Source organism: Lissotriton vulgaris, chromosome 7, assembly GCF_964263255.1.
Source record: "Lissotriton vulgaris chromosome 7, aLisVul1.2, whole genome shotgun sequence".
In the NCBI taxonomy this organism is placed as follows: domain Eukaryota; kingdom Metazoa; phylum Chordata; class Amphibia; order Caudata; family Salamandridae; genus Lissotriton; species Lissotriton vulgaris.
The window spans coordinates 1,292,424,778-1,292,568,956 of record NC_141695.1 but is presented as its reverse complement, the minus strand read 5'-3'; the positions used below and the strand labels follow the sequence as shown (position 1 = coordinate 1,292,568,956).

Sequence of the window (144,179 nt, the reverse complement as noted above, 5' to 3'; positions counted from 1 at the left end):
CAAGGGCTAGGGCAGCATTTCAACCCATTATTTTTGGCCTACTGTGCCACTCTAGACAGAGGCCGCCTGATGCAAATTCATATTGACCCTCTTCCTCATGGAAACAGTCCTTCCCAAAACTTGGGGCCAGATGTAGGTAATTCCGATTTACCGACTCTTAAATACCGACTCATACCGAATCGGTATTTAAGAGTCGGTAAATTGGAAGGAGGCAGATGTAGGTAAAAAATTACCGATTCTGTAAGAGTCGGTATTTACCGATTCTGTAAATACCGAATCTGTATTTCCCATTGATTCCTATGGGCCTTGAAGCCCATAGGAATCAATGTGAAATACAGATTCGGTATTTACAGAATCGGTAAATACCGAATCCTGGCAGGGGGAACAGGGTGTCACTTTGACACCCTGTAGCACCCCAAATGCAGGCTTGTGTGCCATGTGGCACACATACATGCCCTATGGGCATGTCTGTGTGTCACATGGCATAGGTGTACATGCACAGAAGTGCATGTACACTGGAATTCGGTATTTTACCACCCAATAGGATTGGGTGGTAAAATAACAAATCCTAAGGGCCTGTGGCACTGCAAACTGTGCCACCTACATATGGATTTACAGAATCGGTATATTTACCGATTCGGTAAAATACCGAAGTGATAAATTTACCGAATCGGTAAATATACCGATTCTGTAAATTCTGACCCACCTACATCTCAAAAGCCAAATACCGGTCGGTAACGGCCGAAATCGACCGTTACCGACCGGTGTTTGGCTACCTACATCTGGCCCTTGGTCTTTTCGCCTCTCCACCCTGTGTCCCACTACTTTTCGGTTGAGAAATGTGATATTCACATTCCTGAATCTTACTGCCTAAGCTGCGCCTCTGTGCACCAAAGGTAACTTTTTGATGCGATGCCACTTTTCACAGTGCTAAACATACAATTGTTCGACTCACTGGGTGAAGACAGTGGGCCCAGGATGTTTGAAGCTAGCGCAGGTTCTACCACATCTACTTCTTTTACCGCATTGCAACCTTCAGCAATGCTGCAGGCCACACATTTCCTTTTGCATGAAGAGACATTGATCCATATGCAAGGCCAATTCAACCTTTTTTAAATTTGGAAATGGTCTAACTTTAGCCGTGTTAGTTTTCCATCACTCCGAAAGCACATAATAAAAAACATGTTACCTGTGACCCAACCTAATGCCATAAAAATCATTTAAAATGTACCAGATATGCAGCTATATTCTTTGTCATTTTGATGCCAACTCTGACCCAATCAATTTGGGGGTCCACCTTTGGACCACTGCCCCATGCCAACATCATATATCTTCTGCCTACCCATTGCCCTGGTGGAAACTTAGAATATTTAATTTTTACCAGTCCAAGGGATCTGTGCGTGACTGGGCAAGGAATATAATTGAGTTTCCCCTTTTAAACAGTTCCATGGCTAATGTAAATATAAACATGGTAAAACAAACAGCAATGTATTTCATACCGGACCACTTGGTCAGCCCAATATGTATTGTGAATGCAGCCCTACAAACAGGATATGTGTTTGCGGCTGATCACAGTAAACACCAGCATATTTTAAGAACTCCACCACTATTTTCCTTGCATACATAAAACCTAGTATATGCACAGTGCCTGACACTTATATTGCCAACATAATCGGTTTAGATCCTTATACGACCAGAAGAGAGTTGGACCATGGAATACTTTGAGAATTGAAATAAACTGCCCACAACATGCTTCCAATCTAAATCTATCGTGTTTATTTGTACTAAGTCAAATTACATGAAGCAAATCTTTTCAATGCATTGTTAACACAGCACACTATTATGGTGCTGCGCAATTGAAAGAGTATATTCAACTTGAGAACTATCACATCATAAAATTAAATAGTACAATTGTGGGAGAGAAAAAGCCCAACCTTTGTGATTGCTGGCAGAAGTGAAAGTAGTCAAGAAGAAAACTAAAAGGTCAATTAAAACCTTGACTTTTCATTTCTATACACAGTGTATTGTTACTTAGGAGGTTGTATTTTAGTATTGCAGCACAGTGCACAAGCCTCCTGCAAAGATCTCCTGTCTGGTCTCTGTATACTAATGAAGTGTCATTCCCTTCTGCTTGTTTTTTGTTGACATGTTTTGACCCTCATATGACTCTGGGATCTCCTTAGGACTAGGACATGATGGTATCTGTGTGTGAAACATATATTAGCCGTTGGTGAAAAACAAGATATGGTTAGCTGCAGAGTAACCATAAGCAGCCCATGGTGTTTGTTGTATTGTGGAGCCCTGGAGAAGGTTCTCCAGGGCTCCAGTACCCCAAGAAGCTCCCTATGTTTCTGTCTAGGTCAAAGGAACAGTATATGTATGAACCATCCGAATTATGTTCGGTGGCACAGTATGTGAAATAAAAAAAAATCCTTCTGACCTGATTGCAAGTGGGTTGAATAAGTCACATCAGATACCAAGGCTGGTGATGCTATGCCTCGGTGAATGAATCCGAGCAAGGCTTTGTTGATTAAGCTGTCTGTAGGATGCCCTTGAAAGAGTTCATATAGGATTGAAAGGGAGTGTGGCTCACCCTGAATGGCATTTAGGGGCTGATTATGATGTTGATCGTAATGATAGAGCGCGCAGTCCACCCGGGCCACCAAGGTTACCAATTTCACTACACGCACTGGGCCCTGGCGTGCAAAATTTTTAATACCCCACTAACAATTCGGGTGAACCGGGTGATGATTACTTTGTTTCACCTTCTGCACGCTGCTATGAGCAATTAAGGTTTGGTTTCACCTCTGCTTACCATGTACCTGACTTACCACAGGCACAATTCCTACGACAGATCTGGAGCTTAGCAGGGAAAAGAGCAGACAGGTCTAGATCAAATACTCTTTATAATCAGTACAATACTTATCCACAATTTCTGTAAAATGACCACAGACACCTGAGGGTAGTTCAAAACTTTATATAAAGTTTAAAAGGGCAATGACAAGGCAATAAGTGATAAGCAGAATAAAACGTCAACTAATAATATCATAACAATAACGTAACTATAGATAAATGCTAAAACCATTTGAGTACATGGGATGACTAAGGTGGGAATTATCAGAATAGAATTAGTCACTGCAACTATATACTAGAGACCTAGGACGAGGATGGGACCTAGAACATGTACTTAACCTAAATGTACTAAGCTATTCTAACTAAAAACACTGCAACCAGCTAAAGGAAAGGGAAAAATTGGAACATACTAATAAAGCATAACAGTTTGGCAATTCTCTAAAGGTAGGGAGAGAAGTGGAACAATTCTAATAGAACAATTGGATATAACTTGCTTTCACGGTGAAAAGGCAATATCACAGGCAAGAGTGCTTTATTAAGGAAGATGGAGAGAGAGAGAGAGAGAGAGAGAGAGAGACAGGGAGAGACAGGGACGCAAACCCACGGATTAATAATTACCTAGTTCAGACTGAAGACTAACCCTGGCCACGGGTCAGTTGGAAGGACGGGGACAAGGACCCTCAGGAAGGAATACCAGAATGCGAGCAGGTACAGCTCACGGACAGTAAGGACAGGATACCCCTCAGGATTTGGGATCAGGACTGGGCTCACCAAGGTACGACCAACACCCACAGCTTCAGAAGCAACGCCAGCGTCACCCCTTTCTGCAAGTAATCCGCCAGTAACCCCGATTGGGTTTTCGAATTCCCCAGCAAAGTGCTTCGCCAGCACTTAGGATTATTTCCACCCCTTAGGAGTTTGTGGAAAGTATGGACAGAGTGCTCCGCAGCACTTCAGATTGAGCACCTATAGAGTTCGTAGGGTCAGTGACAGGTCTGCTACTCGGACAAGTCGGACAATTTTCCTAAGCTAAACTAGGGCAATTATACTGTTTTGGGGACCCTCAGACCACCCACTAATGTTGCAAGTGACAGTTTCCCATATTATGATTGGTCAGGAGAGGTGGTGCGGTCATTACCACCTCCTAGAATTTTGCTTTCTCATACTTAATATGCAATTTTGCACACCCGCCCCCCGGGTTCACGTTCCCATGCATGGAATACAGCAGTGTAAGACAGTTCACAATAGGTACCAACAGTATTGCTTTTTCCAAGGTAAGACTCCGTATTCCCAGCGATGTTCCCAGGCGCATTGTGCTTCAGGAGCCAGCTGGCTAGATTTAGCTTCTGGCAGTTAGGACTTTCCCTGGTCAGCTGACAGGGTTCAGAGGAGCCTCAGCATGGCGTCGCTCATGTATGCCCCAGCCCACAAAGACGCGGTACATGAAAAGTAAGCGAGAACAAATTAAAATCATATATAAAAGGATCACACTATATACCATGATAAAATTCTAACCAACCCTTATTTTATAATGACTATAGCATTAATGTTTTAGTGCGAACAGACAGATAGGCTACAGCAGCAATAGCAAGCGGAGAGCGTGGTGAGAGACAAGCGGCCATTTTTGCAACAGTGCGCATGAGCACAGAATCCCTCCAGAATGCGAGTGCGTCACATCACATGGGTATGACCGACGCATGCGCAGACTGAATTTCAGCGAAGCAGCCGATTTTAGTGCAAGCTTCGTTAGTACGAGAAAAGACAAACAAGCAAGCATCCTGGGGACACCCGCGTGTTGGGAAAACACTTTATAAATGACGAATAATGGTGTTAATATGATTATACAATTTAAGCAAGGGTTTTGTGTGAGAGCAAGGCGCTTGCACGCGAATCCCAGCTCCATCAATCCCCTCTTTGATGATATTTACTATCATCACCACATAGAAGGAAACAGATGCCAACTTTTTTCATTCATCCACATCACTCATCTGAATTTCAACAAATTTGTCGTTGAGTTTTCTTGCAGCTTCTCTATGAGAGTGGTGATTTTTCGCCTTTTTGTAAATTGCACTCTTTAGCTCTTCTAATTCTAATTCATCAATGTTTCTTTTCACCCCCCTCTGATTCACTGTATATTTCTTTTTGCATTTTTGGCATTTGCAGCAGATAAAAACGATCAATACAATTACACCTATTACAACCATTGGCATCAGTATTTTCCACAAAAGATTTCTACCTAGGTTAGTAAACCAACTACCTATAGAGGAGAGACCTCCAGTCAGTCTCGTCCAGGCACTGTCAACCTCCAATGGTTTGAGTTCTTTTTCCAAATTAGTTATGTTCTTCACATATTGTTTTAATTCGATACTTTTATCAGGAATGTAAGTGCAACAATGTTGCGCTTTTAGCATTTTACAGACCCCGCCCTCTTTTGCTAATAGGGTGTCAAGGGCAAGACGGTTTTGTAAAACCATTGATCTGATCGCAACCATTTCAGTATTGACCATCAGGAATCCGGCAGCAGTGTCCGTCGATAGCCGGTCCACTACTGTAGACAATTTGCAGATTCTATGGGTGTTCAGAACTACCCCCATTCCAGGTATCAGTGCACTAAAAATATCACCTATAATTTCACCTACACTTTCACGTCTACTACGCACTAAGCCATTAGTATCTTCATCGCTTCCAGCTGCATTATTCACATGGTATATTTTCGGGAAAACAATGCCAAAGTAGCAGCTTCCATACCAGTGATCCGGCAATTTGAAATAAGCCTTGTTCCCACATATATAATATATTCCGGGAAACACAGGTTCTGACCCATTTTTGAAACCCCAACCTCCAATTACCTTGTAATTATGTTCACACTCGCTGGAACCGATGAATACATTGTTATAGTACTCTGTCTTTTCCCTATGGATACAAAGTTTCCCCTTTCGTTCAAAATCCAGCAACAAGGCAGGACTGGCTTCGCTTTGCGAGGTGTTATCCATGTGCTCAGACCACCTAGGGACTCTATCCTTTTCGTCATTCGCTTTCTTCTGAAACTTTTCTCTCCTTCTGTCTGCCATCTTTATAAACATCTTTTCCTGCTCTTGCAGAGAACAGGTCAGATTATCTTCTCTTGCTTTGTCTAAATCTATGCTACCTATAGTCAGGAAATATTCTCCCATATAACGGGTCACGTCACTTGTAGTATGTACACGGTTCAAGTGTCCTCTAATAGGAAGTTCAGAAAATACTACGTCATCATTTGAATAATAATACTGCAAGGTGCTTCTATAGAACAGGCTAGCTAATATACTACAGGAGATTCCATAGGTTAAAGGTAGGTGGTGGTATGTCACGCCTTCAGCCACTGAAGTTGGCAGCTTCATGCAGACATAACAGTCCTCTATTTCCATAGCTTCTACGTAATGCACCAACAAGTTAGCAAAAACATTTAAATGCGTCCTGTTTTTCATTTTGTGAAAATGTAGTCCATCCTCATCCGATGCTTCTAAATTAGGTCGTGTGTGTGTCAGTCTGATTTGGCTGTCGCGTCTTTCTAAGCTTCGTGGTGTTTCTGCAGTCTGTACATCTCCTACGTCTACTGCTTCGGGTTCAGTGGGGGACAAGTTAGGATTCTTACTTATCATAAAAGGTAGAAAAACTGTTAGTCCTATCCACATTACTATTAGCATGGCTATACTACACAAGCATATCTTACAACAGGTTTTGAGACACCCACACCGGGATCTCCCAGAGACATTCGGATCAGACATTTTTAGCTTACAGGTGGCTTTCGCTACCCCTCTTCGTTTCTCCGCACCCAAGGCTCACTTCTGGGCTTTCTCAAGGAGGGTCTTCGTCAGAACTCTGATCAGCAATGGACTCTTCGTCACTGTTGCCACTGTGGTGTGGTTCGTCTATTTCTTCCAACACAAAGTAAGTCCACTCAGGGCTCCGATACAGTCGGTTCTGCTTCTTTAGCCTGTTGCTCTTTCTTAGCGATTTGCCTTGGGCTGCCTTTCTTTCACTTTCAGCCCTTTTTCGGTCTTTATCGTTTTCTTCGACTGTCTTTAGTCTGAGCCTTAGTCTCTTTACGTATCGGGGTGCACTTCTTCCTCCGTGCCTCCCAGTGGTTGAGGAGACTTGGCCTTCTTCGTGCACTCTTTTCACTTTTTGTTGTGGCACCTCTGTTTTCCTGCCTGTCTGACTAGTTCCAGGTCTTTCATCTATTTCTTCTGCCTGGTCCCTATTCTGACCCTGCTCAGATTCAAATCGCACTTTCTTTTTATTTTTGGTTACTGTTGTTTCCGTTGTCTGAGCACTTTGATCTAGTTCTATCTGTTCCTGTTCATGCTCTTCGATCTCTTCGCTTTCTTCTGCATGAACGTCAGCTCTAATTTCTAACTGTCCCTTTCCACTTTCTGGAGTCTCAGGAGTATTCTCGAGGTCTTGATCTGACCCTACTTGGCCTACTTCCTGATCAGGTGTGTTATGATTTTCGTCGACCTGACCTTCTTCCTCTATTTCTAGCTCACCTGGACTATCCCATTCACTGTCTAAGTAGGAATACTTCCTGGTTCGTATTGGATCATGAACCTGGTCGTCGGCGGGATACCATTCAACGTCTCGACTTGTGCTCGGCAGTTCGATGTCAGCTAGCTCCGGACTCTCTTCCTCAGAAGCTTCTTCAGCTGCGCTGCCTTCAGCTCCAGTCGCGTTTTCTCCAGATACCCGCTTCGTGTGGCTGGCGTGGATCCACTTCGGTACACCAGCACACTTTACAGCAGTAGTAGTAACGAGGATCACTTGTCGTGGCTTTCCCCACCTTGGCTTCAGGCAACTGCTCCGGGTGTGTTTCTTTAACGCCACCCAATCTCCTGGTTGCAGTTTATGTGCTGGAGTCTTTGGCCACTCGTCTTCTGTCTCTCCAATCTGCTGAGAGAGAGAACGCACTTGGTCACCCAGCTGCTTGCAGTATTCTAATACCATATCATCAGAAATGCTTAGCAGTTTGTGTCCGGGTACCCATGCCTGTCGCATCACTCTTCCCATCAACACTTCATGGGGACTTAGGCCAGTTTTTCTGTTCGGGATACTCCTCAGACTCATCAGCACAAGGGGTAAAGCCTCTATCCAGTTCATCTTTGTGGAATCACACATTTTTCCCAATCTGGATTTCAGGGTGCCATTTATTTGTTCCACTACCCCAGAAGCCTCTGGACGGTAGGCACAATGCAGTCTTTGCTTCATTTTGAATGCTTTACAGAGTTCTTCTAGGACATCGTTGGCAAAATGCCCACCTTGGTCCGTTTCGATAGTCTCTGGGATTCCGTACCTAGGTATCAACTCCCTGAGCAATAGCTTGGCAGTAGTTAGGGCATCATTTTTCTTTGCAGGGTAAGCCTCCACCCACCTGGAGAACAGACAAACTATGACTAGGATATATCTATATCCCTTGCATCTGGGCATGGTTATGAAGTCTGCCTGCATTCTAACAAAGGGACCTACTGCCTTTCCAATAGTACTCTGCTCTACTACAGTCCTCTTTCCTGCATTGAATTGCTGACACACCAGGCACCTCTGGCAAAGCCTTTCTGCCTGGTTCCTGAACTTTGAGTTATAGAACACCTGGTCAAACACCCGACACATTGCGTCTCTTCCCATATGTGTTGGTTCATGTATCATTCTGATCATGGGGTCAATCAAGCTATCAGGCAGTACAGGCACACCAGTCGAGTTTACCACCACACCATCCTCTCTCACTTTGCATCCTTCTGCTGCCCATTTTCCTTTCTCTTTCCTATCTGTAGCCTGTTGCAACTCTTTCAATTCTTCCCACGTTGACACATTCTCAAACAACATAAGTTGGCAGCTGGTTCCACTCCACAAGGCAATTTGGAGTGACATCTGGTGTCGAGCACAAAATTGTGCAATTTGGTCAGCGTACCTATTACCGGCAGTCACATCATCATTTCCAGATTTGTGAGCCGCACACTTGACCACAGCCAATTCTTTGGGCAATTGAATAGCTTCTAGTAAGTTATGCACCACCTTTCCGTTTCTGATAGGAGTGCCTGAGGAAGTCATGAATTCTCTTTGCAGCCATAATTGGCCGAAGTCATGAACAACCCCGAAACAGTACTGACTGTCTGTGTAAACAGTAATTCTTTTGTTCTTTCCCCTCTTACATGCTCGAGTTAACGCGATGAGCTCCGCCACTTGTGCAGATTTCACCTCGCTCAGGTAGGATGCTTCTATTGTTTCTGTCAATGTAACCACAGCATAGGCAGCACTCAGACTCCCACTCTCATGTCTTAAACACGAGCCATCCACGAACATTGTTTTATCCCCATCAAGTAACGCTATTTCACGGATATCCGGACGGGGCTTTGTACTGTACTCAGTTAAATCGATGCAATTATGTTCCCCTCCCTCTTCCATTTCTACATCCAGAGGGACTGGTAACAAGGTTGCAGGGTTTAGGACGTTGCACCGAGAAATAGTTATATTTTCGGCGCCAATTAAAATTCTCTCATACTTAGTCAGCCGACTAGGTGTGAGGTACTGGGTCTTAGTTCTAGTCAGTAGGATTACAACAGAATGAGGAACATATACAGTGACATGATGTCCCATGACAATGTTCTCACTCTGTTCCAGGCTGACGCAGGTAGCAGCAACTGCCTTCAAACATCCAGGTAATCCAGCAGCCACCGGATCTAGAGTGGCTGAAAAATAGGCCACTGGCCTTCTAATCAGTCCGTGCTCCTGGGTCAGGACTGAAAGAGCACAATTCTCTCTTGTGTCACAGAATAGCTCAAAAGGCTTGGTGTAGTCAGGCATACCTAATGCAGGAGCGGTACATAGACAGTTTCTCAAAGTTACCCAAGCGTTCATACTTTCGTTGTCCCAACTGACAGGGTCTTCTACTCCTTTCTTTGTCATTTTTATCAGTGGTCTTGCCAGAGCCGCAAATCCTACAATCCATTGTCTGCAGTAACCCACGACTCCCAAGAACATTCTCACCTCTTTCTGAGTTCTGGGCAGTTCCATTGCTTTAATTATTTTAATTCTTTCGGTAGTGACTTTCCTGATTCCTTTTTCTATCTGGTGCCCCAGATACTTCACTGAGTTTTTACAGAATTGTAACTTGTCAGGCGACACTTTATGTTCTCCCTTTCCTAAGTGATTCAGCAAGGCAATTGTGTCAGTGACACAGTCAGTCTGGGTTTTAGACGCCACCAACAGGTCATCTATGTACTGCACTAAAACAGACTCTCTTGGCAGCACTAGGGATTCAAGGCACTTTTTTAGTATCTGATTGAAAATCGATGGACTTTCGGTGTACCCCTGGGGGACACGATTCCAGACATAGATATGGCTGTCAAATTCAAAACTGAAAAGGAACTTGCTTTCTGGATGCAATGGGATGGAAAAGAACGCATGGCACAGGTCGATGACAGTGAACCATTCTGCATTCCAGGGGATCTGATATAGAATCACTGCAGGGTTGGGCACAACAGGACAGCAAGGCACAACAATTTGGTTTACCTTGCGCAAATCTTGCACCACCCGGTACTTTCCACTAGGCTTTTTAATCCCAATGATAGGCGAATTACAGGGACTGCTCATCACTTCCTCTATTATTTCTGCTTCTAGCAGCCTCGTAATTTCAGTCTCTACTCCTGCCTTTACTTCTGCACTCATTTTGTACTGTCTGGTTTTCGGGTAGATAGCATTTGTTTTTATTGCTATTTTAACTGGGTCCACATTTGCCATTAAGCCTACATCTTTTCCTGTGAAATCCCATACTTCCGGAACTACTCTTAACTGGAGCTCTTCAGGTAAATCCTCAATTGTCAAAGGTTTGATATCAGCGTCTTGTCTGACTAACATCAGTTTGTACAGGCCATCTTCATCAGGGGTCTGAATTTCGACGCCATTTGGTGTGCAGAAAATGGTACAACGCATCTTGCACAACAAATCACGTCCTAGCAGGTTTACAGGACTGGAATCACAGACCACAAATCTGTGCATTTCCTTGAAATTTCCTATAGAAATTTCCATTGGTTCAGTTACTGGGGTACTTATTATTTGATTTGAGACGCCCACTACTTGGATCGCTTCTCCCGAGAGGGGTAGGTTAGGAACATCCACTGTTCTTACAGTAGATCTGGTAGCACCAGTGTCCAACAGAAAGGTGACATCTTTTCCTTCAACCTTTCCTTCAATGTATGGTCCAGTCTGGTCTACCGGTAAGGAGGCGCCAAGCACGCACTCCTCATCCTCCCCTCTCAGGCCCCGTCAATCTTGATCTTCACAGAGGAAGGTATCATTTAACAAATACTGTGGAATGACTGCGTTTCTTTCACTCTCGACTTCCCATACTTCCGCCCTCTCATTCTGCTGACCCTGATTCTTTAAATTCTGTCTTGGGGCGCGAGGTACTGGAGGTAACTTTACCTGTTGCTGGTTCTTTCTTGTCCCCTCTTTCGGCACCTGTGGATTTAAACCATTTACAGGGGCATTACCGGCCTGCAGGTGTGGACACTCGTCTCGCCAATGCCCCATCTGGCCGCACCCATGGCACGGAAATTTCTTCATGGCCTCTTCCCTACTCATTTTAGGGCGGGGCTTCCCTCCTCCCCCAGCAGTGGCATTCAGAGTATTATTACCAGAGGTCAATTGACTTAACTGTTTTTCTTGTTGTTCAGCTAATTTTACCTGTGCCCACATGACCTTTTCCTTGAGGGCTTTCTTTTTATTTTCGATTTCATCTTCGCAGTACTTTGCATATTTCAGGACATCATCTATGGGCTTTCCCTGCCAACTGATTTTATTATCTCGGATCCATTGTGAGATTTCAGGCCTTAATCCTAGCACGAATCTGTAGCTGAAATGGGTCATGTCTTTCATGTCTACGTTATCGATACCACTGTAGGTTTTAAATACCTGCAACAGCCTTTCATAAAATGAATGCACCGTTTCATCACGTTCCTGGGTGGTTCTATCTATTCGGGTCCAATCTGTTTCCTTTGCGGCACCTTTTTCTTAAGGTACTGTATGACTTGGTCATATTTCCTCATTACATCAGGTGAGGGAGCTCCGGTTTTCTCATCTCTGGGATATTCATCATTAGGCCAATCAATTTCTATTTTACATTCGGTCCATAGGTCCACAGGGACCACAATGTCGAAAAACCCATCCAGGTCTTTCAGCAGACACTTCTGAACCTTTATGAAGCGTTCTACCTGTCTGTACCAATCAACAGGCTTTTCCCGTAATTTCGGGAAGTCATTAGTAAATGACACAATATCCTGTCTGGACCAAGGGACATGGACATATTTCCCTCCCGGGACCTCTCTCATGGGACACAATTTTTCTGCTGGTGTTACTTCCTTTAACACGAATTCTGAAGCCTGCGACTTAGCCCTGCTGTCTTCCTTTTTCTTAGCCCACCGGGTTCTCCATTTTCCCACCTCTCCCCACTTTTGCAGGAGCTTCAACAACTCTTTTACTTGGATCTGTTTCCCCATCACATTCAGGCTTTCTAAATCCTTGTCTGAAAAATCTACTCTGTAGGGTTTCTGAAGAATTTTGGAGCGACTGACATCAATTCCCATTTCTGTGGCTGTATCCATTATCCTTTCATGGAGCAACCTAGCACTCCGGGTAAGATTTTTGCTGATAAACAGTAATTCTTCTTCATTGTACGAGCTTAGGCGTTCAACTCCTACATTTCCAGCCATCATTTCTTCTATTTCTATTCTCAATTTATATATCTCTAATGCTTTGGGTTGGGGAGTAGTCTCCTTCTCTAGCTCCTTTGACCATCTGTCTAATTCTTCTGGGGTTACTACAGTGGCACTCCTAATCCCAGTTGCACCTTCAATCGATACCTCTCTTATTCTCGGCTGACTTCTTGCCCCTACTGTGCTAGTCCTAGGTTCTCTAATGGGCAAATCCATCAGCACCACAGACTCACATTCACTTTCCTGGTCCTCATCTATGAATACTTCTTTCTTCGAGGAAGGGACGCTAGGATTGGGCAACACTGAGGGGTTAACAGGAGGATGGGGGCTAGTCAGGTCGTTTCTATACAGGGGAATAGCTGGGCCAATAGTTACGGGAATAGTCAGAGAATCAGGATGGGGATGTATTTGGGCAATGGTTCGAACTAAATCTTCCCGCTGTCTAGCCAGGGCTTCTTTCTCTTTTTCCCGCAATGTTTTTTCGGCAGAATTGTCATGCAATACCTGTGGTACTAAGGACGGATAAATACTCGGGGCAGTCGGAGTGACCAATCGAGGTGGACCTTCTCCGAACGGCTGATAGTTTGGGACCGTGGACTTAGGTCTGCAAAATCCATCCCCGTCACTGGTTTTACTGTCTGTACCCGTTCCATCTGTATCACTATCCCTCCTACATCTGGGATACTTTGAAAAGGGATTTGGGGAATGTACAGGCTCTGACTCTGCAACATAGGGAGGGGGATTTTTCATTAACAAATCTTCCAGGTGCTCATCTTCTGAGTCCCCTACGGGCATTAGGTGATGGGTCTTTTCTTTACATTTACCTCCTTTTTCTTCTAATACCCCCATCATGGGAAATAATCCTTCAGTCAACATAGATTGCCTCCACTGTTTCATTTTCTGCTCTTTAGTCTGCGCTTGAACCCTCGGATACCATCTACTCACTCTCTTATCCATCCTGGGTTTGTCTCGCTCTGCAGCCTCAATTTCCCATTCCTCCAGGGCTTCGTACTGGGTCAGCCTAGGTCTAGGGTGCAATTCATTCATGCGGGTCCTTAAGTTAAACAAAATCCGACCATTAAATGTACCTTCAACGGGGAATGCCAGGACTCCGTCCTCGGCAGTATATTTTGCCCAATTTTCTAACCAGACACAAGTGTGATACCCTTTATCAAACAACATGAAAGAAGCAGGGGTATTCGGTGGGGGAATGAGCACGCCTTCCCTCGTTCTAATGGGCTTGTCGGATTTGAAAAAATTCTTAATTTTATCGGAAAGAGACATTTTCCTCTTTACTCCATACATCATGTGCGGTCTACCTCGTATAAGCTGATCCTTATAAAATCCTAGGTGCTTTGGATTCGGTATGAAATCTGGATACCACATGCACCTCTCCAGACTCTCTTCTAACTCGGCTTGATTAATTTTGTTTACCTTTGTGCTTCCAATGCTAGCGCAACTTATTTTTCGCACTACCTAATCAGGTCAGAGTTTACAAATATCCTTGTCCAATGGGTGCGCGGCCTTTTCGCAAGACAGAGTCTCACGCTTCGGCACTCACCCCTCCTTTACAAATTCAGCTCCGCTACACACCCGCTGTTTTGACCAATACCAGCGCGGCACGGAGTGACGTCAGAGCAGCTCTCCGACTGACTCCCTCCTTCACAAGGTAACGGAAACTTTTTACTCTCCCTAAAGTGCGAATACAGAGTTTATTTAACAACACGCAACGTTTGCCACTATGTCTGAGTGTTCTAAAGAGAGAAAAGACTTTTCTTTCGCTACTAGTAAACCACTTCTGTCTACTTTTCATTCACTCTGGATAGACTTCTTTGCCTGTCCCTTCACACTAGTAACATAGAACCCGTTATTCTTCTGACTCATCCACCTCATTCGGGGATATGTACTGAGCCAGGATTTCACCAGCGAACTATCTTACTTACCAGACAAGCCTCGGAGACCCTACTACTCCTCCCGTATGCGACCCTTACTAGGTGATATCGCAATGAAAGTTTTATAAAGGACTCGTAGCTATCATTCACTCCAGAAACAAAAAGGTCCTAATTAGTGCTTCCAGTTATCCTTAACCCTGCACTAATTCCTCAAACCTAGTGACTTCAACAGCTAACCGGATTCTGCTCACCGTTAGCTAAAATACTTCCCCGGGGATTCGGACTACACTGAACATTCACAAACAATTTTGTTAATATAACATTTATAGCAGCAATGCAAAAATCATATATTTTTACATATAAATCCTTAAAACATTTCAAAAATATTTGAACCAATACAGTAAAAATCAGCAGCACATTTTATTTTCACGGTTTGTTTATGACCTATCCTGTCTACCTAATCTAACTAGTCCAAACCATCCTCTGGCTGCCAGAAAATTACTGATAGAGCGCGCAGTCCACCCGGGCCACCAAGGTTACCAATTTCACTACACGCACTGGGCCCTGGCGTGCAAAATTTTTAATACCCCACTAACAATTCGGGTGAACCGGGTGATGATTACTTTGTTTCACCTTCTGCACGCTGCTATGAGCAATTAAGGTTTGGTTTCACCTCTGCTTACCATGTACCTGACTTACCACAGGCACAATTCCTACGACAGATCTGGAGCTTAGCAGGGAAAAGAGCAGACAGGTCTAGATCAAATACTCTTTATAATCAGTACAATACTTATCCACAATTTCTGTAAAATGACCACAGACACCTGAGGGTAGTTCAAAACTTTATATAAAGTTTAAAAGGGCAATGACAAGGCAATAAGTGATAAGCAGAATAAAACGTCAACTAATAATATCATAACAATAACGTAACTATAGATAAATGCTAAAACCATTTGAGTACATGGGATGACTAAGGTGGGAATTATCAGAATAGAATTAGTCACTGCAACTATATACTAGAGACCTAGGACGAGGATGGGACCTAGAACATGTACTTAACCTAAATGTACTAAGCTATTCTAACTAAAAACACTGCAACCAGCTAAAGGAAAGGGAAAAATTGGAACATACTAATAAAGCATAACAGTTTGGCAATTCTCTAAAGGTAGGGAGAGAAGTGGAACAATTCTAATAGAACAATTGCATATAACTTGCTTTCACGGTGAAAAGGCAATATCACAGGCAAGAGTGCTTTATTAAGGAAGATGGAGAGAGAGAGAGAGAGAGAGAGACAGGGAGAGACAGGGACGCAAACCCACGGATTAATAATTACCTAGTTCAGACTGAAGACTAACCCTGGCCACGGGTCAGTTGGAAGGACGGGGACAAGGACCCTCAGGAAGGAATACCAGAATGCGAGCAGGTACAGCTCACGGACAGTAAGGACAGGATACCCCTCAGGATTTGGGATCAGGACTGGGCTCACCAAGGTACGACCAACACCCACAGCTTCAGAAGCAACGCCAGCGTCACCCCTTTCTGCAAGTAATCCGCCAGTAACCCCGATTGGGTTTTCGAATTCCCCAGCAAAGTGCTTCGCCAGCACTTAGGATTATTTCCACCCCTTAGGAGTTTGTGGAAAGTATGGACAGAGTGCTCCGCAGCACTTCAGATTGAGCACCTATAGAGTTCGTAGGGTCAGTGACAGGTCTGCTACTCGGACAAGTCGGACAATTTTCCTAAGCTAAACTAGGGCAATTATACTGTTTTGGGGACCCTCAGACCACCCACTAATGTTGCAAGTGACAGTTTCCCATATTATGATTGGTCAGGAGAGGTGGTGCGGTCATTACCACCTCCTAGAATTTTGCTTTCTCATACTTAATATGCAATTTTGCACACCCGCCCCCCGGGTTCACGTTCCCATGCATGGAATACAGCAGTGTAAGACAGTTCACAATAGGTAGCAACAGTATTGCTTTTTCCAAGGTAAGACTCCGTATTCCCAGCGATGTTCCCAGGCGCATTGTGCTTCAGGAGCCAGCTGGCTAGATTTAGCTTCTGCGCAGTTAGGACTTTCCCTGGTCAGCTGACAGGGTTCAGAGGAGCCTCAGCATGGCGTTGCTCATGTATGCCCCAGCCCACAAAGACGCGGTACATGAAAAGTAAGCGAGAACAAATTAAAATCATATATAAAATGATCACACTGTATACCATGATAAAATTCTAACCAACCCTTATTTTATAATGACTATAGCATTAATGTTTTAGTGCGAACAGACAGATAGGCTACAGCAGCAATAGCAAGCGGAGAGCGTGGTGAGAGACAAGCGGCCATTTTTGCAACAGTGCGCATGAGCACAGAATCCCTCCAGAATGCGAGTGCGTCACATCACATGGGTATGACCGACGCATGCGCAGACTGAATTTCAGCGAAGCAGCCGATTTTAGTGCAAGCTTCGTTAGTACGAGAAAAGACAAACAAGCAAGCATCCTGGGGACACCCGCGTGTTGGGAAAACACTTTATAAATGACGAATAATGGTGTTAATATGATTATACGATTTAAGCAAGGGTTTTGTATGAGAGCAAGGCGCTTGCACGCGAATCCCAGCTCCATCAGTAAAGCCTCTGACCTCATGTCGGGAGGCTTTACGACCGACATTGTTGGTTTCAATTCTGACCGTCTGATTCCGATACGGAATTGAAACCAGCCAGTCATTCCAGCTGGCTTCTAACGGGCTCAAGAAGCCAGTTGGCCAGACGGTACTGGCCTGTAATCCAATTGGATGGCGGTTTACGCCATCCGAATTACGATGCACGGTTTCTGGCAGGGTTTCTATGTTAGCCTTTCTGGCATGGAAACCCTGTCAGAAATCGTGTTTGGGGGTCCCTTAGCAGGGCCCCTTTTCTCTTGTGGCCTCTGGTTGAAGGCCAAGGGGGCACCTATATTGCCCCCCTGCTAATACCTGCACCATGTGGCAGGCACCTTGGTGCAGGGATTAACACAATCTCACTTATCCCAATGGGAGCATGTACTACGGACAGTTTACAGTCGTAACACACCCTACCATGGGGAAATGTGGAAATTCAACCGCACCATGTGTGGTCGCATCATAATCAGGCAGTCGGGACCGCTGACCGAAGGTCAGTCCGTCCCATTTCCACCACGGTGTCGGTCAGAGGAAACTCAGACTGACATTGAATAGGCATCTATGCGTCCTCCATTCTTGGTTACATATAGAGGGGCCAGTTAGAATGACTTGTTGGCCTCATGTGCCGAGGCCTAAGCAGTGGCGGCTCCTCCATGAAGGCGGAGGAGCATCGCCCCACTGCTCGTTGAGCAAAACAAAATAAAAATGATAATACCAAGAAGTTATTATCATTTTATTTGTCTGTGCTGACTTGGAGCCAGGTCGGGCAGGGCTGGGCTTGCTGCTGTCAGAGAAAGCAGGAGTAGTTTGCACTCAGTAAGGTCACATGCCGGTTTGGCCAGCCCTCTTGTGCCGGGAAAAAAAGTCATGCACACTTCGCATGTACTCCACCGTGCTGCGTTTTGCACTGCCCAGTGGAGAACATGCCCAGGCTCACAGACACTGCCTGAGCAGCCAAACAAGTTGCTCAGACCAATCACGATGCTGCATCCGCAGTGTGGGGATTGGCTGGTAGAGTCTGGGAGCCTCTGTACTTCCAGTGCTGCCAGCAGAGTGAGAACGGAAGAGTGGCGTGCTATAGCAAAGAAAAAGGTACGTTTATTTTTAACTTTTTTTCACCCCCTCCCCCACCCCACCATCCCCGTTCTGATGAAACTGCCATTCAGCCTAAGTTGTGAAGTGTTGTTGGCTAATGTTTGACATCAAATCAATCAATCAATCAATCAGGGATTTATGAAGCGTGCTATTCACCCGTGAGGGTCTTATGGAGCTGGGGAGTGGAAGGGTGTGCAGCTCCAATTCAGCCAAAGAGCCAGGTCTTGAGGCTCTTCCTGAAGGTGTGCAGAGTGGGAGAACATCTGATGTTGAGCGGGAGCTTGTTCCAGATCTTTGCCGCGATGTAGGAGTAGGCTCTTCCACCTGCTCTGGCTCTGCGGATGTGCTGGGTTTCGGCGAGGTCGGCGGAGCCGAGGTATCTCTTGGGTATGTGGAAGGAGACTCTTTCATTGAGGTATTGGGGTCCGGTGTTGTGGAGGGACTTGTAGGCATGAGTGAGTAGCTTGAAGGTTACTCTCTTCTTGACGGGGAGCTAGTGGAGGTCTCGTAGGTGCTGGGTGATGTGTTCATGTCGTGTTATGCTGAGGGAGAGTCTGGCCTTGGTGTTCTGGATGGTCTCGAGTTTTTGGAGAGGGCATTTCCGTAGTCCAGTCTGCTTGTTATGAATGCGTGGGTGCCGGTCTTTCTGGATTCGGGGGGAACCCACTTTAAGGTTTTTCGAAGGATGCAGAGGGTGTTGAAGCAAGTGGAGGAGACGGCGTTGATCTGCTGGGTCATGGTGAGGGAGGAATTGAGTATGATGCCGGGGTTCCGGGTGTGATCCATGAGAGTGAGGGGGTTGCTGAGAGCAGTAGGGCACCAGGTGTTGTCCCATGCTGAGGGGGTGGGTCAGAGGACGAAGACTTCTGTCTACATTTTACATTTACATTTATTTTTTCTCCAAGTTGAGCTTCAGAAAACTGCTGCTCATCCAGAATGCAATGTCTTTCATTCCTTCCTGGAACCTGAGTTTGGTCTTGTCGGGTTGCTTTGTGAGGGAGAGGATGAGCTGGGTGTTGGTGGCGTAGGATGCTATGCTGAGTCCATGTTGTCTGACGATGGCGGCGAGGGGGGCCCTATAGATGTTGAAGAGGTGGGGCTGAGAGATTATCCTTTGGGTACTCCGCAGTTGATCTCTGTGGGTTTGGAGAGGAAAGGCGGGAGTCTGATTCTTGGGGTTCTGTCGGTGAGGAAAGAGCAGATCCAGTCGAGGGCAGTTCCCTGTATGCTGGCATCGTGAAGTCTGGCGGTGAGAGTGCAATGGGAGACGGTGTCTAAGGCTGCAGAGAGGTCTAGTAAGATGAGGGCTGATGTTTGGCCCTGGTCTAGGAGAGTAAAGATGTTGACTGTGGCTGTCATTGGGGAATGTGCCGGATTCAAAGATGGCATTGATTGTGTGTTGTAGCTCGGGTGCTATGGCAGCACTAGCTCTGTGGTAGATGTGTGGCGGGCAGGGGTCCGTGCGGGCACCTAAGTGAATTATCTCTGCCTGAACATGTCCATTTGTCTTCCCATAGATAAACCTGGGAGGGCAAGGTTTACCACACGCCTGCATGTAGTGCCTTCATGCTTTTTGGGGAACATCATGGCATTGTTGCTGTAGTAAAAAAAAAAACAACACTGTGTACAAACTGAGAGTGATTATGAGTAGTATTCATGGTGACCCATCATCATGGCCAGGTAGTTATACCTGGGAGGCAGGTAGCACACTGCCCACCTGTGATACACACATGATGTGCTTCCGCCAGGTATATAGAACAACAACCTTGGTTGTATGAGATGAGCACTAACATGGTCTTGCAGTGTAAAAAAACATGCATTAGACTGTATGGACTCAAACTCATACAAATCTTGTGCTTCTTAAAAATGAACTGTATATGGACAGTTGGTCTCCAAATTTAACATGTGATATTGGATAAGGGCTAAGGTGAATGGATAACTTAGAATATATATTGTGCAGTTGCAATCACTTGTTCAGACAGTTGAGCATGATGTTACCTGCAAAATTAGGATGGCCTCCCTTATGAGCAGGGTTATGCCTACACCGCCACCTCTTGGGTTTTGCTAATCACACTGGAAACTTTAACAGTTGTTCCATCAGTAAATGTTGGTAATAATGATGAACAGGAGGAACGGGCATTATTTTACAACTTATTCTGGACTCGTGCCAACAAATTCTTTTTTTTTTACTTCTTAAACTGATTTGCCCACATAAAGGTACCTCACAAGGCACAAAAAACAGTGGGGCATATTTACAATATTTTAGTGTAGTGCCCGCCGTAAGTCTTCTAGCTGCGCTACCCCATGTCAAAAGAAGAGTACAGGAATGCGCCATATCTACAAGATACCGAGCATTCCTGTCCTTTCTGCCAGCTCACAAACTGCAGCAGAGCGCAATGCAGGCACCCTTGCACAATCCTGCACAAAACAATTAAAGGAGGCGTTTTCCCCGTTCTGTTTGTGTTGCAGAATGCAGCGCATGTGGAAAGAAGAAAAAATGAGGAGAAATTTAAACATTTCTCCTCATTATGCCTGCTTTGGAAAGGCGTTAGCTTTGGTGCTGCCCCAGATTTAAAGTTGTAAATCTGGGGCAGTATCAAAACCATGGGTGTTGCGTGGGAACACCCACCACAAGACCCATGGAACGCCCTTCCACGCAGAGTAAGGCATTGCCTTACTCCATAGTTACATGGCCATGAAAAGTCAGCAAGGTGGCTATGCGTGCCCTTGGAAATATGAGCCGGGAAACACTGTACCTCTGGAGCATCACAAAATTGAAGGCAGCGTAAAAGTGCCATAGGGGCATTGTAAATGTAGAAGCCTAGGCCAATTAACTCATTTATCTTCAGAGGGACAACCTTTCTAGAAGCATGAGAGATGAAGGGAGATAATCACTTGTTAACATCTCAGCACAGTGCACACAATGTGGCCACACATTGATCCGCTCGACACTGCGATTCAGGTTTCATAGGGTTAAGTTATAACTTCAGAAACAAAACAATTTAGATCAATCTCAACATGGTTATGTAAAAATACAGAGAAACCACAATAAGTCTAAATCTCCTGAAGAGATTTACCCTATAAAATAAACAAGCATTTACCATGCAATGGTCTCGGCTTTGTTAAAGTTAGAGCTATTGGCATTGCAAATGGCATTTTTTTCATTTTTTGTTTTTTTAAAACATAAATAAATGGTATTGTCATTTACAATGGCAATAGGTGAGTATTAGAGAGTAGTAGAGAGTATTAGCGGACACAGAGCCACACATACACACAGACAGAGCCACACACACACACACACACACAGACAGAGCCACACACACATACACACAGACAGAGCCACACACACAGACAGAGCCACACAGACACACACGCAGACAGAGCCACACAGACAGAGCCACACACATGCACACAGTCAGAGCCACACACACACAGAGCCACACACACACACACAGTCAGAGCCACACACACACACAGACAGAACCACAAACACACAGACAGGGCCACACACACACAGACAGAGCCACACACACACACATAGACAGAGCCACACACACACAGACAGAGCCACAGACAGAGGCACACACACATACACAGACAGAGCCACACACACAGACAGAGCCACACAGACATATACACAGACAGAGCCACACACAGACAGCGACACACACACAGAGCCTCAAACACACACACAGAGCAACACACACACAGACAGAGCCACACACACACACACACATACACAGAGCCACACACACACACGCACAGAACCACACACACACACACACAGACAGAGCCCCACAGACACACACACAGACAGAGACACACACAGACAGAGCCACACACACACACAGACAGAGACACACACACGCACAGACAGAGCCACACACACACACACAGACAGAGCCAAACACACACAGACAGAGCCACACACACACACACACACACACAGAGCCACAGACAGAGGGACACACACAGACAGAGCCACACACACACACACACAGACAGAGCCACACACACACAGACAGAGCCACACACAGACAGAGCCACACACACACACACAGACAGAGCCACACACACACACAGAAAAGGCACTGGAACAGAGGCACTAAAAACTATCACAACCAGGGAACAGACAAACAACCTTTCAGAGAGCAAGACCTGGCCCTTTTTAAGCGGGGGGCGGGGCACAGTGAATCCCTCACCCAGCAGAGTACAAAGCGTCTCAGAGGCAGCATGGCACCAACTGCCCTTCAGCAGACAGGGGTGTCCTTGACTGGTAGATACGGCACTCTCAAAGACAGAGGGAGGGGGGGACAGCCCCCACCAAGAAACAAGAATGTTCATCACAGGGAGCAAGAGTGGGCCACACCACAGCGAGGGAGGGAGGAGTTTATTCATATTATACTGTGAGCAGAGTGAATTTCATTATCATTAATATTATTTGTTTTCACTACTCAGCCTGGGCCTGGCAACTCGCGGAGCAGTGCGGCCCCCTCCCCCGGGGAGCCAAGCACACGAGGCTGACAAATGGCGGCAACTGCAGGTCAGGAGTGCGAAGCCGGTAGGGACAGCTCGACTGTTCATCTTTGCAGTGCAGGACTGCTACATTAGTCAATTGTACGCCGTTTATGTAAAGCGATTCAAAGCATGAAATAGACTACGAAAGAACTGTATACAGACTGCTGTGTATTTACCATATTGAGTGGTTTTAATTAGGAACCCGTATGCAGATTAAAACTGGGTCGAAGTCTGCTTATAAGGTTCTTCGCACATGCAAGAATGTTCAAGGCAGCAGGTCGGGGAAATGCAGTCTCTAGACAGGAATGCTAAATACGTGTTTGACCGAGAGAGACACAGATGTTTCGGGCAACAGCCCAGCCCTAGCGTTTCGATGAATGTTTAGTAATCCAAGGGAGATGTGTGTGTGTAAAGGGAACTCTGTATGCGCGGATGGGGGGTTGATTGTTGTTAGATGTGCCATGAAAGCTGTGTTGAGAGGGGTTTCGGTGTGTCTTGAACTGTCTGATAGAAGGGGTGCCCTCGGCGGTATGAGAGGGTAAGTCTAAAGGTGCTGGTTTTGGTGGGGGCAGAGATGGTGTCTGCTGAAGCCTCCTGCAAGAACAATATAGTGTGAGTGAGGGCAGTGTAGGGAATGTGGAGGAGCAATAGTTGCTATAGTATAGGGGAAGGGTTTCCCTTACCATACCTTCCAGGACCATGTTCTGCTAGAGGCTGTTCCCTGCTTCTCCTCGCTTCAAACATGAGCGGTTCCTATTTTATTTTATTTTATATTCTTGTATAGCGCAAGAATCGACCCCATACGGGGTATCTCCGCGCTTTGCTCGCAATGTGGCATGGTAGGTGTTACCAGAGGTTGAAGTTATCGACTGATGGTTAATTATTTATTCTTCCAGGAGCAAGCAGGTTTTTAATTTTTTCCTGAAGGAGGAGTGGTTGGAGGTTTGTCTTATGCCGGGGGGTAGGTTATTCCATAGGTTAGGCCCTATCAGAGAGAAGGCTCTGCCACCTTGTCTGGTTTTTTTTACCAGAGGAGTTTTTATTAGCAATTGATTGCTTGACCGTAATGCTCTGTCAGGTTTGTAGAGGGGTAACTTTTGGGTCAGATAATTGGGGGCTTTCCCGAACAGGCATTTGTGAACAATGCAGCAGATTTTAAATTTGATGCGTTGTCGTATTGGCAACCAATGACGTTCTCGCAGCAGAGGCTTGGAGGGGGTTATGGAGTATGGCGCCACGGAGCTGGCTGCATTACAGGGCATGCAGTGCTATGCCGAGGGTACCCTGCCTCCCTGACGAATCTGGTGGGGTAATAAGGGGGCTACAAGACATGCTGTGCCATGCTGAGGGTACCCGGCCTCACTAATGAATCTCGTGGGGTACACAAAAAGAGAGTCAATCCATGCTGAACCTCGTTAAGGGTACCCTGCCTCCGATAGGTGTTCAATGGGGGTATAGTATATGCTACACCAGGGCACCCTGCCTGCAGAAGGTGTCTAATGGAGCCACGGTACCTGGTGTACCACGCCGAGGGTACCCTGCCTCTGTGGGGAGTTCAATACCGGGTAAAATCACACTGCAGCGTATTCCCTACAAAGCAGAAGTTACCCTGCCTTCAAGGGAACAGTTTTATTGGCATACAGTACCACCTCTGTGTACCCTGCTTCCAGGAGAAGTCTGATGGGGTATAATGGTGTGATATTGGGGTATAATGGTGCCACAATGCGCGCAGTCCCACACCGAGGGCACCTGCCTCAGTGAGGGGTTTAGCAGGGTAGAGGGGCGCTGCAGTGCATGTCTCACCAGGGAAAGCCTGCTTTAATTCTGTGAGTGGGTGTGCTGAGGAGTTTAGCAAGGTACAATGGTGGCAGAGTAGTTTTACCATGCCGGGACCCTTTGGGAAACGGGGGATTGAGGTACTTGTGCTAATGTACGTTCAGTACCTTACACCGTGCCAATGTTGCCCTGCATCTGTGAGGAAGGTATTAAGGAGTACAGTTGGGTATAACATTGTGAAAGATGCTAGTGGTACAGTGTTTGTCACAGCATGCCCCACCCACCTTTCAGATCACATCCACTGCCCCTGTAAGAGAAGCAGCACAAGAGGGTATATAGAGTATGATGGATGTACCTGAGGGCTGCGGGCAGAAGGAAAGGGGGGCAAGAGCGGAATGGAGGAGGGCTGCGGGCAGAGGGAAGGGAGGAGGCGAGAGCGGGACAGCGGAACAGAGGCAAGAAAAGCTTCACACTCATGAACAGAACCAACTGTACTCACGATGCAGGATCCGGGGTGTAGAAATCCACGGCGAACCCAAAGTAACTGTCCGGTTTCCCCGAGTACACGGTGGGCCGGTCTGTGGCCAGATTGAAGGAGACGTAGGGCCCGAGCAAGGGCAGGAGGAAGGCGAGTCCAGCCTAGGGGAGAACAGGAGGATCGGCCCGCCCGGCCCGAGCGCAAAGCCTCCCAGGCATCCGGGCTCGAGCACCACCGAGACCCCCGGTCCGCACTACCCGCCTTCTTGGGGGGTTGGGGCGGGGGGGAGTAGCACGATTACCGACCTCGCGGTCCGGGTCAGCGGCGAGCACAGCGGGTCTGCTTCTCTTCAGTTCCCCTCTTGAACTCCAGACACAAAACTCCAGATGTGGCCCTTGGAACTCTGTTGTTTATAAAACACCACCGGCTGGAGGGCATCATGGGGATCCCAGAGCGCAGCCATGGGGAGAGTCCCATTCATTCAGCGTGTGGGACACCCAAACCAAAGAAAGACTCCGAGCTGCACCCCTAGACTTCTCAGTGAGCTTGGGCATGACCTAAGTGGCTCCTTAAGATTCGAGCTTCTGCTCAAGTAAACCAGCTGGCAAGCACCTGAAGAGGTGGCGAGTACTGTGTGAAATGGTGGGTACCGGGTAAGGCGGTGGGCTTCTAGCAATCACCAGGAGGATTTGCAGTTGTTTAAACACCTAATATCAATTATATCTCCATATCTGTGAGACTAAGTTGGCAGTTATTTCTGTCTCACTGCTTAAAACGAAGGAAGAGCGAAAATCTGGGATCTACGTGTTGGGCTGGAGGAAAAAGTCTCCTCTATGGCTCTAAAGTAACCCAAAAGGTAGCGCGAAGCGCTATACTAACGCAATTTAATTAAATACCGAGGTGTCCTTACTTGGCAAATGTCCATTGGGACAAAGAGGGCTTATGGGGTCGGTATTGGGCCAGGGACTGCCTGACCCCGTCCTAGAGCGGTTCCTTCGAAGTTGCAACGTAAGCGTTAGTCTGAGGCGCCCCTTGCCAGGCGGAGGCCAAGAGATGGCTGGAGTTTGTCTTAGGACGTGGTGTTCGTGCACGAGGGCACTCCTGAAGCTCCAGGCGACATTTAAGCCTATTACAGCAGATGCCAGGTCGCCCCTGCTCGGTACCGCTGCAGCTGGGTGTGGAAGCGGTTCTAGGTCCTTCCTTGTCCTGACTTGCTCCCCTTCACTTAAGTGTTGATGGGAACCAGGAATGCAATTCAGTGCAAGGTAATAAAACACTGTGGCAGGAGCAAGGTGAGGGAGATGGAGGAGGACTGCGGGCAGAGGGAAGGGGGAGGCGGGCGCGGGACGGAGGAGGGCTGCGGTCAGAGGGAAGGGGGGGCGACCATGTTTCTCCGAGGCGAAGCAGAAATGTCTCAGAGAAACGCGCTGCCATTTTGCAACCGGGGCATGGTTTTCTTTCTCTCCTCTTCCCATTGGCTGGAAGGTAAAATTCCAGCCAATGGAAAGAGGAGAGAAAGAAAACAGAAAGAAAGTAAAAAACACACCCCCAAATCCCGTCTTCAACGGAGTGATGCCCCTCTCCTCCAATGGCTGGCCTCCGTTTAGGAAGCCAGCCAATGGAGAAGAGGGGTGGGTTCAAGCCCCCATACTGTAGACATAAAGTCTCGGAGCGAGACTGCGCAAGCGCAGCCTTCGAGTCCGAGACCTAAAAACAGACAACAAGCTCTAGGATGGTACTGCAGACGATCAGGAAAATAAAATAATATAATATTTTATCAGATGATTCTCTTTAACGAGCACGAGCAAGCCATCTTTCCCCATAATACCTTACCAAGGGCACCATTCCTCTAAGAAGCATTGGGAAAGGGTATAATCAGAAAGGTGTTGGCTTTCGGACTCTTCAGTAGAAGGTGCTCTAACCACGGGTCAAGTAGCATTTTTCTTTTTTTTTTTTCACAACAAATTTTTATTGAGGGAATTTGGCAGAATAAAAGATGTGGCTCCCCACAGTAAGGAGATTGCCACCAAGCATCTTGGTACAGTTTACATCACAGGACCAATGTCCAATCAAGAATAAAAGAGAGAACAAATGAAAGGAACTCCCGCCCCCGCCCCTACCCCCGCCAACCCCCATTACCCAACCCCCCTGCTACCTACCCCTTATCCCTCCCTAACCCTGTGCACATGTGTATAGAAAGCTTCTGTGCTCGGTCGTTGTATGGCAGGCATGACGCAGCTCACAGGCCCGTCCGGCATCTTGTGCCTAGAGATCTTCTTCTGGTTCTGCTGGGGGATCTAGTGTCAACCCCCTATAATCTGCCCATCTCTTCCATATCTTAAAGTGCTTACGGGGGCATCCTCGCGCTTCAAACACTGGTCGTTCTAGACCCATACAAAAGTCCAGTCCGGCCCTCCATGCACTCAGGGGGGGGGGCTCTCTCATCTTTCCATGCTCGGCCCAGATCTCTCTTGGCAACCACCAGCCCCAGCAACAACAAATGACGTTTATAAATGTTCCCACCAACTCCCTCAAGGATGTGGAGCAACCCTAGGCGATGAGTGCGTGGAAGGTCCCATCCCAGTACTTCAGACAGGCAGCTCCATACACCCCTCCAGAAACCAATTAGTCTAGGGCACGACCATACCGTATGCAGCAGCGTGCCCATTGCAGCCCCACAGCGCAGACATTCCGGTGACCCAATCAGTCCCGCCTTCCACAGCCGCTCACGGGTGTAATAAGCCCTGTGGAGATATTTGAATTGGATTAACCTAAGCCGCATTGCAATGGCAGTCCCCCGCGGGGATTCCAGGGCTTCCCTCCAATCATCCTCATCTAGGGGACCAATGTCTGCCTCCCAGGCCGCCCTCAGGGGAAGCAGGGTGGAGGAGCAGTGAGTGACCATCGTTTGGTAAATTCGGGAGACCTTCTTATCTCCGAGGTCACCCATGAAGACCTTCGCCTCAATTGGACTAAATTCAGGGAGCGAGTCTATGTTGGCAATGCTGGGTGCCAGTGCGTGCCGAAACTGCAGATAACGAAAGAACTGGGTCTGGGGCATATGGAACTCTGTGCTAAGCTCTTGGAACGATTTGAGAGTAACCCCGGACATTACATGTCCCAACAACGAGATCCCGATTGCATCCCAGCCATCGAACCCCGACAGCGTGGAGAGTTCGGGGAGCCGTCCATTATGCCACAGCGGCGTTTCCGCAGTCAGTCTACCCCACCAGCCCATGCGACGCAACGCCTGTCGTCACACAGCAAAAACAATTCTTGTGACACTTGGCAACGTCCGCCGCAGCTGGGCTGAGTAAAGGATCGTATGCAACGTATTGTCCCCCATCAGTGCGCGCTCCAGGGCATATGCCGGGTCTCCACTGTCGCCATACCACCATTCATTCAGAATTAGTAGTTGGGAGGCTTGGTAATATGACAGAAGGTCTGAGGTGGCCAGGCCCCCACAATACGTGGATAAGAAGCATGTACGCAGCGCCACGCTGGCAGCCTACTCCCCCCCCAGCCCACAGGAAGCGGCCCAAGACCGAGTTGACCTGTCAAAACCACTGGGGTGTGATGGGGTGGGGATAATTCTGCAATTGATATGGAGGCGCGGGAGCGCTACCATTTTGAAAATCGTGGACCTGCCAAAGATAGTGAGGGGCATCCAAGACCACGTTTTAACATCTGCTTGAACCCTCTCCCAAACAGGCACTATGTTGCGTTCCCAGGTAATGCTCACCGATTCCGACAGGAACACTCCCAGATATTTCAATCGTCCGGTAGCCACCTGCAGTCCCGATGTCCAGGGATCTGTCACAGCTCCGCCCCCCAGTACCCACAGGGTGGACTTGCGTAGATTTAGGGAGAGGCCCGAAACTTCCCCAAAGATTCGCATAATTTCTAACACTCGTGGCCCCGAGCATCGCAAATCGGTAAGAAAGAAGAGGACATCGTCCGCATATAATGCGATTCTATCTGAAAGGTTCTCGGTCCACACAAAGCCCCGCATTTGTGCATCTATGCGCACCCAAGCGGCCAGAGGCTCCATGGCTAAGGCGAATAAGTAAGGGGACAGTGGACACCCCTGTCGGGTCCCCCGTCCAATGTAAAACGTTTCTGATATCGCCCCGGCGACCCGCACCGAAGCTGTGATATCCGTGTACAGTAGTTTGACGTATGACAGAAATACCGGGCCCAGATTGAGACGGGGCAGTAGCGCAAAAAGGTATGTCCAGCTAACCGAGTCAAAGGCTTTGTTTATATCAGCTAGCAACAAAGCTGCCTGTTCTTCGGTGGCTCCCATGGCATCCACCGCAGCCTGTGCGCGCCGGATGTTATGTCGCGTTGCCCCATGAGGCATGAAGCCGGCCTGATCTGGATGAACGAGGTCCATTATATATGGGAGTAAACGATTCGCCAGAGCCTTTGCCAGTATTTTAGCCTCTATATTGATCAAGCAGATGGGGCGATATGAGTCATGCCTGTCGGGGGGTCTACCCGGTTTTTGAAAAACCACTACTTCAGCATGGCGCCAGTCAGGAGGTAACTTGCCCCGCGTACGCGCTGTCTCAAGTGCACATCGGTAATGGGACCCTAGTTGAAGGTGGAATTTCCTAAAGAACTCACATGGGTAGCCGCTCGGCCCGGGGGCCTTCCCTGCATTGAGTTGTCCCAGTGCCTCCCCCAGTTCATCAACTGTAAGGGGAACGTCGAGTGCCTTCCTGGTCTCATCTGACACCGCCTTAGGCGGTAAATCGTCTATGAATTTAGCCACCTCGTCTTCTGACAGGTGGTCGCACGGAGCATATTGTGTCTTGAAGTAGCCAGCAAAGCTCGCTGCTAACTCGGTCGGGTCTGTAATCACTACTCCGTTCTCGGCAGTAAGGCCTGGCAGCGTGATAGGTTGAAGACTGCGTTGACAAATTCTATGGAGCATTGTACATGACTTATCCCCCCACTGGTATATTCTACTCCGCGTGGCCAGCCACGCCTGCATGGCCTCATCCATTAAGACAGACGCATAGGATTGCTGTGCCTGGAGAAGTAACCGTATCGCAACTTAATCTCCCCCTCCCCGGCTTCGCTGTTCTAAGGTTTCCACCAGCGCGGCCGCTGCAGTGATCGTCTCCCGACGACTTTGACGGGCCGCAGTATACCACGCGATGTCCACCCCCGTATAGTGGGCTTCATTGCCTCCCACACCACCACCGCGTCAATGTCGTCTACCAGGTTGTCTCGCCAATAATGGTCTATCGCCTCACGCAGATGTTGGACATAGCCAGGCTGCTGGAGATGCCACGAGGACATCCTCCATCTGAATGGTTGTCGTTTTCTAAGGAGTTCCACCCTGACCGACACTGGGGAATGATCGGACAGTCCCCTCGGTAATATCTCTGCCTCCTTCACCCTGCACAGGCATACACTGGGCACAAACACATAATCCAATCTTGAGAAGGAGCCATGCACAGCAGATACATATGTGTATTCGCGCACTGTAGGGTGCATATGTCGCCACGCATCCACCCAAACCATTCCTTCAATCATAGCACGTAGCCTGGTAGGGGGGGGAGCCGCAAGCATCTCCCGCCGCCTCTGACGGTCCATACATACGTCCATAACCTCGTTCCAGTCACCCCCAACCACAGCCAGGGACTCTGGGATATCCTCCCACACTGTAAACAGCTTCTCGGCCAATGCCCACTGCAGAGGGGGGGGCGTAGACACTCCCAAAGATCACTGGCTCAGTGCCCACCATTCCTTTAACAAAAAGATAGCGACCCTGCGGGTCCGTCCACTGCTTCTCATGGACGTAGGCCACCCTGCAATGAATTAAAATAGCCACCCCTCTGGACCCCCTAGAGAACCCGGCGTGAAAGACCTGTTGATAGCCAAACCTCTGCAGACTAAGCACCTTTGATCCCATCATGTTAGTTTCTTGGAGCAAGAGCACATCTGCGACCTCCCTCTTCCCCCAGCGCAAAACCGCCCCACGTTTAATCTTGTCAAGCATCCCCCTGACATTCCATGTGATCACTCGTAGGGACTCCTCAGGGAGTCTATGAGTCATTTCAGCCATAGTCAAGTGGGACCCACCAAGTAGGCCCTCTGCGCCAATTCCACCCACTCCGCACTTTCTTCAGGACATCTGTAAACAGCACGTGCAGTCCCCCCCACCTACCCCAGGACCCCAAAACAACAAGAAGAGCAACTCCCGCTCTCCCCCACGCACCCCAACCCCCCCAACAACAACAGTCCCCCTACCCACACATTCCTTGGCCCCCCCCAGCCCCAACTCAACCCCCCCTCCCTGGCTACCTTCACCCCACCCCCCCCCCCCCCTATACCTCACGGAACTCTGAAGTACCTGTCGCGGCATGGGCAGCCCCGAGTCCAAAACGGAGGGCCCAGGACCCAGGACCAACCATGCCAATGGATCCCAACTCCCCGGAAAACAATGAACTTATCTCCCCCCCCCCTATCAACTCCCACATTAGTAGGAGAATGGCAGCCCCTAATAGGCAGCCCCCGAGCCCCACCCCACGTTCAATAAATCAGTCTCGATCTGTCACAGAGGCAGTGATTATGTATTCAGACTACGGGACTCCGAGTACACCGTTCCCAATAGCAGGGACCTACATCACCAACTGAGGAGCACAGAGTTCCCAGGGCCTTCAGTGATCCTTCCCAGATTGGTCTGAGTCCTCCGTTCTGCCGCTATCTTGCGTCCCATTGACAGAGACTGACCGCTTCCGTGATTTGGACCTCCGATTCCTCCTGCTCTTGGCCGTCTGATCTCCTCGTTCCTGCGACGACCCCCTCGAAGAGCCCGGGTTCAGTCCCGGCTGGGCATTCGGCCTGATCCTCACTGTTTCGTCGGTCCATTTAAACACGTCTTCTGGAGTGTCAAAGAATAGAGTTTGCGAGTGGAAAATCACCCTCAGACGGGCCGGATACAGCAGAGAGTACTGTAGTTTCAGGCCTCGCAGCTTCACCTTGGCGGCCATGAAGGAGTGGCGCTGCTGCTGCACGAGCTTAGTATAGTCAGGAAAGATTACTATCTTTTGGTTCTCGAAGAGAATAGAATCCCTGGTTCTCGCTTCCTTCAAAATGGCGTCCCGATCGTGATAATTCAAGAGTCTAGCTATCACTGCTCTGGGCCGTTCATCCTCCGGCGGCCTCTGTGTCAGAGCTCGATGTGCGTGTTCAATGACAAAGCAGTTGGATAGAACCCCCGGGGGCAGCCAGCTCTCCAGCCACTGTGTGAGAAACTGTTCCATGTTCCCCTTCTCACATCATTCCGGAAAGCCAATAAAGCGGAGGTTATTTCTGCGTGCGCGCCCCTCGGCATCCTCCACACGAAGCGGCAGGCCCTTTTGCGCAGTTTCCATCGCCGCCATTTTCTTCTTTAGGGAGCCCACGTCTTCTTCCACCACCGAAACTCTAGATTCTGTCTCCGTAATCCGTGCCACTGCATTCCGTAAATCCTGGCGCAACAGAGTGACATCTGCGCCCACCGCACCGATCTTGGCGTCCAGCATGTCCCTGGACTGGGTGATTGCTGCCATAAGCGCCGCATTGTCCGGACCCCCTCCTTGTCTTCCTCCCGAGGGTCCGGGGCCCCCACTGGGCCCTGTGAATTTATCAATGGTCCCCTGTTTGGTGGGGCCACCGCCTCCTCTGGTCATGGCTGCAGACCGCTTGTGGGGCACTAATGATAAAGGCAGATGCGGCAGCGCAGGGTCTTTTATCTCGATTGCAATGTTCAATAAGGACCCACTCAGCAGTTCTCCCCCCACCGTGGGGGTTCAGATGCTCTTACACCGGATCCGGCACTGCTCCCCGGCCAGGCCGAGGCAGACCCCGGGATCCACACCCCAGTCTTCGGCAGCCTGCGCGTCCTACACTCTTTTGGCCAATCTGTTCCGCATCGCCGTGTGCCGCGGGCCTTGTTGCGTCGGCCCCCTGCCCCCCAGAACCAGCCACCGATCTGTCAAATGTCAGGGTACCAGGGGAGGCACTTACAGTTCGTGGTCAGCCGCAGGGCAGCACTTGTACCGGCCCGACCTATATAGGTCCGTCCAGCCACACTCCGGTCCGCCGCCTGTAGATGTCCAGCAGAAAAAGTCCAGTTCTTCGGGCGGGGACCCCTGCCAAGGGTTTGCAGCTCCCCAGGCTCCGCTGCGTTCCAGCCGTGGCAAAGGCCGACGTCAATCCCTGCAGGCGGGGACCACGAAACTCGAGGCCCCGGCTGCGCTGGGTCTACAAGGCCGCAACCTCCTGCTGAGTGAGCTCCCGGCACCAAGGAGCTCCGCACCCTCCAGTGGAGCCCCTGGGGGAACACTAGCCACCCTTCGGCCTTCAGGGCAGTCCAGGCTCAAGACAACCGGCGGGCCAGCCGACCCTCGTAGATGCCCTCCGGCCGGGAGGCGCCAAAATCGAGGCCCCGGCTTCTCCGCTACGCACCAGGCCGCACTCCTCTCACCGTGACCCAGCCTCGCCAGATAATCCGGGAGCTCCGCTGATTGCACCGGAGGATCCCCGACACCTTCAGCGGCACTTGCCCCACATGTGGTACGGAGTTTGGGCTCGGGGGCCAGGATAATCAGCCGGATTAATATCGGGCCGGCCGGAGCTCTAGTAAGCTGCAACCGCCATCGCCGCCCGCGAAGCCACCCCGCGCATTTTTCTTTTTTTAAAGTAGCATAAAGCTAAACAAGCAAAAAAACATATGTCTGCTCTTGTTGAAAACCTAAGATTATTCCCCTCTCCCTCTCTCCATTCAGCATAAAATATCAATTACAGCCACAATAGAAAATCACACGTGATCTTTGCAAGTGAATTTCCATAGCTGACAGTGGTTAAGTCCCAGAAGAGGCAAACAATCTAGTTTCCCTCACAAAACAGATGTGCTGGTTTGATTTCCCTCCTCGTCATGTGGTGGTCCTTCCCTGTAGTTCACTCTTAGTGTGAAGACCATCCTCGTAGCAGTTCTGCGTGAGTCTGAAATACTGACAGTGTGAGGACCCTCCTTGTAGCAGTGCCATGCCAGTGTGCGGTACAGAAAGTGTACTGGTCCTACTCATAACAGTGTCACATCAGATAGTGTAAGGGCCTACTTTTAGCTGTGCCTCATCAGTGTGATTTACTGACAGTGTGAGGCCTTCCTCGTAACAGTGCCACGTCAGTGTTACATACTGACAATGTTATGTGAATCTGATGTCTCAGGTTTATGTACTTTAAATTGTTAATGGGTACAACACATTATGTTCTCTATTGAGTCTTTCATGTAAAGTTTTTGTTTCTTTGAGTTGATTCATGTTTTCTATCTTTTGGAAACAATTTAAGAAAGCTTTTTTTGTAATTTTCTTTCAAGATCAAATAAATATTATTTTGATCCTTTGTCGCGGGTGGCCCTAAAAGGAGTGGGTCCCATAGTCCGGTACCTACTTTGCCTTTTTGGGCGTCCTGACATCTAAGCATTGGAGTGGATGTTGAGGGGCGGGAAAGAATGCTTTTGCTTGGCAAGCAAATGGGGTTCATTGATGTAGGGCCTGAAAAAGGTGCAAAAAACAATGAGACAGGAGAAATTGAAGAGCACCATAGGGAAATGTAGGAGAGAACAAAAGCTCAAATTGAGGTCTGAATATGTTTTCGGATTTTCACAATAATCCAGAATTAATTGAGGTCAACTGTTACAGTTGTATGAAAATAAAGACATTATTTTAATAATGCAGCAGCAGACTTTGAGCCTTACCTACATTCCTGCCACTACTTGGAGCCACAATCCTCGGAGGGAGAGGGGGACCACGCGGGACTCCCAAGCCCAGGAGTCTCCGCTCTCATCACCACAGCGCCCCTCCCCCAGCTACAGGCAGCATCAAAACCGCTCGCAGCGGCAGACTTTGAGCCTTACCTGCATTCCTGCCACTACTTGGAGCCACAATCCTCGGAGGGAGAGGGGGACCACGCGGGACTCCCAAGCCCAGGAGTCTCCGCTCTCGTCACCACAGCGCCCCTCCCCCAGCTACAGGCAGCACCAAACCGCTCGCGGCCCCCGCTTCGCGGGCGCCGCTTGCAGCGGCAGACTTTGAGCCTTACCTGCATTTCTGCCACTACTTGGAGCCACAATCCTCGGAGGGAGAGGGGGACCACGCGGGACTCCCAAGCCCAGGAGTCTCCGCTCTCGTCACCACAGCGCCCCTCCCCCTGATGTCTTTCCACAACTAAAAACATCCCGCTGCGCAGGACGTGCAAGGGCGAAGCCCGGGCCAAGGTCAAGCCCATCGCAGACCGGAGGAGACCGGACCGGGCTATCCCTCCGACACCCATCAGCAAACTGTGAGCATTGATTGTATTTTGGTCTTGAAATTCTGGTTAACATGGCAGCCAGAAGGGGCATGAAACCCACACCTACAGGCCATGTAGCTGGGACATTGGACCAATTCATTTTGAAGGCTTCTTCGGAGTTGGAACGAGAGATTGCCATGACGGAACGCCGGATGTCACAGGACCCGGTATTCCTGAGGAGATCATCACTGGGCCCTTCAGCTCATGCCCGCTCACCGGACCCTCCTTGCAAATCATTTCAAATGACGGGCCTCCTGGAAGTTCAAACTCTCCCGCCAGTAATACATCCGAGCTGGTGGATGTGCCCAAGCAACACCCATTTGGGCAGGCCACTCATAAGGCAAGCGCTCATCTAGAAGAGAGCAAAAACGTGCCTGATCCGGCCGAATGTAAAGGAGGCGCAATTTCCAAAAGGAAGCGGACAGGTGCTCCACTCCGGAGAAGAAAATCCAAACAGCCCAAATACAATAACCAAACCAAACCACCAATTGTAGAAATAATTGAGCATAATACACCTGTGGTTCCTTTAGACAGCCCGTGTGAGGCTGGTATTGATTCGGCCTCTACAAGCCCCTTTAACATAGATCTGCTGATAGGGAAATTGAGTAAGGTCCAATCCACCTTCATTCAGCATTTGGAGCAAAGATTAAAAAGTATGGAAAAAAAGCTGATGAAAATGGAGGAATTACTTGTAAAAAATACAGATTTTGCCAAGGAACTCTCCGCTACTCAAACCCAAATTAAAGCCTTGATATCTACAGTGGATGTCCAGCAGGTCCAGCCCAAGGTGATAACCACCAGTTCCAGTAACCGACCCCCTGTGACCATTGAACAACCCAAGCCAAGCTCTAGTAAAACTGGGCCTATACCTGGGAGAAAAGCTGTGTCCCCGAAATCTGTAAAAACAAAATCCCCAGGTAAAGCCCCTACAATTCATTCTCGGGGCAATGATCCCACTCCGGACTTATCACGCATTGATTTACCCCCGGAAAGTGTTCCGTACGTGGTCGTCCTTACAGGGGTCCCTAAATTGGCTACGATAGATCGGAATCGTTTGGGGAACTCAAGAACAAGACAACGCATTGGCTGAATATCCACAGACCCTTGCCAAGAACTATTCAAAGTAAAATCTTGTTCATTAGAACGGTGGGGTGGGTGGGTCACAAACCAAAGGATGTGGTCGGGGACTGTGTAATTATTAATTTTCAAGACTGTAGGGTAGTTGACTATGTGTGTAGCAGTCGTTACAATGGTCCTAACACAACTATTAAAACATTGAGGTTGGGCTATTTTTACTAACCGGCCAACCTACACAGCATCACCAACTATAGGACCCCTGACCCATGGTGCCATCAAGATGAATCCTGGCACCAAGCAGACGGTACCCGGGATTGGCGGGCCAGGGATGAAGTGTTAGGCTTTCCAGTAAACAATTGATATAATTCGCTGGATCAAGTAGATTGACTACAGACACCTCGTCGTCCCCAAGCAGTGTTTCCAGCAGATGAGACTGGGAAGGATAGTCCGGGTGCCATTGGGAAGGAGCCAGGAGGGGTGGGGCGCCCTACAACTGATACCCTACCCACTACTGGATCAAGACTGTATGATGAGGGAAAATTTCACTTAGCCATAAGGGGGTCAGGGGATGCCCTAACATCTTCTACGAATGATAATTTAAAACCCCCGGAGCAAAGCCAGACTGTTCGCTTAGTTTTAGATCAACAATTATCTGCTCCCAAGGTGTGTGCACCGACTAGGCTCGAACCTGGGGCAACTTTAGGAAACAGGCAGACACCAACAAAAGGGACTCTTAAAATCCTCTCCTGGAACGTAGCGGGCCTTGTTGCCAACCTAGATATTCCTGATTGGTGTACATTTGTAGATTCATTTGGGATCTGCCTTTTCCAGGAAACGTGGGCGTTAAATCCCACACATAGATTGGGATATGTCACCTTTGTGGAACCTGCGGTAAAGGGCACGAGAGGCAGACCATCGGGGGTATTGTGTATATGGGTGGGTGTCCATTTTGGATTCTCGCTGAAAAGACTCAAAACCAACAGTCCCAACCTGATGTGTATCTTGTTGTCACACAAAAAAAAACAAGATTGGCGCTCATCAATATATACTCACGGCCAGCTAGATCAGGGGGAACCTCCCACACTTTAGACCAACTGACCACTCTACTGCATTCACTTGGGGGCGATGCCGCCTTGTTGATCGGAGGAGACTTCAATTGTCATTTTGAGCCGCTTAACGGGGTCCCTCCGATCACAACCGAAGAAGAGGAAATTTAGTCAGTACCGCCTCCCAATGCCTATGCAGTGAAACATTGGACAGCCCTTGCCCTTCAGTTGACCTCCCTTACCTAAACGTTTTCCATTAGAGCATGTAATGGATGACTTCAGGGTGACATTCCAGGGTAGTCTACTTATCGAGGCATGGGGCATGCATCTGTAATAGACTATTTTATGGTTAGTCTTGTCCTGTGGCCCAAAATCCGGGACTTTACTATCCTTTCTCGTACCGAAAGTGATCACAATCCTTTGATTACTGAGATAGATTTCCAGTTGATTAACGAGGGAAGTGTGCAGACAACTACCCTAAGTAGTGACTTGAAAATAGTGCAGGGTGGTAGAAGAATTCGATGGGCAGCTGTGAAGCAGTCCACTGAAAATATGGCCAAAATGTATCAGAATGTAATACCCCTTCTTGAAAGGGCAAATTCAAGCGTTGTTCATTCCTCTGATAATGGTATGGGTGGTCTTTCTAGCATACATAAGGAATTGGTTTCAACACTGGAGGAAACCTTTTACAAATCTGGCCCTATTAAGTCAAAACCACGAGGCGATGGAAACCTTTGGTTTAACAAGGGCTGTAGGGAGGCGAAGGGCACATTACTATTGGCACTAAAGCAAGGCAATAAGTCATGTGTCACCGAAGCTAGGCAGGTATATAAGAAAATTATAACTGATGCAAAATCGGAGTGGGAAGTAGACCGCTGGTCTGCTAATAAATCTGCACTTGTGGCAAGGGACACAAGATCTTTTTGGAATCTTGTCCATACTGGGAAATCAGAGGGCAGGACTACAATTGATCCAAATATCTCTGAAGAAGCTTGGTCTTCTTATTTTAGAGAACTTTATGCTGTCCCCCCTACGTCAGTAAGTGAGCTCCCACTGAGCCTTTTGGCTCCGGATCCTATGTGGCCTACACCACCATTTACATTGGCTGAAATCCAAATGGCTCTGTTAAGTATCCAACCGAATAAAACCCCAGGTCTTGATAGGATTCCGGGGGATCTTTTCAGAGAGGAACTGATAGTATGGGCCCCATATCTCTTAGAATTATTCAATGCGATATTGCAGGGGTTACCACTCCCATGTACTTGGTTGGGAGCGGAGATAATCCCTATCTATAAGAAGGGTTCTCCGCACGAACCCTCCAATTACAGGCCTATCAGCCTTATTGATGTGACCCAGAAAATCTATGCCAGGCTTCTTTTACAACGTTTACAGGACTGGACCAACAATAATAACATATTGACTCCTCTCCAGGCGGGCTTTAGGGCCAAAACTTCAACAACTGAACAACTATTCCGGCTACAGATTCTCCATTGGAAGCATGTAGTCTTGGAAGGGGGTAGTTTATACCTTACCTTCGAGGACTTAAAGTCTGCATTTGACATGGTGGACCGAAACCAGTTATGGTCCATTTTATTATCAATGGGAGTCCCGCCATATCTGTGCCACCAATTTAAAACCCTCCACATTAGTACATTTGCCAGAGTTCGCTTTGGCAGGCAAGGCCAATTAACTGGCCCGTTTCTGATTGAGAAGGGTGTTAGACAGGGCTGTGTGCTAGCCCCAGCCCTGTTCTCCCTCTTCCTCAACGGGCTAATTGAAGATCTCCTTGCCATCAACGATATTGACTCCCCCAAATTGGCCTCCCAAAGATTCCCCGCATTAATGTTTGCAGACGACACCTTGCTGCTCTCAAAACCACCAATGGGCATGCAGCCGGTGTTGAACCAGTTCAGTAAATTCTGTAATAAAAGAAACCTGGTGGTCAACATTAGCAAGACTAAGTACATGGTCTTCAACGCTAAAACTATTAACTGCCCCCATCCAACGATGGAAGGCAGACCCCTGGAAAGGGTCCCAATTTTTGACTATTTGGGTCTAACCCTGAACGATAAAATGGGGTGGGGTCCCCAAATGGCCAAGGCCAACCTAAGATTAACACAGGCAGCAGGGGGAATTCTAAAAGTGCAGAAAAAATGTGCGTACAAAGTAGTAAGTGCCCCCCTCGAAATTTTTAGAGTTCAAGCTAGGTCATCATCCCTTTATGGGGCGGAACTCTGGGGACACGTATCAGCAAATGATTTATCTACCACAGAAAACAACTTTATAAGGCAATTACTAACTTTGCCAAGAAGTACTCAGTTGGTCCCACTCAGATTGGACTTGAATATTTGCCCAATCGCAGACGCTATTGCCATAAGGCCTCTACTTTATTGGACAACAATTGGTCCTCGACATAATTTCACTGGTGAAAATAATCATAACATTTGATCAATATTATTAACTCCACATCCAGACTGAATCTATAGTCTTACTGACATGGATGATGCTAGCCCACAGCCTCAAAAAACATTTACAGTAGGTGCCAATAAACCAATAAAGCCAAAAAAGGGGGTCCAACTGGGCTAATTAATTTAATATATCATGTATTGACGAATGGAAATCAATGTCTCTATATACATATATTTACACAAATCATAAGGCAAAATACATTTTTTCTAAAAAAGAGAGAGAGAGAACGTGCACAGAGAAAGATAAAGTGTGTGCTCAAGTGAATGATCAAGAAGATCAGAAAAACAGCGTAGGTCATTTATATACAAGGAAACATTGAGCCTGTCCTAGGTACCGCTTGTAAAAAATACTTCTTTTTTACTCGCTAAGTGCTATCTACAATTCCTTGGTCCTTAAATTGCACCGTTGGCAATAAGATTGCCAGGGAGAAGGGGATGGAAGGTGGACTGGGGACAGGGGTCAATAGGTACAGGCTCCCAAAGGGGAATGTCGTCGACGTTTCGACCCAACCATATAGTGGGTGGTTCAAGTCCTCAACAACGGGTCTTCATCAGGACGGAGTAACAGGGGAATATCTCTCAAAGTGCACGTCAATTAAAAACATTCGTTGGGCACCTGTAATGATAAATGAATAGTGGGGCTAACTATCACTATATAGTTTCAATTATGTCCACTAATGACCTATGTGAAAAAGCACTCACCCTCCTGTGGTGCCTTGACACGTCAAAGTGCGACGATCGGTCCGCACTCGTAATATGCAAGTATCCAAAGTTATACTGTGAAATAGAAAGGAAAGGTAGCCATTAGTGCTACACAGCTTTTTGTCACCTATGAGTGACTGCTTATCAGAGAAAAAATCATTAGTGCTGCATGGTTTATCTCCCATTTGGGTGACTATTCAATTAGGGGAGTTGCTTGCAAATGCCAACAATGGCTATAAACATTTGCGCTAATTGTCAACCTTATATCAAAGATCTCTTTCCAAATGCCATAGTCCTATTGTGATCTAATCAAAAATAATCAGAATATATAGTGACTGTTTTTTGTAATCTCGCAGTGGTCACTTACCCAATGCGTTTGTCACTGGTGTGGTTATTTCAAAATTATATATTGTCAATCCAGCACGTCTGATGCCAAATGCTGTAAAGGAGAAAAGACAAAATGTCTCTTCGTTAACGCGCTGCCCGTATCGCTTGGTCAAAGAGAAACTTTTAACCATTGGATATACTTCACGATTCCCAAATCATAGCATACCTCGTATGTTCGATCAGAGCAGAGGTAAAAACAAGATACCTCTGCTCTGATCGAACATACGAGGTATGCTATGATTTGGGAATCGTGAAGTATATCCAATGGTTAAAAGTTTCTCTTTGACCAAGCGATACGGGCAGCGCGTTAACGAAGAGACATTTTGTCTTTTCTCCTTTACAGCATTTGGCATCAGACGTGCTGGATTGACAATATATAATTTTGAAATAACCACACCAGTGACAAACGCATTGGGTAAGTGACCACTGCGAGATTACAAAAAACAGTCACTATATATTCTGATTATTTTTGATTAGATCACAATAGGACTATGGCATTTGGAAAGAGATCTTTGATATAAGGTTGACAATTAGCGCAAATGTTTATAGCCATTGTTGGCATTTGCAAGCAACTCCCCTAATTGAATAGTCACCCAAATGGGAGATAAACCATGCAGCACTAATGATTTTTTCTCTGATAAGCAGTCACTCATAGGTGACAAAAAGCTGTGTAGCACTAATGGCTACCTTTCCTTTCTATTTCACAGTATAACTTTGGATACTTGCATATTACGAGTGCGGACCGATCATCGCACTTTGACGTGTCAAGGCACCACAGGAGGGTGAGTGCTTTTTCACATAGGTCATTAGTGGACGTAATTGAAACTATATAGTGATACTTAGCCCCACTATTCATTTATCATTACAGGTGCCCAACAAATGTTTTTAATTGACGTGCACTTTGAGAGATATTCCCCTGTTACTCCGTCCTGATGAAGACCCGTTGTTGAGGACTTGAACCACCCACTATATGGTTGGGTCGAAACGTCGACGATATTCCCCTTTGGGAGCCTGTACCTATTGACCCCTGTCCCCAGTCCACCTTCCATCCCCTTCTCCCTGGCAATCTTATTGCCAACGGTGCAATTTAAGGACCAAGGAATTGTAGATAGCACTTAGCGAGTAAAAAAGAAGTATTTTTTACAAGCGGTACCTAGGACAGGCTCAATGTTTCCTTGTATATAAATGACCTACACTGTTTTTCTGATCTTCTTGATCATTCACTTGAGCACACACTTTATCTTTCTCTGTGCACGTTCTCTCTCTCTCTTTTTTAGAAAAAATGTATTTTGCCTTATGATTTGTGTAAATATATGTATATAGAGACATTGATTTCCATTCGTCAATACATGATATATTAAATTAATTACCCCAGTTGGACCCCCTTTTTTGGCTTTATTGGTTTATTGGCACCTACTGTAAATGTTTTTTGAGGCTGTGGGCTAGCATCATCCATGTCAGTAAGACTATAGATTCAGTCTGGATGTGGAGTTAATAATATTGATCAAATGTTATGATTATTTTCACCAGTGAAATTATGTCGAGGACCAATTGTTGTCTATACTGCTGAATACCCAGGTCCTTTGACTACATTGGGTCTACCCCTGTTTTATAACAGTCTACTTTATTGGAGGCGGCTGTGGAGTACTCCAGAGCTGGTGAGCTGCAAGGTGGATGAAAGTGGTGATGGCTTCACTAGGCTATGGTGGGATCCCTTGGCTATCCTTCGTAAGGCAGACTCTTACTCTGATTGGGCTAGAGAATCTCTGGATAAATCCTGAGGTTTCCTGCCCTGCCATTTCCCCAAAAAAAATGACATGTACTGTAAAAGACTTTAATCTAGGGAATGTCTTTCGTTCAGTTAAAACTCCAAGTCTAACCGACACTTTCCTGGAATATAAGTCTATTTATAGCTTTGAGCAGGAGATTGATGCTATACAACCAACTCTGGTGAAGAAGCTTTATCTACAATTTAGGTATGGCACTCTGACCCTTTTATTCTAGGACTGATAGGAGGACGGGAGGTCCAGTACGTCCCTGCCCAGGGTGTCGAGCAGAGGATGAAACTCCCATACATGTTATCCTCTTCTGTTCAGCATATGGTAACATCAGAAGAAGTGGATAATCCAGTTGTGTAAAAATTTGGACATTAAGCAACATCTGTTTTTTTTAGGATTCTGAAAACTGACACCAATGCAGTGATAGTGTCTGCTGTAGTACTAAGCTTTACTGGGATAGTGGATAATGGATAAGTGTAAAAATTATTGATTTTAGCAATTTTAAGGTTCTAGATATATTTACATTTTATTTTTTTAGAATAAGTAAAATATATTAATTTTAATTGTTTTCGTTCCGGTGACTCCATAACGGTGATTATATGAAATTGTATTTATTGGTCAATACATTGGATGGAAACTGTATACTTTTATGTGCTTTTATGGTAAATCAAACCGCAATAAAGCTTTAAAGAAGAAGAAGTATTTTATTTTTGATAATGGTAAATATAAACCCATAACAGTTTACTTTCCCTTCCTCAGATAAAAGAAATGGAACAGCAGGGTCGGCATGGCGCAACATGATTGTTTCAGGTGCTGATGATTGAAACAAAAGACATATGGCTGTCTCATGACATTGTGGGCTCTGCTTTCATTCTTGCATCTGGTGAGCCTCATTCACATTCCAGCAGTTTAGTCTGTCATATAATTCAATAGCTCAGGGGGCGCCAAAGCTTATAATAAACTCGACCAGTGGGGGTGGATTTTGAAGGACAACAACTCACTTCCTTCGAGGTGCAGCACTATGCCTTGGGGGTCTGTTGGTTTAGTCCCGGAAGCACATGATAGAGACAGGCAGAGGTGGCAGAACATGCACAGCGGGATGGAGGAATAGAGGAGGGAATTAAGGCACACTTCGAGGCATTGACATGTTTTCATTTGTGGATTTTTACAATCATCTAGACTTAAATTTGGTCACAAAAGAGTTTGTTACTTTTGTAATTTGAAATTGTATGTTTGATTCTAGCCGTCCCAGCCGAAAGAAAGGCAATCTCAGCCACCACTTTATGACATTTTGATTGAATATATAGGAAGTTCTTCCTATGGGATCTTGGCACCTATGTAAGTTGATTGTACGAGACGGCATGGATGTCTCCTTTAGTCAAAGCGCATTATGTCCATGACACCTCTCTGCTTCTCTAAGGATTCAGCTCTGTGGCTGGGTGCAAGAACACCCTCTGAAATGTTACATTTTCAACGTCTTGGTGTCAGAAGAGGTCAGAGTGTCAGAGAAGCGCCAGCAGTAACACTGTCATAACAGGCATCGCTATGCCCAAAGTTCTGGCCAGACCAGAGAATAGTTTGTGCCCTCGGCTGACGTTGACTAGGACTGTATTTTCTGCATTCAAAGTAATGCTGGGAATGTACTGTTTGATCCAATCGGTATATGATGTAACACGTGTGTAGACCCCTGGCCTGTTGGCGGCAGCGCATCCATAGCCCCAGCTCACGATTCCCGCCAGCAACCAGGTGGTGTTCCACTTGCAGACGAGCGGACCCCCAGAATCTCCCTGGAGAAAGAGAAATGTCTGTCAGAGCAATCACTGACTAACTTCTGCACAAACACAAATCAACTACACCATTAATGACAGAAAGCCCACCTGTGCCACAAGCGTTGCAGGAAAGCAAGAAGCTGGATCCATGGTCAACAGGTTGATGAGCAGAAGCCCATAAATAAACACATACATAGTGACACAAGGATAGAAGCACCACAATAACAAACACAGAGACAACATCAGACACACTTTTCTAAAAAAAATATATAATTTTAAATATCTGATTCAGGTGTGCACTGGAAATTGTTTTAAAACTAGACGCATTCTGTTATCAATGATTTAATGGACACTGGGTTTATTAATTTGGGTTGTGTAAATACTGTTCCTGTGGGGTACGGATTAGATTGTATAAATACCTAAATGTTATCTTTGCAGTTCCCCAGACTAAGAGTTTTGAAACCCGAAACACATTGGGAAAAGAAGCAAGGGCAATGAAGCTTTCATTTCACTGAAATATTGACATTGAATATAAGCAATGTGATGTAACATTGTTAGAGATTTAACAGTATTCATTTATTATTGAGCTTTACTGACTGAGATTAAGAAGTACATGATTGGATATGCTTTCATAATAGAAAAATTCAAAAGTTGATTACAGAAGAGAACAAAGAATTACAAGAGGTGTTTTAATTGTATTTACTTTCTTAAGTTTGTTTACTAAGGTTGGAACCTCAGTGGTCTATGAGTAGTGCTCTTTATGTGGAGTGCACATTTTATGTACATCAATGTTGAGATGTATGAGCTTTACATGTCTATTTAAGAAGTAAATCTATGGGAGCCCTGAAGAAGTCCAAGAGGACGAAACGGTTTGGCTATGGTTTTAACTGAGTAACAGCAGAAGAAAATGAATGAAGAATTGATAACAAAATACATCTGAAGAACATTTTGTACTGTAATGAATATGTTTTATATACAGTGATTGCTTGTGAGAATGTTGCTGAACCCTTGCTAATATATGGGATACACTTGGTCAATTCAGGATGCTGAACTGTTAAATAATAATGTGAATTTGGGAGTTCGGTGCACCCCGCTTAGGATATATACAGTCACCCTTACTGTATGGTAGGTATGGTAATCTATTGCCCTAACCTCTTTTTGAATTTAATGTCCCAACACTTTTGCTGTAAAATTTGAATGCACAAAAAAAGCAGGAAGTTCAGTTGCTCTAAGCAGCTTATAGTATTAGAACTAGTAGCCATGATCTTTAAATTGTGGACTTTTTTCAGAATTCTCTAATAGTAAACTACTGATATTAATGTATCGCTCCTATTTTCGTGAAACACCAGCAGAGGGCACTCACAAACTTAAATCAAATATTCATGTGGCTATAGAGGAAGAGACGGAGGCTCGTGTTCTTTTACGACAGGTGTGACTAGCAGGTCTAGGAGAGACAAGTCATGCGAAAATGTAAGTATAAGCACTAGTTTTACAGGAGTTATCTTGATCTCATATGAGTAGTCCTAAACTCTGGTGTGTATAAGATCTACTGGCCTAGGGCAAATACTCCTGTTCAAAACAAGTGATAAGTCCTAGATGGCTGGATCTATCCATTTGCTTCAGAATGACCATAGACAATGTACATGAGCTTCATTTGGATCCAATATATGTAATTTATCTTATTTGGATATCCCAAATCTCTGGAATGGGTCCAACTCTTCCGGACAATAGATACCCCTAATCTATACTAAATGTCTCACCTGAACTTTACAAAGGATGTGTAAAATGGATTGTTTCTGCATTGCTTCCAAAACATAATTTTTAAATTACTAAATTTACACCCTTGATATATGACAGACTCAGTGCTCTATTATCCGAAAACTGGCATTGGTAACATTAGGCTGAAGCTAGGATCAGCAATTGAAAATTTTGTGAAATTCTCTGCTTAGCGATTGTCATGAAAATGGTCACTCCTTTATGATCTTGGAAATGGTTAGCAGATCCTAGGCCCCTGTGTGTCTGGCCTACATAGGGACAAGGACTTTGCGTGTTATATAAGTGGATGCCACACAAACATACACCCTAGACCTTCTATCATCTGCAGCCCTGGATCAAACAGTAAGCAAGAAAAGTCAAAAAAGGCAGGTCATCTCAGTTCACCAATCTCCAGGCTCTGTAGGTTTTTTATTGAATGTTTTATGTTAAAAAAAATTGCATTATGGAACATTTATCAACATCTTACCTTCTCAGCTATGGACTAATCTGACTCTTAAGCTTAAACCTATCTTTTCCCATTGCATTTTCAGGAGAAAAAAACACAACGCGCTTTTTGTTTTCCAACTAATATATCAATTTTACTGTCAGGAACTTTATATTACCATCACATCAAGGGACCACAGGATGTACATATGCTCTGTATAAATATCCCTTATAACATAACATCATCACACTAGTATTTGTGAGGGTATGTGTGAGAACTATGCCAGTGAAAGTTAATGTAGGAACTGGAAAAGTAAACTGTTCTAAACATCACTAGAGGAGCAACCCTTAAAACGTCAACGGAGAAGTGAAATAGAGGTGTTGTAGAGCAGTATTCTTTCACCTAGGGGCATGTAGGTGTTATAGAGAAGCATGGGCAGAGTCAAGACCACACTTTGATGCATCGCTTTATTTGAGCCGGTGGTTTCCTGAGCTTCGCACCGGCACTTAATTGTCAACACCGCACTTATGATAGTCTGCCATATTGTGGCACTGCTCATATGATTTAGAGATGAACAGAACAATGGTTGTTTATGAATACAAAATATATTAAAAATAAATAATACATGCCTTCCCAACCATTCCTTTAGCTTTGGGGACCTGGAATAATATGAACTGTCGCACTTGCAGGCAATAGAGAGATGGTTAGTAGTTTTTTTTATTACCGTCATTGGCAGTGATGACAGGGGCACTGAGTGGTGCAAGCTGCTATACAAGTTAAGCACTGCTTTGATGATTGGTGATCATGGTTTCTCAACTCTGGAGTGTGAGAGCTCAAACGTAATAAGCTATACCCATAGGAATGTTGGCTTTTCCTTGTTTACGTACCTTGCAGGCATCCTTATTGCCCTCTTTGTACCCAGCACATGTCATATCTGGATACACAATGGGGATGCTGGAGCTCACTGTTGAGTCGAGGTGGTACCACTCATCACACGTTTTCGTATCAATGATGGGGAGGTCAACCTTCTGCAGTACCTTGGGGTACGTAGGACCACCTGGGAAGAAACATGGCATTGCAATAAGTTTTGCATACATGTCATTGAGTGAGGGTCTAGAAGGTCTACGTGCAGCACAATAATAAACATACCTCCATCCCTCATTGTCATGCATGCATTAAACTAACACATGTGAAGAGAATCTGGTAACATCCTATATGGTGTAACAGAGTCTTGATTTTTCAGTTATATCAAAAGGTAAAGATTCATAGCATATGGAATACAGCACCACAGTCCTTCCTATATAGTGAGTAATGGGCTCACTCATGTAATATATTATGATATTAATAATTCAGGGGCCATCACAATGGTGGGTTCTGTAGAGAAGGGGTTACCAGGTAAGATTTGTAAGAGGAAGCTCATGAAGAACATATGATATTATTCATAGAATAGGAAGGAAATGTTAGAAATTGCCTTTCAGCAACTTTGCCAAGGGCAAAAATCACTAAAATAATAATAATAATAATAATAATAATAATCATAATATATATATATTCACGGTCAGGTTTGGACACTGTGCCGGCCCTAAATTCTACGGACTCGTGCTGTGGCAGGTTATGATGTATTCAGGGACCCAGGGAAGCCCGAGGACTGAATTTACATTTGCATCAGCACTCTCCGCTCTGCAGCGCGCCACAGCCACACGGACTTTCACCATCCATTTTCCCTCGCAGCACCTACCCAGAGATGATGCATTCTGGGTGCTGTAGGTTAACCAACACTACAGCAGGTGAGCGTAATAACGGAAGGGGAGGCGCTTCCCATTGCCTGTGGGAGGTCTGCAGAAGTACTTATAGCGGAGAGATGGGACTGTTTTGCAAAGCAACAGGGGCATCTGAGGAAGACGAGTGTGTCGAAATGCATTATGCCTTACCTGCTTGTTGGTCCAATTAAAGGCTTTTCCGGCATTTCCCTGTGTGGCCTCTTCCTACAGTTCGTCTGGAGGGTTTGTGGATATATATATATATATATATATATATATATATATATATATATATATATATATATATATATGTATCCCTCCAAAACGGCGTTCCTTTGCGAGCACTCGGGCATCACTCAAAAAACACGGTCCACGCAAAAGGTCCAAGAAAGTTAGGTTTATTCCTTCATAAACCGAACGTGACGCGTTTCGCACTCCACGGAGCGCTTGATCACACAATTTGTCACCACTAGTGCAAACAATTTTAACATCCTGGCATTAGACATGGAAAGCAGACCAGACCCTCTAATGTTCCGCCATATTAGATTAGTCAGGAATCTATACACGTAAACATAATGGTATTGAGTTAATCCATAATCATGATTAATTCTTATGTTATCATTGACAGTATATCAAAGTATTTATAATTCATGATTCTTATTTATATAAATAAAATTGTTTCTTTATTTCCGTTTTTCATTTAATTCTTTCGCTGGTCCTGACTGTGCCTTAATTAATTTGAAATTGTATCACAAGTTCATTTCATAGGTCATGTTATGAGTTTCCAGTTCCCGTAAAATTATTCATGGGGGTTTATCAATAGACTGCTGCTCTCACGTGTATACGTCATAACATGAGACACGCAGATTACGTGTCTACGTAATTGCGTTGCCAGGTAACCAAGGTAACCCCTTGTCAAACACTAATATTATTTTTAGGCAAGTGTCGGTTTGTTAATATTGTTACTGGCCCCAACGGACGACCGTTAAACCTTCTCGAGGGGAGGGGGGGATACCACCACGGTCGAGATCGTGGACCTCGAAGCAAAAGTTTACACCGGGGTAACTTTATTGTCCATCTCAATGAACAGTGGCTCGGTACAGCCCATCACAATCCTAGTTAGTGGACTATTTGCCCTTATAAACCGAATTATCAAGCAACTTGATTTTGCTAGATATTTATCTAGTAACAGATGTAATAACAGAATTGGGAACATTTTATATCATATCACATATTGATCTCTAGTTAGTGAGATACTGAACCTGCTTCTCAGTGATCATAATTATTCCGGCATTATATATAAACCTGCCAGGAGAAAATAATAAATTCTAAACATAGTGACAACCACAATAACAGTGCATAACTAATTAATTAAAATCTGATACTTTCCTTTTCGATGGTAGAAGAAGACCACAGTGTAAAGATTAGGGTACTTGTGTCATAGGTCAGAGACACCATCCCTCCCTTTACATCTGTGGAATAGAAAAGAAAAGAAGAATGCAATTAGAACAACCTGAGAGAAAGAAGAAAACCTATAGATTTCATATGACACTCGAATCATACATTTTTGTTAAATACATTAATACGCAACGTTATTCTTCTTGTAGGTGCACATTATATTCTTCATCGATGTTATGACCTTTCGGGTAACGGGTACATAGCCCTATAATGTATCTGGATTCTTTTTGTCTAAGTTTCAGGAGACGATTTCCTCCTCTTTGGACCAAGTTAACCTGTTCAATGATGTAGTATGACAGTTTTTTGGGGTCAGAGAAATGATGGCTTTCAAAGTGGCGTGCTATGGGGAATTGTTGGTCCAAGTTACTGATAGCACGTGTGTGCTCCAGTACACGCTTCTTGGCCATATGCGTTGTGCTGCTGATGTATATTAACTCACATGGGCAGACCAATGCATATGCAACAAAGGTAGTGGTACCTGTTACAAATTGGTTAATCTGTTGCATGGTCTTAGTACTTGGATTCCAATATTCTTTCACCATGTGACTATTTGCACAAGCTTTGCAATGGCCACATGGATAGAAGCCAAGTAGATTAATACTTAAGCATGGGCGAATTTTGCAAATTGGCAATTCGCGAATTTGCGGATTTGCGAATTGGCAATCCGCAAAATTTGCGAATTTGCTGATTTTTTTTGCGTGTTCGCGAGGCGCTTTACGTGTTCGCGGGTGTTCGCAAGGCGCTTTGCAATTTCGCGGGTTTTTTTTGCCTGCTTAATCACTGCCACCCTCTTGTTTTTTATGCCCATCTGCCCTCTGTACCACTTGTTTCTGTGCCCTTCTGCCCTCTGCCCCACTCATTTTTTGTCCCCTTCTGCCCTCTGTCCCACTTTTGTGCCCTTCTGCCCTCAGCCCCACTTAGAATGGTGCCGGAAAGCTGCCAGCGCCATTCTAAAATAGCTAGAAATATCTTCAACAGGAAGCACTAATAGATAAAGTAAAGCAGGTGCTCCAGTTGAAGGTCAAATTAAGTTACACAATCATTAATCATCCCAAGTTTGGGGATGATTAATGATTGTGTAACTGAATTTGAGCAGCACCTGCTTTACTTTATCTATTAGAGCTTCCTGTTGAAGCTGACTTTTGTAACTATTTTAGAATGGATCTGGGAGCTTGCTGGCGCCATTCTAAAAGAGTTACAAAAGTCAGCTTGAACTTTTGACCCAATCCCCGTTCGCGGATTTCCGTTCGCGGATTTTGCGGGAAATTCGCGAAATCCGCGAGCGGAACTGATTTTCCGCCCATGCTTATTAATACTCCTAGGAACTGTGCTCTTGCCTATGTCATTGTGTACAAGAAGATCTCTAAGAGTGCGTCCTCTTTTATATGTAATGCTTGGTCGTGAAGGAAGAGTATCACCTATGATGGGATCATTCCTCAGTAAGTTCCAATTTTTAACCAAACTTTTCTTGACTTGATTAGAATTACCATTGTATGTGAGAATTACTCTGGTTGTGCCCAATTCCTCTCTGTCAATATCATCTTTCTCTCTGATAGACAGTAGGTCTTCCCGTTTCACCTCCGCCACTTTTTTACTCGCTCTTTTGATAACCCACATGGGGTAACTTCTTGTGAGGAATCTCTGTGTCATAGTTTTTTCTTCTAACAAGTAGTCATTATTGTTACTACAGTTCCTTTTGGCCCTAAGGAATTCACCAAAGGGGATACTCCACTTAAGATTTTCTGGATGGCTACTTTGAACATGAAGAAGAGTATTCCCTGCTGTGCTTTTTCTAAAAAGCACTGTGTGGATGGTGTTCTGCTCAATTTGGACTTTAGTGTCCAAATATTCAACTTCTTTATGACTGATGTTACAAGAGAGAATAATATTTCTGTTGTTCATGTTTAATCTCTCTATGAAGTTGAGTGCTTGTGCTTTTTCGCCTTTCCAAATGACGAAAATATTGTCAATATATCGTAGCCAGACTTGGACTTTTTTAAAGTCCTCCTTGTACTCTGCATCACTGGTAATGTGAGCCTCCCATGCCCCCATGAATAGATTTGCTAGACTCGGTGCAAAAGAAGTACCCATCGTGGGATTGCACAAAAATGTCATTATTGAACGAAAAGAAATTGTTCTCTAGGCAATGTTTGATCATATCTAGGATCATTGTAGTATGTCCTAGAAATTTGATATCTCTGCCTTTAGAAATCTAGCACATGCTTCCATGCCCTGTTTGTGCTCAATTACTGTATATAAGGCAGTCACGTCCACAAAATCTCGCAAAAAAAAAAGAGATTTTGTCGCTGGACTTCCCTCGTATGTGAGAGATACAAAGGATTTCCTGGACAAAATAAACAAAGTCACAATTGATGAAGATTGTCTGTTAATAACTATGGACGTGACTGCCTTATATACAGTAATTGAACACAAACAGGGCATGGAAGCATGTGCTAGATTTCTAAAGGGCAGAGAAATCAAATTTCTAGGACATACTACAATGATCCTAGATATGATCAAACATTGCCTAGAGAACAATTTCTTTTCATTCAATAATGACATTTTTGTGCAATCCCATGGTACCGCGATGGGTACTTCTTTTGCACCGAGTCTAGCAAACCTATTCATGGGGGCATGGGAGGCTGACATTACCAGTGATGCAGAGTACAAGGAGGACTTTAAAAAAAGTCCAAGTCTGGGTCCGATATATTGACGATATTTTCGTCATTTGGAAAGGCGAGAAAGCACAGGCACTCAACTTCATAGAGAGATTAAACATGAACAACAGAAATATTATTCTCTCTTGTAACATCAGTGATAAAGAAGTTGAGCAGAACACCATCCACACAGTGCTTTTTAGAAAAAGCACAGCAGGGAATACTCTTCTTCATGCTCAAAGTAGCCTTCCAGAAAATCTTAAGTTGAGTATCCCCTTTGGTGAATTCCTTAGGGCGAAAAGGAACTGTAGTAACAATAATGACTACTTGTTAGAAGAAAAAACTATGACACAGAGATTCCTCACAAGAGGTTACCCCATGTGGGTCATCAAAAGAGCGAATAAAAAAGTGGCGAAGGTGAAACAAGAAGACCTACTGTCTATCAGAGAGAAAGGTGATATTGACAGAGAGGAATTGGGCACAACCAGAGTAATTCTCACATGCAATGGGAATTCTAATCAAGTCAAGAAAAGTTTGGTTAAAAATTGGAACTTACTGAGGAATGATCCCATCATAGGTGATACTCTTCCTTCTCGACCAAGCATTACATATAAAAGAGGACGCACTCTTAGAGATCTTCTAGTACACAATGACATAGGCAAGAGCACAGTTCCTAGGAGTATTAATCTACTTGGCTTCTATCCATGTGGCCATTGCAAAGCTTGCGCAAATAGTCACATGGTGAAAGAATATTGGAATCCAAGTACTAAGACAATGCAACAGATTAACCAATTTGTAACATGTACCACTACCTTTTTTGTATATGTATTGGTCTGCCCATGTGAGTTAATATACATCAGCAGCACAACGCATATGGCCAAGAAACGTGTACTGGAGCACACACGTGCTATCAGTAACTTGGACCAACAATACCCCATAGCACGCCACTTTGAAAGCCATCATTTCTCTGCCCCCAAAAAACTGTCATACTACATCATTGAACAGGTTAACTTGGGCCAAAGAAGAGGAAATCGTCTACTGAAACTTAGACAAAAAGAATCCAGATACATTATAGGGCTATGTACCCGTTACCCGAAAGGTCATAACATCGATGAAGAATATAATGTGCACCTACAAGAAGAATAACGTTGCGTATTAATGTATTTAACAGAAATGTATGATTCAAGTGTCATATGAAATCTATAGGTTTTCTTCTTTCTTTCAGATTGTTCTAATTGGATTCTTCTTTTCTTTTCTATTCCACAGATGTAAAGGGAGGGATGGTGTCTCTGACCTACGACACAAATACCCTAATCCTTACACTGTGGTCTTCTTCTACCATCGAAAACGAAAGTATCAGATTTTAATTAATTAGTTATGCACTGCTATTGTGGTTGTCACTATGTTTAGAATGTATTATTTTCTCCTGGCAGGTTTATATATAATGCCGGAATAATTATGATCACTGAGAAGCAGTTTCAGTATCTCACTAACTAGAGATCAATATGTGATATGATATAAAATGTTCCCAATTCTGTTATTACATCTGTTACTAGATAAATATCTAGCAAAATCAAGTTGCTTGATAATTCTGTTTATAAGGGCAAATAATCCACTAACTAGGATTGTGATGGGCTGTACCGAGCCACTGTTCATTGAGATGGACAATCAAGTCACCCCGGTGTAAACTTTTGCTTAGAGGTCCACGATCTCGACCGTGGTGGTATCCCCCCCTCCCCTCGAGAAGGTTTAACGGTCTTCCGTTGGGGCCAGTAACAATATTAACAAATCGGCACTTGCCTAAAAATAATATTAGTGTTTGACAAGGGGTTACCCTGGTTACCTGGCAACGCAATTACGTAGACACGTAATCTGTGTGTCTCACGTTATGACGTATACACGTGAGAGCAGCGGTCTATTGATAAACCCCCATGAATAGTTTTACGGGAAATGGAAACTCACAACATGACCTATGCAATGAACTTGTGATACAATTTCAAATTAATTAAGGCACAGGCAGGACCAGCGAAAGAATTAAATGAAAAACGAAAATAAAGAAACAATTTTATTTATATAAATAAGAATCATGAATCATAAATACTTTGATATACTGTCAATGATAACATAAAAATTAATCATGATTATGGATTGACTCAATACCATTATGTTTACGTGTATGGATTCCTGACTAATCTAATATGGCGGAACATTAGAGGGTCTGGTCCGCTTTCCATGTCTAATGCCAGGATGTTTAAATTGTTTGCACTAGTGGTGACAAATTGTGTGATCAAGCGCTCCGTGGAGTGCGAAACGCATCACGTTCGGTTTATGAAGGAATAAACCTAACTTTCTTGGACCTTTTGCGTGGACTGTGTTTTTTGAGTGATGCCCGAGTGCTCGCAAAGGAACGCCATTTTGGAGGGATATTGTGCCGGTGGCTCCGCCGGAAACGAGCCACCCCTATTGAAGGCGAAGGGTTGTCAGAAGGAGCGTTTCATTTGTTGGATATATATATATATATATATATATATACAGTCTCCATCTATCGTTCCACTCACACGTGTTATTAACCCCTCCACACGGCTAAGAACCTTATAATAAGGGAGGTTGTAATCTGGAAATGGTAAGTTCCATCTTTCAACCCCAATCAGATTTAAAAGTTATAAAGGCTAACCCGCCCTTTGTGTACACCTCACTGTAACACGTTGCAAAGAGAAACCTGATAGAAAATGAACTGTGAAAACTGTTCAGAAAAAGGCGAACCAAGCTGAAACCATGTGCCAAACACATGGTTTCCAAATGTCATGCCACATTCTGAGTTGAACAACTCGCAGTGATGCTGCAATACCGCACCTGATCATTACTGCAACCCTCGGACCGATGAATACTAAGGGATAAATGTATTATTTTTTTCATGGAATGCAGTGCAGCAACCAAAAGTGATGTGCTGGGTTGTCTAAAAGGAAGAAAAAGCAGGACAGCACCATATCTAAAACGATATGGCACTGCTGCTCTCTTCGAAGCACTCGTACACTTCTTGGGTGCTCTGCATCAACCACACTACTACACACCATAGTGCATCTGTGTGTGTGGTGAGTCTAGCCAGGAGTTTGTACTAGAATCAGGGCCGGACTGGCTGTAGTGGGCACAGGGCGTTTACCCAGTGGGCCGGAAGGGTAGAGGCCGGTTTTGGACAGGTGAGGCTGTTTTTGTTACTGGGGGTGGTTTGTCAGCAGTGTTTCCCACCAGCACCACACCCTCTTGCTCCAGAGTAGGAGATAGAACTGAGGCTTTGCAGGGCTTCTACCTTCTGAGATGCATGCGCTGAGGGCTCGCTGCTCAGGCTAAGCTGAGCCGAACTGAAATCTATGGAGGCTTCCGGGGCATTATTAGTCTGTCAGCAGCCTCTCCCATGCAGCAGGGTACAGTCATTTCACTGTAGCCACTGCCACTCACTACATACTCCGCCCAGTTATACCTGATGAACTCATCTGTGTTTCCTACCCAGAGCGATGCTGACTTACATTTCCTTCTTTGGTTCTCAGCGGTGCATGAAACAAAGCTTAAACAACCAATGAATCTGGTGCAGTCACTCTTGGCACTTCCACACTCTCTAATGAATAGTTTATTTCCCCATTCATCTTTCCTCCCTATTTTCTTCTTCCTTTTTCTCTCTTTGCTCTTTCATTTGTGTCCTTTTGTTCTCTACCTTTCTCTAAATTTCTAATCTTTGCCTTCCTTTTGTATTTCTTCAGGTTTCTCATTTTCCTTTTCTTTCTAGTCCCCTTCACTCTTTCTTCTCTCTGATTATAATGTATTTTCCACATTTTCCCACCGTAGCCCTTGCTTTTCTTCCACTGTATTTTCTTCCTATAATATTTGGATTAAGGGAAAACATTAGTTTTTGCCCTGTTGACTTCTAGAACTGGAAAGATTCTAAGGACTTCACAGCATGAGAGAAGCCCCAGGATTGGAGGGAGCTGATTCACTTGGCAATCTCATGAGCAATGGTGGCCTGCGCTTTCTCTAACACAGCTGTTTAAGACAGCCAGTTAAGAGAAGTTTAAAATGAGCATTTCTGGCTGGCCATCCAAAGAGAGCCGGCCAGAGAGACATGTGCATTTTAAAATGCACAGCTCTCTGCTGCTGCCACTCAGCAGCACTGGACATGCCCCGTCCTGACACTTAGGGCCATATATACAATGAAGTGGCGGAGAGAGGCATAGCCTTCTAGGCCTAATGCCTCTGTCCGCCACTTCTGACATGCAAGGCTGCACCATATAACAAGAAAGTGGTTCAGCTTTGGGTTTTCCCCTGTGATGACACTAAGTTTATCAATCTAGCGGCAAAGCAGGCATCCTTGCACCATGGTGAAAGGGTGTCTGCATGCAGGGGAGGATTGCTTATGTGTAGGAAGGTGCCCCTTCTTGCCCATAAACAGTCCTAAAATGCCATTCTGTCCTCCATGTTCATAAACAATGCATGACAATTTACTTTTTCAATGTAGGCTGACAAGGCAGCACACATTGAAAAAGCAAAAACGAGGAGAAATAATGCATTTCTCCTCTTTTTGCCAACTTAAGACCAGGATTTACCTGGTTTTCATTTTGGTAATGCCTCCTATGTACTTCACCCTTGTACATAGGGTGCAGCGTCAAAATGAATGGGTGCAGCGGTGCAACGCCCTCCGCAACACCCACTGCCCACTCCTTTCACGCTAACATAGCGAGAAAGGGGACCTTGTTTACAATGTATTGTTAAGCCATGTTAAGTGGCTTAACACTGCCTTGTAAATAAGGCACAGCCACTATTAACCAGAAGCATCAAGCTCCTAATTAATGAAAGTTCAGAAAGGACCCAGTCCTTACAATATGCACTAATTGTGTATGAATATTCCCTGAGCATTCCTATTTCCCCAAATCTATGTAAGAGGATGTAAAAGAGTTTTGCAGAAGTACCGCTAGACATACTCCAAAATGCCTCTGTGAACAGTCTGTGCAACATAAAATAAACAGTAAACCAGACAAATACCTCCGGGCTCGATGGAGCCCCAGCCGGTGGCCCAACATTTCAAGCCCATGGGAAAGGTTGTTGTCATGGATGGCAAGCAGACGGGCAGTATGTAATCGGTGTAGCGGACAATATCCCGGAGCTCGATCAGGGCAATGTCCCCACTGGAGCCTTGCCATCGGTGCGTGGGGTAGACATTAATGGCCTTTGCAGGGATGCTAACGGCAACAGGCATGTAGAGCTGGAAGGCCCCGAGAACAACTTCATATTCCGACAGCTTAAATCCCCTGAAATGAAAGAATGAGGATAAAGTTCCACAGTCCAGAAGGAGCTTCGGGCCGCCCTGATCTAAGCAACACCAAAGCTTTGGCATGAAAGACTTGGGTCTGACTTGGAGCCAGGAGCACCAGAGGACTATCTTGCTGCTTTGATGGAGGTTCCTTCACCATATTACTGACTAATATTCACCACTCAAATTACTTTCATATTTCACTATACTAATTTGACACTAATCCATTATGGGTTCTGGAGTAGCCTGCTACTCGCTGAAAAAGCACTTCAATACCCCAACAGGGGTAACAAGCGCTAAATAAATACAAACATTTTCCCCTCTTCTATCCCTCTGAATCCAAATAACTGACTAATACATCCACCACTCAAATTACTTTCATATTTCACTATGCTAATTCACCACTAATCCTTTATGGGTTCCGGAGGAGCGTGCTACTCGCTGCAAAAGCACTTCAAAGTCTCGTCAGGGGTAGTAAGCACTATATAAATGCAATTACAATTACAGTATTATCTACATAGTAGAGGAAGTACAGCCAGTGATTTTCCTCTCTATTTAGGTTTTCCTAGATAAATAAAGTAAAGTACCACCTGAACCTACCAGCTGCTTTATTTCAAGTGGGAATCAGGGTTATCTGTACAAGGGCAGCGAGTAATACGTCCAGATAAGACAATGGTCTTGGCTGAGTGTTTTCTTAAATCAGAGTTTCCAACTGAACTGTTGATGATGGGAACCACAGGCATATAACAGTGAAATTACATTACAACAGCACAAACCAAAATGGAAATTGACTGATAAATGGGCACAGAAGCAATAGATGAGGTGATGCCGATGAACAGCCGATCTTTGCATCCAGTAGTTATCTGAAACACAAGCAGTTAAGCCTGAAGTACAGAGGCACCCAGTTACATAAATAAGGAAAGCCTGCATGTCATTTGTAATGAAAATAATATCTGCCTACAAGGAGTATTTATCTAGCTTTGCAATATGAAAATTAACCAGGTGGACTTCTATTACCCAACTCCCGCCTCACAAAACCAACATCAAATAAAGGATCTAGAAAAAGCGTGGAAGTTCTTCCCCATGGAGTTACTGAAGGACATTTAGCTGACAAATTTCTAATTTCCCTGAAGAAAATCCTGGGTAACCCATCTGGTTGTTCGTCTGCAAGCCCAAAAGGTGAAATGGTGAATTCAGAACCACACTGGATAGCTTCTGATCTTTGGTCAATTGGGGTATGACTGGTCTCAGACACTGAGACCTACAAGGCACAAAGGGCTTGATTACACCTTGAGGTGTTATTTAACACACCTGATAAATAATAATACTACGGGGTACGTTATTTATCGGGTGCCATACATATCAACTATTGCTAGTTTGTGGGGAATAATGTGGATTTTGTTGTTTAACGTGTCAAGATTCACATGATACAGTAAATACCATATGCTTTTGCCCATTACATTTTGGCAGGTTTGACTTGCCGAAATATAACAAAGGTTGAAATATTTTACACATCCAATAAGTACTGGATGCTTTACATATCTTCAGTAATCCCATCAATGCGCAAACAGGGGTTTACACATGGGTCTGAATTTACAGATCCACTTATAACCAGGTCCTAAGACTATACTGCCCCGTATGAGCTTGGAAAAGGCAAACAGCTTCAAATATGGCACAAGGTGTGTGTCACAAATCACCTGCTTTACCTATCTCCTGTGGTTAAATGGCTGTCTAAATAAAGTAAAAAAACTTCTCAGATGATTACCAGGCACTGACTCGGCCCGAGTTGCCAAGTCATCTTCGCTAGCTGCTCCCCACCGACTAGTCATATATTCATAAAACATAACAATATTATGTCAAAAACAAAACTGGGAACTGCCAAGTTAGGGTGTTTGAATGCGGGGACACCACTTACCTTATAAAACAGTGAGCTGCTGTCACCACCCAGGTTTCAGAAATCAAGGACCCACCACAGATGTGTACCCCCTTCTTGCGTACGCTGGCCTGCCAGGGCCACTCTCCATTGGTGGCGTCCTGTCCACCCACAATTCTGTCCGAGCTCAACGGTCTTCCGCATCCTGTAGATCAAAGGTACATCCTGTCTGTTTATATCAATCAGCGTATTTCTTAACAATTGATATAGAGTGCTATTGATGCATATTCCTAGGACAGTCACCTATGTGTTAGCTTATACTGTTTAGCCTAGTCTAGATGTGTTTTCATTTAGAGCTGCCCCTATTGTCAGGTGTGCGCACTCTTTAGGGCAGTGCTTGTGTGAGTGCCCACAATATGACTGCCAAGCTGCAGATTAGAATTCAGTACACAGCTATCCATGTCCGTGGCCAACTTAGAGGTCCAGATGGGGCTGTTGTCCTAGAGTGGATAAAGCAGTGTCTCTCGGACTCCTGCTGCAGAGAGAATTGATGTTAAATATATTTGTCTTCTGAGAAATCGAAGACTGCTCTCTCTTATTCAAATCCTCACCTTTCCCTCTTGCTCTGCACATCTCATGGAGTGCTTAACCCGAAAGAAAAAAATAGGGGTTGAAAGGCAAGCAGTGGAAGCATAGAAGTCTGCCAGTCAAGAGAGATAGTAAAGAGTCTATGCTCCATGGGAGGGTCAATGCAAGATTGACAAGCTAGAACATGAATAAGAAGCAGGCAGATGAGTGAGGCAGAAAAGCCAGCCAATGATAAGCGATCCATAGGCTCCAAGCCCCTGTATGTTCCTCCTGGTAAGAGCACAATATGTCTTTGGCAAATAGTTGCCTGTGCTGTCTGGTAGGCTTGACCTAAAACAGGACCTTGCCATGTTTGGTGGGGACCCAATGATGAAGCATGTCACCAACTAGGTTTCGCTCTATTTTTGGCCTCACTCTTCCATTGTTTTGTTAAAGTATTTAACCAACCGGATTGAGCTAGGTTGATTTTTTGCCGTCCCAAACTGCTGACCCTTTTTCCTCTCTGTTGCATTTGCTAGGCTACATGCAGGGCATAGGTCGCGGGGCTTGAAATGCAGAGGTTAGGACTATCTGTGAGTTTGCTCCTGCTAGGTCCCTGCACTGTGAAATTTATTTGGCATGAAAGTTGGAACCTTAGTCTCAAACTAAGCGTGATTATAATCTGGCTTTTGTTGCCTCACAATTACTAGTTAATTTACGGTATTGTCGGTCCCGCTCTGTATGAGTGCAAAGCCTGCGATGTAGGAGTCCTTGCAAAGGCCAGGTATCAGAGTACACCAGTAGCCCCAGGGTTACCATTGGAGCAGAGGAAAAAAGGCAAATGTAAAATGTTTTGGATTGTTGGGGTAGCAACCGTGTAGGATGTAATTATGATTGCATGCAGGCAGGTTTGCATGTGCTTTTTTGCCACCCACACCCTCCTTGAAAAGGGATGGGTAAAAGTGTTAATGTAACAATACGTTTGGCACTGTGTCATGATTCTGCACAAAATTTGGCATACACTAGAAAAGATAGTTTTCTATTGGTGTGTCACGTTTTGTATTAATCCATAAAGGGGGGCATACAGAAAGGGGGATGGCAGCATTATATTTTGATCAACCTGTGGCAAGTATTTATCAAGTGTCACTCGGTGCAGCTATTTTAGGTTTCATGAGCATCCAGTGGTGGGGGAAGGTAAAGTTAAAGGGAAGGGGTTCAAAAATACTTTTGATGTATTAATACCTTTTTCGTTGATTTGTAGCCTTCTTTAAGCATTTGTAGGTTTGTACAGATCCACCAAGAGTGATAGTGGGATGGGTAGGTAAACTAAAAGGGGCAGCTGTAAACAAATGATCATTTTCTAAATACAAGTGGCACTGTGTAGTGAATCTTCACAAACTTGTCAGAAGGTTTGTTTTTGATTGGTACATCAAGATTCGTGCCAATCAATCAAACGTGGGGACCAATAAGTAATTCACTTTTCTCATAACTTTAGCTTTGTTTGATGAATCAAATGCATCAAATGTGGCAGACAGTTAGCATGTCACACCCAGTGCAGGTATTTTAGGTTTTGTGCAGATCCAATGGGGGGAGGGATCAAAACCTTTTTCATTACTGATAACTATGGCTCCTTCGGGTGGATTTACACAAAATGTGGCTATGCATGTTTAGCCTACTCTTTGTTTTCTCATTTCATGCAGGCCCTTCAGGGTGGGGACTTTGACCGGGAGATGAAACAGGTGTTCAACTGCTAATACATCTGGTAGTTTGATGAACCCATAAACCATCTTAAAACTATATGATCTCTTGTGGACTTTTGATCATTACACAGATGTTTAGTGGGATTAACTTTCTGGTGGTTACATCAAGCTCATTTATCTTTGCCCACCAGGAGACAAAGATAAATTTGAGGGAAATGTGAGTTTCCTTCACTTATAACTTTGGCTCTCTGAAGTTATTATGTTTAAAATTTGGCAGCCAGCAATTTAATCGCAGTGGGACGCCGGACACGGCCTTAACCTGCCCCTGCTGCACAGAGCTAAAGGTGGGTGGACGTGGCAGGTTGGACACAAGACCTTGCCCAACAGCTAGCCCCGCAGCACATAGTCAAAATCCTTGCACAGCATGGGTTGGGCGACCATGGCGAGTACATCCCAAACATAAATCAGGGAAGTCTCTGAAAAACACGACAGTTAAAAACCAAGTTATGTTTGAGGCTGTTATTATTTTGGTAGCAACTTGACTAAGCTAATAGTCTTGACTTCTAATGACTACGCCCCATTACCTTGTGTACAGTGTAGGTGGTGAGCATTTTGTTCCTAACCTCTGCTGAACAGCACCCCTTGCAAGTTAGGCGTAGGATTTGAGCCTTATTAGCACGAAATGTTGTCCACAAATAAGCACATACTGCAACCAGTTCTAGCTTGTTTCTGCTGAACGAAAACTCACTTCTACAGTGTTTGCCAAAGGCCATAATTAAACCTGAATCACCAATAAATAGATTAAAAAAGATGTGTGCAAATATGTAACTCTGTATTATACAATGAGTTGCACAGACCTCGCCTGGCCTCGTCATGCTACTCCCAGATCACCCAGCTGTTACAAAAGAGAGACTGCATTATTTTAAGCCGTATTACTGCAAAAGGTGGGTCAAGATGCAAAAGAGAAAAGCAGAGCCACATTTATGATGAGCTGAAAGATTTAGAGGACTCTATACACAAGCTTCAAAAGTTGACAACTGTTGTGTAAAGGGAGGTTTAAGAAAGAAATGTAGGTGTAATGTTTGATGGCTCCCAGAGTCACCAGAGGGAGTATTTGGTGGAGAAATTTTCATATGTATTTGGCCATTTTAGTGACATTAACAGGTACTCACGCAAATGCATTTAGTACGTGTTATTCAAGTTCAGATTGACTATACATTATGTAGGCTTGCATTTAGATGCAGTGGTTTAGCAAGGGGGTGGCACAAGTTTTGGGGGAGGCCTAACCCCCTTCCCAGATTACTTGCGGTGGGGCGGCCATTGCAGGAACCGCCAGCACCCCCCCACCACTCTTACATGAGGCTGGCGGGCGGCAAACGCAGGGACTGCCACAGGCGGGACAACGGCTACCTACGCCACTGTTTCAGATGGCTTTTGTTTGGCTGCCATCTTGCTTCTATAACACGTCTTTCTTTTTTCCAGGATAAGTTGACTCCAAATGTATTATTTTGATGTGGCCTTGATTTTGTGGTCTCATGTGAAATGTTTTCCTTTACGTGATACTCATAGACACCGTTCCCTCTAGGGCGCGCGCGTGCACCTCTCCTTACATCCCCGCGCACCGACTCACTAGGAGCGTGCACACAGGACGTCGCGCGAGAGAGTGCCGCCGGCCGCTTTGAAGAAGCGAGCGGCGGGAACATGACGACTGTAGGTAAGGAGGCGGGGGGGCTGGTGGCTATGTGGGCGCGCGGGGCAGACTGTGGCCTTTTGTTTAAATATTGCTGTTAATTGGAGCCCCTTCACAGGCTCCAATTAACATCAATACTTAAACAAAAAGCCACAGTCTGCTCGCGCTTTACTAACAAAAGCGTAGACACTTTCCAAACAGAGCGTGTACTTTAGCACATACTGTGTTTGGAAATTGTCTCTACACTTTTGTTATTAAAGCGCGGGGCAGACTGTGGCTTTTTGTTTAAGTATTGATGTTAATCGGAGCCCGTGAAGGGGCTCCGATTAACAGCAATATTTAATCAAAAGGCCACAGTGGGCAGTCATGAGGGCGGGGCCGCAGGGGTCACAGCGGCTGGGTAAACGAGCGGAACAGAAGGCAAGAGGGGCATAAAACAAGGAAAAAAACGAGTGGGACAGAGGGCAGAAGGGCACAAAAACGAGTGGGAAATAGGGCAGAAGGGCACAAAAACAAGTGGAACAGATGGCAGAAGGGCACAAAAATGAGTGGGACAGATGGCAGAAAGGCACAAAAATGAGTGGGACAGAGGGCAGCACAAAAACGAGTGAGGGCAGAAGGGCACAAAAACGAGTGGAAAAGAGGGCAGAAAGCTACAAAAACGAGTGGGACAGATGACAGAAGGGCACAAAAACGAGTGGACAGAGGGCAGAAAGGCACAAAAACGAGTGGGACAGATGGCAGAAGGGCACAAAAACGAGTGGAACAGATGGCAGAAAGGCACAAAAACGAGTGGGACAGAGGGCAGCACAAAAACGAGTGGGGCAGAGGGCAGAAGGGCACAAAAACGAGTGGGGCAGATTGCAGAAAGGCACAAAAACGAGTGGAACAGAGGGCAGAAGGGCACAAAAACAAGTGGGACAGATGGCAGAAGGGCCCAAAAACGAGTGGAACAGAGGGCAGAAGGGCACAAAAACGAATGGGACAAAGGGCAGAAGGGCACAAAAACGAGTGGAACAGAGGGCAGAAAGCTACAAAAACGAGTGGGACAGAGGGCAGAAAGGCAAAAAATGAGGGGAAAGAGGAGTGGAACAGAGGGCAGAAAGGCACAAAAAAACAAGGGGAAAACAAAGTGGATAAGGCACAAGGGCACAAAAACGAGTGGGACAGAGGGCAGAAGGTCACAACAAAGATTGGCACAGAGGGCAGACGGGTACAAAAAAACTAATGGCACAGAGGCAAAATACAGAATACAGAAATATAGGGGCAGCTAAGAACAGAAGGCAGAACGGTCAGAGAGGCACGGGGCAGCGAGGCAAAGGGAACAGAAGGAAAAACTGGGCAGAGACACGGGCAGCGAGGGGTACAGAAGGAAAGACCGGGCAGAGAGAGCACAGGGACAGCGAGGGGAACAGAGGGAAGAAAAAGGGGCACGGACCAAGTACAGGCAGCGGGGAAAACAGACAACAGCAGTCAGAGACACAACAATGAAAATACAGGCAATAAAATAAATTTGCAAACTGCCTTTAAGACCCTTATTTTGGCTCCGTATATGTGAAAATGCACCATCTTTTCACTTTTTAAAGTAAACATTTTGAGTGCCATTTGGCGCCGCAGACAAGCACGGTTTGGTTCCTGGCGCACATAGCCATGGTTGCAGCGCACAGAGACCCTCCACTGCCGCACACAGAGGAAATAAATCAGAGGGAACATTACTCATAGAATGTGTCAGTAAGCTGTTGCAATGTACCAGTAGAGAATAACCTGGTCCAATGCATCTCATTATGTTGCTGAGAAGGATGTTTAGAAAAGCTGCATTGTGTAACAACTTGAAAACATAGTGCGATTATATTCTCAGTTTGTGCTTTAACATGCTTAGTCCAGTGTATGGGAACCATGTGTTGGTGTATCAAATCTTAGAATTGGGTGATTTAAGCTATTTCAATGTAGACAAGAACTCAGAAGATTCCCTGCCAGCTTCCTTGTCTGACTCTTAACGAGAAACCCTTTTTTCTAGACTTCACAGTAGAACCTTTTCCTAACTTCGCAGAGTAGGGGCATCTCTTTGTGGGAGAACTGATTTACTTCAGTTCCCTTTTGAGACAACATTATAATAGGTGGTCTTTGCTGTTAGGACTTTGAAATGCTTTGAATTATGTACTTTGACTAATGCATTCATGTATTCATTATCGACTAATAACAACTTTGATGATTTTGAATGTGTAACTTTGCTAATCCTTTAATAAACATTTATGGTTTGAAACGTAACCACTCTGACTTCCTTGTGGAGCCTGATATACTTCATATTATTGAGATGTACTGAAATATGATGTTTAACCCTAGATGGAACTAAAGAATAATCGGCGATTATGTTCATGAACCTGATTTTACACCAGAGTTTGTAAGAAGCAAAGCGCTCCATCTGAGGTGAAAAGTGCACTTCTTGACAGCCTATATGCATTTGCGTCTGCCCGTAGGTTTGGGAGCAAAGGCAAAAGATTCCTTAATTTGCATATGGGCCATAATCATTAATCAGCCCAATTTTTCTGGGTATCATCAATGTATGATTGTGAGTAAATTTTTACAGGGCTGAAATTTTCACCAGGAAGTGCTTGAATATGTTGACGAATGAGGTTTGGTCTGTTTTGCCATAGGAAAATGGGAGATTGAGTATGATTGGCGATACTGGCACCAATAGCTCCACCTAAATGCTCATCAGCACATACTCTTGTTTAATAAAAAATAAAAGAGAAAAAAAGGATCTCACACCAAACCTCACCATTCCAGCTGTGAAAGTACAAATAGGAGTTCTGAGGTTAACAGTTTTTAGAGTCTGGCAGGGAGAGCACCATAGGAGCTGGGTAAATGACATTGAAGACAAAAATGAACGTGTAAACAATGAAGGTATAGAAGATTGAACAAGGCATGTTAAAAATAAAAGAGCTGGAAATAAGACAAACAGAACTGTTGTAGGTAGACTGAAGTTGAGAGAGAGAGCTCGGGAGACTAATGAGAAGAAAGGTCCAGTAGCAAACCCTTCCTGCACATAGTGTTGTGTTTACTTAGCTCCCGCGAGGCAACCCATGCCCACCATGTCCGTATGCCCAAGGCCTTATGACGAAACTACATTCCACTTGGAACATTGACCATAGGCAGGGGTTGGGTTGTCAGTTATTTCATTATCCTCATATGCGTGGGGGTATTATCTGGAGTCATTTTCACTATGCATCTAGTTATGTTTCTTGTTCTTCCAGATGTATTACCAGTGAGGGGGTTATTTCCGTGATCCTTTCCCTGTCCTATTCCCTTATGTATTTTAGTTCCCACCTTGTACATTCTCATTCATTATGTATTTTATAGTCTCCTCACTGGCTGTATTCCATTTTTTCCTGGGAGGCACTTGCACGTTATTGATTGATAAAAAAGGACATGTGTTGCGTTTACTTAGCGACATGGGGCAACCAATGTCCACCGGATGGGTATGCCAAGGCCTTATGACGAAATTATATTCCATTTAAGAATTTGTAAAGATACGCTGGAGCAGCTTTAGGAAATACAGGTAAGGCAAGATTAGTGTTGTCTCTCCATCAAGGCTCAGTGACAACTGACAACCCCAACCACTGCCTATGCCCAAAGTCATTAGGCCTTGGGCATATGCACGCGGTGGACATGGGTTGCCTCTCGGGCGCTAAGTAAACACAACACATAGCGGTTCGCTCCTGTCTTGATTGGCCACAATGTGAGGCGAGATAGACTTCACATTTTGTCGCGAGCGGAATTCTACAGTGTTTAGACACTGTGGAGGAAGGTAGAGAACTTCCGGCATAAATGGAACGTCGCAAAGGAGAATGTGGGACTAAGACGGAGGTGTAAGGGCAACATGTTTGTGTAGGCTAGAAGACAGCAACAAACTGATGATACTGCACTCATGTGATTTACACAATAATGGAGTATTCCTTACCTGAAAATGCCCAGGTGCTGTGGAACCCTAAAAACAAAGAGGAAATGGAAATTACATGCAGGTTAATTCAGGAGATGGGGTACATTTTGAATATGTAGAGCAAGTATTATTGCTTTGGCGAGCGTCACTCTCCCTCGTGTAAGGACTTATTACAAAACTGCATATCAGTGTAACAAACGTTTCTTGAGCTATTGTGTATTTATCATATAACATGCAAAAATAATGTAAAAAAGGAAAAAAGTACCTCCTCGCCACTCTCCCGCTCTCTCCTAAGACATTGCAGTCTCTCTTCTCCGGGGGTGGAACAGGAAGCAGCAAGGCTCCCTCCCGTAAGCCAATCACAATGCTTCAATGCAATGTGATTGGTCTGAGCGCCCTGGTTCGGCGCTCAGCCAGGGAATGGGGGCCTGGGCATGTTCTCCACGCAGGGTATAATTCAGCCTGCATGTAGAACATGCGAAGTGCGCATGACTCTTTGACCGACCAAAGACTCATGCCCACTTGGAGTGGGCATGGCTCCAAGCAGAGCAGCCCCACAAAGCTGCACAGCATGGAAGAAATGGAATGACAGCAGCCCGAGTTATTATCACTGTATTTGTTCTTTCTTTCACTGCTTTGCAGCAGTGGGGCGATACTCCTCTGCTAAGGCGGAGGAGCCGCCACTGATGGATACCCTTACCATTGAGACCTGAGACGGCAACCATTTGAAGCACATCCTTTGCCTGAGGCAGTGAGCCCCAGCCCAGTTACCTCTGTTTACATTGCTCATGGATGCCATGGCTGGTGGGTGAGGCACTACTGGAGTAGGCGGGGCGGAAAATCCGTTCCGCTCGCGGATTTTGCGGATTTTCGGGAAATCCGCAATCCGCGAGATTTGCGAATTTCCCGCAAAATCCGCAAATCCGCGAGCAGCGGATTTTGCTCGCACTGCTCGCACTGTTCGCGTGAGTTCGCGCCCCGCGAATAAGTGCAAAATTGCAGAAATACGATCTTAGCAAAACTGAAAGTAACTACTTACCAGGTTCAAAAGTTCAGGCTCATCATTAGTAGCCATTTCCTGGAGTGCTTCCTGAGGGGCCCCTCCAGAGTTCAGTTGCCAGTTGAAACTAGTATGTGACCCTGCTCTGAACCTCAGAATAGTTACACATATGCCACAAAGGTCCTGAATTACAGCTAAGGGAGACAAGCAGGAGCCAGGCTGGAAGTTAAAATCAATTAATCAGCCCCTAATTCATTATTGTCAGTTGGGGCAGGGCAGGTGTTGTAACTAATTTTGCAACAATGAAAGCACTTAGCAAGTGCAAAAGATCACTAATCAGGGCGCACTAAGGAAGCAGGTGCCAGCTAAAAAAATATTCTGTGACACATGAATCAGCCCCAAATTAATTCAGGTCACTTGAGGCAGGGAAGGTGTGCTTTGCTTTGCCGAAAATAATGTACACTGGACAACCAGAGGGTGTGGTGATGAAACAGAGGGTGGCATGGGTGGGCCAGAGGGTGGCATGAGTAGTCAGAGAGTGGCAGTGGTGACAGAGAGTGGCAGTGATGAAGAAGAGTGTCCCAAACAGGCTGGACACGTAGAAACAACAAGTTCGCGAAACTTGCGACCCGACAGGTAAGTTCGCAATTTGCGAAAGTGTACAAAACCCTCGCGAACTGGCAGAAACACGGGCGAACACAAAAAAAAAAAATCCGCAAATTCGCGGGAATTCGCGGATTTTGCGGATTGCGAATCCGCAAATCCGCAAAATTCGCGAACGCGAGATCCGCAAAATTCGCTCATGCTTATACTGGAGCTCCAGTACAGATTTGCTGTTTACCGTGTCCACTACCTCTGGGAAACGTGTAGCCCTTGCCTGAGCCCATCAGCCACAAGCACACAAATTTGGGGCCGATTCACTAAGACCCCCGCACCCGTGGCGAAGGCTCCGTAGTCAAGCCGCTATCTCCACAATGAGAGCGGAGGCTCTTTGTACATAGGGCCCATTGTGTTTAAATATATTCCATGGTTCTTAGTGATGCTGTGCCATATAAACACTGTTTACAATACCGAACATTGACAAAATTGACCAGCAGGTCATGCTACCCCCTAAAATAACTTTCTGCCTATTTGATTATTTATTAAGTATACTAAACAGTGATGAATGGAAAGCTTGAATTAATCTGAACCACTGATAAGCAATCGGACCGCAACCCACTCGATTGTTATTCTGCATTTAATGCCACCTCAGTTTGGACCCAGCAATATGCAAATTGGTCCTGACCCCGCTCCAATGGGAACAGACCAGCCCGAACTGCCAAACCAAGTACTCCCTGAACTGGAATACAAGCAACCCAGGACCCCTTTTACTCTAGTTATGGGCTTATTGGCTGGGTACAGCTTGGTTCAAGTGACACAGTGTGCACAGAACTAATGTCTCGGCACGTCAGGGCATACCCATCCCACTTAGGTCCTAGAATTATTGTTTCGGGTCCAGGGAAGACCCGGCCTGGGGGTTCGGGCTGGACAGTTCTAATAGAGAGCAGGGTTTAGACTGATTTGCATATGGCTGGGTCCAAACTGGAATTGTTTGGTGGGAAAAAAACGATGGATTTAGGCCCAGATCTCTGACTGGGGTTGAGTGCTTGACATTGTTTAGCATTCAGTCCACCAAACGTATGTTTTGCATTTATCACCCTAAGTGGGACGGGTACGCCCAGACATCAGTACCGTGCTTGCCATGCCACTGGAGTCAAGCTGTCCTGGCTGAAGACGGGTGATACCCCAAAACCGGTCCTAGGATGCTTGTTTCTAGGTCCAGGGAGGACTGGAATGTTCCCATGGGGAGCAGGTTCAAGACTGATTTACATATGGCTGGGTCCAAACTTGAATGGCATGGTAAGCAAAGGCAAACAATTGATTTAGGCTCAGATCTCTGACTGGGGTTGAGTGCTTGACATTGTTCAGCATTCCATCCATCAACTGTTCTTTTTGCATGTATATGATGAGTTAAACAGGAACAAAACACTAGTGTCAAAGGCTGGACAGCACCGGTTGTGCATCTAGACCCGGGCTACAACAAACACTGTGAGTGAGTACTACCTTGTACTACATGTCCCCAGGGGCGGTGGGTGACATTTCAAAGTGGTGGGGCGCAAAGTAATTTGCATCCAGCACCGTAGCGAGCGAGCGTAGCGAGCGAGCCCGAACCCCAAAAGGGGGGTTTGGGGGGATAACCCCCCCCCCCCCCCAAGAAAACTTTGAAAAAAAGAAGAAAAATCGTGCATTTTCAAGCAAATTTGAGAAAGCAGGAAGGTTAATAAAGCAATTGTGAAAGTGCAGTTATTACATTAATAGATGGCATAACATAGGTAGCTGCTTATTCAGTATAACCACAGAGCTTCATACATTTCGTCCTATTACGCTCAGGTGCTGAATTCAGACTATAAGACTTTCGTGAAAATCTCAGCTCTAAGAGTAGAAGAAGTTGCACGCAGTTGGGAAACAGCCTTCACAAAGCTTTGGGAAAATGAGAGGCAATTACTTTAAAGCAAACTGAAAGCAATGCATCAAGTAGTAACTTAAAGCAATGCATCCAGCAAAACAGTGCATGCAGTCAACCATACAAAAGTAAACTAAAGCAAGTGTGAACCTGTGAACCTTCACTTTGAAAGCAGGGTGCTAGTCAACAGGCCAGTCACATACATTTAAACTGAAGAAGAGTACACCTCAGCATGCAGGCACCAATATAAAAGCACCAAGCAAGTCAAACAGTTTAATGAAAGAAAAATGAAAGCAATACATCCAGCAAACTAGACAGTGACTCAAAAGTAAACTGAAGCAAGTGCACACTGAAAGGAATGCACAGTCATAAGTCAGACATTCACATAAAAGCAACTTACCAAGACACCCAATCAATTGCATGGGAAAAAACTTGAGCCAATGCACCCAGAAAACCAGACCAGCACACTAAAGCATCCCACCCCTGATAGGATGGCAGCTGTGCTCTTAGGGTCACCCCTCAGTTTTTTGGCAGGGTTGAGAACCCCCCAGTTTTATGCCCTGTGCGCCTGAAGGGGAGACAGGCAAAAGGGGTCATAATGGGACATCTGGCACAGCCACTTTGTAATCGAGGTCACCGACCCAGCTCAAGACTGAGTTACAGGCTGATCTTAAATCTTTAAACAACCACAAGGGTCACCAGCTAGTTGGTTCTTGAGCCAAAAGAGTCCTCAGCTCACTCTTTACATCGCGCCTGAGATGACATGACAATGTCCATTAATCCGGAGCAACTGTGGGGACTGGTCTGGGTCTGACTTGGTACGAGCAGGATACAACAAGTAACGGGTAGGTGGTAACACACTTCAAGTGAAGGAGCTGTAAGGAACCTAAGCGAACTGGTGTTGATACCACTAACAGGGCAGCTCTGGCTTTCTCAGGGTGGGTATCAGCTGTGTGATGAAACCAGCATGTGAAGCAGTTACCTCAAACAAACTAAAACCAATGCACTCATCAAGACAAGGAGTTACATGAAATCAAATAGAAAACCACCATCAAGCCAGGTAGTCACCTAAAGGCAAATTGAAGTGACTGCACACTATGGGAAGTGTACTTCACCAGCCAGCCTATTACACTAAAGGAAAATAAAAGCAATGCTCCCAGTCTGCTAATTAGCTTCCGCAACCCATGGATGGGTGGGGTTGGGAATGGGCGTAAAGTGCCTTTTACTTCAACTATATCACTTCTGTAAATACAACACAATTTCCAGTAAAACCAATAGCATTAACATCACAACAATATGGAGAGGAAAACAGATGATCAGTAACAGAAAACACATTGACTGATCAGGCAATGTGCCTTTACGGGCAGGGAATGAACCCTTGGTAATGTAATGTGTAATCTGTTTTCATGCTGGTTTCATACCCTTTCTGCTAGATACAGGAATCAGAGACTGGCTGATTGTATAGCAGTCGTGAACATGTAAATGACTCTACCATAACTCCACTGGATGGAAAACATGCTGATTTCTTAAATTGCTAGTCCCTCACTGTTGATTGCTAGACTAGTGTGTTACATCTTCTAATTTGTGTGTATGCATAGCCATGGACCAAAAAGGGATGACAGTTTGGAGCAATATGCACTTCAGTAAGAAGTTGAATATGAACAATATGAAAGTTATGTCAAGTATGTCCTAAAAAACCATTGCAGAATGGATCTGCGAAGGTGTCTCTAAATTCCCCTTTATGTATTCCTTGTCTTTTGACAATTAGATATGCCTTGTCAATCGCTGCATCATTCATGCATCCAAAAGCATGGGGAGATCTAAATGCAAAGGTGAATTGCCAAAATTAAATAATAGGACACTTGCTGTCATAGCCATCATCTTTTGCCCAATCTCCATTGCTCCATCCTCAGCAAGACCAATACGTCACTAATCAATTATGTAGGAATCACAACCTGTAGTAAATACAACATCTAACATGACAAAATTGATATAAATGATAAACCTGGCCGGTCTGCATGCCACATTGAAAGGTATGCTGTCATCAACTCACTTCATAAATCAAAGGCAGATACTGCCCTTAATATGCATCCCTGGGTATTCAAGAAACCTGCAATACAGCAGTGCCTGTAGTGAGGGAAATGTTTGTGTTTCATCACTATTCTGAGCATACACAGATCTAGACCCACCTCACACCACAAAATTGGGCCCTCCTACCTCTTACCTCAGGTCACACACGCCCAACACCACGGCAGAGCATGCATCATGATCATAAAAGTATCATATATGGGCCTAGAGTTGCAGCACATTGAACTCGACACCACAATCATAGCACCATTTTCTGATTGAGTATTTCATATTGCTGGCATGGAAGAGTTAAAAACAAAATCTATTACGAGTCTGCTATGGAATCAGAAAGCCATGTTCCCTTGTTGTGTGTAAATGCGTCTGATTCCTCGCCCTCTTTATTTCCAAGAAGGCTCCTAATGTAGTCACACCCACAAGGGCCATTAAGCTACAGACTTTGTTTATTTACCATATGCTGCTAAGCGTAAATCTAAGGCCTCCTAAGCTTAATTAAGTTGTAATGTCTCAGACCTGGCGTTTCAATTCTTTGTGGGAAAATGCCTAAGAGTTGGCCAGCAGAATAAACCGATAGGATATGATAAGAAGCATTCCAGGGTAAACAGTGTGTTTATGTTTCAAAAATATCATGCATTAACCACAGTTAAATCTAGAGACGGAAAGCGCTACATATTTCAAGGAGCGAGCCTGTGCAAAGGGGGTCTGTCTGTCTGATATCCCGTGGATCTTTGGCGGTGCAACCTAAACGCCGTACAGAAAAAAAAGAAGGGTGAAACACTGATACTATGCGCGATCGTGCTCTACCCAGGAGACAAATGGATGAAATATAATATATATGTAAGAATGGCGTTTTAAAATATGTAACTTTTGAGTCGAAGCACTTTACAATGTTGAAAGATAGCAGCCCCTAAGGAATAATGACGACACACACACTAGAATAGTCATGCAGTTAGCCCTTTACAGTTTAGGCTTGGGCATTTGGGGAGCCTGAAGAGTCCAGTGACATAGGTTTACGTACGCAAATGTGTTTCTGTTGTGCAGACCTAGCTGGAAAGCATGGGAGTGTTGTAAAACATTCACCTTGGAATCAGATCTGCTCGGGCATATACTTTCTAGAAAAGAGGTGTGGTCACTGACACTGAATCCTGCTGGACTAGTGAGACATATGAGAGGGTAGGGGAAGAGGTCTCAGTACATTAACAGGCCTCTTGTGCTCTTGAGCAGATCAATATATGCTCAGAAAGAAGAGCTTCTGGTAAGCAAGCCATTCCAGAGCGTACTGCCCTCATTAAAGATTCTACGGCTTCCTATCGAGGGCAGCTGTAAAGCATCCGGCCAGGGAAGACTTATTTGCTGGGGTAGTAATCTTATGCTATGAGGGAAGATACACTTGTGGGCAGCGTAGGAGAGGGCTCCATGTTTTTCACTGTGGAGTAGAGTTAAGCAGATTCTGATTTCTAATATAGACTTCTACCTACAAGAAACCTTATCGTGTGTTTTATGCTGTGCTTTCAATGCCAAGAGCTATCAAGAACCATGGCGCCATCACTACCTTCTTGATGTCTTTCACGTGCCTATGGCCTTAGTAGAGCTTAAGGGCGGTCCGAGCTTGAGGGAGGAAGGGATGGAAGATGCAGGTGTGTGCGGAGTGGTTTTCTGTTCTGGTAAGCCTCATGGTCTGGCAGACTCCGAGGAAGCCCTAAGAGGGAGAAATGAGGGCCCACCTCATTCTGGGATAAGATTTGTGATAGTGCTGCAGATGTGATTGGAGTGTATCTCTTATAATCCCAGTGTGACCCTCTCAAAAAGAGCGGAGAAGACAGGCTGCCATTAAAAGGAACTCACTGATTGCTGGGAAACATCAAAAGTAAACAGCTACTTATTATACTAAGCTGTTAAAGGGGTAAATGTATATTATGAGTGAGAAAAGAGCCTCAGACCCCAACGAGAATAAACTAAAGTCCTAATCATATTATGCAGCACAAAGGATGTAAAGTATTCACAAATACTGTCACTGATACCGTAAATGATACCCATATTTTATCTGACAACTCAAAATGGCCTACTCACTCTTAGGTTAAGTGAGCATAAAATTCTCAACATTAAGAAAGGCAAGTAACAGATTTGATGCAACATTAGATTAACAACATGGTGCCTGGCTTTTAAAAAGCGTTTTCCCCGACACTGATATTACCCATGCCGTGACCGAAAGAAGGGCAGAATGTATTGTGCCTGGATTGGAAGCTACAATTGGTAGAGAAGAGAGACAGCTGAAAAGTACAACGTGGGACAAATTAAAAGACCTGAACCAAAGTAAAAAGGTGGGAAGGAAGCCTCTCAGTATTACCTCCAAAACACAGTAGAAGCTAGCCCGCAGCAGATGAAAGGGAACGGACTTCTGTGGGAAAAATGAATTAAGACTACAGTGGTACTAACTTTTTGACCGAGTCAGGGATGGGAGAGGTCGAGGAACATATTAAAAGTATTATAGCAACAGAAAATGTATCCCTAAAAGGTAGTGAAAATGCAAATTCCCACGCCAGTGTTAAACCAGAGCAAAAAATAAAGCAAGCTCGGCAGTGCATAAGATGGCTTAACATTAACAACCAAGAAAGGTGCAGTACTGCTGAGGTATGGAGCAGACCACTGCTGGCTCGGGGAGGACTGACTTTAAGGACTCTCTTCACCACAGGAGGAGTTTGTTCACTGTGGTTTTCCGCAGATCCGCGGTGAACCACCGAAGGAACTCTTAAGTGGTTGCACATGTTTGCAGTGTTTAGTACAGAGTTGGCATCTACGGAAGGCTGCCCTCCAATCATGGCCTGCCATCATGGCAGCGTCCCTCCGCCTAAAATCTGGAATTTAAAAACAATATTCGATTCCTCAAAACTTCAATTCATTCAATGGCAAAATAAAATAACTTTAGGTTGCTGCATGAACATAACACCTAATCCTGCACATGAAAAAAGGTGAGTTTTTACAATCTTTGGGCGAGAGGTACAGAATAAATTAAACTTTTAATAAGCACCTTGTAGAGCGCGACTGATGGTTCCTGACAAAAGGAGTGAGGCCTTGCCTCAGCCGGATTAGCGCTTAAATTCTGCATGACACAAAGTGAGATCTGTGTCTGACTGTCAGGTGTGCTTGTACCGTTCTGGCACTTTCCTGGGATTCTGCGGCGCTGTTCTTTGCAAACGTCATCATTAGGAAGTTAACTGCCAAAGACATGAATGACAAAGGAAGCTCCAAACTAGAGAAATGACGCTCATTAGGGGGCGAAGCATTGAAGGCGCTCCATGGGAAGGACACGACCTCTCCCTTGAAAATGTTCATAATGATGAACATAATGGAGAAAGACTCAATGCATATTGCCTTAACCAGAAACACGTAATGGACGGTGGAATGGGGCGGGGGTGGGGCAGGTAAATACCAAACCAGCGTCCATCCACTGCTGAATCCGACCCAAGGCTTGATTCTGAAGCGGTCATCGAAAACATTCCAGGAATGTAAAAGAAAAGCTGACGCTGTTCATATGTGAACCTTGATAATGACACTTACTGGAGGCGAGCGCAGAGCCAGTCCCAGACCCCCAACGTTGAGTGGAGACATCGCTCCCGGGCCCTTGAGCTGCAGGCGCACTGGCATCCGTACCCCACCCACCCAGGCACCTACACGAATGCCGAGCCACCCCCACGCGAGGCATCCAATGGCAGCGGGATGCTGCGCCGGTGGACCAGCCAATCGGCACATTTGCTGCTCGCCCTGTCGGCTGTTGAAAACCCGGGCTGTGGCAACAAACAAGCACCCCTGGGTCCCGCTGGGGAACTTACAGTGCGCATGCTTGAGAAAGTTTTCAACTTTCTCAAGCAGGCGCACTGTAAGTTCCCCAGCGGGACGGTCTGCTGCAGCCTGAGTGTGGACTGTCACTCAAGCTGCAGCAGGCCACCCCCCCTGCGCAATTTCCGCCGGCGGCTAATTGTTGCTTGCAATAATGCGATATTTAATTTAGAAAATACCAGGATAGGATTGCGGCCGGCAGCCGCGATGCGGGTCCATGGTGGCTGGCGGGGCTACGCCCCTACGCCCCAATGGACGCACCGCTGCTGCATGTCCCACAATTTATTATTACCTTTCGCCTCGTCTTTCACCATGAAAACAAGATTAAAAGCAAAAACATTAATATAAAAAGCCAGTTAGAATTATAGCAATTCCTAAAATGTTTCAAATATGTGTTAAAAACAAACACTCAGAAAAAGAAATATGTAAAATGAAGTAGAGTTGGTTCAAACTCCAGCCTTCCCCATAACAGATGAAATCCTGTTATGATGTCAGGAGCTCGGCCACTTTCCCCATCTTGTGGATCCACACATCACACGCCGAAGCACTCTGTCCTTTCCACTAGAATATTATTTGGTGTTGTGAAGTCTTGTGCAGAGTTTCCAAATTATATCTAGAACGAATTCCACCATGCTAGGCACTAATAGGTCTCATTCACAAAGGAGGATCGGCATTGCTATTGCTCCGTCTCTAACCCCCATTTTTCCCAGCCAAGGAGCAATGCTTTCTTCTCAAATGGCTTAATATGGGGACCAATTAAGATAGATGTTGTAAACTTTCAGGGTGTTTCAAATAAGATTTCTAAATTTTTCACATTTCCAAGTTCCATCTCACTTAATTCTTTGCCATTGGCCACACATTGCAAACATCCAACTTTGCTAACCAGCATCTGTGCATAATGTTGTTGGGGCATATTAGCAAGAACCTCGTTAAAATGATTGCCGTATTAGCGGCAGAAAACTTTTCGTTTTTGTCAGGAAGGTATCCTTTCTGCACAAAAACAATAATGCCTGTATTGCAGGCAGCACACTGCGCACTTGCGCAAGGCGAGAGCAGAAATGCTCCTATCTTTGTAATTAAGGAGCATTTTCTGCTCTCTTCCTTTCACACAACACAGCTCAACAAGTTATTTTGCTGCATTGTGTTGGATAAAATAATAGTAAATGTGCCCCAAGCTTTCCATATTGAATGCACAAAGATCTTGAGTAACAAATTATATTGTCATTGTTTATTCAGTTTGAGATGTTCTCCCCATAAACTATTGATCAAATTGTCAATACCAGTTGTCTCCCATTTCACAAAATACATCCATAGGCTATTCTGTACCCTCTTTTGAGCTGACTTATAAACAAGGTTAGTCTCAAGGAGAGAGGAGCATATTTACAAGAGCTTATCGCCACCAGAACGTCACTTTTATGATGTTCTGGTGGCGATAAGCCCTTCACCTTATTTACAAGGTGGCGCTAAGGCCCCCTTTCACGTAGCACGTAGCGTGAAAGAGGCGGACCATGGGTGTTGCTGTGGGAGATCTGCCGCAACACCCATTGCACTCTGACGCTGCCTCCTATTTACAAGGGTGACGTAAACATGGGGCAACACCAAAAATAAAACCAGGAAAAACCTGGTCTTAACCTGCCGAAACGAGGAGAAAGGATTAATTGCCCCTTGTTTTTGCTGCTTCTATGTGTGCTGCAGAATGTAGCACACATAGACACAGCAAATGGCCACTGGTGGTGTCCCTTCCTGCACATAAACAATCATTACAAAATTGTGAATTGCAACTTCTATGTGTGCTGCATAAAGCATAAAGCAGCACACATAGGAGTTACAAATCGCCATTACTGATTGTTTCTGTGCCGGAAGGGACACCTTCCTGCACATAAACAATTATTCCCCACCATGCTGGCTCCCTTGCACTATGGTGCAGGGGTGTCTGCGTTGGAGCTAGGCAGCTAGATTTAGTCTCGGCACTAGGGGAAACACAGGGGTACACCGCATTCCTGTAAATACAGCGCATCCCTATATTTGGAAAGTGTCAGAGCGCATCATTAGCAGCCTTGGCTTAATGATGCGCTCCAACAGTTTCCTTGTAAATATGCCCCAATGTATGGAAAGCCTTTTGAGAATATCCACAGTTTTCCGTAACTCTCTTTCACTTGTTCCAGCGATGGATACATTTCTGTCCATTTCCCAAATTATGGGACCATGTGCAAAAATATTGTCATATTTGCTGCCAGAACTTTGTCTACATTTGGAGAAAGACCCTTACCATGTTTCCCAGCAAACCTGGAGGCCACGCTGTCTGTTGCGGGAAACGTACTTTAGGACGAAGCCGGAATCACACTGTGCCTTCACAGCACCGGCAACAGAATGAATGCGTCTTTAGCACGCAATCGTCCTGCACGCACGTTGTTACAATGACTCACTCTAGGGGGGCGCAATGGTGGAGTGGTGTTGGAATAAATGTCCAACTCCAGTCTGCACAACAGTAGGGAAGGTGCTGGCCTTCCCTACTGTTGGCAGACCGGAGTTGGAAAACTAAATTAACCTATTCCAATATCCAGCACCCTCCTAAGGTAAGTCGTTTAAATGGCTTGCGGGCAGAACAAAGGCGTGCTAAAGACGCTTTCATTCAAATGACGGAGTTCCTAAGGCATGTGTGAAAAACCCATGCGGAATTCCGTCATACATTCGTCTGCTGCTTCTGCATTCATTGCAGCCTTATGAATGTTGAGGGTCCAACTTTACTGTTCACTGAATTAATTATCCTATGATCAATTTATTAGCCTGCAAAGCTGTTGTAATTTATCAAAAGTCCAAATTACTTCTGGTGATAAATAAAGGTTGATTAGTATAATCTTTCTAGATGGCCCAGTCATTACTTAACGGCACCCTTCAATAATAAACTCAACTCAGATTGAGCTTGTATGTAGCAGCCGCTGTGGCCTGCCTGACTTGTACTAAGAGTTAACAGGTCAACGCTGGGTGCAGTTTGGCAGTGATGAGACAGTGGCTAAATAGAATCAAGAAGTTGCTAATGGCTTGACAGATTTCGTTCCCAGTTTCTTATATACATGCAAACTGATGGCAATGACACAAATTAATGAAATCCTTTACCCCAGCGGTGAGATGAATGCAGGACACTGCGATATTCCAAAACAAAATTTTAAGTCAAAACAAAGTCCTCGTAGGATTTGTGATAAAGAACTTGGAGCCACTGCATAGATTGGTAACCAAAATAGTGCATCGTGTCGGTGTTTCAACTCTTCACATCACTAGTAAAGCTTTATCAGGAGTCTACAATCACTCTCTCTCTCTCTGATCATTTTACCATTGTTTATCTACCCTATGATGTCTTTTGTTCACCCTTAGGCTAGTTGGTTTATTTTTTGGCAGGGGCGGCTACTCTGCTAAGGCGGAGGAGTGTTGCCCCACTGCTCTTTGAGCAGGAAAAATAAAATGATAATAACGCAGTTATTATCATTTTATTTTTCTCAGGTTCGAAGCTAGGTTAGGGCGGGCGTGGGGTGGGTCTGGAGGCACAGGATTTCACACTCCAAGGGACCATAACTGCTTGGCTGGCCGTCTTGGCCTGACCAAACAGTCATGCGCACTTTGCATGTTCTCCACCCAGGCTGCATTAAACAGCCTGGTGCCGAACATGCCCAAGACCAAAGTCTCCATCTGAGCACCGATCCATGGTGCTCCGACCAATCACAACGCTGCATTGCAGTTTTGTGATTGGCTTAGGGGAGTCAATCACAATGCTGCATTGCAGCATTGTGATTGACTATGGGGAGCCTGGGTGCTTCCTCAAGAAGCGAAGGAGAGACACAGCCAGCGGAACAGGTAAGTGTTATTTATTTATTTCTGTCCCCCACCACCCCTCCACCCTCATTCCCTGCCAGCCCCTACTGCTGTGAGGCCATGTGATTTTATTTTTCTGACCCTTAAGAAGTTATTCCTCTTCCTTTACTTACATTTTCTGAGATCAGGTATCAAATTAAAGGTGGAGGAAGAAAAATGTGAGTATTTGGGATTGAAAAGTAAAATCTTGGGGTAAACCACAGCCATTGCTGCAGCCCACCCTTGTATTCTGTATTCATCTCTTTCACCATCTCACTCCCATGGCTGCATTTCTGTGGGAGGAAATAACTCATCTTAGTTTAGCCACAAATTTGTGGTCTTCTTAATATGAAGTTTTCTTAGAGCAGAAAGTCAAATTTTCAGAAAGATAACACCAAGCTGTGCCACTATGTCTGTTAGAGATGAGTAATGGAGCAGCTTAGGCACACATGCAAGTGAAAATGTGTAAGTGTCACCAAGAACTAACAACACATACAGTAACTAAAGACTTCAACCGGATGCAGTGATACTCAGTGGGTGGAATGAGCTGCTGACTCTTCTATAGACCCTAGTTTTCATTTTGGAGTAATCATTACAGCTTTTATCACTTGTGAATGTGTTAAGGGTCACTAGACTGAGGACCAATACCCATACCACTTTATCCTCATTCTGAAAAGCTCAGAAATCACAATTTCGATGGAAACAGGTGTTCCCAACTGCTTCCATTTTGCCAGGTTGAACATGGCGGAATAAGTGTCGAAAAGCATCTCAAAATGTTGGAATTGACATGAAAAAGGACGTGCTGCATGGATTTCCGTATGCATTGGAGAAAACTTGGAAAAGTCCATACATTTGGCATCTTAGAAAAACTGACTCCCTCGCTATAGGTAATTCTGAATCGGGAACACCTGTGTATTGACCCCTAATTACTTACAATGAGGGTCTTTGCATTGTAACTTGAGATGATGATGGGGAAATGAATCTTTTACATTACTTAGTCAGTTGCAGTTCATTCATTAACAGAGCTACATTCCCCTGCATTGTGTGATAAACAAGTAGTGCTGGAAATAGGAAAAAATACTCTGGGATGCTGGGATGGCTTCAGAAAAAATGAGGGGTCATGAAAAGCCAAATTTGACAATCAATTTACACATTTATTTTAAACAAAAAACTCAGCTGCAAAGAAATTAGCAACTAGGGCAAATACGATGGTGCATGTTACTCATTGTCACAAAAAATCTGCATTTTAAAATAATATTCGGTGCTAAGGCACCTGCTGCAGAGATCTTTGTGAACTCAGCAAGTTCTCTGGTAGTCATGCCAGACACTGGCAATATCTGTATGGAGTGTAATCACAACGTTAACTCATCATAAACTGGCATACAGGGCTAATATGTCTGCTGCAAAGCACTGGTTGTAACAAGCAGATTCACAGGTTTGTATTTTATGTTGATAGCTTAGTGAGTTGCTGCTTCTGTTGCAAAAATCATTGTGCCATAGCGCCAAGACACCTACGGGTATACGTGCGCTCTATAAATTAAAATAACATAACATAACATAACATAACATAACATAACATTGCAAAAGCCCTTGTCAATGGGGGGCACCAACTTGCTTACAGCGTGTTTAAGGAGAGAGCGCTGGCACTGGGTCAAACAATGTGGGGGAGGCCATACAAAAAGTGCACTACCCTACACTTATGGGCCTTTAAGAGAGTACTTTGTGTTGGACCCATTTGCAACTGAAATCAAAAGCCCTCTGTCACCCCCTGAAGGTGGATACGCTAAAAACAGAGCACACAACATGCTGGCTCTGATGAATGTGTCCCAGTGTCGGCACAGAGACAAAGCTAGCAAAGCTCACTGCGGCTGGCCCAGATCCAAGTCAGTAGTAGCTGCCTGTTCTAAGCTTCGGATGGATCCCCCCTCATTTCCAGCACTGTATACAAGCATCAAAGAAGAAAAATAGCGCACAGAAGATGGCACTTTGTTGTTATTGGCATCCAATGCTTAAAAAATAAAATGTACGCAAGGTTATATCAGTAAACATAGACTTGAGGTCATTATGCATGGCATTTGTGGAGGAAATGTTCATTGATTAATTTCTTTATTGTTATTTATTTACCTACACAGTCACTATCAGCTAGGTATAGAGACAGTCCTGTTGTGTGGCATTTTAATCTCCGAGTGAATTTTCCCGATTCCTGCCCTTATGTAGGTACAATTCACATTGCCCTTATATAGGCATAGAAATCAAACCCTTATTTTGGCATAGCCCATGCTACCCAAATACAGGCATGGCTACTTCCACCCGTACCAAACGTCACAACGACTTCTTGGAAAACCAGCTTAAACAGTCAGGGACTTCCCCTTGCTTGAATATTGATTTGTACAAGAACTCAGTTACTTTACAAAGAACAACTATTCCCTAGGAGTTCTTTCCTGACGTTCATATGCCCGACTTTACGTCAAGCTATGGCATTCCTAAACACCTTCAAGGTATAAATATGCCTTCACTTGCTATGGCAAACTACGGTGGTTCGGAGCAGTTCGACTATCTACTTGCCCGACGCAGCTCGCTACACTAAGTGCCGAAGGAAGCCGACTCTCCAGCTGACGCACTGATTAAGAGGCTGCCCTTCTCCTGCTGAGAATCCAGCGTTTTCAAGCACCCCGTGCGGGGTGCTGAGAAATCGAGTCCTGAGACAAAGGTACCAGACCTCCTTCCTTCTATACAAAGGTATGGAGCTGATTAGAACCTAGAGAAACCTTTGGTAGATTCTAGGCAAAAAACAACTAAACCTATGCTACACAATACTTACTTCTTCCCGCATACTAGACTTAGGTTAGGTACATTGGGGTAGGCGTATTTTAGAAACACCAGTTGAGTATTTTAGTCAATGTTATTTACGTATGTATTTTTATATTGCTTAGAAGCCATACAATGCTATTACAGTATTATTTCATATTACTGTTTACTCTGTACGCATTATACTTTGCAGTCTGCATAATGATTGTAGCAGTTCACCTCTCTTGCATGGGAAAGAAGACTGTTCAATAAACCCTTTTATTGAAAACGCCCGTCACACTATTTCTCTGCAACTCTGTAGAAACGAAGCATGCACGATTGACTGAGTGAAATACTTATCTATTGTTTCCTCGTCTCTGAGAGATACATTTCTTATTCTTTGGAAACAAAGTTGTCATGTTTATGCGGTTGTCAGAAACTAATCCCTTCTTGTGAATTCGAGAACGTCTCTAGTGACCTCTGAGCTAGCTGGCCCTCACAATTAAATTTAATATATTCGATAGAGACCGAGTAGACATAAGTCCTACGTCAAATCTATAGGATATATTATTTAAATGTGCAGAGCCTATTGAGAATATAGGAACTACACTATAGTCCCACATATACTCCACTTGAACCATATGTACACAATATAAAGAGTCAATATAAATAACACTCATTAAAACAAAGAAAGACACTGGATAGTGATGGGGTCATAGTTTAACCTGCCAGCTATACTCGTCAGGCAGAAACGTTTCCGATAACCATATTGTTACGTACTGTATGACATGGCAACAGTTGATAACAAAACTGGTTACCCCCTGTTGTGAAGTCATAAAGGCCTGCCAGGCTGCCAGGGATCTCTGAGAGCCGTCAGCGCAGTTCTGCTCCTCTGCTTTGAATAAAAGCTGAAAGCACAGCGTCCGGAGGGGGAAGGAAGGCGGGGAATGTGGTTGGATTTGGTTAGGGATTGCTGGTAAGTTTTTATTTTATTTTTTATTTGGGACAGGGGGAGAGGCTGTGTGATGTATAGCTCCCCCATCACTTATCTGCTCCTGCCTAACAACTGAATGGTGGGAAGATGATTTTGGGGCCATACATAACATAGAATTAAAGATAGGAAAAAAGTGATTTACGGGGATCTTTTTCAACTCTGCGTGACATCAGAGAACTCAAGCTTCACTCTCCTTGTCTATTTGATGTCAATCAGAACCCCTGTGTGAAAAACACCCTGTAATTCACTGTTACCCATCTGTAATTCAATATATTAGGCATTTTTCTCGCTCTTCAGCAATGCAATAAATTCCAGAAGTCAGCAGAATGTGTGGCGGATATACTAATCCTATCTGCAAGTAATTTTTAGAAATGGTGTTTTTAATATTTAAAATATATATGTGTGTGCATGCTGTTGTGTGTAATATACTTACTCAAAGGGGCTTTCTTGAAGTCCTCTTCGTTCATTGGTTTGTTGTTGTGTCATTCACATATTTCTTCCACCCACTACTGTATAAAGCATGGCGCAGTAGGTCAGCCCACTCCAGCCATTGGCTAACTTCACAGTAAGTGACAGCATTATGCTCTTTCACGAGGAACACATCTCCACACAAAGTAGTTCCCTTCGGTGACAGGAACTGCTACTATATCTGCTTTCTAAGCGAATTTATTAAAGTTTGTTTGATTCCCCCAACTGTAAAGATTTTAAAATGTCATGATAAAACAAAACAAGCATCAGCAAAACCAGTATGCCAGCAAACAACACCAGCCCTATTGGCTTTGCTAATGCTTTCTACAAATGTTTCCAGCTGACTTTAGCTGCCAGAGAAGAGTTCTGGGAATTACGGGTGGAAGCAATGTTACAACCAGTTGTCCTCCAGTTTTTCTGGCCACCTCCTTGAACAGTGGGCTCCAGATAATTGATTTAACCACGTTCACTGTGCAAGTTTTAAATTGGGGCCTAGAACTAGTTTCAATTCACACTTGAAGATTAGGGTTAAAGTTGCATATTTTTAATAATTTTTTGTTGAATTCGGAAGGTTTTGGTGGATCTCAGCCCACCATGACTGCAGCTTTGTTCCACCAGATTGATCAGATAGTAGGACTTTGCAATTAGTCTCAGGTCGTAGACTTCCAGTAGCAGTGGTGTATATAGGGCGATGCCTACATGGAGGGGCAAGAAATAATATATGTCAGATGTAGAGCACATAATGATTTATTTCACATGTGGATTTACATTTTAAACACTGACTTGACTTGAAACACTTCTGAGCTACAAAAGGGTGCAACAGTAAAATTAGTATTTCAGTCTCTACGGCCTGTGGCCAGCAAATAGTCTTGCTAACTATCATAAGGGATGTGCAAAATGTGGGTAACTTCCTTCTGCAAAATGACATGGAATTTTGGAAAAATTAATTTAAATTACCAGAAATGAAAGTCAAGCATTAAGCGCTATATTTCAACACGAAATCCGTTCTCGGTCCATTTTGGTCAGGAAAACACATTTCACCCTAAAAAACACATGGCGCAAGTGCTGCGAATACCTGTCGACCGCATTGGATATAGTATTTTTACTTGAATGGACTTGGAATTATGCAACGTGGCATTTTGGCAACGTTTCAGGAATTTCACATAACAAGCATAATGCCAGAAATTACGCAAGATTACGCCACCGTAATGAACAATTTGCAGGTGCCTTGCATAGACACTTTCAGCACACCTCTTCAATTTATGCATAGCAACAATTTAGCCATTAGCATATTTTTCGGCAACTACCCTGTATCAGGGATGGTGCAAGAATGAAGAGCATCTGACAAGAATACATTAAATATATGCAACTCTTGGGAAACCTTTTCCCTTTATGATGCAAGAAGGGGAGCAATTACAGTTTTTCCTTTATAGCTTTATGTAACAAGAACTCGACCCGGGACGTTAAAATGCTTCACATTATTTAAAGGAGGGGTAGATTACACGATTTGTCCCGAATCAGAGGATGCTGAGCTGAACCCTGGGGTCTAACTACGTTTCCCTGCTTTATGGGCAGCAGGTTAGGCCGCTAGGCCACATTTTATCTCCACGTGTTCTTGAGTTGAGGTGTGATTAGACATGCGAGCTGCAACTGATCCCTTAGTTGTTTATGAATTAATTAAGCGGTTAACTGAGTCAAAGGGTGTATCTTGAGCTCCGGCCCATTAATGCGAAAAACATATCAGGCAAATACTAATACTTTAACTGTTTTCTGTTGCTAAATTGAAGATCACGGAAATCAGATGTAATATCTGGATTTTTATATGTCTGCCTGGGCTCTATTGCCCCATAGCAGTGGCATAACTGTTATGTTGTGTATTACTTGTTATATCACTTTAACTGTGTTCATTCCACATTCCACCTTATAGTGTTCTTACTCAATGTTCTCTCCAATGTGTTCCAAAGTTATTCAGTTGATACTGACTGCTAAGCTATCTGGCTGTGTACCTGCTCTACTCTGTAATAAACTAAATTCAACCTACTTGGAGTCATCTCTTCAATACAACACTGGCGACGATCGGGATATGGATATTTTTTTTTCTTCATTATACCTTGGAACCGCTGTATTATTTCTTTAATTATTCTGACTGATATTGGAGCAGAGACGACGTTGGCAGTGCTTAGACGGCGCATTGGGAACTATTTGCGTGGACGAGCAGCTGATTCCGGTGAGTGACGCATTTTGCCTAAAGAAGTTGTACATTTTTAACAATTTTTCACCTTACTAGCGCTCGAGCTCTTTGGAAGTTCACCGTTGCTCTCCTTGAACTGGACGCGCGATGATCTTCACGTCATTCTTCCTGTGACGTTTTCCACGCTCTCAAGTTTCCCGAAGGCTCGCTGCTTTCCTTCCTACGTCAGACGTTCTTTCTGAACGTGGCGCATCATGTGATGCGCGGCAGCCATTTTGGATTGGGCAGGCCTACTCGCATTTATTGAAACAATACGAAGCATTTCCTAAATACCGATTTAGACACCCACAGATCGGTTTTGGACAGCGGTTGAAGGTACTGTTCTTAAACGCTTCGTTCTTTTACACTGGAGCTATATTCTTTTTAACATTTTTTTTAAAAAAAGGTTTTCTGGCATTTTCCTGGTGAAGATTGGACAGTGTTAAAAGCTTATTTCTTCCTCTTATATGACACACTGAACAATTCCACCTCAAGCATCTCTACAGGCAGCATTGATATTTTTTTTTCTTCTTTCAACATGAGTCAACAAACTTTTTCTTTAAGTAACCCTCAAGATTTCTGGTCTAAAGGTTCCGAACCAGATTTGAAATAGTTGGAGTGGAAAGATTACTTTCTTAATTATATTGAGACTGTAGACTATGATGGTAAAATGTGTGCTGAACATAAAAAGCGTATTCTTTTACACTCATTAGATCCGCAAGGCCTTAAATGTTATAACCAAATGAATAAACCTATTGTTGGGGGTGGGGACAGTAATGTTTTCACTGATGCTTTATCTAATTTAGATAAATATTTTTCCCCAAAAGTCTGTATTGGCATTACGCGATACAAATTCTTCCAAAGGAAGCAGTCTAAAAGCGAATCTGTTGATGACTATGTTGGGGAATTAAAAAAAATGGGGAATGATTGCGCTTTTGGTGGGTTACTAGAAGATTTTATTTCTGACCAGGTCGTAATGCATGCAAACAATCCTGCCATTCAAGAACGTCTCTGGATGAATGGCGATGCTTGTTTGGATGACATTTTAGCCTTGGTTCGTAAAGCTGAAACCTCCAGCAGGTGTGCCAGTGCTTTGAAATCTGAGAACGTTAATAAAGATATAGTAGCTAAAGTTACTTCCAGTTCAAAAAAGAATAACAGTTTTAAACAGAAGAATGAAACTTGGGCTAAGCCTAGGTATAGCGGTGATTCTCCCAAGTGTTATAGGTGTGGGAGTTCTGAACATTTAGCTTTTGCTAAGTCGTGTCCTGCTAAAAAGAGTAAATGTGGTGCTTGTGGACTGTATGGTCATTATACAAAAGCATGCAGAAAAAGGACAAAGACAGTTAAATGTATTCAAGAGGATGTTGTCTCTGATGACAACGCTTCTAGTGATGATGACCAAGCTTCTGAGTGTGCAGTGGTCTTAAAGAAGAAACTTCTTCTTAACATCCGTGATGGGTGTTTACTAGTTGACAACAAGCCTGAGTGTTGGATGCACATAGGTGGTGTGCGTGTTAAGGTATATGCGGATTCTGGTTTGCCCTATACAATTGTCAACTAAGATGTTTGGCTTAATACTTTTGTTGACAGGGTTGGTCCAAAATTATCTTCTCCAGATATTGACCCGGAGGGTTATAATGGTGGGAAGATTGACATTATTGGTTTTCGTTGGCTCAAATTTGAATTTAAGAATCGCAAATCTTATGGCAAGTTGTACGTTTCTAAAAAAAGGTCCATCAGTGTTGGGATGGAAAGATCAAGGGGAATTACATATAATTCTTGATCCCAATTCGGTGGAAAAGGTGTTAGTGGTGGATGAAGGCACTAAAACTGGTGGAGAACTTTTAAAAAAAAATCCTGCTGTGTTTCAGAAAAAAATTGGCAAATTAAAGGATTTTGAGCATAAGATAATTTTAAAAGATTCTGCAGTGCCAAAAATCCATGAAGTTAGAAGTGTGCCAATTGCTTTAAGGAAGGATGTTGCATCTGAACTTGAGAGATTAGTCTCCTCTGACATAATCGAGCCAATTGAGGCATCTGCTTGGGTTTCTCCTTTGGTTGCTGTGAAACGTACAAATGGAAAATTGAGATTATGTGTGGATCTTCGCCATTTAAATAATAATATTGTAGTGGATCAATTTCCTCTGCCAAAAATCAATGAAATGTTAGCCTTACTGGATGGTGCTAAGTGGTTCACCACAGTTGATTTATCTTCTGCATACCACCAGATTCCTTTGTTTAAAGACAGCAAGCAGTACACTGCTTTTATAACCCCCCCAAGGTTGTTTTCAGTTTAAGAGAATGCCTTTCGGCCTGGCTTCGGCTGCGGCTGTCTTCCAGCGCTTAATGCACAGGTTGTTTTCCACTGTAAAAAACACAAAGTTTTTCCAAGATGACATTCTTATTTTTGGTAAGGAAAAGGCTGAACATGACAATACTTTGGAGAAAGTTTTAAGTATTCTAGATGATAAAGGGTTGACTGTTGAATATACTAAGTGTACTTTTGCTAGTGACCATGTCACTTATTTAGGCCATGTCATTAATTGTGACGGTATCAGACCTAAACCAAATTTAATTGATGCGATCAAGTGCGCTCCCTCTCCCAAAGGGAAAGATGATGTTAGATCCTTTATTGGCCTTGCTGAATTTTGTTCTAAATATATTCCAAATTTTGCAACCAGAACATATAATATTAGACAATTGTTAAAAAACAAAACCAAGTTTGTTTGGTCCAAGGAATGTGAACAAGATTTTGAGGACATAAAAAGCTGCATCTCTAACATCGCTTCTTTAAAAAGTTTTAATCTTGAGGCGCAAACTATCATCACTACTGATGCCAGCATAAAAGGTTTAGGCTTTGTTTTATCTCAGATTGGCTTAGATGGTAAGGAACAAATTGTGGCATATGCTTCTAGGTCACTCTCCCCTACTGAAGAAAAATATTCTACCATTGAAAAAGAAACTTTAGCATGCGTGTGGGCTGTTAATCACTTCAGAGCTTTTGTGTGGGGTACAAAGTTTATTTTACGCTGTGATCACAAGCCATTACTCAGGGTCCTAACCACTGAAGGTACCATCAATACTTCTGCAAGAGTTGCCAGACTTGCTATCAAGCTACAAGATTTTTGTTATAAAGTGGAATACATACCAGGGAAGGAAAATTGTATAGCTGATTTCCTTTCTAGAATGCCTAAACAACTTGTAGAATGTGAGGATGAATTATGGAATTCTTTTCAGGTTGCCTATGTTCAGGACATGGAAGGTGCAGGCATTTTGAAGGAGAAGTGGGATGATGAATATCTCAATGATGAGGAGTTATCTTTAGTGAAATCTCATCTTGCTGAGTCCTGGCCAAAGAAAGTTGATAGCAAGCATCCTTTAAAGTCTTTTTGGGAGGTTAGATTTGATTTAAGTGTCAGAGATGGTAACATCTGGTTTGGCGAAAGAGTCATACCTCCAAAGTCTTTGCGTTTGTCCATCATGGCTTTATGTCATGAGGGACATTTTGGCATTGTCCGTTCTAAACGCACCGTTAAAACTTCATTTTGGTGGCCTGGCATGGATGTTGATATTGATAAATTTGTGAGGAACTGCAAATCATGTCAAGCTGCTGATAAATCTTTGGTTATGTGTAAGCCTTCTATGGGTAATATGATTGCACCTAATTCTCCCTGGGAGCACACAGCTATAGACATCATGGGTCCTATTGGTAGTGAGCAGAAATATATTTTAGTGTTAATGGATTTGTTTTCAAGGTGGCCTTTTGTAAAAGTTGTGTGTAAGGCTGATACGGACACTGTTTTGCAATTTTTGGATAAATCTTTCACTTTGGAAGGGATTCCTTCTATTTTGTTAAGTGATAATGGTGTTCAGTTTACGTCAATTAAGGCCAAAGAGTACTTTAATAAATTGGGAATCAAGCATAAAACCACTGTTCTATACAACCCAAACAGCAATGGAATGGTTGAGCGTTTTAACCGTGTTATCAAGAACACCATCCAATTGTCAGGAAATAATAAGGATTGGGAAACTCAAGTTTTGAAGATGGTTTGGTCTTACAGGACTTCAATTTGTGAAGCTACAGGTTTTCCCCCTTTTGTACTTATGCGTGGTAGAAATCCACGAACGAAGTTTACACCTGGATGGTTGTTCAAGTCCAATGTGGTTAATTGGTCTGAAAATTTTGTGAAGGAAAAAAGTCAAGCTTCACATCTCAAGAGCAAGATTTGGTATGATTCAAAGCATAATGTGAAGGATGTTGATTTAGTTGTAGGTCAGTGGGTGAGAGTTAAGAAACCTGGCAAATCTCCTAAGGAGCTAAGTCGTTTTTATGAACCTATGCAGGTTGTGGAAATTTTAAATAATTCTGTTCGCCTTTCTGATGGTCGTGTATGGAATCTCAAGAGGGTTGTTAAGTGTTCTCCTCCTCAAGTTTGTCCTTCTCCTCTAGTTTCTTCAGAGAAATCCTCTGATTTGTTTGATTTGGAGGATTTGTTGTGTGCTAACTTGTCTTTGCCACGTGATACCATGAGTCAGGATGTAGTTTCTGATACCTCTAGTTTTCCTGTACCTGATGTTTCAAGTTTGCATAGGTGTGGTGAGCTTTCTGATTTGGTTGCCTCTAGTTCTTCTAGTCTGGTCAGTCAAGATGTGGCAAATGTTTTTAGGAACCCTAGACGTGAGAAAAGACCTCCTGTTTGGTTGGCTGATTATATTTCTGAAAGTTTTCCTCTCTGATTTCTCCTTCTCATTTTTTTTTTTTTGGTGTATGGTGGGGGTGGTGTTGGTTACAAGTTATTGTTTTTTTCAATTATGTTCCAAGGGGGATGTGTTATGTTGTGTATTACTTGTTATATCACTTTAACTGTGTTCATTCCACATTCCGCCTTATAGTGTTCTTACTCAATGTTCTCTCCAATGTGTTCCAAAGTTATTCAGTTGATACTGACTGCTAAGCTGTCTGGCTGTGTACCTGCTCTACTCTGTAATAAACTAAATTCCACCTACTTGGAGTCATCTCTTCAATACAACAATAACACAAAATGACTCCCCCCCTGCAGAATGGGATGAGAGGCCCCTGAGTTTCCTATATCTTACAGAGATATTCATTGATCTTTGGTTGAACAGAGGACAGTGAATGGTTGGTGGCCCCCTGGACGGTTCTGCGCCACAGGGGTTGGAGGAGCTGCATGACATCCCTGCTCCTGAGGGGTTTTGTTTAGAAGAAGATCCACCCCAGGGAAGTGGGTGTGTAACTAATCCATTCCACAGTACATTCAGAGCCAGCTTTAGGGCTGTGCGACCAGTGCAGCCGCAAAAGGGGCCGTATCATGAATAGGGTGCACTTTCCGTGTCGGCACCATGATGCACCTAAAAGCAGGTGCGCCATGCGCTAACAGTGAAAGCATGTCCCATCACGTTCCATTGCACTGTCCCCAGGGCAGCGGCGTACTCGTGCTGCTCTGGGGGCAGCGTGTTCAAGTAAAAAGGACCGAATTTGAAGCTGTGTTTCACTGTGCAGGTGGCATCCCACCTGCCCTTTTAAAGGGATTAGATATTCCCCTTGTAGGCGGGTTCAGTGAGTGACTGCACCCACCTCTGGAGGACTGCCATCAGGGACCCACTGAAAGTGTGCCACCTTTTAAGTGGCACACTGTCAGTGCGCCTCCTGACAGTTTCTTTGCCTTTGCACCGGCGGATGTAGAGGCAAAGGGATTCCCTCATTTACAAGAAGCCACGGCACCATGCAAATGAGAGAACACCCTCTTGAGAAAGTGTTTGGTGCTGGATGTGCGCCAACACCCATTGCACCCCCGGGCACGTCCATAATATGGCAATGGTGCTGACTTTGGTGGTTGCTATGTTTAGAAACAACTACTATGTTTAAAAGCACATGTTGCAGAGTTCCTTGTGTTTGCAGCAGACTTCAGGCAACAATAAAAATGTTAAGACAACTCTGCTCCATACTATACCTGCTGGGGAGAGATAGGAGTTGTTAGAAATGGGGTCTCTGGTTGGCGAAGGCTTGCACCAAAGCCAGGCAGAGACCACCACTCTAGTCAGGGCAAGGGAGTTTCACGCCAAAGATAACCCCTGCTCGCCCCCTTGGTAGCTTGGCAGGAGCAGACAGGCTTATCCAGGAGGCCATGTGTAAAGCGTTTGCGCAACACACACACAGCAGCAACCCACTAGGCACACTACAAAAGAAACTCCACACAAGGGTATATAAAAAATAGCCTTTGTATTATCATAAACACATTAGAGTAGTAATCACACAATATACACTGTGCCCCTTGGCACTAGGCACTATTTACAGGGGATTATATACAACTGGCCTGGCCTGGAGAAGTGTGGCTCAATGGTTAGAGCGGCAGACCTTGATGCAGAGCGCTGACCAGGGACCAGGGTTCGATTCCCGCCTTGGCGGGATCGGGCTTAAATTCCTCTGACCGGATATTCTCGCCTCAGTGCCGAATCTAAGCATGGGCCCCACGCTGCAACTCTGGGCAATAGCTTGCTTAGTCTCCACAACGGCCCCCGATACACAAGGGATGCCTGGTTTCACCATGGGATGCCCAGGAGTGGACACCTCACAAGGAAAAGCCAGGAGGGGTTCCCTTGTGGTAGGAGTACAAGCGCCGGGATGCTTACGGGTTACTGTTCGCGCTATACAAATACAACACATTACATTTACAATCGGGCCACGGTCAGAACCTTCAGAAATGCACAAGTAATACATACATAATGCACCACCAATAACTCCTGACATAATATTGTATGGAGAACTAGATCTTGTAACATAAAACATAGGGCACCTAAATCGTATCAGGCATGAATCTTGTTGGCATACCACCTTAGTCATACATCCCTGTAATGACCTGATAATCCTGTATTTCTGCTTAGAAGCTCTTGGCTTCTGCCAACTATCAGAACATCACGTGCACAATCCCTTCCCCAAATGCCTGAAAACACCAACAATTTTAGAATACCTGTCTGAGAAAGGAATAATACTAACAACTAAAGATGAAAGAAGTCATAGCTCTGAGGGTATGTATAGCAACGTCTCCGGATGAACAACGCAAATCTACGCGAGCAACGCACCCTGGTGCGAAATCAGCAACGTCTCCAGACGAACAACGCGAATCTACGCGAGCAACGCACCCTGGTGCGAAATCAGCAACGTTTTTCCGACGAACAACGCCCATCTGCACGAGCAACACACCCTGGTGTGAATCAGCAATGCCTTACGACGAACAATGAGAATCTACGCGAGCAACGCACCCTGGTGCGAAATCAGTAACGTCTTCGGACGAACAACGCGCATCTGCACGAGCAACACCTTCCAGGGAAAAATCAGTACATCCCTCATACACTATGTTGGGTCGATCTACTTATACTTTTGGCATTCTTGCTTAGGAGCCGATTTCCCTCCCGTATCAACAATACTCAGTAGAGGGGAAATAACCCATCCCTCTGTAAGAACTTGGTAAAAAAGGGGCCCGACCTTCCTTTACAAAGAATATGAAATACAAATTACCCTTGTGGCCATCCCTGATTAAAATCAGCGCACCTTCCTGTCATCAATTACCTGTAAGAAGGGAATCACACATCCTTCTGTATGTCCTAACCTGGCTAAGAAGTACCCACACTCTCTTTCAGAGACAACAAACAAATGAAACTAATGCACACTGGTGTCTCTTTATTACATAATGATAGAATGACAAGAAAGAATCTTTATTACACAATAATAGAAAAGCAATCACCAACACATACATACATATAGGAAGCTGAAAGAAAAAAGTGGATAAGCGTGAACAGGTATCATACTAAACTAAGGCCAGGCTAAGTTAGCACACCACCTAATGTTAAAGTATTGTAAACTCTAGGTAGTCCTAGAACTTTCCTTAGAAACAATTGATTCCAACAAACATATGATAACTATTTCGCGGTTGGATATGCACAATGTCCAATTCTTATATTGCAACAACGGATTCAGAGATCTCAACCGAGTAGTATTCTTTAAATTCTTTATTAAAAATCCATGTGTAGATTAGACTTCTCAGCTCACACCGCCGACACGTGTTTCGTCTCTTTGCAAGACTTTTTCAAGGCAGATATTATAGGCACGTCTTGTAGTGATATGTAGTAGGCCAGCCCTTCCAAGTTTCCCTGTATCCAAAAGTTGAGCCCCTCAAAGCTTGATGCCGATAACTTGATAAACACCCAGCAGTCCTCTCATAAAGAACAAAATAAGTGAGGAGTCTTCCACCAGGGATGCCACTTCTAATGATCTCGCTAGACAGCTCCTGTTGGTGTTTGGTGGTTGACACTTACGTGTCAAATTCTAGACTTATCAGGGTCTTGTGTGATCAATATAGAGGGGGGTGTCCACTGGCTACAGCGTGTTCTTTACACAGCCAGATTATACTACATTATTAACGCTACTGAAGGGTATCCCATTATTGGTATGATGCCGCGATAAGCTGCAACGCCATATTGTTGAATTTTACTTCGCCGAAGCTTTTGAATTACTTTTTGATATTCGATGCTGAAATAGTAGGCCATTATTATTCCACCACATCAATACTTGATACTTCATTATTGAAGATCATTAGAAGTGGCAGTGATGCCTGCGGGGGCCCTCCTATGTCCCTAGCAGACATGCCTGACTTCCTGGTTGCGCTGCTGTGTCCATGAGCAGGCTTCTTCTTTGTGGCAAAAATGCGGGGTGGGCACCTGCTGCTACTATAAAAATAAGCGGGGTGGGCAACCGCCATAAAAATAATGTGGAAGTGGGGTGGGCTCCCGCTCAGTATAACAAGAAGGCAGGGGAATCCCTACCACGGGAATTCCCTCCTCAGGCAGCTCTGTGCTGCAGAGCCCTTGTGCTCCTTTTCTGGGGTAAATTAGAATAAAGTGCTCCCAGTGCGCAAAATACAGACAAAAGGTCCTAAAGGTCCTGTCCTATCCAGAAAGGAAGAAGTCCATGGAGTTCAAGGGGCATTGCAGGGCCCAGGGAGGCAAACCCTCATGGCAGCCCCCTATGCTCCAGCAGCAGCAGGCCCGGCAGGAACAGCACCAAAGTACAGAACAGGAATCACCAACAAACCCACGAACACGGGGTCACAGCCCATATGTTTTATATCAGCAAAAGTCTTTGTTCTGAAAAGTCATAAGTCACTGAACCCAGCCAGAACAAGTTCTGTGTGGCCTTGGGGCATTTTAATTACCAGGCTGCATCCTGCTGCCTTTCAGGGAGAGGGGGTCTGCTATCAGACGCACAGTGGGGGGTGGAACAATTATTTACCTTGCCAGCACAGCCCTGCTCAGATCAAAGAGTCACCCCTCCCCATGCTCTGAATGCCAATCTCTCTCTACAGCCAGGTCTGACTCTGTTGGCCCTGCTGCTCCAAAACCAGACGGCCAATACACATACTAGCCAAGCCTACTGGAAAGCTTAGGCAAGAAAACACCTAGTTTCTAGAAGAGGTATTTTCGAACACAGGATATAAAAATAATCCTTACTAAAATATGTATCTCAATATCCCGAGCTCAGACATATAAAATTTTAATTTCCTATCATGTTCCTGGGGTCAGTTAGGATTACAGAATGTAATACTCAGACTGCCCATTCTGGCCTATGAAAACGGATAGCCTCACAATAGTAAACAGTGAAAAGGAGGGTAACTCGCTATTAGAACATGCTACACAGACCCAGGCATGTTCCTCCTGTCACATACACGCACCCTGCCATAGTGCTGTCTTACATGGTGCGAAGGGAAGGTGCAGGGACTGGGAATTGGGTGCACTTTACAGTTACAAAGGCAGTTCTGGAATGCATATTGACTCTGCAAAGGCAGGTCTGAAACATACTTTGAAAGCTGCTTCTGTGGGTGGCGCAAATCAGCGCTGCAGGCCGACCAGCAGTATTTGGTCTACCAGCCCTGGGCACACACAGTGCACTTAGATTAGGGACTACCAGGTAAACCAAATGAGCCAATTATGGTTATCCCAATTCATATCAGGCAGGCAGACACATAGCAAACAGAAATGCCAACTTCTAAAAGTGGCATTTCTTACCTAGTCTTAATAAATCTGCACACACCATTGCGCAGCATTTATTCTCACAATTTACTACCTACCAGACTTGACCATACTACTCCTCTCATAACAGGGATTACTACTGATACACACTGAGCAGGGAATCTCCCAAGCAATCCTATGGGAGGGCAGGCCACTTCACATTAAATGTAACACAGCTCATGCACTTTACACTAGACTACAGTGCTAAAGTGCCCAGAGGCCTAAAACCACTAACACTACACAGAGAAAAAGGCTGGGAGAAATGCAAAACGTTTATGGGTGAACTGCAAAAAAGGCCAGGTCCAACAGGAGTTTTATCTAGTGGCAGTCTTGAATCATAAAGTAGCAGGGAACATATACTAAGCAAATCACAGAACTGTATTTTATGTGGCTAGATCAGTGGGTTACTGCTTTTATCAAAGAGATGCTTCTGTGACTTGCTGTTCATAAGTTTTAATCCAGATATAGAACAATGACTGATGAACTGTCATCAAAGAACTGCATGCTAACTGCATAGTGTAGATTAGGACCTTATGTTTTTTTCCCCATGCCGTCATTACCTATTCCTAATGTTCTTTTGGGTATAATTACATTCTTATTAGTAAAGTCAACCCCAACAAGCGCTTTAAAACAAATTAAACTCATATGTGAAAGTGGGGCTATGAGGAGATGAGGGGCACTGGTGGAAGGTGGTAGTGAGGGAATCTGTGGAGAAGTCTGTCATAGGAGGAGGGGAGGGCACTGCGGGAATGGGAACTGAAACCGGCCCTGGCAAACAGCTCAGTTGGCCCCCAGGGTGGTGAGGGGGGGTGTTAGTTAGAAGCACCACTCCCGTCTCACCACTGACGCTTTTGTTACATGGGGTTGATATTGCAGCTAAGCTGCAAAACCTGTCCCTGGTAATAAAAATGTCTCCCAGGGGTCCAAACCATACCCCACCTTGGCGGTCCACTGGGGAAACACCCGGTGCCCGCTACGGTCAGTCTGGCCCTGCAGGAGAGTGCGGGGTAGGGAGGGATGCTAAAAAAAGTCACACTGAGTGCTACCAGTGCCAAAGCCGGCCCTGAGTACATTCATGGTGTATTCATAAACATAGGATTTCCGTGTCATTCCTGATCACAGAGCTTGTGAATCGACCCGTCTTAAAATTCTTACCATCCTAGGAAAGCTGACATCTTTGAGTATGGGTGGAACTGAGAAATCTTGATCTGAAAAATGCGTACAAATTCCATCCAGTGCTGAATTACTGGTCGGAACAGAAAAGGCAGCAGGACGGTAGTACTTCACTGTATTTCTGATTTCCGATAATTGAAGCAGATTTCTGAGATTTTGATAAAACATTCCTAAATATATGAAAGAATTTAGTGGTAACTTCCATGGAAAATTGTAGATATAATAGCTGACATTTGAGAAACACTCTAACTTCTCACAAAAAGTTGACATTTTGCAGAAGTATAGCTAGTGTCAGGGAGAATTTTTGCCACCAACATATTCAAAGCGGACAAATGGCACCGTGCCTTACGTCAGTCTGAGCCTGGCCAATTTCTTACCTCCTGGCTCCTGCAGCAGCACTGTAATTAGAGGTGGGCGAGCCAACGAATGAACAGCAAGAGCTGAGTTAGAGCTGAGCCAAGGGCCTGGCTTGGCTCTAACAACCCGTGCACAATCTGAGTTATAAAAATGTTTAACACGTTAAATCATGCAACAACATCATGTAAACATATGAAAAATGTTGTTAAAAATTCAAAAATAGCGTATTTCTTTAACATACGGAAATGTTTCACCTTATTACAATTATAAAATTACATCACTGCATTGAGAGGTCATTAAAGGAATCACTTTTAAATATGAAATTAGCAACAATAATGTCCAATACCCTGGCAACAAAGCCTTAAGTGAGCTAAAAGACCAGTCAATCGTCAGGTGTACCCTCTGTGTGGCTAGATAGTTATTTTTGATGAAGCATCGCTATAGTCTATAAAATCAAACACAAAAGCAGATATCCTGAGCTCACGTATTTGAAGGTGCTCCCCAATATGATAATGAAGGAAAAGAAGGCTGAGTGAAATACAATATTTGACTAGTACAACATAATTTAGGCTGCTGGCTACCGGTCCAGAAGAGATGCCAGTACAAGCTACTCACCCATGCATACAAGGAATTACACAATGAAGGACCTACTTAACTCCACCAACTCATAACCTTTCACCAGCCCTCCACGAAACTCCGATCCAGATCCCTTGCCCTAGCTGCCACCGGTCGCATCCGCCGGAAATACAGCGGAGGCTGCTCCTTCTCCCATCTTGCGGCCAAGACCTGACCGACCTCCCCCTGCACCTCAGAGCCTCACCATTGCTCCAGCAATTCAGGAAGGACCTCAAGACATGGATGGTCAACCAATAGGAGAACAGGCAGTTTATCAGACAGCATCTCAAGACCCTCTCGGATGATGCAGCTGAGCCCCACAAATCCTGATTGATTGACTCACAATTTGGTCAAGCGGGGAAGCCAGGACAGAATTCTGATTTCCACATTATGCTATTCCACCCCTAGATGGGTATCTCTGTCTCTTATTTTTACAGAAAAAAATGATGCTTTGATTATGGTTTGTTTGTCATTCTTGTTGCATAAGGGTAGCGCAAGACTGGAAAGCACAAATCACATGAGGGCAAAACTCGTTTTGGGCTTGAGGGTACAAGAGGACCTCAAGCTGAGCCAGAGCCAGGCATCTGCCTCTAGCTTTGAGTGTCTCATCCACCTCAAAGGGGGATATTCACAAGAACGTGTGTTAAACATCACCAGAGTTTGCTAATGCAACTTTTTACATCGCAGTCTTTTGTGGGAATATCAAATCGTATCAACGTGGAATTCACAACAAGGCGGTACCAGGCGATTGTCCGCCGATAACGCTGCCAATTTCCGCAAGACAACAATCTCGACAGAGATAGAAAAACAAACTGCAACAAAGAAAAACCTGCAATGAGCTCATATGCATAAGTAAATGGTCTTCCGAAGACCTGTGAAGTACTGAGGTGCGGCTGTGTGCGTGCCCGGGAAGCTGTCTCAGCCCAGGCTGATACACACGACGTGGGGCGGCTGGGGTGTTTGCGGTGAGCACATTAGTTGCAGCAATGGTAAATCAATCAATCAATCAATCAATCAAAGACATTTATAGAGCGCACTACTTACCCGGTGGGTCTCAAGGCGCTTGGGAGGGGGGGGGGGGGGGGGTGCTGCTACTGCTCGAACAGCCAGGTCTTGAGCTTCTTCCTGAAGGAGAGGTGGTCTTGGGTCAGGGGCAGGTCGGGAGGGAGGGAGTTCCAGGTCTTGGCGGCCAGGTAGGAGAAGGACCTTCCTCCTGTTGTCGTTCTTCGGATGCGGGGGACGGCGGCGAGGGCGTGGCTGGCTGATCGGAGATGGCGTTTGGGAGCGTAGAAGTTGATGTGGTTGTTGAGGTAGCTCGGGCCTTGATCGTGTAGGGCTTTGTGTGCGTGGGTGAGGAGACGGAAGGTGATTCTTTTGTTGACGGGGAGCCAATGCAGGTCTCTCAGGTGTCCGGAGATGTGGCTGTGTCGTGGGATGTCGAGGATGAGTCTGGCTGAGGCGTTCTGGATCTGCTGGAGTCTCTTCTGGAGCTTGGCGGTGGTTCCGGCGTAGAGGGCGTTGCCGTAGTCCAGTCGGCTGGTGACGAGGGCCTGGGTGACCGTCTTCCTGGTCTCGGTGGGGATCCACCGGAAGATCTTCCGTAGCATGCGCAGGATGTTGAAGCATGACGAGGAGACGGCGTTGACTTGTCTGGTCATGGTGAGGGAGGAGTCCAGGATGAAGCCCAGGTTGCGTGCGTGGTCTGTCGGTTTGGGTGCGGTGCCCAGGGCGGGGGGCCACCAGGAGTCGTCCCAGGCGGAGGGCGAGGAACCCAGGATGAGGACTTCCGTCTTGTCTAAGTTCAGTTTCAGGCGGCTGGTCGTCATTCACTCGGCTACGTCTTTCATCCCTTCGTGAAGGTTGGCTCTGGCGGCGGCGGGGTCGTTGGTCAGGGAGAGGATCAGCTGGGTGTCGTCAGCGTAGGAGATGATGTTGAGGTTGTGTTGGCGTGTGATGGCCGCGAGGGGGCTCATGTAGACGTTGAAGAGGGTGGGGCTCAGCGAGGATCCTTGAGGGACGCCGCAGATGACTTCGGTGGCCTCTGACTTGTACGGTGGTAGACGGGCTCTCTGTGTTCTTCCGTCGAGGAAGGAGATGATCCATTCCAGTGCCTTCTCCTGGATTCCGACGTTGCTGAGGCGCTGCACTAGGGTGCGGTGGCAGACAGTGTCGAATGCCGCGGAGAGGTCTAGGAGGATGAGGGCCGCTGTTTCTCCGTTGTCCATCAGGGCTCGGATGTCATCGGTGGCAGCAATGAGGGCGGTCTCGGTGCTGTGGTTGGCTCGGAAGCCAGACTGTGAGGGGTTGAGGGATCCATTCGTCTCGAGGAAGGCGGCCAGCTGTTTGTTGACGGTCTTCTCGATGACTTTGGCTGGAAACGGGAGGAGCGAGATGGGGCGGTAATTCTTGAGTTCGGTGGGGTCCGCTGTAGGTTTCTTTAGTAGGGCACTGAGTTCGGCGTGCTTCCAGCTCTCCGGGAAGGTGGCGGTGTTGAAGGAGGTGTTGATGATGTCCCGCAGGTGGGGTGCGATGACAGCGTCGGCCTTGTTGAAGACGTGGTGAGGGCAGGGGTCGGTCGGAGATCCGGAGTGGATGGAGTTCATCATGCGGACGGTGTCTTCGGTGCTGATCGGAGTCCAGGCGCGGAGGGTGGTGGTGGGGGGGTGATGGTTCGGTCGTGGCGAGCGTCTGTTGAGTGCTGAAGCTGTTGTGTATGTCCGCGATCTTGTTGTGGAAGTAGGAGGCGAGGGAATTGCAGAGGTCTTGCGATGGGGTGATGTCGTTCTTTCCGGCGTTGGGGTTGGAGAGCTCTTTTACGATGTTGAAGAGTTCCTTGCAGTTGTGTGCGTTGTTGTCCAGCCGGTCCTTGAATGCAGTTTTCTTGGTGGCGCGGATCAGTTGGTGGTGCTTCCGGGTGGCAAGCTTGAGGGTGATCATGTTGTCCGGTTTTGGTTCCCTTCTCCAGGCTTTCTTGAGGGCTCGGCAGTTCTTCTTGGAGCTCTTGAGTTCGTCGGTGAACCATGGGGCCTTCTTGCTGCCGGGTCTGCTGGGCGGGGTCCTCAGTGGGGTGATTTCGTCCGCGCAGTTGCTGATCCACTTTGTGAGGTTGTCGGCGGCCTGGCTGGGGTTCGCTGAGCTGGCGGGAGGGTGCTGGCTCAGGGAGGCGGCGAGCTGGTCGGCTGTGATCTTGTTCCAGCTTCTCCGGGCAACCTGTTGTTGGTGGTGGTGGATCGTCGTTTTCCTGAAGGTGAAGTGGACGCAGCTGTGGTCCGTCCAGTGGAGGCCAGTGGCGTGGCTGAAGGCAATGTCTTTGCTGGATGAGACGACGGTGTCGAGTGTGTGTCCGGCGAGGTGGGTGGGGGTGGACACCAGCTGCTTGAGTCCGAGGTTGGCGAGGTTGTCGAGCAGGGTGATGGTGTTGCGGTCGTTGTTGTTCTCCAGGTAGAAGTTGAGGTCCCCCAGGAGGATGTAGTCAGCGGAGAGGAGGGCATGCGGGCTGACGACGTCGGCGATGTCCTCGCTGAATTGTGTGCGTGGTCCCGGGGGTCGGTAGACCAGGGTGCCTCTGAGGGTGGTGCTCGGGTCGGTGCGGATCTGGAAGTGTAGGTGTTCGGCGGTGGTCAGGGTGTCGTCGGTGTTGGTCGTGATGTGGATGGTGTCCCTGTGGATGATGGCGATGCCTCCTCCCGTCTGTTTGACGCGGTCTCTTCGGGTGATCTTGTATCCCTCTGGGACGGCGATGGCAATGTCGGGTGCTGAGGAGTCGTTCATCCAGGTTTCCGTGAGGAAGGCAACGTCAGGAGCGGGGGAAGGTGAGTGGAGGTTTAGAACTCTCCGTATGGTGTGACTTTAGAGTGATAATGGCCAGTCCTCCCTTGTCCACCGGAAATCCACACAGCCCCCACGTGGGGGCTGGAAGGGCTGGGAAAAAAGATTATTGGCCAAGTCTCTGCACTGCAGGCAATTGCACCCCCAGGTTCATCTACAGGACATGCACTTCAGCCATGCCCATGGGGATGTGAAGTAGGCTGGCACCCCTGCCTCCATGCAGCTGTCCCCTTGCAAGGCACCCTCCGGGGTCCTGCTCAGATGCTCACACCGGGGGGGGGCAGGGAGAGAAGGAAGAGGAGGGGGCTGCTGAGGCCAAACAAAGCACGACTCTCCAAGTCATGGAGGGTTGTTTGGGAAGTAAAATGGGGGCAGCCCCCCTACCTCCACTACTTTAATGCCAGGGGTGATGCCAGCGTCCCCAGCTCTCGTGTCTCCTAGGGCCAGGCCCCTCACCACCACTCCTGGGATCTTCTGCTTAGGGCAGGGCCTGCTCCGCCTGAGTGCTGGTGTCAACCACAACTCCGATGCTGCAGCTCATGCATCTCCCAGGCTCTGTGCCCCTGTTTACCTGCCATGCTCTACAGCTGATATTAGCCAGCACTGCAGGATTCATCTCCCCTGGGACCCAGCCTCAGGCGGCCTCTTCAGAGGCCGCCATACCTTGCGGGACACACTCCGCTCGCCTACTGCAGACAAGCCCTCAGCCCCCACTGCACATGGCACCCCACCCAGACATTGGTCTTGTGTCTCCACCTGCAGCCGGGGAAGAACAGGGGCACAAACCAGCCACCTGTGGGTCTTCCGGTGTGGCTCTTGGCTGTGGTCCCTTTCATGCAGCAGGTAGTCGTCCTGCTTAACACCACCAAAAGGCAGGTGTAAAATCCCTTGTACTAGCGCAGCTTATCACCTGTTTTAGTTGCACTTCGTAGATCTGGCAGTTTGTTGTGAAAGTTGTGATGTTGTTTTTTCGTGTGTTTTTGCACGGGAACGCCTACTCTGCATCTCAATAGAGGTATTTGGTGGTGTCCACCATGGAGATACATTTGGGGGCAGTTATCATGGGAATACTGGTGTTGTCTGCAGTTTGCACCAGCTTGTGAATGGGGTGTTAATTCTATCACCATTTTTGATGCATTAAAGTGGGGATAATTCGGAGTTAAATCCTTGTGAAAATGCCCCTAAGTGTGATAGGAAAACTATTTGAAAATGCGCTACAAGATTGCTGTGGGCCTTACTGATTCTTTTCTGTGGATATTTGCATACTTTGCACACAGTTACTGCATTAAAATCTTAATATTACAATTGTACACAGTGCCCTGTATCACATGTTGTCTCAGCCTGGACTTCTCAAGCGCTGAATGAATCATCTTTACAGAACCCGGGGCCATAATTGTGAAATGTAGTATTCTAACTAGGCCTCAGCACCTGCCAACTTCTAACACCTGTAATCCACACAAAAACAAGACTTAATCTCTGCAACATGAGGCTATTTACAATTCATCATGAGACGTGAGAACACATTAGCTGCAAAACCTAACAAAGCAGCCATGTATTTCTATATTCCCCCTGTGTTTACGTCGCACCAGAAGGCCCCACCTTTTTTTCTGCTTCCCGTGCAGTTTTTCGTCCCCATTCCCTGCAATTCGGTTGAAGGGACACATTTTCGCATTGCGTTTAGACAACGCCCTTTATTCTGCTACAATAACCTGAAACAAAGGCACAGCACAATTTCCTTTTCTGTTGAGAGAGTAATTTTGCCCATATATTTAGCTGCATCCCCTGTTGTTTGTAATAAAATTTGTGAATTGCTTTTATACCTGTCTAAACCCCTACTAGAGCCTTAACATTATTGCACATTTACAAGTATTTTAAATGCACCTCCATCTTGTTATTCTGTGTTGTCACCTGCACATTTAGCGTTACTGTACAAGTAAAAGTAGCCTCGTTCGGAAGATGGTGTAACCAAGCCAGGAACTGCAGATTTGGGGAAGTCTGCTTTTGAACATAGCTCTCTGGAGTTTCAGTTTAAGCATGTGTCACTCCTCCGCTAACTGCATTGAGAAAAATGTATATAGCATATACATTATTAGCCTCATCTCATCAGTCGGCGACGCGCTGGTCTGCTGGAAGGCAATCTGCACTTAGATTTTTCTTGCTTGCTAATTATTCTTGTATTACATGCATGTGAGACTTCTATAGGCTTCCCAAGTGTCTGTTTCCTCTCACAATGTGTTCCATTGCTAAGTTATTATTCTTTGCCTATTGGTGATTACCACGGGGATGGCTTTGTTGACCCTCTGCCGGCGAGGACCACCAAAGGGAACAGAAGACTTGGATAACTTGCCTATGTGGATCTGACTTCCCAATTACGTCAGTTACGAGCCACATTGGGAATTATGAGCATCTTGTATTGAGGGTCCTAGTGATGCAGCGACACAAATATATGTGACATGTCACACACTATGCACGAAAACAGGCACACTATACACACAGCACCTGTCACCAAAGGGAAGTAAGAGCCACATTTACAGGGATCTGGTTGATTTTACAAGGGCTGCAGGTAGCTTTCCTCCCCACCAGTACAAGTAAGGACACTGTACACCTGGGTAGGAAAAATCTGTCACCAACAGTCAGGCCCTCCAAAGACTAATATGAGGGTACAGTAGACACCCTCACCTAATGTTGAAGGAATGTTTTGGGTAGATGTCATTGGGCAACGTAAGCTGTTGCTCTGCTGGGGAGACATTGTGAACCATGAATTTCCCCCAGTCATCTCTCAGACCAGCTCTCGGACCTTCGACAATTTTTGGCCTCCCCACCAGGCTCTTCAGTCTTGTCAGGCTAGCACTTTGGCCCCTGGGCATTCACTAGAGGTGCACCCTGGCATGTACAATTGTCTTGTGCCTCTTTAATAAATCCGTCCCAGACCTTTGGCACAGCCCAGAGAGTAAACATTTATGAGTCAAACAGTTGAACCATTCAATAAGATAGTAAGTCACTCTGAAATGAGTACAAAAGCAAGACAAAATCTGTAGAAACGGTTTGCTAGCTATATTAATAAATAAATAAATATAATGCTATCAGAAATTGGCACATTACCACCAAGGATCTCATTACATTTGTTCAGCCCTTGAGTCCTGCGTAAGCCCTCGTTAGGTCAAGCCTAGGTGCAGCGTGCCTGCGCAGCCTGCGCTGCTCGCTCTGCGAGTCTGCTGTAGTAGGGTATGGGAGAGAAGCCAGCACCCACTTACGCCCATATTTAGGTCTCGCCTACGCAGCGCGCATGTGCTGCATAGGAAAGAGACCTTTAACCATGGATTGCCATTTTCAGGCTAAAACGTGCACGCTTTCCATTGCCTTTAATGGTAACGTGAGCACATCTGGCGATTCCCTTGCGGGAGCGAGCTTGACTCCATATGTTTGTCATTAACTTGCAAACATATGGTGCCCCTGGCTCGCTCCCACAAGGAAAACCGGTGCAGGCCCCCTCCTCTCTTCCCCTCCCCTACTGCCTCCTCCTTTTTCAGTGCGCGCCCTTGTTATTGGTAACACTGACGTCACCCCTTAACTAGGGCCCTTTTGAAGGGTTAGTAAGCCACGCCTCCTTTAAAGACCCGGCCGACCACCACTACAGCACATAGAGTAAACCATGTGCCCTACTGTGCCACGAGGATCATCCAGGGTGTATCTCCGTACACTAAACGTAAAGTAACAGACTTACCTTGTTACCGGCTGATGTGAGTTCTGTTTCCCACTGCTAAACTGACTGGCTGTACTACTGCAAAATGCAAGTGCGCACATGCACACGGTGGCGGGGCACCTCGTTATACAGAAAACACTGACCCTCCTTGTTTTTTATCCCCCAAAGTCTGCATTTCACAGCCTGCTGTGCTTCACACTGTTCTCCCGGCAGCTCACATGTTTGGACCCGCCCAGTTCAATGTCCAGCAATCGTTGGAGAAGTGCGGCTCAAGTGGAGAAGTGCGGCTCAATGGTTAGAGCGGCAGACCCTGATGCAGAGGTCTAGCCCGGGACCAGGGTTCAATTCCTGCCTTGGCGGGTCTTGGGCTCAAAATTCCACGCACCTGATAATTCTCACCTCGGTGCCTATTCCAATCATGGAGTCCCACTCTGCAACTCTGGGCAATAGCTTGCTTAATCTCCACAACGGCCCCCACAACGCTAAGGATGCCTGGCCTCCACCTTGGAGTGGGCGCCTCACAGGGAAAGCCAGAAAGGGTTCTACAGCGGTATTCGTACAAGCGCCTTGAGACCCTTGCGGGTGAGTAGTGCGCTATACAAGTATCAATTTACATTTACATATTTACATTACGTTAGTAGGGTCACCGAAACCCACCGTCCATTGAACGCACTGATAATGAGAGTCGTTCTTTGCGCATGCGCGGTCCGTCACAAAGTGCCAGAAAACGTCAGCCCTTGGCGTTTCGTGTCGCATGACATTGGTTCTACATCGGCACTTTAGAAGCAGAGCTTCAGAAGCGCCTCAGAGAAGTGCTAACATTCTTAAGCTGCAAGCATGCCCTATGTCCTCATTAGTACTCAGATCCGCATGGTGAGTACAGTGTGCACTGAGAGTGCAAAACAGGCTGAGGTGAGAAGCCTCCAGTTGAGCGCAGGAATCTCCCTTTGTTGACTTTGGCTAAAACATACACTGGAAGATGACAATTTTACAGTTACTTTTTTCCAATTGGGCTAAAAGAGCGTTGGGCCCCTCCCTCCCCTCGTATGCAATAAAATAAAATAAGCGCAACAAGTTCAGCTTCTGTTGCTGCTATTGCAACATGTTTTCGTAGGAGGGGGTAGTGGTTACCTGTGATTCACAAAAGCTTAGCTCATTGTGGGAGCTTTCAATGTATTAAAGGAGAGAGAATGATTGCTATTAGCACTGGGAAATTATGCTCCGTAATGAGGCACATTTAGTGATAGTATTACTTCATTATTTTGTCATTTTTACACGTCTGGGATAAGGTTTCCCCTCACTAGTACTAGTTTGATACCCGCATTCAGTAAGCAATACGCAACTTAAGGTGGCTGGTCAACTGTTGTGTAAGACCTTACATTTTAGTAAGCTTTGATCGGCCTATACTAGAAGCAAATTTTGTTATGTTAAAATCTGCAAATGACATTAAAGATGATGGAATATGTGACAAATCCATAATGATGCAAAAAAATGCATCAGCTGCATAATTGCATATTTCCAGTGGTCCTGCTTAATAGTTGGGACAGGGTCTTTTAAAATATGGTCCTGTAAGGCAGCAGTCCAGACCTTCTGAGTAAAATCTCCCTGGTTCTCTGTTTTATCCCAAAAGGAAGGCCTGCTAAGGTCCAAGCATTGATGTTGCTTGTGAGCCTGTCAGGTAATATTGGTTGTAGGATAATGGCTTGGCAATAACATGTCACACAGTTTTTCCAACAGTCCATATATAGGCCTTTGTGTGCCTGTCTTGATGTGTGTTTGGTGGACAGACCAGCAATAGATTGAAGAGAGTGGATCTGCATGGCACTGTGCATGGACAGCACCTACACTGTGTTCTCCAAAGCTTTCTGCTACAGCAGCATAGTATGCCACAGACGGCTCAGCACTCATATGGTCTACCACTTGGTCCTCTTTATAATTTCTGCAAGTGGCAGTTGGTGCTGGAAAACTTCAAACTGGTGGGAGAATAAGGGTGCCATGCTCTAGATCTGGGACACACACACACACATTTCAAAGGCTCAATTAAAATGCATACTAGCTACAGAGTTGCTGGTGCTCACACCCCCCCCATTGCTACCGTCAGCTGGTGCCTACCTCATCTTCTTTTACCTTATGTCAATTTCAGCAAGGGTAGACCTGTGGATTAACACACCTGCTTTTTTTAATGAGCGCAGGAAGAATGGATTTTAAAATCAGGCTTGGTGCCCAGAGACAAGAGTTAATATTTTATATGTGTGTTCTTTGCCTTCTGCTTTTCTGCCAAAGCCCGCTTTTTCCTTACCATGTGCTTTGGTGTATTTTGACTACTATCACATCACCTGTGGGCTGGTAACTGGGCCTCAGTACTGTTCATCCGGCTCTCTTTGCCGCTGCCTCTTCTCTGCGAAAGAAAGTGGCAGGATGAGAGGAGGCATGTGAAGAATTAGTTTGCCAGTGCCCCTGTGACAGCTTTACTCCCTGGTGGGAGGCTGTCTAGCATGTAGCAGCATATTTTGGACACCATGCACCATCTGACTGTTCCCGAGTAAAAAGTTCTTGCAGTATTTTGCACCATGCAAATTTCTTGTGGAAATGCAGGTCAATGCTGCCCTCTGATGGATCTTTAGTTCCGGTTTGAGGCTGTCACAGCAATCAGTACAATTAATTCATGTAAAGCATGTTTAGACCCACAAAGATGACAAAGAGTATTGGATTTGCAAACCATGAAGGTTTTACTAAAAAGATTAGCAAAGTTACAAATTCTAATCATTTAATGAGTTGTAAGGCAATAGCCATTGCATGAATGCATTAACCAATATAATTCAAAGAAACTCAAATCATGAATGTAAAGACTGTTATAAATTTGTCTCAAATATATCAAAGGAGACTCCGTTTTCCCATAGAAGGGTAATCCCTACTTTTTTAAGCTAGGAAAAGGAAAGGAAAGTTTACAAGAAGTAAGGCAGAAGGCGTCAGCATGGAAAGCCTCTGAAAGACAAGATATTTAAATTAAATAAAGCTATGTCTAGCAATCAGGGAAGGCACCCTCCCAAAAGTCAAATAAACTTCTTCGGCCAAGAGAACAAGCATTGGCATAGCCAATAGGTCTCGCTTTTGGGACCTTATAAGTATTTAGTTATGCGGCACAATATCCTTAGTGCAACAACACCAACTGTTGCATTGCTAAACACTTATAAGGTCCCAAAGGCGAGACCTATTGGCTATGCCAATGCTTGTTTTCATTGGCTTGTGTCGTTGTCTTTCGTTAATGCTGCCTTCAGATTAATTAATAGGCTTGCTAGTCCCTCCTTAGTACAGCCTTGTCTTCATTTGTAACCTCCCATGGCTACTGGCCCCTTTACTTCGGTTGTTACAGGGGACCTGTTATTTAGTCTATAAGCACTATTTATTGAGTTTCCCTTACTGCAGACCGGCCATGTGCTGCTTCAGCTGAAACCACTTGTTTTTTTAAGCAGCAAGGCCACCCCTGTTACACAGGCGCCCGCTTTCAATCACTTTAACCTAGCATTATCTTGTGTCTGTTTCAACCCCCCAAGTAAAATGGATTCAGAAATGATTAGCAAATTAAGTCATGTGAATTCCAGGTAACACATAATCCTGTGCTAATAGACTGAAGCTGACAACAGCACATCAGTGTTACATGTCATCTGCACTAAGCCACCCGATGGGTTGTTTTCAAAAGCCTGTTTTATTAACAACAACAACACCAATACTACCACCAGTGCCACCAATACCACCACCAATACCACCAGCACCAATACCATCACCATTAATACCACCACCAATACCACCACCACCAATACAACCACCACCACCAATGCCACCAATACCATCACCACCAATACCACTACTACCAATACCAACACCAGCACCAATACCACCACCAGCAATATCACCACCACCACCACCAATACCAATACCAATACCAATACCACCAATACCACCAACACCAACAATACCACCACCAATATCAGCAATACAACCAATACCACCACCACTAATACCACCATTACCACCACCAATTCCACCACCACCACCAATACCAATACCACCACCACCAATACCACCATTAATACCAATACCATCACCAATACCACCACCAATACCACTATCAATACCACCACCACCAATACCACAACCACCACCAATACCACCACCAGTACCATCACCAATACCACCACCAAAATATCACCACCACCAATACCAATACCACCACCAATGCCACCACCACCAATACCACCACCAATACCACCTCCACCAATACTACCACCACCAATACCAACACCACCACCAATACAAATACCAATACCATCACCATCAATACCAATACCACCACCACCATCAATACCACGAATACCACCACCACCACCACCAATACCACCACCACCATCAATACCACCACCACCACCAATGCCACCACCAGTACCACCACCAATATCACCACCAATACCACAACCACCATTACCACCAATACCACCACCACCAATACCAACATCACCAATACCAATACACCACCACCAATACCACCATCAATACCACTACCACCAATACCATCACCAATACCACCAACACTCCCACCACCAAAACCACCACCACCAATACCACCACCACCACAAATACCAATACCACCAGCACCAATACCACCATCAATACCACCACCAAAACCACCAGCACCAATACCACCACAGCCAATAACACCATCAAAACCACCAGCACCAATACCACCACCAATGCCACCACCACCATTACCACCACCACCAATACCACCAATGCCACCACCACCAATACCACCAATGCCGACACCACCACCAATACCACCATCAGCAATACTAATACCACCACCACCAATACCAATACCACCACCTCAGTGCCTCTCGCTCACTAGTAGTAGCAGGAGCACTGTACGAGGCTGGAGCTGCAGCCGAGACCATCCCTCCCTCCCTCCATGCCTGCCATAATGCACAGCCCGCCTTGCACCATAAGGAGAAGGCAAGGCCTTACTACAGCTGAAATGTTTTTTATTAGGCAAAAGATAGCAATGACATTACGCAGTGCCACACTGCACACTAAAATCACAAAGAAGGCAGGAAATAGCCCCCCTCCTGCTCTTCCTCCTGAGCTGCGATGGTGTAATCACAGAGCAAATGGTGTTGGAGCGCTTTGTTTGTGTTTATAGCTTGGATCATATGTAACTATTACTTCACACTTTGTGCCTGTGTAATTTACAACACTTACACATCTTCTTCACTGCACTATTTATCACTACCTTGAAGACATCGCAGGCCGGTCTCTTCCGCTGATATTTACAATCTAACAAGCTGTCGAGAAGGCCCTTTATTGCAATGCAATAGAGCTCACGTTTGCAAGAGTTTAAGCTATTACTATTGTAAATGACAATGCCTTTTATTTATGTTTTAAAACCCAAAACATAACTAAAAGGCAAAAAGGCATTGTCATTTACAATGCCAATAGCTTAAACTTGGGTGAATGGGAGACCTATTGCAAATGCTTGTTTTTTGTTCATATTAACTAGACTTCAGCCAACTGGCCTTTGGCGTATCAGACTAACAGCAGTAACATTATGCAACTTCCTTAGTCATGGGGGGGTGCATAGAAAGCCCTCCTACAATCACACTACACCAGCATAATTGGTTGGAATTGCTACAACAAATTCCCACTCAACAGTAGTTTCGCCACAGAAAAAAATCATCACAATACCAATGTGAAGCCAGCCCAGCACAAGGCAACATCCAACCTCTGTACATTCCAGGTTGCTTTTCACTAAGGGACAAAACAGTCCCCCTGGAGAAAATCACAGTAGAGTTTTCAAGATGTACTTAGGTGCATGCACCTAGGTAGAGGAAACAAGAGACTCCTACAAGCTCCCAGTAAGAAGGAAAGAGTAACACAGTGCTTAATTTGTAAAAATAAAAATAGGTGCCCGGGCCTTTATCAGTAGACCACTGCAGCTTGCACCACTCATTGTCCCCGCCAGAGTAGCCAGCGCCTGTAACAACAAAACTGTTAAGCATCACACTCCTATAGGTGTGACATTTCAGACTATTCCAGGCCTCCAAAGGTATACGAATAACTTAGGTGGTGTGTATTAGTCATTTTTAACCCCTTCCGTGCTCCCGTCGGCCTTTGGCCGACAGGAGCACTCCCTCCCCAGTGCTGCGAACGGCCAACGGCCGTCGCAGCCCCGCCCACTCATTAGAACGCCCACACCACGGCGGAATTGTCGCCGCGGTTAAGGCGTTAATGTATATTGAACAAATAAACAACTTTTGTTGTTCTCATCCCCAAATTATACAAACAGCGCCGCCATGTGGCAGGCTGTCATAAGTGCTGGTGTTAACAATTAAGTGCCAGTGCTGAGCAGCGGAAACCACTGGCTCAAATTAAGACCTGGAGTAAATTTGCTTCACTGACATCATACCTAGAAACTCTCCAAGCACAGCAGCTACTTCTGTATGCTAATGCCCCAGCACAGGCCTTGTTGTGTAGAGTACGGTGGATGAAGGCAATCACCTAGAACCCAGAAACGCACAGGAGGGTAGAGATGCCAATCCCTCTGATCATATCGATGGCTATTATTTGCAGATTGGTAAAGCATTCAGTTACCCTTGCAGGCATCTTGGCGCTAGGAATATAAGAGTTAAATGGGAGCACTTACTTAGTAAGGAGAACATTTTAAGTTACTTACAGAATGCAAGGTGGTGAGAGGTGTTACCAGGTGAACTGGAAGAGAATTGCGATTCCTGGGAAGCTAAATAGGAGAAAGTTATACTGCCTTGTACCCTTTTGATTTTAAGAAGAGAAAGAAGCATAGGTGGCAAACAGCGAGGATTTCTGGTAGGGGATTAAGGTTAGAAGATCCTCTGTAAAAATGTCAGTCCAAGTCTGTTAATGCATAAGCTCTTGAAAGTTATTCAGGAAGGCAGACTGATTTTTCTTTCTTGGATTCCCCTGCTGAGCTCATATCTTAGATCAGTTGGAAAAGTTCCATGGACTTCCTGTGGATAAACACATTCTGTATATGTGACTCAGGTGGTAAATAGGCACGCCAAGATGCAGGGAATTACAGTGGCTCAAGTGGGAACTTGATCACTGACTGAATTAGGGTGAAGCATGAGTCAAAATAGTAAAAGTGAAAGGATCTTATGCACCATCCTTAATAGATAAATAAGGTAGATGCAGTTTTGCTGATCTGAGAACCAGTGTGAGGAAATTAGCAGTACGGAAGCTCAGATTGGGGACAGTTATGACAACGGCAGGGTGGAACCAATGTCACCCAGCTACCTCTGGTGAGACAAAAGGGAGGTAGATCCTCACACAATAAGATTTTTTGTCTTATCTAAATTGTGTCTAAATGTGTTCTTGTTCATCAAAGCGACTTCGGCTAACAAGCAAATTTGGAAGCTGTGCTGGGCCCTCATCAAGTTAAACGATTACCTGGCTATCATCCGCAAAGGTTTTGAGAAAAAAGTTGAAGAATATTATGGGGACAGGCGAAGGAGCCACATAAGCATTAAAAAGTACAGGGGCGATGAGTGATTCCTGCAACAGTCAGCAAGAAAGTGGTCTGAAGGATTAAAATAGACAAAGAGAGATTGTGGCTGAGAATATCGAATCCTAATTATCAACAGGACAAAATATTGTTATAACAATATCAAGTAATAAAATACTGAAATGTAAGTGCACAGAGGTAGGAAGCATACACTATGCTTAACTCCATATCATGTACCTTGAAATTTCTTATATATATGTATATATATATATATATATATATATATATATATATATATATATATATATATATATATATATATATATACTGGCGGTCGCCAGTAGGTAGTTATAGTTAGGATTTTTTTCAATACAAAATCTCAAAATTCTATTGTGAATAACTTTGGCGCCGGTTGACGAATCTGCCTGAAAATTTCCTCAAATTGGCCTCGCGGAGCTCCGGTCCTTCCTTGAAAGTTTAGGGGGGATTCGTGAAGCGGGGGCCGAGATAAAAGGGGGGTCCCAAAACATGTTTTCCCCATGTTAATTTCCATAGGGTGGTTAAACTCACTTTTAGCCCGAACGGCTGAATGTATTTCCACCAAACTTGGCAAAATTGTAGGGACTGGTAGCCCGATGTGCCTTTGCTATGTCTCAAGATATGTGCTCCAGTGGTTTTTGAGTAATTTAGGTAAAAAAAATATATATATCTATGGCAGCGCCCCGGTACGCGCACCGGGGAGCGCTCTGGGCGCGCCACGTGAGGTGAGCACGGAAAGCTGATTGGCTCTCGGGTGTCTGTCAACATTCGAAACAGTCCGGAGCGGCCGCCATCTTGTGTCTTGGTAGGATCGAGACACAAAAGGTGGGTAAAACAAAGGGGAAAATGACAATAAGGGGGCAGAGTAGACCCCCCTTGACCCCCTAGGTTTGATGTGGGGGCTATAAAAAAAAAATTTTTTGATTTGCGCGGGGGGAGCGCCCGGTACGCGCACCGGGGAGCGTCCCATGGGGAAAAATGAATGCTAGAGTTTTTAAAAAATGTAGCTTTTTTTTAGAAATTAGAGGTAGTTCTAAAAAGAACTGTTTTTTTTCTTTTTTTGTTTTATATTTTTTAATGTTTTTTGAACATTTTGTACTTTTTTTGGCTTTTATGAACTATTTTGTATTTTTTTTGGTTATCTTTATGGAGAGAAACAAAAAACAGGGAATTGAAAATGGCTCAACAGGAGCAAAAAAAAATCAGGAAAAAATTTGGGTTTTTGGGGCAATTGTGGTTGTCACCAGCAAGGAGGATGAGCTTTAGGCTCTGCTCACCATAGGAGATGGTCTTACCACAAAAAATACAGGTGACCCTAAAGTCTCCAAACCGTGGTTGAATGCAAGGGATTGTCTCTCTTGTCTCTGGTCCCGATGGAGTGGGTTGTTTTCGTTTGGAGGTGCTGGGTGTAGATTGGGGAGGGTTGCTGGCCAGTTCTCTCATCTCTGCTGCAGCATAGTTGTTAGGATGCTTGCGTTGCATGTGCCTTGTCATGGTATTGTTCCCAAATGAATATTTTTTATTTTGGTTACCCCTTGAGAGTTCCATGTCACAGATAAGGCAAGTCACCTTTGCCGCATTCACTTTCTTTTTTCCCTCAGGGATGGAAAAAAACTCCCATACAATGTGTGGCTTGGGTTGGTATGGGGTATTGTGTTCTTCCAGCCACCTTCTCCTCGTCCCCTCCTCCTCTTCCTCCTCCTCCTCTTCTTCTTGACCACCAATGTGATGTTGTGGTGGTCCTTTTGGTGGTGGTGGTGGTGGTGCAGATGCTCCAGCTGATGCTGCTACTGTAGCCATTTCAAAGTACAAAATATACCTCAAAGATTTTAAAACAGGTCTTCCTCAGTCAAAGGACAAAGTCAGAATAAGGAAAAAAGGTGGGGTCTTTCATCATTTGGAAAAAAAAATGTCCTGAACCAATGAGAAGTGTTATTTTCAGGTCACAAGACTAGGGATTTCATCATTATGAAATCAAAACTGTTCTGCACCAATTAAAAGTGTTAGTGATGTCATGAGTGATGTCACTGACCACGTCATGAGTAATGTAATATGTGACGTCATCAGCAGTGCATTGCAGGCGCGCAAGTTATAGTGAGTCCAACTAACTATAACGTGGGAATTTCAATGGTTTTATATCAGTAAAATTTCCAGCTAACTATAACTGGTGTGAAACCTATGGTTTTTTCTGTGAATTTAATAGGTTTTTTAAATGCTAATTCCTAACTATAACTGGTGTGAAACCTATGTTTTTTTCAGTGAAAAAAAAAAATATATATATATATATAAATATATATATTCCAAACAAAGTACCCTGTTACTGGAGCCTCTGACCCTTCAAGACGGCCTCTTTACAATGGGCACGGAGCAGCCCATCAGTCACACACCAGAGAAAATAGAGGCCCAATACTTGTCAAGACAGCTTTTTGTTCATCGTCTTGCAACGTCTTGCAGCACAGTTAACCTTCCAAGCACCTAACGTTTCGGCCCCAGACAGCCTTGATCACAGGTGGAAGGTGAAAATTCAATCAGCCTAGTGCATTTGTGCGTGCTATAAAGAGTTCTTTAGACCACATGACTGCGTATAAATTTAATTCTCACAGTGCACCGCCGCTTGCAGGTTGTAATATGGAAATCCTCAAATGTTCTACATATAAACTAATCGATATGGCTCATGAACAGAATGCAGCACATCACAGCTATTGCTTTATCCTGTTCCTTCATTTTACAAAATTACACAAAGTACATCACAACATAAAAAACAATACCTACTCGTTTCAGCTGTAGCCTTCCACAGGGCCATGAAATATACATAATCACCAAGGTAAGTGTATGTGAAGTTTGATATAAAAAATATATATAAGCATGCCTTCCAATATTTTGTCCCTCTATATTGTTGTAACAATATTTTATCCCATCAATATTCTACACTCTGTAGTCTCTGCCTACCCTAAAAAGAGAGACTGCATGAGGGTGGCCATTTAAAAAAGAAATAAATAAACACCAGTGTGGTCCTGAATGTTCACCTCAGAGAGGTGAGACAGTATGGAGTTGGACAAGGTGTTAAAGCTGTAGAGAGGTCGAGTAGAATCAAAGCTGCCTTGCCTCCTTACTCACAATGGTTTAGTCATCCTTAAAGTGGGTTCATCCTTCTTCCGAGCTCTGAATAAGAACAGTGTTGTTTGTTACAGATTACTGCCCTAGTCCCCTTGGGGTATATGGGTTACCTCCTGTAGTCTGATACTGTGCTCTGACTAAGAGCAGAAACGTCTCTGCTTCAACACTTTCAGTCCCTTGTTGTTGCTCTGGAGGAAGGAGGACACTTTGGTCTTTTCTGTGAGTAATAGAAAAGCAGCTACATCTGTCTTCTAACTTGTTAATATATTGAGATTGGGTGTGTTAAATAAAGTGGCAGCTGCCTTCTAAGTGATTAAAAAGTTCTGTGCTAGTGTTTAGACGTCTTATCAGAAGTTCTCAACATGCTGCAAGTTCACCATGTCTTTATTCAGCTGTGATACTTTGAAAATCTTGTATTTCATGTGGAATGGTTTCAAGCTGGATTAGATACATCCTCGTTGTGTTTTAGGCTGGCTGGGACCAGGATGATTTGGGATCCTTGGGGGACTTTACCCTCCATTAAAGGATATGCTTCTCATCTGTTTTGAGGGTCTGAGTTATGCTCCCCTCCCCTAGAAATCGTCCATCGTCCTGAGATCTTTGTAGGATCATTCAGAACTGATAAACGTTCCAATTGAAACTTTAGAGAATGTCCCTCTTAAATGTCTAACTTGGAAGGTGGTCTTTCTGGTGCCCAGTGAGTAAGCTAGATGCTCCGGAAAGATTGCGACTTTGGTGTTTAGGGAGCCTGGTTTGAAATTCATCAGCGAAGGGGTTGGTGTTGAGCACTTCAACTTTCCCAACACCATATCCCTAAGATCATGCCCAGTTTTCACCTTTTTAAGGACATCAGTTTGCCTACTTGGGCTTATGGGGATGCTGATGTATCTTGTCAGGCTATTATTTCCTTAGCTGTTAGGCAGGTAGGCAAAATATATGTTAATGTTAATGTTAATGTTAAAAAGATTTTATATAGCGCACGGCTACTCCGGGGAGTGTCCCGGTGCTTTAATAAAAACTAGGAGACAGACAACGGGGTGAAAAGGGATCAGACATACGGGCCTACTGGGCAAAAAGCCAAGACTTTAGCTCCCTCCTAAAACCTAAGAGACTTGCGTTAAGTCTCATGGACACTGGCAGAGAGTTCCAGAGCTTGGGTGGCAGATAGCGGAAAGAGCGTCCACCAATTCTGGCCCGTCTGATTGATGGAACTTGAGCCAGAGCCAGGGAAGCTGACCTTAGCGTCCTCGTAGGCAGATAGAATGCCAAACGATTCCTAATGTATTTAGCTCCTGTGCCATGAAGCGCCTTAAAAGTCAGTGAGAGAGCCTTGAAAATCACTCGTTTTTTAATGGGGAGCCAGTGGAGATTTTTTAATAAAATAGTCGCACTGGTTCTGCAATGAAGCCCATAAATGGCTCTGGCGACAGCATTCTGCACGACCTGCAGGCGAGAAAGAAGAAACTCCGGCAGGCCCAAGTAAAGAACATTGGAGTAGTCCAAACGAGAGCCAATGAGCGCCTGGACAGTAACCTTCCGGTGGCAGAGGGCCAACAGAGGAAGACATTTTCTCAGCATCTTAATAATGCCGAAGCATTTGCCAACAAGGCCCAACACCTGAGGCTTCAAGGTAAGACCGTCGTCTATCTGGACCCCCAGATTCTTGGCTATGGAGGATACAGCTGCAGGGGGAAATATAGCCGGCGGCCACCAGGTCAGCCATCTGGGGTCGGCGGGACAGCCAAAAAACAGCAGCTCCGACTTGTCGGAGTTACATTTCAGGCTGTGCCATTCGAACCAATCAAAAACGGCTCCCAAACAGCCTCTGATCTGACCCCCATCGAAATCGGACCCCTTTTGACTGGTAAAAAGAAGCTGGGTGTCATCAGCGTAGGACACGATCTGGGCACCAAAGGACTCCGCCAGAGCTGCCAGGGGTGCTAGGATGAAAGCCGTCTGTAAGACAGATAGTCCTTCTGGATTCCTTTCACAAGGCTTAGATCATATGAGTAATAAACCTATTGTGCCCATGATTAGCAGTTGCATCCATTCAGCAATCGCTGCTTTCCCTTTTCTTTTCCTTTTCCAGGGCGTTCTACCGGAGGGACAGTTGCCTTTCTGGGTGAGTGTAACTGAGTTTCCAAGGCTGACATCTGTAAGGCAGCTACAAGGGTTTCCCCTCATACATCTGTTTGTCATTATAGGCTGGATGTGTCTGTAGCTGGTGTGCTTGGCATGACTCCTATCTCTTCTGCTTCGGCAGTTTTGGTTTGTGGGTGTCCCTTGTTAATTAAGGGCTTGTTAAACACAGTTTAATATAGTTCGCAGTCTGTGGCTCTGTGTATGTCCTTTCTGGAACATCCCATTTCTACTAGCTACATCCTCATTTGTGAGGACTTGGACGAGGAAGAGGGGTAATGCCTGGATAATATTCATTACAGTAAGTCCTACTGTTCCTGGTCAAAGTCCTACATAGGGGTGGCGGGGGGTGTTGTCCAGTAGTCTGCTATTGGAGGCCTTCTTTTCTATGTACAGGATGTACTGGGGGGCGCTCACTCTTATTGGTAACCTCCACGTGGGGGGAGTTAATTTTATTTTTTGCTATCTGCGTATTGCCATGCCTGTGTGGGGAGAGCGATTAACCCCGTTTGAGAGGACTCCGATGAGGAAGACTAGGACTCAATATAATGGCGTATCTAGGCATATAAAAATGCGGTGGTCTGGGCACACAATGTGCCCTGTACGTGTACTAGGTACGCAAAAGGTGTGAAGCTGGTTTTATAAAACCTGAGAAAGTGTTTTATTAAACTTCACCAAGTTCTCGAAATTGGTGAAGTTGAAATGATATAATAGATGCAAAATCCTGTAAAGACCTTGCTTTATGAGGGCCAGCACAAACTTTCAATCAAAATGTTGCCATTTTGTCTATACTGTACTGATTTTATTTTAGACTCTATGCAGGCCAAAGGTATCTCAGACAGAAATTGTAGCTTGTCTCTCTTTGGACAAGTGGAGTTTTCTCCTGATCCTTCCATGTGAGGATTCTGTGATACAGAAACTCTTTTAAAATCAATATATCAGCACACCTCCAAGCTGTACTCAGAATACACAATACACAGGCTAACTGTGAAAGTCTTCTTCCTTCTATGTGTCATTGTGTGTCGCATTCCTGCAAGCTGCGGTCGTTGTGTCATCAGATGACTACATTTTTATTGCATTGTTTAGTTTGATTCTATTTTGTATTTGTTGGCAGTTCTCATGAGAAGCCTACTTGGGCCAACTGGTTTTGCATGTAATTCTCACTACTTTATGGCATGTTTGTTGGGCAAGCCAAAAGGCAGCACTTTACCCTGTAATTTGCTTTGTGTATTTATATATATATTTAGATCGGGTTCCTTGGGCATAAAAGTCACATATCTCCATTATTCTGTCTTCCAGGATGACTCCAGCCTCCAGAAATGTGGGGATCTGTGCAGTGGCCTCATCTTTTACAAACTTATTTTGATCATATGATGTCAGTATGAAAGTGACATCACACTTCTTTTAAATGATTGGTAGCTTTACAGGAAGTGACATAAAAAGCCTTTGGTCTCCCACTGAGGAAGGATTATTTTTTCACAATCCACCAGTTGTATTCAGCCAAACGAAACTGTCAAGAATAAAGACTCTCGTATTCACCTGAAAGTGACCACCGTGTGGTACATGATCTCTATGTCTTTGCATTGTCCTCATAGGTTTGATCACTCAGGCAATGTGAGTAAAATAATTTTACAAACTATATACAGAAGATTGAAGTAAAGGAGTATCTTGTAGTACCTTTCAATGGTGTATTGCTCTTTGCAGTGTTAATTCTCACATTTTCTATCTTATACTGATTGCTCTAACTGTAATCATTAAAATATATGAGATATACCAATTTTTCCTCCTATATATGAATAGATACCTAAGGTTAGAAGGCTTCACTTGATGGAACAAGGTTTACCAAGGAATCAGTGCCTTGGCTTCTGTTCTTCAGTGATTGACTTGCCAGCTCCTCAAGAGAAGTATTTAAGGTTTTATTAATAGATTTCTCATTAGTGAATTACAACAATCGACTGAGGCAAGATTATATTCAATCTATTGCTACAGTGCTTTGCAGTTAAAATCAGAATACAGTGGTGGGCAAGTCTGTAAGACCAGTCAACTTAATCTTCCTCACAGGGAAGACTGCATGATTGTTACCAAACACAAATGACTCAGCACTCAATATTTGTTACTTTTTAGTAGCTCAAGATGCATAAATATTCAATCCATTGCAGGTTGAGACCCTTAATGGTCCTGTAAGTAATGTAGCTCATGCAAAGCGCCTCATGCCGCACTAAAAAATGTCCTAGAGTGATTCCAATCCCATGGTGTTCTGCACTTTTTTCATTGGGAAGATCATTTCAGCTACTGCAACACAGAGGTAGAATACCAACACAAGCCCTGAAGAAGTCTCGGGCGGGACGAAACACGTTGGCTAAGACAAATAAAAAAACACGCTTTGAAAAAAAGAGAAGATCACGAAGAAAGAAATTTACTTTTAAAGAAAAACCACCATTGAGTCTGTGCATTATGTGACTCGATTACAATTTACTCTATAACTTTGCCTAACTGTTTTGCATATTAGTAAAAACTATACCATTTCTCATTAGGCTGTTAAGAACACTTATTTGAGTTGACAGCTGTAGGGCATCTGTAAGTGTGCGTTCGTCTGGTGATAAACCTAAGATAGGAGGAATATTAAAAAAGTCTGCTGGTATGAAATGCCGATGCCAACTGTATACCGTGGCCCTCATTTACTAAAGTTTGCACATGAGATTGTGCAACACAACACAATTTAGCACTGCACATACAGAACTTTAATAAGGCTATTAAGCTGATGGTATCTTTTCCATTGCAACAGCAGCTGAGCGAAACGAGGGTCTCCCTGTTGCCTTTCATATTTTACATCCAGTTATGTCTTCTTTTACTCTTTGAAGTGCTCAGGCACCCTATATGGGTTTATAATCCTGCTATATGAATATAATTGCGTTCCCACTTGCATTACTAGCAGTTATTTATGGCCATTTGTGATTTAATTAAGTGCTAAACTGAAGGAAACCATGGTGAAACTGTGTGGCATATTTATGGGAGATGTGGCCCTGGGCTGCCCAGCAAGTTATCTTGCACGTAGCCCTGCATCACAGGGAAATGGCAGGAAGGCACCCTATTTATCCAATACGGTGCATTCCTGTCCTTTGCCCCCTGTGCTAGCGTCGTTTTGGCAGCCTCCCCCAATGCAGGCACTCTTGGACCATGGTGCAAAGGTGCCCCCATTCCATGTAGGATTGTTTTTTGTGCAAGAAGGGGTACCTTACTGCACCAAAACTATCACGAGAGGCACTTTCCCCTTTCTATATGTGCTTCAGAATGCACTACACGTGGAAAGAAGAAAAAACAAGAAGGCGTAAGATTTTGACGCATTCCCGGGAACACCCACCGCAAAGCCCATGGAAGGCCTCCCTTTCGCAGAGTAAGGCAAAACAGTGATTTGCACTGCATTGCTTTACTCCATATTTGTGAAGTCATTCGAAGACACGCTAAGTGGCTTTGCGTGTCTTCATAAATATGACTGAGATATTTGCATCGTACATGTATCAGTTTGTGGGGTGCAAGCATGGCGCAAAGCCCTCATAAATGTGCCTCTGTGTGTTCCTGCAACAGCAGATGTAAGTTACACTTCATGTTCATTTGTCATTTTTGTTGTGAATTTCAAAATGTGCCCTTAAAATCCATTGTAATGACTACTACTTGCAGTAGCTTGTGTTGATTCTAACAGCTGCGGCCCATGCAAGTAAGAGCGGTGGGCCAGTGGGGCCTTGTAGGAGGGGATTTCAACAGTAAAATTAGTTATTTGTATTTCAAGGTTATGTGATTAGGGTTCATCTCACAGTGCTATCTTGTCCAGACATTCTCACTGACTGACTTGGCCAAAAATAACATTTAGTGAATATGAAATTTTCACCTGTCGGTCGGCGTAAAATTGTGTTTTGCACTTTTAGTGTAAAGTCATTTTTTGCACTCTGTGGTAAGTGCGCATTAGTGCAAAATTTCACTGCACATGTCTGATTCTGTGCAATTTAACCCAGTTATTGATTTTGCCTCTGCAACTTTTCTTTGGTGAGTATCAAAAAAGAAAAGCTAACACTATTCATGGTATCAGGGAATTTATTTACTTAAGTTATCAGCCCATTTTTTAAAGTAAATGTTATGGTATGTATTGGATTGGATTCTACTTTGTAACATTGAACCGAACGATTTATAGCCGTTTGGGAGCAGAATGTTTCTATTACAAAAGCATGAATATAACGATGATATTGTCGCACGAGGCTAAAAATGAAAAAATGCACATATTTTTTACTTTTGTACAAAGTAAAATGAGTGTGAACAAATGCACGTGTGGGGTGAAAAAAACACTAGATCTGATTTGCCCACGTATGACCACAGTGGCAATGGAAAACAAGGTTGTAGAAAATAGCCAGAATCAGAATGGTGACCTACCTGCAAACAAGAAAACAAGCAGTGACAAAACCAGTAGGTCTAGCGCTGTCCGCCCGCGTTTTGGCAATGGTTGTATTGCTATGTCATGTTTTTTTGCAAAATGTTACTGTTTGGAAAGCTGCTGTGCCCTCATCAATCTTACCCAAAACAATGGCTAAAGGCAAAAATTAGGCTTTTGTATCAAAAAAACACACACCGACATAATACACCCTGTCACTGAAGGGAACTACTTTGGGTGTTGATGTGCTCCTTGTGAATGGGCAGCAAGCCGTAACTTATAGCAAAGCCAGCTAATGGCTGAAGTTGCCTGACACACTAAACCTTGATGCATACAGAAGTGGATGGAATAAATATCTGAATGACAGATCCACAGACTAATGGGCAAAGTCCGGTTGAAACCCCTGTAGGTAACTATGTTATACACACAATTTTAGTAAAATCAAAAGGTCTTGGCCACCATAGACTTAAACAAAGCCAATTGGTCTGGCATTGGCTGCCAGCCTCTTGCCTTTGTAAAAAAATTAGAGAAAGTAACACATAAATAAACAAACTAAGAAAGAAGAGGAAGGCTAGTAAGAAAGAAAAAAGGAAGGAAAGAAAGAAAGAAAGAAAGAAAGAAAGAAAGAAAAAAAGAAAGAAAGAAAGAAAGAAAGAAAGAAAGAAAGAAAGAAAGAAAGAAAGAAAAAAGAAAGAAAGAAAGAAAGAAAAGAGGAAATCGGCACACATAAAAAGAAAGAATGAAACAGGAAAGAAAGGAAGATCAAAGGAAAGGAAGAAAGAAGAATAAAGGAAAGAAAGTAGGAGGTAGGAAGTAAAGAAAGAGGAAGGAAGGAAGGATTGAAAGGTGGAAGAAAAAAGGAAAGAGAAAAGAATTAAAGAATTAAAGAAAGAAGAAAGGAGAAGGAAACAAGGATGAAAGAAAAGGGAAGGGAAGTAATAAAAAGGAGAGAAGGAAACAAAGAAGCAAAGCCGGGAAGAGGAATAAAAGAGGAAGAACAGTAAGAAGAAAAGAATGAATGAAAGGAAAGAAGGAAAGAAAGAAGCAATGTAAGAAAGAAAGAAAGAAAGAAAGAAAAAGTAAATAAAGAGGAACAAAAAAAGAAGAAAAAGAACAAGAAAAAGAAAGAAGGACAGAAAGAAGGAATGACAGGCAGACAGGGATTCCAAGATAGAGCATCTTCGTGAGCATATATTCAGAGTTCATATGAGCTCCTGGTATGATATGAAAAAGCAGCAGACAAAGGGCATTTCAATGGAAATTTACAACAACATTACAAGGAGCCAGGAACTAATAAAGCTGGAAGATGGCCTGTTCTCTCATCTGGTAGCTCTGCAAACAAAGGCAACACTAAAGTAATTATGAAGTAAAAATAAAAACATTGGCACTGGCACTACCTTGTGCTCCTTGTGAAAAGGCTAAATGCAGTCACTCAATGTGCAATCAGTCAGTGGCTGAAGTAGGCTGATCTATTGCCCTGGCTGAATTGTGTAGTGGGCGGAAGTAAACTCTGAATGACGTAAGAACAGACCAATGGATGAAGAGACGTGGCTGAAAGCCTCTTTATGTAAGTATATTATACATATAATTTTAGTCAAATTTAAAGGTCTTGGCTAATGCCAGACCTAAAACGTGAAATCTGGAAAGTTTACATTGGTCATAGAATATTTTTAGTAACACCACTTTGCATTCGCTACGCAAATGATTTGAAGACACTACATTATGGTATGCTTTGAATCATTTACAGCTTGCAGCTTTTCTTTTGTAAAACTGCTTTTCGAATTCTGAACCACTTATTTATTGGCTGCAGGCTGTTGATGGCTATCAACACCAAGCCCATCTTGAATGCAGTGTAAAGGACGAGAAAAGCACATGAATGAACCAATGGGGTAAAGACGAAGTGGGAAGAGGGGGAGCCTGAGAGACCAAGAGAAAGGGTTCTAGACTCTCGTGAGCGAACGATGGTGCTACCAAGAGCAGCCACGGATGACACAAAAAGCAGGCGCCTGGTCCCAGGGAATTTCACACAATTCCTGTTTCAATGAAGCGTAATACCGACCAAAGATTGAGGAAGGGAAGAGGAAGTGACATGGAATACAAATCTGCTATCAAATGGCATAGACTGCAACTAGTGGGCACCTACCAGACTGAATGAACTCTGAATGAAACCTATGGCGCTGATTGCGACTAGCAGACTCCTGCCGGACTGAATGAACTCTGAATGAAACTTATGACAATGATTGCGACTAGCAGACACCTATCAGGCCATATAAACGCCGAAAGAATCTTACGACATTAACTGTGAGTAACTAACGATCACCTGACGCTTACAGCAATGAGTGACCAAGGCCACATGCCAGGCTGAATGAACTTCGATCGAAACTTACAGCTATGACTCCAACTAGCAGTGACATACCAGGCCGAATGATCTCCAAATGAAACATACATTGCACGGTACACGGTGAGTTCACACCCACACTTAATAGCACTATAAATGAGCTTCATGGCACTTGGTTCACATTTGCTAGGCTAGTACATCGGTTTCTGGCATCCTCAGGTTTTACACATTGTGCTTGTTTTCTTATAACTCTAAGCACTTCCGGCAGTGCTTTTCATTGCATTCACAGACCAATAATTGGCAGGTGTGCTATCTTCCTTGTAAACTATGGGGCTTGGTACCATTATATTTTGCGTATAAGTCTGATACCATTACAATAAATCATATTTACAATACAATAATGTAATATTCTTTTTCCTAAATAATCACCTTGAAACCCCACACATCTAGCCGTGCATTGGCATAGTGGTAGCGTTAGTAAGACCATTAGTAATGGCAATGGCACAAATAGTTGTATTTCAAGGTGTACCAGTAATAATATCACTGCTATCACTATTGTTAGCAGCTCAAGAACTAGTAGCAGCCATATTATTACTTTCAGAAGTACTGCTGGTAATGGTATTGTATATGGAATAAAGTACCCCCGAAAACTTTATAAACATATTGTGAGTCAAAGAGGAGTTCAATGACCATAAAGAGGAAGGAGGCTGAAGATCGAATTCCTTTATAAGGTCATGAAATTCCAAGATGACTTGCAATTTCCTTATAATGTTCACGGGGGGGGGGGACTTTATTTCTTATAATACAGGGTCATACTCACCTTTGCTCTTTCATGTAAAAAAGATCGCATGTTTGCATACATAAAAAAGAAAAGTAAACTCTCTAATGCAAAATTAAGCCCACCAAAAAGCTGTTCAATATGTGTTGCAAAAACATTTTAGAATCAGTTTAATACGCCAGATTTAAAAAGAAAACGCTGTACCTAGGAATGTGTAAAAAACATGCCCAGAGATGAGATGACATTTTTTTCTTTAAATACCCAAAGTGTGCAAAAAATATATAAGCATGTCTTTTAAACTACAGGTTTAATTACGCTCCACGTCCTGCCTTTCACATTCGCTGCTGGCTTTGGCACCAGACATTGTGATGCCAGAACTCAACTGCAATAAGTTACTACAATTGAGCAAATAAGTCGTTTCTTTATTACAGGCGACTAAGTTCATCACCAGTCACTTGTAATAAGGAAATGTAAGATGTGTTTTTATACAGGGATTGCAGTATCCCATTTATTACAGATTCTTCTAATGATATATCTCTTAGAGTAACATTTCATAGTAATATAATAGATATTTATTGTGATAGCATTCAAATTGGAGGCAACAGAATGCTCATCCCAGAATGTGTGTTTGTCACATCCTTACAGTAATAGGACCACACATTACATCCTCCATTAGAGTTTCAAGTAAGAGAGTCAGACTCTGACACTAGCCGAAGTACACATTCTGGAGGATTATACAAAATATGATATTAATATGGCAATAATCTGATATGCTGGAAATACGGAATCTGAGTGCTCTTTACAACGCTTCGCCATCTGTTGACCCACACATTTCATCCATTGTGAAATCTGCCAATTTCCCTCTTTATGCTTTATCAAAATGCTGCCCTTTCCAAGTACTGAATACTACCGATTAGTACCACAGGCAGTAGTGATATAAAGTATACATTACAGCATGGCAGTATAAATAGGCCGTTACAACAAAAGAGTAGCACGGAGTCAAAAAGAACTGATTAGAACTAAGTAAAACCCACCCTGAGTACCTCAACAGAGACTACAGACATGAAAACAACTATGGGAACATTTCGACTCTTTAGAAGAAAGATTCCCATCAGTCACCATACGATTCCGCCCTTCATCATCTGGGAACTGTCAACCTCAGAGACAAAAGTACTCACAGTGGACTGGTCAGTTGTTCAAAACCTAGACACACCTGTAAAGTACTAGAGATGAGGGGGAAAAAAACGAGGTAGTATAGTGACTGAAAGCAGTGCTACAAAAATGAAGTGCAGTGTGCAAAGTGAAATGTGAGTTGTAAAATTAGGTAGGGAAGTGAAAAATATATTTATTAAGGGATCACTTCACTCCTAAAGTAAAACCATAAGTGCGTAAGTGGTCTAAACAAATAACCACTGATGGAACAAAAAGGTCGACATGTTTCTGCAGACTGACAAGACCAACTTAGTATCCGGCTGCTTCTTCATGACCAAAACGCTACTGCTTTGAAGACATATAACAACATATAACTAAGGGAAGACAATAGATATCACCTGCAATCCAGTGATTCTGTCCTTCTCCTGGCTTAGATGTCAGTTGCCAGGGCAAGTTGGACGAGAGGCACCCAGTAAGGGAAAAACAAAGATCAAAATAACATTATTGAAGGCAAAGTATTGTGCTGCAAAAGTATTTATGTCTAACACATTCACTATCATATGTCAGGAAAGGACCAAAAGTATTCCAACTAGTCCTGACAACCATGGTGAAAATTACTCATAGTCGCTCACTCACCAATTGGGCAGGAGAGAAAATCCCACCTCACCTGGCATACAGCGCAGGTAAAACAGGGCACCGCTCTGAAAAGTAGCGAGAAAGAAATCAATGAAAAAGGGAACTAAAAACAACCAGAGCGTCGCGCTATTCCAGCAACACCTTTAGACCACACAGTGTTAGTATGAGTATAGTAAAGAGCGTAGCAGGCATTGATTGTTATCATAATGCCGAGAGAGCAAGGGCTCACTCACTTTAATAAAGCCCAACTCGTTTAAACATTGCATCTAACATAAGAAACAGGGTCTGTCTGGAACCGAGACATTCAGCCCAACTCGTTACAAACATGGCCTCTAACAAAAAAACAGACTCTGCCTCGAACCGAGTCACGCAATAGGGCGTAAGCAATTAAGACTCACTGCCGCTTAGTTAGAAAAGGGACACGGCGGAAAACCAGCAAGGAAACGAAGGTCCGGGACGCCTACCTGTCCGTCGGTACCCCGGGCGTCCCTCTGGGCTGTCGTGGGAGGTACCGACGAGGCGCCCGAACCCTCCTTATGTTTCTGCTGTTCCCTCCGTGTTCCGGCGCGATCGCGTGACGTCACGAGAGCGCGCACGCGCGCATTGCTCAATGGGAGTTGGAGTTTTTCGGAAAAACCGGCTATGTACAAACAAAAATACCCCTACAGCGAGTCTAAAGGGTTGTAAATCAATAAAACCGGCTTGGAGGGGAAAGATTTCAATAAATTGAAGGAAAAAAAATTGAAGGAAAAAACCAATCCAAAGGATAAATGAATTGCTGCATGGATTGTGGGCAAATAAATAAATAAATCGCCCCTTACAGAATATTTCAACCACAGTAGTATAAGGCTGAACCAGCATCATCTGAGTGCCACCCAAGGAATATCTTCATTAAGACCCTCTTTGTCAGTTTTGAGTTTGAAAACCCATCTTTGTTCCTTTTTAAATAAGAACCCACTTATGTCAGTGATATGCGATGGAATCATAGGCTGTTCTATCACTGTCCATTTGAGTTCTGTAGATGAATGGCCAACTTCTAAGTAGTGAGCCGTCAGCCTCGTAGTCTGTTTTTTACATCTAATGGAACTGCGGTGTTCAGATATTCTTATCTTGACTTTACGGGTAGTCATGCCCACATAACGCTTATTACACGGGCACGTGATTAAATAAATGACATTCTGGCTATTGCAATTTGTAAAACGTCGCTGTTCCCAGGGGCGACCTGTGCCGATGTCAATTTGTGTTGATTTGTTTGTCATGGGGCACGCTACACAATTCCCACAGGGATGGTGTCCTGTGACTTCTGGCATATCCCATAAAGTTCCAACTGCTCGTGGACCGATCTGTTTAGGTCTCGTGTGGACCAACTGATCTTTTATGTTGCGTCCACGTTTAAATGCAAAAAGAGGGGGAGGCAAAGGAGTTGTATCGCTACCCGTGTTTAATATTGCCCAATGCTTCTTCACAATCTTTTGAATTTGATTGGACCTTGTGCTGAAAGTGTTCACACAGGTTATCCTGTTGGATGGAGGCTTTGGGGGTAGTAATTCAAGTAGACCCTCTCTATTGTTATTTGCAGCACGTTTTTTGGATGCTCTCACCAACTTGGTCGGATATCCCTTCTCAAGTAGCTGTTTCTCCAACACCTGAGAGTGTTCTTTGAAGGCGGTTTTAGTTGAACAGTTACGTTGAATACGGAGGAATTGTCCGTAGGGCAAATTGTTAACAAGTGCCCTCGGGTGAAAACTCTCGTATTCCAACAGTGAATTCTTGGCTATAGGTTTACGATATATCTCAGTGTGCAAACCCGTGGGAGTAGCCGTGATAAGTAAGTCAAGAAAAGCTAACTGTTCACTATTAAATTCCATAGTAAACTTGAGAAAGGGATTCCTTGCATTCAGCCAAGAATGAAATGCATTAAGATCATCCCTAGAGCCATGCCACACTACCAGGACGTCGTCGATGTATCGTTTCCAAAGACGCACATTTTCGAGGAAAGGATTAATCTCATTGAGCACATGATGTTGTTCAAAACTGTGTACATACAGATTAGCGAGACTAGGAGCAAAAACGCTTCCCATGCTAGTCCCGCTAATCTGTAGGTACACAGCATCCTCATACATGAAGAAATTTTCAGTCATGGCTATGGTGGCAAGGGTCATGATCAAACTCACAGGTGTTATAGAGATAAGATCCTGAGCATCAAGTAGGGCCTCTACAACTTCCAAGGTGTCAGTTTGTGGAATTGAGGTGTAGAGGCTCTCTACATCAAATGAAACCAACAGGTCGTATGTTGAATCAAAGGTCACTTCTGGGAGCATTCTCAGTACTGATTTGGTGTCCTTCAAGTAAGTTGGCATCTTGTGTACCAACGGTTCTAAGAAACAGTCAACAAAAGTGGAGAGAGGTTCTAACAACGACCCTATGCCCGATATTATGGGGCGCCCCAGTGGAGGTCTCTGGGGTTTATGTACCTTGGGGAGCACATAGAAATAAGGCATGACTGGATTCTCTGCACATAAGAATTGCGACTCTCTTGTAGTTATCCAGCCCTCGGCCAGAGCTTCTTCTACAATGGTCCCAATCATGGTCGTCAATCTGGGAGTAGGATCAGTTGCCAATTTACGATAGAATTTGTTATCACTCAGTTGCCGGAGGCATTCTTGGCGATAGGTCTCGGTATCTAAGATGACCGTAGCACCCCCTTTGTCTGCCGGCTTAATAGTAATGGATGGATTGCTCGCTAAGCCGTTAAGAGCAGTTTGTTCTTTTCTGCTAAGATTAATGAAAGGTTTATGTTGCTGTTGGAACAGTCCTTGTAGGTCATGAGTGACAGCTTCTTCAAATGCTGTGACTTTTGCTGGTAGGCCTATGGTGGTAGGATTGAATCTCGAAGGATTCCGCAGGCCTGTATTATCATCTGGAGATTCTCCAGTATCCTCGAGTGTCTCTCTATTTGCATAGAGGAAATGCAGTCTGATTTTCCTAAAGAAACTATTCATTTCGATATTGGTTAGGAAAGGATCTGTAGTATTTGTGGCAACGAAACCAAGACCTCTATTAAGAACTTGCTCTTCAGTTTCAGTTAGGATGTGGGAACTTAGATTAATTACGAGGGAGGTCCCGCTGATGTTCCCGGTGTTTCTTGGGGGATCTTCTTCCCACTCCTCAAGTCCATTGTTTGGGGGGGCAAGTTCCATTGTACTTGACCCTGTTGTTGCGCTCGGCGGCGCCCCCTCGGTCTCCCCTGGCCGTAGCCTAAAAAGGCTGCTGTGGATACTCTGAATAGAAATTCTGGGGGCCAAAATGACCTAACGGAGGTGGATAAATAGGGGTGCCCCAAGGTGAGGGTTGCCACCATGGAGGTGGAACTGGTGGACCATAGTTGGAGTTTCGCCCTCTCCAATTCCTCCTATTGTTTCCCCTCCCTCTGTTGTTGGTGTTATTGGTGGAGTTAGAGTTGTCAGAGTCAGCTGATTCTGAATCAGAACTGGATGTACCGTAGGAAGAACCTACTTTCCTGCCCTTTTTGTTAAAAATGACAGGTGTATAGTTTTCATGAGTATATGGATAAACCTTATCCATGGCAAATTTCTCAAGGTCTTTCTTACATTTCTCGAGTTTGGCAAACAAAATGGAGTCTTTAAACTCCTTGTTAGTTTTGTTGCTCTCTTCTTGATGTTTAGCAAAAGTCTTGGTTGTAAGGGTAGTTTTAATTTGACCCTCTAAGAGCTGAATTTCAATCAGAATTTTGTCAGCCGCCTTCTTCGCTGTTTTTATTATGAGCACCAACCAGTCCCTCGTGCACTTCCAGGCAATGAGGGACCAGTCGCGCAAAAAGTCCTTGTCATCAAGGAACAAGCGTGGAGTATTGGTGACAATCAGTCCACTCGGGGCACCATTGCCACGTAGGTATTCTGCCATGCAAATACCATGAATGCAAATGCGCGACTGGCTTTTTTTCAAAATCAGAATCTTAGCCCACCCATCTTCGCTTGTGACCGGGGTTGGTGGTAACATGTCCAGTACACTTGGATTGTCAGTTAAAATAGACTGGATTTCTGTTTCATCAAATGCCAGTCCCGGGATGGTAGCCATGTTTTATGCAATTCTGTGGACCACAAGTTATACTAGAAAAAGAGACACCCACAGTTCTAAAGCACCATTCTCATGATACAAGATCTGGAGTTGACCTTGAGGATAAAAAAGACCCACAGCTCAGCAGCTGCACAGAAACAATCAAGAAAAACAAGGGGGGAGGGTCTATAGGGACAGTTTAATGACCCCGAAATGCTACTGTCCCCAAGAACAGTTACAACAAAAGAGTAGCACGGAGTCAAAAAGAACTGATTAGAACTAAGTAAAACCCACCCTGAGTACCTCAACAGAGACTACAGACATGAATACAACTATGGGAACATTTCGACTCTTTAGAAGAAAGATTCCCATCAGTCACCATATGATTCCGCCCTTCATCATCTGGGAACTGTCAACCTCAGAGACAAAAGTACTCACAGTGGACTGGTCAGTTGTTCAAAACCTAGACACACCTGTAAAGTACTAGAGATGAGGGGGAAAAAAACGAGGTAGTATAGTGACTGAAAGCAGTGCTACAACAATGAAGTGCAGTGTGCAAAGTGAAATGTGAGTTGTAAAATTAGGTAGGGAAGTGAAAAATATATTTATTAAGGGATCACTTCACTCCTAAAGTAAAACCATAAGTGCGTAAGTGGTCTAAACAAATAACCACTGATGGAACAAAAAGGTCGACATGTTTCTGCAGACTGACAAGACCAACTTAGTATCCGGCTGCTTCTTCAGGACCAAAACGCTACTGCTTTGAAGACATATAACAACATATAACTAAGGGAAGACAATAGATATCACCTGCAATCCAGTGATTCTGTCCTTCTCCTGGCTTAGATGTCAGTTGCCAGGGCAAGTTGGACGAGAGGCACCCAGTAAGGGAAAAACAAAGATCAAAATAACATTATTGAAGGCAAAGTGTTGTGCTGCAAAAGTATTTATGTCTAACACATTCATTATCATATGTCAGGAAAGGACCAAAAGTATTCCAACTAGTCCTGACAACCATGGTCAAAATTACTCATAGTCGCTCACTCACCAATTGGGCAGGAGAGAAAATCCCACCTCACCTGGCATACAGCGCAGGTAAAACAGGGCACCGCTCTGAAAAGTAGCGAGAAAGAAATCAATGAAAAAGGGAACTAAAAACAACCAGAGCGTCGCGCTATTCCAGCAACACCTTTAGACCACACAGTGTTAGTATGAGTATAGTAAAGAGCGTAGCAGGCATTGATTGTTATCATAATGCCGAGAGAGCAAGGGCTCACTCACTTTAATAAAGCCCAACTCGTTTAAACATTGCATCTAACATAAGAAACAGGGTCTGTCTGGAACCGAGACATTCAGCCCAACTCGTTACAAACATGGCCTCTAACAAAAAAACAGACTCTGCCTCGAACCGAGTCACGCAATAGGGCGTAAGCAATTAAGACTCACTGCCGCTTAGTTAGAAAAGGGACACAGCGGAAAACCAGCAAGGAAACGAAGGTCCGGGACGCCTACCTGTCCGTCGGTACCCCGGGCGTCCCTCTGGGCTGTCGTGGGAGGTACCGACGAGGCGCCCGAACCCTCCTTATGTTTCTGCTGTTCCCTCCGTGTTCCGGCGCGATCGTGTGACGTCACGAGAGCGCGCACGCGCGCATTGCTCAATGGGAGTTGGAGTTTTTCGGAAAAACCGGCTATGTACAAACAAAAATACCCCTACAGCGAGTCTAAAGGGTTGTAAATCAATAAAACCGGCTTGGAGGGGAAAGATTTCAATAAATTGAAGGAAAAAAAAATTGAAGGAAAAAACCAATCCAAAGGATAAATGAATTGCTGCATGGATTGTGGGCAAATAAATAAATAAATCGCCCCTTACAGAATATTTCAACCACAGTAGTATAAGGCTGAACCAGCATCATCTGAGTGCCACCCAAGGAATATCTTCATTAAGACCCTCTTTGTCAGTTTTGAGTTTGAAAACCCATCTTTGTTCCTTTTTAAATAAGAACCCACTTATGTCAGTGATATGCGATGGAATCATAGGCTGTTCTATCACTGTCCATTTGAGTTCTGTAGATGAATGGCCAACTTCTAAGTAGTGAGCCGTCAGCCTCGTAGTCTGTTTTTTACATCTAATGGAACTGCGGTGTTCAGATATTCTTATCTTGACTTTACGGGTAGTCATGCCCACATAACGCTTATTACACGGGCACGTGATTAAATAAATGACATTCTGGCTATTGCAATTTGTAAAACGTCGCTGTTCCCAGGGGCGACCTGTGCCGATGTCAATTTGTGTTGATTTGTTTGTCATGGGGCACGCTACACAATTCCCACAGGGATGGTGTCCTGTGACTTCTGGCATATCCCATAAAGTTCCAACTGCTCGTGGACCGATCTGTTTAGGTCTCGTGTGGACCAACTGATCTTTTATGTTGCGTCCACGTTTAAATGCAAAAAGAGGGGGAGGCAAAGGAGTTGTATCGCTACCCGTGTTTAATATTGCCCAATGCTTCTTCACAATCTTTTGAATTTGATTGGACCTTGTGCTGAAAGTGTTCACACAGGTTATCCTGTTGGATGGAGGCTTTGGGGGTAGTAATTCAAGTAGACCCTCTCTATTGTTATTTGCAGCACGTTTTTTGGATGCTCTCACCAACTTGGTCGGATATCCCTTCTCAAGTAGCTGTTTCTCCAACACCTGAGAGTGTTCTTTGAAGGCGGTTTTAGTTGAACAGTTACGTTGAATACGGAGGAATTGTCCGTAGGGCAAATTGTTAACAAGTGCCCTCGGGTGAAAACTCTCGTATTCCAACAGTGAATTCTTGGCTATAGGTTTACGATATATCTCAGTGTGCAAACCCGTGGGAGTAGCCGTGATAAGTAAGTCAAGAAAAGCTAACTGTTCACTACTAAATTCCATAGTAAACTTGAGAAAGGGATTCCTTGCATTCAGCCAAGAATGAAATGCATTAAGATCATCCCTAGAGCCATGCCACACTACCAGGACGTCGTCGATGTATCGTTTCCAAAGACCCTCCCCCCTTGTTTTTCTTGATAGTATAAATAGGCCTCCAGACAATGTCAATTCAGAGGCTACAACAATCACAACACAGAGCTATGTGCACCGCATGTGTGAGAAGAAAAGCGATCACATTTCCCTGCAAGACCTCAGCGGCCCTGACGGTACATTGATCTCCAAATTCAACACAGAAATCTGTGCCTGGACTAGGAAGCAATCGTTGGGAAGGCTGAACAATACACATCAAATGAACTTCACCGACTTCTGCATCCCCACGCCCCTGCGCTGACCAATGCTTGAAATGTAGGTTCTCTGTGTCTCGTAGTACCTGTTTGCTACTCAGAAGTGCTGTTATTCTTCCATTAAAATTATTGGAGCGGTGCTGAGTAGAGCCGGAACCTTCTCGCTCAAATTACAGAAGTGCAGAACTCAGTGATACATAACAACATTTATCAACCGGAAAGTCAGGACATTTTGAAAAAAAGCAGGGAACATGTTTTCCCTATTGACTTACATTGAAGCAAAAACAATTTGAGGCAGGAGACAGCTTAACGAAAGACATTATTGGCTTAACAAATTGGGAGTCTCCCGCCTGCACCGGGTCTGTTGGCATGTTTGCACTGGTGTTGACGGAAGAGCCAATGTGCTGTGCTTTAGCAATGCGTCACTCACCCAGGATGAGCAGCAGGCCCGCAGTGCCGCAGTGCAGGGGTCCCATGCCTTGGGTCCCGGAAGTGCCGCTGCTACCGAGTTCTCATTGGAAAGATCTCGGAGGTAGACAGGAATCACCCCTCAGCAGGATGCAGGAATGGTAGCGCTCTTGTGCTGGCACCAGGTACAAGTGAGCTGCTGGCTGCTTCCAAATTCTGGGAGGTGAGCACATCTCCAGCTGGTTTTTCCTGCCATACCGCCTCCTTCTCCTCCTTCCATCATTGTCTGTCCACATCTCACCCAGCCTCTCCCTTGTGCTCATGGTGTTTGGCAACAAGAGCATGAGTCATGGGCAAGAAGGCACAGACAGTGTCATAGCATCACATTTCGACATTTTACAGTTATATTTTTACTACTGATAAACTGGGCTTCGTTCGGCCATACTCTATCCCAGATTTGGTGAAATACTTTAAAATTTGAGCAATGGTAATGCTAGATACCAATAAGAATAACAACAAAAATGATGATGATGCTAAAACAATACTATAAATAAATAATATTAATAAAAATAGTAAAAATATAAAAACTAATAATTCTAGCAATAACAATGCTTATATAAAGTACCCCTACCGCACTTTAAAAGGACATTGCAAGTTACTGAGGTGTTCCATAAGCATATGGAGGACCGAGGAAAAAAGGTCGAGTTCCTTTGTAAGGTTATGGAACTCAGAGGTGACTTGCAATATCCTTATCATGTACCCCAGGGGGGTAGTTTATCCCTCATATTACATGGTCACACCATCACCTTTCCGAAAAACCATTTAAAACCTTGGTGCGTAACTCTTTCATACGAGAGTGAGCAGGTTTGCAAACTTGAAGAATGAAAATAAAACCTCTTGTGCAAAATTCGATATGTGTTGCAAACAGATATTAGAAACAGTTCAATACATGTTCGTTTTCATGCAGTAGCTTGGAATGTGTGGAAAAATGCTGAAAGATTTTAGGGGCATATTAGCAAGGGCAATATCGCCACTTTGGCAGGACTTTTTCCCGCTAAAGCAGTGATATTTTTATCGCCCTATTAGCAAGCTGTCGCTAACAGCAGTTAGCGACAGCTTTTAGGCGATAGATACAGGTTTGTGGCCCGCTTTGCATGTCAGCGATATACCTCGCTAATGAGATGCAAAGTGGGCGTACCCAAACTGTTAGCGACTGAAAACAGTCGCTAACACAGCTATCGCCTATTAGCAAGGCAGGTGAAGTAATAATAAAAATCGCGCTAAGCGCAATTATCGCTATAAACTAATGCCTGCTAAAAAGTTGACTGACCTGTATAGTCAATGGGGGGTGGATTATCAGATTAAGCCCACATTGGCGTTAATGCGAGAATATGGCTGGATTTCCAGCGATATTCTTGCATTTCGCCGCTATCGCTGGATATTTTAGCACAATGGAGAAAAACGTTGCTAATAGCATGTTTTCTCCGCTAAAATATCCAGCGATAAAAAAAAAAGTCGCTAACCACGTTTAGCGATAAATATCGCTATTTCTTACTAATAGGCCCCCTAGTTTTTCTCTATCTAAGTAATGCTTGTCATTGTAAGCTATTAAAGTAGAGTAGAAAAAAGAGAAGCAATATTCTGTTTTTATTGATTTAAACAACTGCTTCAATTATGCTCCGTCACCTGACCTGCCTTTCGCCTCGGCTGCTGGCTCTGTCAGCAGGCATCGTGACGTCAGACTCAACTGTAATAACCTTATAATAGTCGAGCTCTGATGTCTTTTCTTTATAATCGGCGACTTGATGTGTCACAAGTCACGGATTATAAAGAAATTAGTGACGCCTGTATACACAGAGATTACAAAATCCCACGTATTATATTAACAATATTGGCAATAATAACAGTGATGATATTATTATTGTTGTTGTTATTAATAAAAATGATAGTAGATTGAATGTTTATAGACTCTACAGATCACCCAATACGTACCCCTGTGAGCTGAAAACTGTAAAACCTGCTAGTTGTCCACAGATATCAACAGCTAGCATTTAACTTAGTGCATGCGTTCTTATCCACACACTATTATTGTAGAACACATTAATTACCTTTGGTAACACTTTATCTGGAAGATACTCTATCTAGTCACAGATCACAGGGGCGCCTTAGGCATGTGCAAGCTGTGCACCTGCACAGGGCCACCAAAGCCCAGGGGCCACCACACCAATATATATCCTTAATATAATAATCCTCTGAAGATGGATACATATTTGCTTGACGGCCCCTGGCAGGGATTTGGCGGCCTCCGGCTCTGTTCCACTTCCAAACACCCTGACCCCCCCTCTTCACTGGCCTCCGTGCTCCGCCCCAACCAGACCCTCTCTTCCGGTGCACCCTACCTACGCTCCCTGCCCAGGGCCACCATGAGCCTAGAGCAGCCCCTGCAGATCAGTCATTCCCTAGCCTCGTTCGTGGACCGGCACAGTGAAGTCGAAGAGCGCTTCAACTTCTTGGAATTCATACGCTTGTGGGAATTAGCCAACGATTTGGACTGAGATTATGATTATCAGGAGCGGCTACATGAGTGTGTCCAGGACATTTTGTGGGACAGGGATCGAGAATGTGCTGGGTCATCTGACGGCGGGCAGCGTGGAGTTTCAGGGAACATTCTGATTCATGACGTGGCAGTCCTTGCAGGCCTCGGAGTCGTGGTCTCGCGCCAAGCACCACAAACAAACCAAGTGTGAGCTTGCCATATACATCTGTTTGTGACAGACACCCCTGAGTTTGAAACTCAATGTTATTTTAGGGTACACCCCCAACATACAGGAGAAAATAGCTTTGACAAAAATTTGTCAGTCAAATTTTGACTGGGGGTAGCTTTCTTTGGATATGTGCAGACTTGTGCTGAAAGAAAAGAACTATTGTCGGCTTGCTGGAATGGTGCCTATAAAGGGACTGCCCACGTGACTTCTGGCACGGATTACACTGCCGTGCAGCTGAACGTCACCACCTACTGTTGTGCAGGGGTACTCCTCAAGATGTCCGGATCTAGTATGACATCTGAGGATAATATTCAGGTGAGGAATCTGCGGTTGGCAATGTCTATCAAATATATGAATATTACCACACACAATTGCTCTGAATGTATTTCATCAATGAACGACTTAATGTCTCATATGTTTTTATTTGTGATATAACCTGTTTTCAGCCCTTATGGGCATCAGATTTCACAGCTGACATGTCTATCGAGTCTATGTCTGTGTCATTCATGTAGCTGAGACTTCATTGAGTGGCACTGAAGCACATATGAACGTCTAGCAGTGAAATAGAAGAAAGAAGTGTGAGAGCCCAAAATATCATAGTATCTGGTGGTTATGGTTTATTCTTTAGGTACCACATTATACCTATGTTTTCAACTTTTCTTTCACTTTATTGCCCATTCTGACTGAAGGTGGATTACTCTGAAGGTTCTTGTAAATCTGGGAAGGGAGGAAACCAGCGCATATAGAGCGGGAGGGTGAAAATAAAGGAGATGGAATAAATTAAATTAAACTAAAGAACAAAAGGCAAAATGGCTGGTGCCACAGGACGCACAAACATGTGCTGTTACACAACAATGCTCGTACATGCAAGGAATGCCATCTTGGAATACCTGTTGTTTGAGAAAAACTTATAAGATGGCAGCTGTACACAGCCCATGTTCATCAGGAGTATCGGGAGAGGTCTCTTGATAAGATGGCCACCTTCATGTAAAGTGTTACAATCCTGTTGCTTTATAAAGTCTTATTTCTTTAATCCATTTGTTTACCCCAGATAATCTCCAATTGTAGGTATTAGTAGTACTATGCTCATCTCTTATATTATACTGTTGGTACATTCCAGGTGTTCTGGAGTCAACCTTGTAATGTTGTGTGAGGGCTGTACTAAACTGATGGAGAGAGGAGCAGTGGTAATTAAGGCTTTTCTTACCTGCATTGGTCTTCATCTTGTTGTATCATAAAGATTGGCCGAATCCACTGTGCAGGTACGGCCCATGCAGGTAAGAGCGGTGGGGTGGGAGGCAACAGTTTTTGGGGGATTCAACAGACCCCCGACGACAGAAAAAAAAGAACACCACTGACCATTTGCTCATGCAAGATAAGTGGTTTTCTTTCTTTTTTATTAATTTCCCTCGTCGTCGTCTGTCGACTTACCAACGCCCCCCCCCCCGCCCCACTGCTCTTACCTGCATGGGGCACGCCTGCCACTGCGCTTTGCGCTTTTCATTTTTGAATCATTCGCTCCTGTACATTTTTCCTCAACGCCTAGATCTTACACATAGTGTCAATATCGGCAACACTCCCCATCCCCCAAACAGCAATCTTCTGGAGAAATAAACAGACAATACACAATTTCGTGGAGAAAATTGCAGGAGTTTCATTTGCATAACAAATATTCCAACATGGTGGGTTATCTTACGGACGATTCCAGGGCAGGCAGCCCCTCGCCTCCTGCCACCTGATGAGCCAAATTACACTGTGGCCAATCCAATCGGTATTTATCAGATTTGGGGGAAGGACTAACACCTCCCACCGGTGGACGGCCTGACGTAAATAATTAATTTACTCTCTTAATTTCTATGCAGGTAAGTACTTAATCAATAATAACTCAATCAGAAGGAAAGAAAACAGAGTCCGTGGTGTTAGAGTTTCTAAGGGTTTTATTCCTCATAAAGGAATCAGGATATCATGTTCTGACCACCACAGGGGTGTCAGAAGGGATAGAGCGCTCAAGTTTATTATCAATACATAGCTTATATACTTGATTTATACATAGGAGTCAATGTAAGAGGCGTAACAGCTGAGAGAAGACAAGATAACAGTATACACGTGGTACTAGTACATCATCAAGAGGCGTAAACTAGGCGTGAACTAGAGGTGTGTGCTAGAAACGTCACTGATAGGTGACGCAAGTGGGTGGCACCAAGGGGTGGTGTTAACAGAATGTTGCAATGTCAGCAGAAAATCGGAAGCTTGGATGCGCGCGCAGCTGCATGACGTGTGATTGACGGGGTGCAGGGGACTTGACATTTACACTGACGGAAAGAGACAGAAGTCTGGCATGTCAGATCAACTTGTACTTCTATCATATCTGATATCTGATGTTTAGGAACTATACTATCTGGGCGGAAAAGGTCTCTAGGGCAGAAGCTACTCTATGCTAACTGTAGATGCGTGTATGAGCGCCTAAGTGTCTACATGTGAAGCGTGGGGGCACGGGCCTTCCATGGAAGCATGGCAACGGAGGCTATGAATTACTTGCATTGAGACAGGTCGGCCCTTTTGGCTCTGCAGCTGGAGAGGATGTTTACAGGATCTAGTAGGCAGGAATGTATTCTCGGAGGGCGGAACAGATAACTCGAAGGTTATAGTCAGTCTTGGCAGAAAGCAGGCTTGAGCTGAGCGCGAGGGGCCGCGCTGAAAGTAGGACAGAGTTCACGAGTACAGAAGTAGCCTGGGCAGAGCCAGGAGCCACAAAAGAGGTTCAGATGGCAGGAATTCAGGGCCTACTCTGGCTAGAGCAGGAAAAAGTGAAAAGTGTACTACAAAAAGACGGTGGCATAGCATACTTAGGAACGGACTATATAATCCATTCATGGTGGATCTGAAAGAGGACAAGTTGACGGTGGACGCAAATGTATTTGCGTCTTCATAGCTGGCACAGGAGGGAAGTTACATGCACTTTAAGCTGGTACATGGAGTCGGTGGGGTACGCGCTAGGGAACACATCATGACCAAAATTTAATTTTCCTCATTCCCTCCTTGTTCCCTACGGACCCTTCATGAAATATCGATCCTCATGAATCGATCAGTCTGTTCTTGTAACATCATTTGTTCTTCTTTCTTTCGGTTACGTTTTGAATGAAAACTGGAATGTTCAATACAAGAGGTGGCACACAGTCCACAAATCGCTGGCCCACACTGCAGGCACAGGCAGCAACTGAATACTAGGACTAGGCCAATGCCTAGGAAGGATAGGATCTTCCATCCCCAAGCTGTTAACGTTGTCCAGAACCAACCGGACCAAGTCCAGGTGCCTGGAATCTGATGTATCTGATTTGCAATCTTATGGAGACGGGTGATAGCTTGATATACAGATGGTGCATTTTGTGGAATGAAAACACAGCAGCTTGACCCGATGACCTTACAGGCTCCACCTCTATCTGCCAAGATGACGTCAATTACAAGACGATTCTGAAGGACAACAACCCGCATAGCGGACTGCTCTTCTGTTAAGTTACCTAAGGCGGAGGTAGTTTCATTTACTACTGCTTCAAGTGTTCTAGTTAATCTGCGTATTAATTTACTATTCTGGACAGGTCCTAAAAAGAAAAAGAATCCTTTATTAAAATCAGTGTACTGTTCCCATGCCGTTTCTGTGTAGTCGACAAGGGGGGCATCTCTTCTGGGTCTATTCTTTACTAGATTGCTATTTCTATGGTAATCAGAAGGAGCTAGAAAAACAGGTGGTAGGAGGAATGCAATATAACAGGTACCATCCCAATCTGGAGGTAGACGAATGTATGCGGTATGACCACACACAAAGTAAGAATGACTGATAGCTTTGAAAGATGATTTTCCATCATCACTGAATTCGACCACAGTAGTGCATTTACTATGACCTAAGTGTACTGAACCTTTCTTCTTGATACATAATTCGCCAGTGACTGGCAGCACTGACATAATGGGTAGAACTGGTGTGGCTTCGGATTCGACAGTAAGAATCATAAGGCTAATTGTATAATTACCTAATCCATATACTTCATTTTCTAGATCAGTTCCTATTCTAGTGGGGAGTCCCTCCTTATCCGGGTAACAGACGTCTAGTAGGACCAAGTTCAGGTTTCCCCAAACCCAACCCCCATCGAAAACAGCAATGTCGGGATCTAAAGAATTAATTATCTTAAACCATGCTCCGCAGGAGCCATTGTGAGTGAACGGATACGGAAAGAGAGGCAGGGCTCCCTTGTAATTCTGGTAGGGAGGGAGTCGGCCACATATCCAGCAAT

The 144,179-nt window shown here is 44.7% G+C and overlaps 1 protein-coding gene across 1 annotated transcript; it reads right to left on the bottom strand.

The window, feature by feature from the left end:
* Positions 1-43,497: 43,497 nt before the first annotated feature.
* On the bottom strand, positions 43,498-137,350 carry LOC147703521 (serine protease 27-like). The gene is made up of 6 exons (XM_086931885.1): positions 137,151-137,350; positions 67,748-67,774; positions 59,872-60,034; positions 57,689-57,954; positions 47,670-47,839; positions 43,498-44,600 (listed from the first exon to the last, which is right to left on the bottom strand). The coding sequence occupies exons 1-6, from the start codon at positions 137,194-137,196 to the stop codon at positions 44,316-44,318; spliced, it is 957 nt and encodes a 318-aa protein (XP_086788011.1). The 5' UTR covers positions 137,197-137,350; the 3' UTR covers positions 43,498-44,315.
* Between the last annotated feature and the right edge of the window lie 6,829 nt (positions 137,351-144,179).

Excerpts from the sequence above, each read along its gene's own strand:
- LOC147703521 (XM_086931885.1), bottom strand. The coding sequence starts at position 137,196 with ATGGGACCCCTGCACTGCGGCACTGCGGGCCTGCTGCTCATCCTGG. Across the intron at positions 60,035-67,747 it reads CAGCACCTGGGCATTTTCAG|GATGCGGAAGACCGTTGAGC; the intron begins GTAAGGAATACT and ends TTTGATCTACAG. Across the intron at positions 44,601-47,669 it reads GCAATAAGGATGCCTGCAAG|GGAGATTCTGGGGGTCCGCT; the intron begins GTACGTAAACAA and ends CTCTTTCTCCAG.